The sequence below is a fragment of the Acomys minous genome (assembly GCF_964271855.1).
Source record: "Acomys minous genome assembly, chromosome: 12".
NCBI classification, from domain to species: Eukaryota; Metazoa; Chordata; class Mammalia; order Rodentia; family Muridae; genus Acomys; species Acomys minous.
In genome coordinates, this window is record NC_140493.1 from 18,792,330 (window position 1) to 18,896,390 (window position 104,061).

The 104,061-nt window shown below is 51.9% G+C and overlaps 1 protein-coding gene across 4 annotated transcripts; it reads right to left on the bottom strand.

Annotated features, from left to right (window-relative positions):
• Positions 1–537: 537 nt before the first annotated feature.
• On the bottom strand, positions 538–78,545 carry MPPED1 (metallophosphoesterase domain containing 1). 4 transcript variants are annotated; one of them, XM_084748645.1, is made up of 7 exons: positions 78,494–78,545; positions 65,658–65,986; positions 58,322–58,503; positions 22,844–23,069; positions 7,565–7,680; positions 4,762–4,875; positions 538–2,829 (listed from the first exon to the last, which is right to left on the bottom strand). In XM_084748645.1, exons 2-7 carry the CDS (start codon positions 65,879–65,881, stop codon positions 2,711–2,713), a joined length of 981 nt encoding a protein of 326 aa, XP_084604771.1. In that variant the 5' UTR covers positions 65,882–65,986; positions 78,494–78,545; the 3' UTR covers positions 538–2,710. The 4 variants fall into 4 exon arrangements, with proteins under 4 accessions (XP_084604771.1, XP_084604772.1, XP_084604770.1 ...); XM_084748646.1 differs by lacking the exon at positions 78,494–78,545 and adding an exon at positions 78,042–78,136; XM_084748644.1 differs by lacking the exon at positions 78,494–78,545 and adding an exon at positions 78,042–78,099 and having other exon boundaries at positions 65,658–65,867.
• Between the last annotated feature and the right edge of the window lie 25,516 nt (positions 78,546–104,061).

A 104,061-nucleotide genomic window follows, 5' to 3' on the forward strand; every position in this document is an offset into this window, starting at 1 on the left:
TGGATGGGTGGATGGGTGGGTGGAAGATGGATGGATGGGTGGATGAATGGATGCATGGATGTGTGGTAAATGGATGGATGGATGGATGGATGGGTAACTTGCTGGGTGAGTATATCTACTCATCCTATGGACATATGAAAATATGAGTCAACAGGCAAGTGAGTGTGTTGAAAGATGGATAGTTAGACGGCTGGATGTAAATGGTAAAAATTTTGTAACTGGGAAGGACTTTGAGGCTGAGGTGCTTTCTCAGGCATTACACGAACTTTTTGTCTGCCTAGGAGTGGGTTGACCATGTCACTTTCAGGGCAAGCCAGCCCTTGGGCCATACCACAATGCTTCCTTTAGAAGCTCAGACATCCAGCCAAACCCAGTCCTGCCCGTGATGCCACCTCTGCAGCCCCTGCATCCGCGGGAGGTGGAGATCAGCAGAGGGTGCAGTCACCACCACATGGGGAGGGTCCTTAGCTGCTGGGACTTGGAGTTCTTCCTCCCTCTCCCCACCTCATGACCCAGGGAAAGAGCAGGCAGAAGGACTCAGCCTTTTCTTCTTACAAAGACTTTATTGTCTGACATGCTTGACAAAAAAAAAAAAAATTACAGCCACAGTCAAGTTATGCCAAAGTGATTGAGGAGCAGGCCGCCATCATTCAAATCTTGAGGACTTTCAGTGAATTTTCTCTTAGAGACAGCTGCTTCCACAGCTTTTCTTCACATAAAAATATGCCGCATTCTGAAGATGCCCTAGGAAAAGCTTTCTTTCCTTTTTTTTTTTTCCAAGCTTATAGTTCTTGGGTCCACAAAGAAACTGCGGAGCCAAGACAACACACAGGAAATGTGTTTTCTCTGCCCCAAACACACCATGCATCTGAGGCACAGAAGAGAGACCTTGTAAATGTTGCCACACACCAGGAACCGCTTGGCCCAAGGAAGATTCCTGCAGGCCTGTGGCCTGTGAGGCACAGCTGTCCTGGCCAACGTAAGCCACGACCGGAGGCCTGGGAATGTAGCCTCACCCACAGTGAGCCACGTGAACCTGGCTCATTCGCCTGCAGGGAAAGGATCGGGAGTGCGTCTCACAGGATGCTGGCATACCAAGCTCAAAGCTCAGAACTCCTTGTGGTCTGAGGGACACTCAGTTGAAACTGAACAAGAGCCAGTTCAGAATGGGACCCTTCAAAGTTAAGCAAGAGTCACCAGCCCGTGCCCTGCTCTGTAGGTGGTGACAGTGGTGGCTGTGAGACCAGGGATGGAGGTCCAAATCTCATTGCTGCCCCCTTTGTGCTGTGCATCCTCAGGCAAGTGACCTCACCTCTCTGGCCTCAGTGGCCTCATCTCTGTAGCAGGGTAAGAGTACCTATCTTGAAGGAAAGTCTGTAGACAAAGTGAAAGTCTTCTAAGTAAAGGTACCAGGGTAGCTGGTTCCCAAGGATGGAGCCAGGCCAAGGAAACGAGGCCCTCGTGTCAGATGCATGACATAGCGTAAAACGTCAAGAGTCGGGACAAATAATACTATTTTAGTGACATGTTACTAAGAATCAGAATGAGTGCAAAAATAGTCCACAAAGAACAAATATCGGCATTTTAAGTAGACAGCGTCTGACGCTGCCTCCCACTGACCTAGAGCCTGCTGCAGATGGGTCGGTCCACCAGCCTTCACTGGGTGACTGCAGCCTGAGGCAGAGCTGCCATCAGTGCCCAGGGCAGCTCCATCATTGCGCCATCTCCTGGTAACTGGTGGTACTGACAAGCATCCTGGAATCCCCTGAAGGGGAGAATCCGCATCAAGCCCATTGTAGACGCTAGCCACCAGGTTAGGTTTGGAGGAGCGTGTGAGTGCCACACACACAGGGCACGTATATGACCAGGCACAGGGTCTTGGCCCACAGAATCCCCTGGCCATTGTGATCTACAGAGTAACATGCTACCAGGGGATCCAAGATGGCCTCATTATAAGGAGGAACCAGCAGGTTATGGCTACCCAGAAGAACCAAGCCCCTCCCCCCACCAAATCCAGGCTCTAAGCAGAAGCTGGGGACACTTGGCCATTGTCCACATCAGCAGCCAGGCCCTAAGGAAGGAAAGGGGATTGAGCCAAGCCAACTGCCGTAGGCCTGGCTGGGGCTGTCGGAATTCCTGAGATGTCCCTGACCACTCCAGAACTCCTGCACACAAGGAACAGGTCTGTCTCCTTTCCTTCAGCCACAGAAGGGCTGTCTGTGCCCAGACCACACACACACACACACACACACACACACACACACACACACACACACAACCTTGGGGCTCATTAGCCACGCAGACACACTTGGATAACAAGACATTTTGTATGAAAATTCTCAAATCTCATCCAGGAGCAGTGGCTTCTCAAAGCAGGAGGGTGTTGAACTAAGCTTCCGTCATCTCCCAAGTGAGAGAGGGATGTGAGGCCCTTTAGGCCCTGGAATGGAGGACAGATGTACACACAGAGAAGAGAAGTGAGCATGGTACCCCTGACGGGGCTGCTCAAGGCCCCAGCTGCAAGTGGCAGAAGGCTGACAGTCAAAGGCAATTTCTTTTATCCCAAGGATTCTACTCGTTGCTGGCTGGTCCCATGGCCAGATGGACTGTCTGGGTTGTTCTGCATGGGAGGAAGTGGATTAGGGGGATCCAGGCTCTCAGCCAGACGTATGGAACTGACGTGGGCAGGCAGAGCTGGAGTGAGGAGCAGTCAGGAGTTCCGGGGTGTGGGGAGGTCGATGACTATGGGGGGATTTACAGGCTGATAGTTCACAGTGCACACAGACGCATTCACATAGGTGGTGGTCCCGTCCGCCATGACACCATACCCTGGAAAGTAAGCAAACACCTGTCAGACCAGGACCTGGCAGCTCCAGATATTCTGCCACAGTGGGCGGGGGCAAGCTACTACAGCTCTCAAACTTGGTCTCTTTAATCTGTCAAATGGAGGTGGTTCTGAGCCTGCCAGGAGGACCAGGTGACATGTGCAGTACTTAGGCCAGTGCATACCACAGAAAAAAGCACATAGTAAGTCACTGTCTTCATCTTCATTTCATCATCCTCAGCGTCAGCATCATCACCGTGGTTTCAGCAGCATGGTCCCTACAAGCGCTGTCAGATGTGAACAGGTGTGTTCAGATGCTATGCCTACAGACTGCATCACAATGTCATCATCATCATAGCCACCCCATCATAGTCACCATTGCCATCCCCATCGCTGTCATCATCCCCATGACCACCACCAACAGCATCCGCCTCACTGTCATCAGCATCACCATCCTTGTCATCATCCCCATCTATTGATGCTATCATTACCATGACATAATTCCCTTGACCAACATCATCATCAGTGTCATGATAATACCAGTACCGCTGCCATCTTTGTCACCATCTTATCACTGCCATCCCTATGACATCATCATCCCCGTGACCATCACTCCTCAGCCCTATCCCCTGGACTACATCATAACCACCTTGCTTGCTATCCCCAACACTGCCATTATCACTATGGCATCAGCATTTTCATCCTGAATTTCCTTCTCCTCTTTGCCAGCCCCTATCCCTAACCATATTATCATCACCATCAACACCACTACTATCACCTCATGACCACTGTCATCAACACTATCTCTCTCATCACCCTGTCAGCACCAGTCAGCACCTTCACTGTTATAATCACCACACTAGCATCACCATCACTAATACCCTCATCATTACCAGCAATTGCCCTGCCATGACATCATACCATCCTCCATAGCTTCATCTTTGTCACCACTGTCATCATCCCTGTGACCCTCATCACCATCTCTATTGTCCTCACAATCACCACAGTTATCATTGTCACATTCCTGTCTTCAATCACATGCCTGCTCTACCACCCCTGCTTGTTGAAATCCCTTCTTCTGGCTCAGACTGTCTTCACACCAGAAAGGACGCTCTCCCTTTCTTCTCTGGAGCTCCATTTTTGCCTATACAAATTTGTAGGGAGTAGAGTTTGGGTCCTAAGCAGCCTTACCTATGTTGGCCTGCATGCACACAAGAGGGCCCAAGAAGACAACCAGTATTATAAACTCACTGTTCGTGAGCTCCCACGCTTTTGCCTTTGATTGCCTGGCTGGTGCCCAGCAATCTGGGAGCTTCTCCAGAGACAAGTATGTGCTCTGCGATCCTGAGATGCTCAAGAAGTGAAGTGGCACGAGTTTGTTTACTTCCGAGTTAGGATACCATTAGATGAAGGCAGTGTGGAGGCCCAGGAATCCTGGTCCAACCACCGGCAGGGTCAGCAGACCAGTAAACACTCCTGGGACAAACCTTATCCATCCCTACCCCACCTCAAGCAGTCGCCATGCGTCCTGTGAGGCCTGGGACAGGCAGGTTAAATGTCTGAACGCATTAGCAAGGGTTTGCATCCGATGTTGAAATTGGGCTCCAGGAAGAACACTTGAGGGCTAAGAAGGTAAGCTGGTGTCAGGGACAGCTGTGTGGGGCAGTGTGGGTGGTCAGGACTGTGAGCCACCTTACCACAGAGTGGACATCCCTGCCACTCCAGTGAATTTACTTTCTGCTGGCCAGCACTTCCATGCTAACCAAGGCAGCAAGCATGGGAGACAGCCTATGCATGGACCACAGAAGTGGGCTCTTTGCTGCAGAAGTCAGAGAGGGAGCTAGTGAGCAGGCTTTAAGGGGCCAAGAAACCCCCTCTGAAAGGCCACTCAAGAGGTACCCCCATGTGAGGTCCCCTGCTCCTGCCTTCCCACTTACCTTCATGGATGTGGCCAAAGACATGTAGCCGAGGCTGAACTCGCCTCTGGACCGTGTTGAGCAACTCCACACAGCCCACACGCTGCATCTTCTTGGGGACCCAGTCTAGAAAGCCTGTGCAGGAAGACGACAGAGGCATTAAGGGGGTGCGGGGAACAGTCTTGCATCTCAAGCATCTGTTAGTGCACACTGGGTGGGACCTGAAATCCTATGCTATATACAATCCCAGCATAGCTCCTCTCCCCGAGTATAGCGAGCTCCAGAACCCTGCCCTGACTTACAGAGAAGCCCTTTCATGGGGCAGCTCCTGGAGGCTCAAGCTCCCTTCCTTGGCAGGGCTATAAGAGAGTCTTTTCCAAGAGCCAATGGGAGGCCAGGTACCTGGGCCCAGGTACCTATAGCCACTACAGCTCTCAGCCCATAGCTGCTCCAGTGGCTATTTTTAGCCACCCATTGCAGAGAAGAGCAAACTGAGTCCATGGTACCACAGTGGCTGGAAGCAGAGTGGAGCCTCCATAGCCTCAGAGGGAGATTTCCAATTCAGAAACATTCTCTACAAAGCCCCACGGAAGCCGTGGCATAACTCTTGTCAGTAGACTGCTTGCCTACCAGGGATATAGCTCTGGGGCACTGTAGACGTGATGGTACATGGCTGTGATCCTAACACTGGGAAGGTGATGGCAGGAATATCATGAGTTCAAGGCCACCTTTGGCTACATCAAAAGTTTGAGGCCAGCCTGGGATTCATTGGTGGGGGGAGGGGGGGTGGGGACCGTTGGGGGTGGAGGTGCACAGAAGCATGAAGCTAGTTTCCTTGGCTGAGACACGCTCTCATGGTGCCCGCTGTGTCTGTTGGCCGCCAGCCTCCCAGAGCCGCCCCATATGGTGGTGGCTTATTATCCGTACATGGCTACACAAACGAAGAATAATTGATGACTCAGTGAGCAATCAGGTTTCTGTCGGCCCCTCTCTGTTTGGGTGGGTGAGACAAGCTCTGGAGCTGCCAGCAAGGGTTGGAGAGCCTCAAGTCAGTGTGCCCAGCAAGCTTCAGCACGGGGAAGGTGCTGAGGCACAGAGCACAGCCTGTATGAGCCTCTCAGAGGGAGGAGAGAAGAGGAAAAGAGACAGAGGCAGGCTGTGGGTGATGAATAGGACTGGGGTCCATGGTAGAGCTAGGTCCTAGTCTCTGCACCCCCCAAGACTGTGCACGGTCTAGGCACAATCTTGGCTTCATCCAACCATCAGAAGTGCTGCCTTAGGAACTGGGAATCACACAGGCCCATCCTTTCCGTGACAGTGCGGGCTAAGACAGAACTGGGGTGGAGGTTTCTAGCATCTCAACTGCCCTGGTGACTGCAAGCTGAAATGAAGTACGTTATCACCTGCTGAGATTCCTGGTGCACGATGCATTCCCCAAAACAGATGTGCAGTGTGCTTTGTGGCTGGGGCAGGCTATCTGGAGAGCAGGAAGCCAAAGGATGTGGCTTCTGGATAGATGGATGAGCAGATGGGTGAGTGTATAGACAGGTAAGTGGACGGTTGATTGATAGGTGGTAAAGGGACAGATGAATGGATGATATAGGATGGATGGATGAATTGATAATGAATGGGGGATGGATGGATAAATGGATACAGAATGGATGTGATAGGTGGATAACGAATGATGAAGGGTGGAGGGTGAATGGGTGGAGGATTAATAGGAAGGATGGATGGATGGTGGATAGGCGAATGGAGGATGTATGTAGGGATGAACAGATAGAGGATGGATGGGTGGATAGATGGATGATGGATGGGTGGATGGATGGATGATGGAAGATAATGATTGGGGATGGGTAATGATGATGGATGAATGAATGGATGAAAAATGATGAATGGATGAGTTGATAAAGAATGGATGGATAAATGGTTAGAGAGTGGATGAGTGACAGGTGCATGATGCATGAGGATAGGTGGAGGGTTAAAGGGTAGAGGGTGGATGGACAGATGATGATGGCTTGATGGATGGATGAGGATGGATGAATGAAGATGGATGGATGGATGGGTGGATGGATTGGTGGGTGGACTGGTGGATGGATAAGTGGGTGGGTGGGTGGGTGGATAGGGAGGTAAACCAGGATAGTAAAAGGGGAAGAAGAGAAGTGGAAATCATGAAAGAGAGAAGAAAAGAAAATGGAGGAAGTAAGGGAGGAGAGCAGGAAATAGAGAGGATGAGGGGGAGGAAGGCCACAGAACCCACAAGGCTCCTGAAACTGAGGAGGGCCTTGGCCCATTGGTCTGGAAGCTGTGTCAGGGAGGGGCACAAGCCCGTCACCATCTTGTTGTGCAGTCTCAGCAGAGGCCCGGGCCTCAGGGTCTCTTCCACTGAAAATGGGTTAGGAACGGGTGGCTAGGATTGGAGGGCAGTGAGGGGGCCACAATAGTCAAACAAGATACAAGCCTAGAGAACTACCAGAATCATTAGAGAAAAAAAGCAGGGATCTGGGAGGCAATAGAAGGAATGTAGAAGGGACAGGCTGGAGCAGGGGGCCCTGGGTAAGAAGCCAGTAAGTCCTAGAAGAGGCAACAGGTGAGCAACAGCCTCAGCTCAGACCAGAGTAAGGGTGCACCAGCCAGGAACAACACTGGGAGGTGGAGCCCTGAGACCTGGGGACATTGACTTGATAAGAGTGGTACCCCAGCAAATTAGACCAGACGGCCAACTCAGGGCTCCTTGGGGTACAGCCCCAGACAACACACACTCCATCCTCAAGACCGGCAGGCGTCCTCTAGCCCGGGCAGGCGAACCAGAGACTGCAGATCTTACCCAGTGGCGGTCCGTGAGTTATGAGGATGTCAACTCCTTCTGGGATGAGATTCCACTTTTCCAGCAGTGCTTGGCCTCGCGGGAGGTTGAATCCCCAGCCATAGAACCAGGGCTGCCTAGGAGAGAAGTGGGGGTGCTTTAGGGAGGGTCTCAAGAGCGTGACACAGTCACAGAGAAAGGGACAGGTCACGTGGCCAAGCAGCCATGCGCACCAGCTTGGCACCTGGAAGCTTGATCAAAATGGAACTGGGCGTGTCTGGAGGACTCCTTCAAGAGCAGCCAGCTGCTGTCAATGGAGCCAGACTGAGGAGAGGCAGACTGAAGGAGCAGCGGCAGCCAGGTGGCTCTTCAATTTGCCAACCAGCACACACTGTGAGCTGGGTAAGACCAGGTATTACCCTGACAACCCCTCATGTGCCCAAAGTTGCCATCTGAATCCTACTCTTGGCCAACATAGATGACACCCCCTGGCTATGAAGCCAAGGGCTCTATCTACACTGTTGGCAGCCACCAAGGCACCTACTTAGGACTCACAGGGATTCCACAGAGCCCATTTAAGAACTCACAGCCCTATCCTCATAGGCTCTGAGCTGTAAGACTGGGTCTTTGCTGGGTACTATACAGGAAGGGAAGGTGCCCAGGTGTCACAGGGCCAGTGGAGCCATCACTCTCAGACCCAGACCTGATGTTCTCACCATCAAGCTTGCTGTGCTGGACCATTAGAAGAGCAGCACAAGGCAGAGGTGGCCCTGCCAGGACATGCTTCCTCAGGCATGCCCCATGCTCCTGCCCATCTGAAGACGCTAAGCGTTCTTCTGAAGGAAAATCAATCTCTGTCTCTCTCTGTCTCTGTCTGTCTGTCTCTCTGTCTCTCTGTCTCTCTCTGTCTCTGTGTCTCTTTGTGTCTCTGTGTCTCTCTCTCCCTCTCTCTCTCTCTCTCTCTCTTTCTCTCTCTCTCTCTCTCTCCCCTTCCACACAGCTTCAGAGAGAACTCTGGAGTCAAACTGGCCAAGGTCCTGATGGTCCACCACTTGCCACCCATGTCACTTTAACCAAGTGTAAGTTTAAAGAGTTAGGTTGACCATGACTGACAGGCACCTGAACCCTCAGGAGCCCTGTGCCGGGAGCTCTCTGTGAAACAGAGATGGCAACTGCCCCACAATGAGCACTCTGTGCGCTGCCCCTGCACCACCATCCTCCTCTCCTCCCTCACCATCACCTCCACTCTCTGTCACCTCCATCACTACCTCCATCGCCGCTACCATCGCCATCGCCACATCCATAATCACTGTCACCACCAACACCTCCACCACAGCCATTGCCACCACCGCTTTCATCATTCCTATCATGTCGATCAAAGTCACCATCACCTCCACCATCTCTGTCACCACATGCATCCACGCTGCCACCTCTATCACCGCCATCACCATCATCACCGCCATCACCATCATCACCGCCATCACCTCTACACAGCCACCAACCATTATTATCTCTACAGCCGCCATCATCCTCAACTCCATCACCACCACCTTCATCGTTCCTCATTAAAGCCGCCGCTACTATCATCACCACCAATATCACTCTCCCTGTCACCTCCACCATAGCCGTCATCACCATCACCATGGACCCCTCCTAAGAGCCACCCACAAAGCCTGGGTGTAAGGCTTTATTTGGGGCAGGGTTTTTTCCAATTGCATTTTTGGTGGCTGGAAGCATCTCCAAAGAGGAAGCAGAATAGGTGACCTCAGAGAAACCTGAGAGCAGGAAGGAGACTTCAGCTGGATAGAGTTTTAACTAAACAGTACCCACCCCCACCCCACCCCCACTACGTCACAGCCACACAGCCTGGTCACAAGGTAAGGTCCTTTTCTGCTGTGGCCCTGGTTGGTACTGGCAGCCTCTCTCTATGGATTCCTTGGGCTGTGCCTGCTGCACCCTGAAGAGCTGGGCCACGCAAGTCTCTGAATCACTATCTGGGATTCTCAGAGCCCTGCGATTGAAGGGGGTGCGGGGGGGGGGGCGGAGGAGACCGAGCCAGAGAGATAACAGCAGCATGGAAGCCGCTCGGTGTATGTCTGGGGCTGTCTTCCAAACAGAGGCTTCGTTTTTCAAAAATCTAATCAAATATTTACATGGCAGAAGGAGGCCTCATCAGGATGGGAGAGGAAACCTGTTAGTCCTCCTGAGCTACCGCAGGGGGATAGCTCTCAGAAACACAGCAGATATCCCATGGACCCCCGCCCAAGCCAACCCTTCCTGCCAGCTTCCCCTTACCCAGCAGCACGGAGCCTTGCTCTGCAGGGAGGCAAGGGAGTGGACGCTGGGGAGCCATGCACACCCCAGGACCACACAGCACTCCAGGCAGAGTGTGATGTGGAATTGGACCAAAGCAGGACATCCAGCCTGGAACCATTCCTCTACCCCTCCCCACCTCTGTCTTCTACCTCTCCTTCCCTCCCTGTCTCACCCCACCCACCTGTGGGCCATGAGACTTCCCCCATCCCCCAAAGCATAGGCGAGCTGCTGCCTTACTCCTGGTCAGGGCAGCAGTCAGCAGGACTTCAGCTCTTGGAGGTCTGGGGTCAGCCATGCTGACTCTGCCGCAGACTGGCCCTTCACCTCCCCCAGCTTGACCTCTGGAGGGGAGCTGCTATGTCCTGCCAAGAGCAACATAGAGGAAGAGGGCTAACAAGGATATGGCCGGAGACCTCAGGGGTATATTTCCACACACAGGCCATTAGCTACCATTAGCAGAGGGAGGCAGGGCCTGAAGGGAAGTTTCTGGAAGATAATTCTGAGGTGGTTTCAGTGAGGGGCATTGGGAAGGCCTGGGTGGCTGTGCTAGTTGGCGAAGCCTGAGCAAACTCCAGGGTCCTCATTGAGCCATCGGTTGCTGCTGGCCCAAGGAGACAAAGGAGGGACCATCTTCAGTGTACAGTCTGCACTACAGCCTCCTGAGGTGCTGTATCCTCTGTATCCCGTGAAGCCTAGCGCTGTGAACAATCACAGTGACCAGCTCTCTATATGACTGTACGGCTGTCCAGCATTTCCCAGGGAGGACACCCACACTGCTCTGGCCCTCGCTGTCATCCAACTTTAGAACACTACCCATGAATGTTCAAGCCGTGATGCTGGGGTACCCAAGAGCCCCTGGCTCAGCTTCCACCACAGCCTAACACCCTGGCCTGGCGCCACCTCCACCTTCCACCGGCCTCACCATCCAAGGCATCTCGTAACCAAGGAGGGTGGCCCATCAGAATTCCGACCGAGCCGAAGGCGGCTTTATGTCCTGAATCTCTGTCTTTCTGTTCTAAAGTAACCATTGGAATAATTTTCTTACAGAATGATAGTTGCCATGACAACCAGAGCAAATTTTCCTTTTCTGAAACAGATGTCTCATTTAGTTGAAAATTAGAATGTGAGCAAACCCCTGGGAAAAATTAATTCAAACTTTAACAGAGCGCTGAATACAACGTAATCTCTCCGAGGTTAACCCCTTAACAGCTTTTCTGTGGGCTTCTGCTAACCTTCAGATCAAACTTAATTAGGCCCGCTTAGCCAATATAAATGACCTCCGCATGGGCAATCATTACAGGGTCCCCCTGAAGCGTGAAGTTGGGTTCTCTGACAGCTGATGAGGCTACAGGCAATCCTCTACAGCAAGCAGCTGAAACAGAGCCAGCCCGGCCCCGGTTTCTACTTCCCCAGAGCAAGCATTCCGCCCTGGAGTGGGCACGTTCCCCTGGGGTTCAGCAGGGCACAGTGACCTCTGGCTGAACCCATTTCCTGGTCCCCAGGTGCTCCTGAGCAGGCCTGACCCCCAAGGTGTTTCCAAGCCAGAGATCCATGCTTGAGAACAGACCCTATGGGACACCAAGGGCGCATCCACAAGGGAGCAGATCAGGGGCCTCTCAGTCTTCACACCTATCCAGGAAGGTGTCTGCCGTCATGGCTCCCACAGACACAGAAGCTGAGGTGCAGAGCCACTTAGGTAAAGGGACATAGCCAGGGTACAGTACTTCAGCACCCCGAGGGCTATTCCAGATCCAGACCCTCTCTTCCAACCCAGAATGATAAAAAATACCACCTTCCTCCATGACCACCCTCCATATTTAGTTGCTCAGTAAACCCTTGGGAATGAAACTGTTGGGAGATTCCCCCATTCAGGCACAAAGAAGTGTTAGCACAGAGAAGGCAAGTGGCATATCTGAGGATGCACAGGAGCAAGGAATTGGACCAGGCTACCAGACACCGGCATCCCATGCCTAACCTGGTGGCTGATGCAAAGAACCCCCAGGGGTAGCCAGGCACCAGCTCTGTCTTCCACAGAAGCTTCTTGCCTGAGCAGCTCTCACAGGCTTCCTGGGAGAAGCCTCCAGCTTGGCTGAACAGGGAAGAAGAGCCTAATTCCTCATAGGCTCCCTGCGACTCCTCCCAATCCCTCCATGGCTCCCCACTGCTTCCCGGACAAATGCAGTCCTCTAAGCTTGGCACACAGGCTCCTTGACCCTACCCCAGTTGGCCCTCAGACAATCCCGCCCTGGGTTCCCCTGAAGTTCCCCCCGACCCTTGGCCATCACTTTTTACTCCATAAGCAGCCTATCCTGTGCCTACCTCCAGGTCTTATCTCCTGCTGTCCCCACGTGGGAGGTCCTTCCTAACTTCCCACCCATGGCTCATATTCATAAGGCCCCATTCAAAGGTCATCTCCTCCTCCGGAAGTGTCCCCTGATCCCTCCCTCCTTAGGCACAGGTTCTCCCTCCCCACCTCGATGGTCTGTTGTCAGCTCCTCCAGCAGCACAGGCCCAGTGTTCAGATCTGCTCCCCCACCGCCCCCCACCCCGGTCCATGTCCCTTATATCTGGCAGAGGGCTGAGCCTGGGTGGCCCTTAAGGAAGGTCTGTTCAAGGAGTACATGGATGAATGAAAACCGGAACAAGCCAGCTGCAGGTATGAAGAATGTACACATTAGAACGCCCTCCTCTCTGCACCCTCCTAATGGGAGCCCTGCCCTAGGACCTGCCAATCAACCTCCAAAATGACAATCCTAGCAAGGATGCCCGCCACATGCTATGCTTCCTCACCCTCTCAGGAGCCTGCCCAGGTGGCAGAGTGTGCCCATTTCACAAGGAAGAGCCTAGATCCCAGTGTCACCACCTGCATTCTGGTGCTCAGAAAGCTTGACTCCCAGCAACGCTCACTGCCTCCATGGTGGACTTGGGGACAGAGGGCTGGACTCCTGGGAGCCTTCTTCAGACACCAGAGTAGCCCTTTGCAAGAGACCTGCCCCGGGAGTGCTAACCCTCATTACTTCTTCTTGAGGTGCTCTGTCTGGTAGCTTACCTTCCCACAGCAGCTCCGAACAGAACGGTTACCGAGGCCTAGAAGCTGGTGTAGCTGTAGGTACCCTATTAAAAGAGCCTGCCCAGATCCCACTCCTGACAGGCCACCTCACCTACAGGATGTTCCCACTGCCTCCCTGAAAGATAGGCTTTCCTAAGCCACTCCCAAGGGGCCAGCCACAGCTAAGTCACTCCTGGCCCCAGTCACTCCTTAGAGCCCCCCAGCATCCCAGCCAGACTGTCACCCCCTTTTGCAATAGAGAAAACTAAGGCTCTGAGAGACCAAGGATAGAACCATAGGTCTCAAGCCCAGGGTCTAGACTGCACAGTGTAGACTTCTCGCCTATGGGTAACATTATTTCCTACTATGGCAGACACTTAAGTCAGCTGTCCCCTCTGCATCCCCTGGTGCTGGCATGCTGAGGCCAGGGGCTGAGGGATGGGTTGTTAGCAGTGTGGCCTGAGGTTGCTGAGGCTGGACAGGGTCCCCACCAGCTGCCCAGTGTCATGTCATCCATGCACCTTGCAAGGGCCACAACTGCAGCCAGCAAGTCAGCGGCAGAAAGGGCGGCACTGCAGAGTGGGCCCCTTGTCATTCCTAATTAATTTTCCCCACCCTTTCACTATGCGGAATCGCTTGTCTTTTGTTTTGCTGGGACTCTGTGCAGAGACGGCAGATAATAGTCTCAGATGCTCATCTTGAGTGGGAAACTGAGCAGGCGCACAGCAGCCTGCTAGAGAGGACGGGGCAACACAGAAGCAGCGGCTTGGGATGAGAGACAAGAGATAAGGGAAAGTGTGTGTGTGTGTGTGTGTGTGTGTGTGTGTGTGTGTGTGTGTGTGTGTGTGTGCCTTAAGAGTATACCTCCATAGTATACCTGTGCATCCCTGCACATACATGAATAGATCATGAGTGTGTTTGTGTGTGTATGACTGTGTGCTCATTTGCATCTCCCTACTCTACCTGTGCATGTGGGCACATGAATATGATTGAGTGCATGTGTGTGTGTGTATGTGTGTGTGTGTGTGTGTGTGTGTGTGTGTGTGTGCAGGTATGTATGTGTCAGGAATGTGTGTGCAGGCTTGCATGTTTATTGAATATATGTACATGTATGTAGGCCTGTGTATGTTTTGAATGTGCATATGTGCACAGATACGTGTGTGATCAGCTCAATAGGGTCCAGAAGCCAAGGACTCTCTTTCCCTGTTTCTGATACTGTCATAGACACAGTGTGCCAGGTCTGGGGTGCTCAGTACCCCGAAGAGAAGAGGGAAGGGGTGAAATAGCAATGGACCCACTCATGGCTGACAGGCAGAGTCTCTGGGACCTGAGCTGTGTCATGTGCTGCCAGCTCCGATGTGGCTATCACAGGTTGCCTTTTTTCTCCCCTGGGGAGGGCCTAAGCTTAGCTAGTCATGCAGACAGCTCCCTGAAGAGACAGGTGGCTCTTGACTGCGTGTGGGCTGCAGACAGTGATGTACATCACCAGGTGGTCTTGCTGACCACCCCCCCATGGCTCCATGCACAGCAGCTGCCTCACCTCTCATATGCAGGATAAGACTCAGCCGTAAGAGGGACAGGGATGCAGGAGGACGAGGTGGTCCATGGGGGCTGCCAGAGGCCAGGCCAGTGACAGGGGGAGGCCACCCTCACCAGCACTGGCTGAGGCTATCATCCTGCCACAGCAGAGAGACCCACACACCTGCCTCCTCCCAGGGCTGAGGTCCCAGGCCAGTCCATCAGCATCCCTGCATATCCCCAGCTCACCCATGCCACAAGACAGCATTGTCCTGCCTCTTCCATCAGGACACAGATCAAACAGAACAGAATGCGAGAAGCCACTCAGTGCCTGCCCGGGTGCTGAGGAGAGGTCGTCTTTACCACAGTTGCCTGAACAAGCTTGGAAGGCCACAACCTCAGGCTGAAGCCACTCAAAGATGCAAGACAGTCCAAGGCAAATGCTGTCTGTGGCCACCAAGCCAGAAAAGGGGAGGGAACAGGCTTGCAACAAACCTTTAAGCTGGGCCCCAAGGGCTTCAATAAAAGAGTAGACCACAAAGTTCACACCCTGACTACAGCACAGGATCCCCTACCAGAGACTCCAGAGCTCAAACCTCCAGCAATGGTCCCTATCCCATGGTAAGGATGCCCCAAGCCAAGGCACCAACATCATAAGGTGGTTCCTTCTGGGCACACTCACAGACTGAGGCAGGCATGGGCTATGCACTAAACAGGGCTGTGAATTCTAACTGAGCTGCCCAGAACCTACTCCAAATCTCAACAGACATGATCACTCAACCCCAGCGCACCAGAGAACAACCAGAGATGTAATCAGTAAAGGTTCTGTTAAGAGAAAAGGCAAGATCTTTGCCAGGAGCTGGTTGCTGGGGGTCCTGGACTGGCCCATCACTCCCACAAGGTGATGGGACATCCCAAGTCTGCACACAGCTAGCCAAGAAGATGCTCACACAGGTTCCTAGAAGCCACGTGGGATGTAGCCAGGGCCATAGGCAGGGCTGGATAGACACACTGTGTTCTGCCAGCAGGCAGCCATAGCTGAAGCCATAGACAGCCAGAGTGGTGAGGGGCTAGCTCAGGATGGACAGCAGGATGCTCAGACCTGAGCAAAGCTCTGAATTCTTTGCTCCTAATCCCAGGATCCTGAACCCATGCCTGGTCAGAGACATGGAGGAAACAGAAGGAGCATGGGGAAGATGGGCTCATGACGCTGTACTATGTTCTTCCAGTGAAAGGCATTGAAGTAGCCCCTCGCTGTGGTTGTCCTGAGGGCACAACGCTCCCCTCCCTGGCCCGGCTCTCCTTGATCCTTGTGGGCGTTTCCTTCACAGCAAGTCAGCTTGCTTCCTGGGTCTCAGTACTTTGATCTATAAAGTGAGGGAAAGTTGGGGAACCTCACTGATTGTCTGGGGACTGTGGTAGGACACACATCTGTCACACCGACAGGCTTCCTTCCATAAGTGTCACCAGAGCTGAGTTCCCCAGGCTGCTGGCTCCATTTCTGCCCCAGGCTGCGCAGCAGGCTTACTTAACTGTACAATGTAGGTGAATATAGAACACAAGTGCCCACTCCCAGCCTGCCCCCAGAGGCCACCAGGCACTCGCTGCTCCATGCCTGGCTGCAGAAGTGCTGTCTGACGCTATCAGCTACATAAAAGCAACCTTTATTATCCGTGCTCCCAACACGGGGTGGTCACAGCCAGCCAGCAGATGATGGGACACCAGCTGTGTGTCAGGCAGTGTCCCTATCTGGCCTCTTTGAACTCTAAGGGCAAGGAAGGGGACTCCCTGTGTCACCATCTCACAAGGCCAAGGTTCTTACCATAGCCACACTCCTGGTACCTGTATACCAGGCTGGGTCCTAAGTCCAGCCTTGTAGAGTGCTCTGCTGATCCCCGAGTACCTGGCTCCTAGAGCCCAGAGAAACCCCCTCCTTAGGCCTCAGGGGCCAGCGCTGATGGGAGACAGCCCAGCCAAGCACAGAATCCTTATCTGAGCCCAGCCGCCAAGGCACAGGCTCCACAGCCGATTCCCAAAGTTCAGTGTCTCAGCAGGTTTGGATCCCTTTTTTCAAAATACCAGAAGTAATGAGAGCAGATGGGCCTGCTACGTGCCAACTTCACTCTCTCCCTCACTCCTTTTTTTTTCTTTTTCTTTTTCTTTTTTTTTTTTTTAACCAAGGCCGTTTTTAGTTAAATGAGAACAAAAAAATGCATCCAAAACCCATAAATGAATAGGCTATATATGCAGGGATTTTTTTTTTAAAAGGAGGATTTTGCAAAAGCTGACTCCCTCTTCCTGCAGTTAGCTCAGCCCCAGAGCCACTCTGTGTGATGGACTTATCCCCAGCTGTAGCTAAGGGGACCAGCAAGTGTCAAGAGTCCCACAGAGTCACTATGCCCATGAGGGAGGCAGGTTTTCCCCAGATTTTTGCCCCTTCTTTGCCCTCCAGATGCTGGAGGAGAGCAGGGCCCAGGTCAAAGGCATGAGGAAGCAAGCTAGGGAGAGTGGGCAGCATGGCGAACCAGGAGGTGGCACTGTCAGGCCATGGTATAGAGTCCAGCATGGAATAGGAACCCAGAGAGTGAGGAGTTAGTGGCGTAGGTCAAGAAGGGGACACAGAACGATGCAACACAGTACCACAGGTCAACAGTCGAGGGAAAGGATCGCAGTGGACACCCCCACCCACCCACCCAGTGCTTGGCACCCTCCCATCTGTGCACTCATGTGCTCGAGAAACATTTATCAACATAAGCCAGATGCTGTAATCGGGCTTTGACATTAGAAACAGAGAGATTTTCCGTGTGAAAGAGTCCCCTGGTCTCAAGTGTTCCAGCGAGCAGAGGTGAGGTTGAAGAAACCAGTTGTTAGGGTGACGTAAGACATTCCCACCCATGCTGAGTGAGATGGAGTGAGGAGCTAGGGCAGATCCTTTGTCTCTGTGCAGTCCAGACAGCAGGGCAGAGCACACATTTACTCTTCATGGTGCTTGCCAACGGGTGTCCACAAGGAAAACCACAAGGTGGGACCCCCTCTACCTTATTTACACCAAGTACCACCATCCCCAGTGGCTCCAAGGCCCAAGCCTGAGAAGCCAGCAGTTGGGGGAAGGGGAGGGAGGGGGAGGTCAGCACCCGGAACTCTGTGATCCCAAGAGAGGGGGACACAGGACACAGTATACAGGAAGCCCTTGCCAGGCAGAAAAGGGCAAAGACATGGAATCTCACCGAAATCCAGAGCCTTCTGTTTGTCTCATGGCTCCGTGAGTGAGGAGAAGGCAGGTCAAGAGGGACGAAGGCGATCTGTAAAGGGCCATGTGACCAAGGGCTCCTCTCCCACTCGGAACATGCCAAGCCTCTCAAGAAGCCAGTAAGGAAGAGAAAGAACAGGGCTGGCCAACGGGAACAGCCCAGTGGTAAGGGGACTTGGCTAGCACATGTGAGACTCTGGGTTTCGTCCCCCATGACCCCCAAACCAACCAAAAGACAGACTCCCCTTGCCCCCAAGTAATTGGCTAGGCAAAAGACTTAGGCACTTCAGAACTTCAGAAAAGAGGGCGTGTGGGCGGCCAGAAACCGTGGGAAAGTTCCAAACCCCACTGCCGTGCCAGCACCCACCCAAGAGTGAGGAAAACCTAAAGCCTTATGGTAGGTAGCAAGTGTTGGCAGGGGTACAGGTGAGCAACCGCTGCCAGGGGACATCACTTGGCAAACCGACTTTGCCGAAGAGATTGGAGGACTTAGGGGAAATGGCTCTATGGGTGAGCCGCTTGTGAAAAGGGTGGGGACTGGAGTTTGGATTCCCCAACACTCACATAAAAGAGGAAGGGTACGGTAGCTACCTGGAATCTCAGCTGGCAATGCAGACCCCCCCCCCGCTTGCACGCCCCTCATGACAGGCAGATCACTGCTTGTTAGAGCCCCACAGGATCTCATACCTATGTATAAGAGTCTCTCCACCTTGGTGACAACCTGCTTATGACCTTCCATGCTGTGTGGTCTACCCCAACCCCCTGATGGCATAACTATGCCTCTGCAGCTGGAAAGAATGTCTAAACTTCTCATGTCATCGGCCAACATGTCCAGGATGGGAGAAGAAATAGCCCAGCCAGTGTGTCCTGGTTGGTTTTAACCATCAACCTGACATATCATCTGTAGATTAGGCTGGCATGTCTGTAGGAATTGTCTTAAATCACCCTGAATTCAGTAACTGACAGTTAGTCTGTCCCACCATGAGCTGCCCTGGGGGTAGCTGGCCAGTGCCCAGAAGCTGAGTGTGTCTACCTCAAACCTTAGGACACAGCTGGTGGGGGAGGGGGCATTCATCCCACACACCTCACCCAGGTCTGGGTGGAGTCCATAGCTGTGCTGGTAGGTTCCAAAAGGCTGGTTTATACCACTTCATATGTGTGGCTCCTAGCAGCCCCAGGATGCCAGCCACTGAGGGTCCCTTCTCCAACAAGGGACCTGGAAGGATACTACTATATATCCCTACCCTCTGCCCTGATGACACCGTCACATTCACTGGATAGACACTGAGCATCAGGGAGGCTGTACAGCTTGGCCAGTGCTTGTGCAGCTCAGTGGCAGGGCTGGCTCACCAGGCCAGGAACACTGGCTCATTAGCAGGAGCATTATGGCTGTCCTCAGGGCCTCCTGAGACTAGGGAATAGAAAAGGGAGGCCACCTGTGACCCACAGGTGTGCATGCCCCAGTAGTAACATCGCTTCCCTCTGGGCGAGCATCCCTGGGTTGTGCACCCACATGCACTCATGCAGAGTATAGCAGGGTCCACAAGACTCTCCTGGAGAAAAGCCACAAGGAGGCAGCAGGTCCCAAGCATCCGTCTCAGTGTGGCAGTGGCCGTCAAGTACTCCCTCCTTGGAGGGACACTGAGGAAGGTTACTCTGGAAAGCCTGGTGCCCAATAGCTGGGAGGAAGGCAGGGCTGCCAGTTAAGGACCCAGGGTTAGAGGCTCTGGCTCCTCAGCCTATGGCTGCTGTCTCTTACTGTGACCCACCCGGGGTTTGGAAGCAGCACAACAGTGTCCACAAGCCAGGAGACCACCTCCTTAAGTTTGCAATCTCTTTAGTTCCCAGCTCTGCCCATGGGTGCTCTTCCATGACCCCAACTTCCTGGGTTTCTTTCTGAATCAGGGGACAGCTGCCAACTGCCATTTGCCACCCAGAGCAGGAACTCAGGACAGCAGTGTCTGCAATGGTGAGTTCCCACCAAGTCCACGGGGCTTAGTGGGGGCCAGGCTCTCAATAAATACTCGTGGATGCCTTGATGTATTTACTGATGAACCAGGAGAGTGATTCTCAGGCCTCCATGTCCCCTAGGACACTCAAGTGGTACATAGGAAAGTGTTACATGGTCTTTACTACAAACAGGGCAGAGCTCACCAAGAGCTGGCCATGAGTCTAGGGCACCACTGCCTTGGTAACCCTGGCTGAGCCATGTGTCCACCTGGACCTCTTCTTGCCTATCTATAAAATGGGGGTTGATGCCAGCCTAATCTTCAGCTTGCATAGACCTAACCTCATTCTGGGCACGCCCCGTCGATCACGAGTTACAAGAACCAAGACCCACTATTGGTACCAACCTTTTTCCAGGCCTTCATCTAGACACAGCCACCCTGACCTCAAGCCCTGATATAATATAGTGTCATCATTTCTCCATGACACAGTGGGACCAGAGAGGCACCGTTACCCAAAAGTCACAGGGCGGAGTGGCGGTGCCTTGATTTGTGCAGGCTGTATTTGAGGCACACTGCCAGAGACCCAAGCTTCACCAGCATGCAGGTCCCAAAGGGGAGGGGACAGCTCTCAGGACTAGTTCCGCAGCACCATAGAAACAGACCCAAGTGATCACAGTTGAAGGTGTATGGAAATGCTGTCAGTTTGTCAGGCTGTGTGTCACCTCCTGCCACCTGCTCCCAGCCCCAGGTGGCCTCAGAGAAATGGGGCAGAACTCTGCACACACCAAATGGCCTTGGGACTGTTTGTGTCACCAGGCCAAGGAAAGCCTGGTACATAAGCGCAGCCAGCCTGTGAAATGTGAGAGCCCCGCCCCCCTCCCTGAGCCACGCCTCCTTTTGTCCTAGCTCTAAAGCCCGGTCCAACAGGGAGCATCCTGGATCCCTTCGTAGCCCTTCAGGAGCACAACTAAACAGCTTACTGACCCAACACACACACACACACACACACACACACACACACACACACACTATTTATTTACTCTGCTGACCAGTCTGCGTTCCCACTGACACAGGGTCAAAAAGAAAGGACCCTCTTACTCACTGAGCCTGGGAGAAGCCAGGAGCTAGAGAGGCCCAGTGACGTCCAGAGTGAAAGCCATGATAGCACCACTGCGAGCCAGAGCTCCAAGCAGTGGGAAGGGACAACAGCTGAATTGGTAGCTGGCCCTCACCCAAGCCTCATCCTCACGGCCAGCTCAGTGATGGGGTGTGACCTCTCCTGGTCAGAGGACCACACACCTAGGAAGGCCCAGTGCTGAGTCACCCAGCTCTGGTGAGCCTGGCTGCCGGGTGGTGGGGCTCTGAGAGTCCTAACATCTCCTCCGTTGTCCTCGCCCTCCTTACTAGACCACGTAGGAAGAAGATCCCTGCAGCACACACATAAAACAGCTCTCCATTCTCTGAGTACTTATGGCAACTGCCATGGGCTCAGGGCAGCCCTCTGACACCTTATAGCCATCTCCTGGAGGAGGGCACGCTGCCGCCCCCATTCTGTAAGGCACAGAGAGGTCACCCAGTGATGCCCAGGGTCACACAGCCTACAAAATGTGAGGCTAAAATTAAGCTCAGTTATTTTAGTCCCTAAACCATACCTTTAACCTTTACAAAGCCTCTTTTTATGGAGGTGTGTGTGCGTGTGTGTGTGTGTGTGTGTGTGTGTGTGTGTGGTGTGTGTTGGGGCAAGCTGTAAACCACAGGCAAAGAGATGTAGTCCTGATTCTTGACCTCATATTCAGAGCCTCCACCTCTCTCACCTTGATGGTTTCAAGTCCCTCACATCCAGCAGGAGAGTATATTGAAATCTAGAGCATCAACATCACAAGGCCCAGGCAGAGACAGCAGGCTCCTCCCATGGGCGGAGCAATGGGTCAAGTTGGTCCCGCCTCCTTTCCCCTGGGCTTTATAAGATCCAGACAGGCCTAAACCCACCTGAGCCTCAGATCACCAGGGGGCAGCAAACACCATGGCCCAGGGCTTCGCAGATGTACTGCGTTTGCCTGCGTCCCCAGTGAGTGGTGCTGCTGCCTCCCCTAAGGCTGGAGTCACCCACCTTCTCTGGGGAGCTTCCCCTCATGCTGCCAGTACTTGACACCTGCGGCCACTCAAGGGCAAATAGATCTGCCCGCTTGTGGACGCTGGGTAACAAATCAGCCCCACAGGAGTGCTGTGGAGGCTTTGGTTCATGGGCAAGTGACATCCTCATCGCTGCTGCCAACCTCACCACTGCCATCATCACCAACATCACCATCACCATCACCGCCACCATCGTCACCACCATGACCATCCGTCATCATCGCCACCATCATCACCACCATCAGCATAACCGTCACCATCACTATTATTTATCACCACCACCGTCATCGCCAATATGACATCATCATAACCAATCTCATTATTATTACTACCAGCATCATCACCATCACTGTCATTGTCTGTGGCAGCTCTGTCATAGTCAGTAAGTACCATTGTCATGGGCACACTGACCATCACAAAGATACTCTGGACCCAGGGTCACTTTGAGCACCACCTGGCCAGGTGAGTTCTGAGAGAAGGCCCAGTCTGTCACTGTGTGCCCATCATAATAAGGATTCACTGTGCATTTGTTCGCAAACAACCTCTGTCCCTATACAGGGAAGTGCACCGTGAGTCCACCTGGCGATCCCAAGTGGCTTCCTTCAGTCAGGTGGCTCAGCTGTCTTTCCAACAACCACACATCTTCCCTTGGGATGACAGGAGTGAGGCAGAAAGGGAAAATCCCTAGAGGGTCATGTTTGAAAGAAAGCCCTGCAGCCCCTCCCCTGCCTCGCTGTGACATCGCAGAAGGTCCTTACTCTCTCTGAGCCTCAGTTTCTTTACCCTTAAGTTGGAGACAATAGCACCTGCCTGCATGCAAAACATATAGCCCAGAGGATACAAGTGATGTTACCCTTCCTTGGCTCCAGATGGGGAAACTGAGGCCCTGGGGATGACCGTGGCCTGCCTGAGGTCAAACAGAAGGTGAGAGGGACAAGATTAAATACAAGACCCTCTTGTCCTCATTGCAGTGGCCCTGAGCCCTCAGCTTTGGGTCCCAAGCACCTCTTAAGAGAATGGAGTCACCACCACCACCCGCTGTCGCGCCCTAACAGGTGGTGAAGATGGGGGCTGGGCACACTCACCACGGGGAGCCGTAGATCCTGAAGCCACGCACCGTGACCTCTGAGTCCTGCAGGTAGATGCAGTTGGTCAGCAGCGACTGCACGTTCTCGTAATTCTCCGGCTTCAGCTTGGACACAGACGGGAAGTAATAAAAGTCCTGCTTGATGAGGTCAGCCATGAACTCCTGGTCGAAGGTCAGCTCGTGGTTGCCCGCAATCACGATCTTGTACTCATAGGGCAGGCTGCCTGCAGGGTGGACATGCACAGAGTAGGCTGCTGGTGGCCCTTGTGGAAGCCACAGAGCCACCAGAGAGAGATAGCTGGAGACAGCCACTGTAACTCATCAGCAGGGGTAAACGCCCTGCCCCATCCTGTGCTCTGAGTCAGAGGCACAATCATTGCCCCTGGCTTTGCTTGCCCGGCCTCTACCGGACACCGGTCCTTGAGCATAAGGGTATTTTCCTCCCAGAACCTAAGCTGCAGGACACAGCCTCCTCTTCCTCTCTGCTTCCCTTTCCTCTGTCTACTTCCAGCTGGAAGAAAAGCTGTCCAGGGGCACCAGCCCCAGCTACCACCAGTCCCTTGGCTTTCTCTACCTTGGGCCAGAGCTCCTTAGCCTACACATACATGTTCTTTGTAGAGTCCGGTTCAACCCTTTGGAGATGCTACATGCAGGGAAACCCCAGTGCCCCGCAGCACCGACATGGAACTCACAAGGTCCAGGAATCCACAATGTCCAACTTTTTGAACACTATGCTGTGTTGTCACCTGCAAGGTGCACACCCAAGAGTGACAGAATCACGTTAAAAACAAACAAACAAACAAAAAACAGAAGGATAAGAGCCTGACAGTGACCAGCAGTGCCCAACCAGCCCCTCAGCTCAGAAAATGCCATCCACCCTGCCCGCACTCCATACCCAGGCTCCACATTGTCCAGCTCTGCCTCAGCTGCTGTGCTCAGGAAGCCCTAGCTTGAATAAAAAAGTAGAGCTAGCTTAGCTGAAGTGTTTGCTCTGCTCTGGCCCTAGAACCTGTGTTGTTGCTGCTGTTGTTGTTTGTTTGTTTGCTTGTTTTTAAATGTGGGCCTAGTAGCACACACTTGTAATCCTAGTCCTGGGGAAGGAGAGAGGGGTGGGTCCCTCAGCTCACTGGCCTGCCAGCCTGGCCTCCCTGATGAGCTGCTGGTTAGTGATAGAGCTTGTCTTTAAAAAAAAAAAACTGAGGCAGAAGTGCCTGAGGAATGACATAGAGACTGACCTATGTACACACACACACACACACACACACACACACACACACACACACACACACACACACTTGCACACATGTATGCATGCACATATGTGCATGGACATGCATACACACACAAAAAGTTCTCGAGCACACGCAACCTATGTGTGAGCGTTCCCGGGAGAACCAAGTTTGGTCTGCTGCCCGTCTTCTTGGTAACCCACGCTCAAGATCTGGAATTAGATTCAACAACTGTGTTGAGATTCAGGCTCTATGTGCATTCTGGGAAGAAGCCCGCTCCCACCCTGAGGTGAGAGCCAGGATGGGCAGGTCAGCCTTAGGGTCTCGTGGTGTGTGATACGTGATAACTCCGGGCACGCCCTGCTGCACAGCCCAGGCAAGACAGACAGGGGACAACTTAGGGGGACATGAGAAGGAGCCCCTCCCCCACCCGTGTCTGCTTGAAGCTTCTCACTGTCTGAGGATCAAGGTTGCCAACACAGTCAGTGCTCCTTTCACACAGAGAGATTTCAGATAGTAGTGTGAAAGCGGCAACGCACCTTACTCAAAGCCTGTGTGCCTGGCCTGGAATATGCCCTTATTTCTTTCCGAGGGTGACCTGCAGTTTCCTGGGAATCCCACTAACAAGGCGATTAACTTTGTTCGCAGTGAAAACAACTCTCGGCTCCCTGTGTAACCTTTGTGACCCAGGGCTTTACCTTATCAACCGTCATCACATCTACTGTACTTCAGAAACCTCGCTCTGGAGTTGGGGGTGGGGGGGCAGTGGGTAAGGTCGGGGGCAGGGATGAAAGCATTTAGAAATCTTTGGAGGTATAACTTCAGAGGCCACTAAATCATATGCACAATTACCCTTAAAGACAGTTACAGTCAACTCACTCTCCCTCCCTCCCTCCTTTCCCCTACCTGGCACATACCCACACCTGGGGTACAGTAGAGTGTACTACCTTTTTTCCTAAGTCCCTTATTATTTCTTCATCATCACTGCCACTATCACCATCACCATCATCACCACTATCATCACCACCATCACCACCATCATCATCATCATCACCACCACCACCATCATCATCACCACCACCACCACCATCATCATCATCACCACCACCACCATCATCATCACCACCATCACCACCACCATCATCATCACCACTACCACCACCATCATCATCATCATCACCACCACCACCACCATCATCATCACCACTACCACCACCACCATCATCATCGTCATCACCACCATCACCATCACCACCATCATCACCACCACCATCACCATCATCATCACCACTACCACCACCACCATCATCATATTGTTATTAACATTTGGTGAACCGGGCTCAATCATGAAGTACAAACTACATGTCCCCTAAGACAGGATAAAAATGCCTACTTTCTCCTGTCTCCACCAGTCCAATCATCTCACAGAGTCCAGTTCACTCATTTTGAGGTATTTGTCCACTGTCATAAGCATTTGGGGTTTGGGGCCTTGCAGTAACCCTGCCCTTGTCTGGGAGTTTCTAATGATGCTGTGGGAGATGGGGGGGGTCCCTAGGTCCCACCCTGAGGTTTACTGCAACCTGGCCCTTGGTGGGAAGCCCAGAAATAGGGGTGTGGGCATGTTAGCTCCACCCATCTCTGCTCCCAACACAAGTCTGGTGAGCAAAGCCACCTGCAGCTCTAGAGCAGAGAACTGTACTGTGATGCACAGGTAGCTACAAGAGCTGGGGACCGAGTGAGCAGGGCAGCAGGGCGGAGCAGTACAGACCACCTGCCCCTGGAGGCCGCCGTGGGGAGCCGCCCTAGCGTCATCGAGATCTTAATTCCCCCACAGAGCATCCAAGGTAGCTAGTATTCCGTCCACTCCACATCTGAGAGCCACGAGCCGAAGCCAGTAGAGTGGAGGGGCCCACTGCTCAAGCTCAGGGGTGATTTGCAGATGTGGAGTAACTCAATGCCTCTGGACCACTGACTCAGTGTCCTTCAACACTCAGTCAGCCTGGGAGCCTCACCAGTCTTTCCCCAAGCACAGGGCAAAGACCAGGCCAGGAAGTGGCAAAGGAACCCAGCAGGATGGACAGCATGGGGTGGCCGCCATTGGATGCCTACATCCTGATTCTTCCTGGCTTCCGCTTCTCAGCACCCATCTATTCTGCTTTCAGTGCAGGCAAAGCTAAGGGGAGGGTGGAGCCGCACTAATGGATTTCTGTCATGTCTCTAACTGGGGTGCTACTTAAGTAAATCAGCAAATTACGCCAACTGCACAATTCCATTTACTTCTGCAGTGGTGACTCCCTGGGGGCTGGGTGTGCAGGAAGCTGTCAGCTCCCCTCAGGAGTTCCCACAGGCAGACAAGAAGAGCTGAGATGTGTAGTCTCCAGGGATTATGACAGGCCACAAAGAATCATCTCCCACGCCCAAGGCCAGGGCAGCAAGAGGGAGCTGTACCTTTCCAGGGTGACAGGCTCAAATATCTGTTTCCTTCAACAAGGTGAGTACCAGAGGCAGTACCTCATCCCTGAAACAAAGGGCTAGCCGTGAGTACATCTGTCTGGGCAGTCAGTTGGATGTGGCAGTTCACCTGTGGCCTCCACAGACTCTAAGCATTCCTCTTCCCTTTTGACATCTGAGAGAAATGGGTTGGGTTGCCTAAGAACAAGACAAGCCAGCAATGGAGTACCTGAGAAACGTGGAGGACAGCAGACTCTTGGCACACCTGTGACAGCACGAAGGTACATTCTGAGCCATCACGCCATCTTGTCTCTCAGCGTGTAGTGGAAGTTTTGGTGTCTTTAAAGACTCAATTATGTTATGTAAACATGTTTTTGTTTTAATCCCAGGTGTGGGATATGGAGCTGCTTTAGATTGTCTACAGCAGCAGGCTATTTGCCTCATGTGCGCTCTGAGAGGGCCGTGATCTTTGCCAGCTGCAGATAGTTTAATTCTAAGGACTCTGGAGAGGGAATAAATGCCAGAGCCCAGAGAGGGATGGGTGCTCAAAGGCTGCCGCTGTTCCCCTGACCCTGCTGCTCCTAGTTGGTGTTGCTGCAGTTTGATGAAAAGATGTTGGAGATATCCTGAAAGGAAGATTGGACTTGCCCCCAAGGAACCCAACGACCTTAACCAGCAGGAAGTAGCTAAAGAGACTTATGCTGCCCCTTTACCTAATAACCTTCTTTCTCTCCTACCTGGTGTTGGGGTGTTGGAAGGGATTGGGATGAAGAAGAGAGGTAGAGACACAAGAAACCCCAATAAAACAGCTTTTAAAAGGGGCCAACATTCAGCTGGTCAGTGAGTAGGTGAATTGGGGGGGGGGGCCTATGTAGGAAGAAGGGTGAGTGAGTGGATGGATAAATAGATGGGTGAATGGGTGAGTGGGTGGATTGATGGATGGATGATGGATGGATGATGGATGGATGATGGATGGATGCATGGATGGATGATGGATGGATGATGGATGGATGATGGATGGATGCATGGATGGATGAATGGATGGATGGATAAGTATTTGGGTAGGTGAGTGAGCAGGTGAGTATGTAGATAGATGGGTGTGTAGGTGATTAATGGGTGGGTGGGTAGGTAGAGGGTGGGAGGGAGGATGGGTGAATGGACTGCTGGGTGTGGAAAGAGTAAATGAGTAGGCGACTGGATGCCTGATTAAACGGGGAGGTTAGGTTGGGAAGCAGATGTAAGTGTGGGTGGTTGAGAGGGTGTATAAATGGATTTTACGTGCAAGTATGATGTCATGGGTGGGCAGATGGACAGGCAAATGGGTAGATGAATGGTAGATACGTTTCTCAATCCATCACCCTGAGATAGCACTGACTGTTACCTCCACCTCAAAAGGATCTCCATCTTTCTGGATCCTTCCTTCCCTCCAACTGTCCCAGCCAGGGGATGACTTTCAGACTTCCTTCATCCATCTAAACTGTCCATCTGTGAGTCTCCCTCGGTCCTTTCTATTTTCTTGAGGACAGAAAGGATGAAGGCTGAACTAAGGCTCTTCAATGGCCTGGTCACCACCAACTTAGATGAAGCCCCCTCTTCTGTTTTAGGGCTATGGCCCCTTGTTACTGGTTTGCCTTCCAGTACCACAACCCAGAACATCTCACCAACCTGAGTGTGGTGAGACGCCAGAAGCCCGCGGTAAAGGCATTCTTTTTCTAGCACCAGCTTCCCACCCTCTACCTGCACACAGAGAAGTGAGTGTGCCCCCGTGCCCAGCTACTGCAGCCCCCATACCCCTCCCACAGCAGAGAAAAGGTCTGGCAGCCTACAACCAGGGAGACCCCCAGGCCCAGACAGGAGCCTGAGGTGTCTGTCACTGTTCTATTACTGTGAAGAGACACCCACGACCAAGGCAACTCTTTCAAGTGGAGCTGGCTCACAGTTTCAGGGGCTCTGCCCATTATCATCATGGCAGTGAGCACGGCAGCATGCGGGCAGACACGGTGCTGGGGAAGGAACTGAGAGTTCTGCATTCTGATCCACAGAGACCATGAACCATCAATCGGGAGAGAAGATAAGGGAGAAGTGGCTCTTTGGTTTGGCTCGGTTTCCTTTTCACTTGCCAGATACATGGGAGCCAACAGCATCCACACGGAGCACCAGGGGCAGCCAGGTAGGGGTGCACAGAATGCTGGGGGGGGGCTCCTGTGGGACCCTGCTCCCTCAGACCTGGCATTAATCTCTCTCCAAAGAGGTTACCGTTCTTTATCGTTAACCTGTCCCATTGCAGCACTGTCTCCACACAGCATCATCCGTTACAGTCAACGAGAGGCAGGCGCACACATTTCTCCAGCATCAGTGCCAGTCCCAGAGTGGCGCATTGCGCCCGGCAGGGTTTTAGTGTGCTCTAAACACAATGACAATCAGGAAAAAGGGCCCACTTACTGCTTTTTCCCCCCCTGCCCGTTCTCCGTCTCACAGAACACAGCAGAAGGGGGTGGGATGAAGAGACGGTGTAACGATCTCTGATTGCAGTTTTAGTGCGTCGTTGACAGTTCTGTGTTTAAACGCTTGCCAATGTCTGCGAGATTCGAGTTAGCAGACGGCTTAGCGTGGCGCACAATCTAGGGGAGCGCTGGAAAAAAAAAAAGCTAGTCTGAGAGCAGCAAGCTGCCAGCAACCAAGTCATGGGGCCATGCACAGAACATAGACCACGTGGGCCAGTGTGTAAGGAGAAGCAACCCCATGTGTGACCCAGACGGGAGAAGGGCATGAGAGGCATGGGCTATGCCTGAAGCCCTGTAGTGACCTCCCTGAGCCAGGCACCAAGATTAGCATCGTGTATTTGACGCATCTTGACACCCTTTGCAAGCCAGAACCATAGTCCCCAGTATGCAGAGGGAGGCAACGCAGCGGGGTGGGGGTACCAGGCTACAGAGCCTGATCCCATATCTACCTCCCACTGGCTGGCTGACTAAAACAGGGTCTCCAGCACCCTCACCTACAACCTGTATGCTCACTAGTTCATCATGTGTTAGTGAAGACATGAAGTCACATGCTCCATCAGCTGTGTAAGACAGAAGTGCACAGGGAGAAAGGCACTCAGTTGCTTAAGAGCAAGAAGCACACCACGCCACCCCAGGGGAGCTCAGCCAGTCAGAAGGTGTGGCAGAAATGTAGACCAGAGCCTTGGCAGCGGTTCACTCCATGTGGGTCAAGGAGGCAAGTGAACAGAGGCTAAGGGCCACCAACGTCTCTGGAGGCTCTGGGGCACATGGGCTGTTCTCCACAGTATAGAACTCTGGGTAATCAGAGGAAGTAGAGAAAGGTCCCAGCTGAGAGTTCCACAAAGGGACCGTGGGCTGTAGTGTGTTTGGTTTGCCTGTGGAAGGCCTGGTGCTAACCCTGGCAGGCAAGGTGCCTGCAGCTAGGGAGATTCCAAGGTGTTAAAATGTCGGAACAGAAAACAGAAAAGCTAACGGCTCACATCCTGGACTTCAGATGACTGTATCACATCCTGGGGCTCTCTGGAGACATCAGTACTGTAATCCACTACACAGCCCAGAAATGAGAGCCAAGACAGTGGAGGTTAAAACAGAGGCTCCGAAAAGTCCCAGCATTACCCTGGGCATGCAGATGCTCAGGGAGCCACACCCACCTGCAGCTTCCTACTGCAGAGACATCACTGTGGATGGCACCTCAGGGACTCTGCTAAACCAAAGGCTGGCCCTACTACATGCCTCGGCAGCTCCTGTGGGTCCTGCGTGGGAGGCTCCTGGAACCACTGTGCCACACTGGTGCCCATATTTAAAAGGCAAGTGCGATTTGTCTTCTGTTCCGTACTAATAGCCCAAATGTTTAACTTTTCAACATTTGTTTTTCCTGGGAAATGTTTCTCAAACAGGGACACTCAGTCCTAGTCATCTTCAACTGTGTGTTTCCAGTGCTACCGTAGTGTGGACCGCTTCAGGAGGAAGGGGGCCTACGCTTCTATACCTGTGCCTAAGGCTGTGCACCTAAGCTGAAAGGAGTCTATGGGCCCGTGTGTCCCCAGCAGCCACGGTCTGGCAGCACATATATACCTAAGCACAGTCACAAAAGACCTGTAGTGGCCTCAGGAAAGCCTGAGCTTGTGTCATTGGTTTTGTGTTTTCTCCCCAAGACAGGGTTTCTCTGTGTAGCACTGGCTGTCCTGGAATCCCTCAGTAAACCAGGCTGGCCTCGAACTCACAGAGATCCACCTGCCTCTGCCTCCTGAGTGCTGGGATTACAGGCATGTGCCACGGCACCCAGCTCTTATTGGTGTTTCTAATGCTGTGATAAAGCACAGACTAAAAGCAACCTGGGGTGGGGGGATGGTGGGGGGGTGCAAGTTACTTGGCTTACTTATTCCAGGTCACAGCTTGGTGAGAGAAGCCAAGGCAGGAACTCAAGCAGAGCAGGAACCAGGAGGCAGGAACTGAAGCAGAGACTGTGAAAGGGTGCTGCTTACTGGCTTTTTCTTGTGGCCTGCTTAGCCTGCTTTATTATACAACCCCGGACCACCTACCCAGGGGTGGCACCTCCCACATCAGTCATTAACCAAGAAAAGGCACCACAGACTTTCCCACAGACCACTGTGGACGGGTGTGTGTGTGTCTGTTTCTCTACTGAGGCTTCCTATTTGCAAATATGTCACATCAACAGAAATCTAGCCACCACATTTGGTGCCAGTGGCACCTGCGCTAGGCTATAGTGTCCACTGTCTTTGTTCTGCCCTGACTCCCCGTCCAAGTGGTCATCTCACCTCTGGGTCAACTGTACACGCTGATCCCTGTCCCTCGGATCCCCTTCTCTCCAGCCCCTCTTCTTAATTCACGCTGTGTCCATCAGCCGAGCGCTGCTCCTTCCTCCCAACATCTTTCCCCTACTCAAGCCCTCTCCAACCGTTCCTGGAAACAGGCTTCCACAAACACACAGGCCCACATCTCAGCCCTTCAGAGATGCCCCTGTCCCACACCTCAATATACATTCCCTGAGTGTAGTATCGCTCTCCCCATACAACAGATGGCAAGAGCCAGTAAGGTCTGATGAGTCTGCAAGAGTTTCCCCTAGCAAAGGGACAAGGGCATCCCAGAAGTTCAGATGGTGGCCATGGTTGGTGATGAGCTGGCTAGGATACACTTGGTCCTTCCTGTGGCAGCCTGGAAAACACACTGGTTTCCATTTTGTGGGTAGGCACGAAGAGCCCAGGGCATGAAGTCCCATGGGGTGGAGCTGGCACTGTAGGCTTTAGAGAGCCCAGGGCTCAGAAAGACTGGTCAGTTCAGTTCTCCAACTGTCTCTCCCTGCTGTCTCTCCCTCCTGTTTTCCCCAAATGTTGCACTGGAGGTGGAACAAAGGTCCTGAACCCAGGAGCCCTCTCAGCTCCCTGAGACCCTGCAGGCCAATGTAGAGATTGTAGCAGAGCAGCTAGAAAGATGAAGTGCTCATTCCATAGGTCAGGAGAGTCAGCTCACTCACATGCCTCTGCTGACAGCTGGCACTCCCCCGAGAGATCAACGGCCACGGATAAAGGACAGGGCTTGTAAGAGCAGGGCTCTGAAAGCTACAAAGATGCATGAGCAGGCTGCCTCAGCTGTGCCAAGGAAACTGAACAGAAAGCAGGAAGCCAGGAGCTGCTAACAAGCTGTGACCACGGGCTTAGGGAACTGACATCTGACCTGGACAGGGCAAGCTGAGATGAGGATGAAGGGAGCCCCCCCCCCAGGATGGTGGTTCTGATGAGACTAGCCAAGTCCTGACAGGTACATGCCTCACTCTAGGAGAAAACCAGGCTGGGTTAACCCAGCACCTCCTGTCACATCACCCAGGGACATTTCAAACTCCCTGTGAGACAAAATCCATTGTGGAGCTTGGTACCCAGTAGGCACTTGGTGTGTGTGTTCTGAATGCATACAGTATCACTATGCTTGTTTAGATGCGGAGGGCGGTGCTACTGAGCTGTGGCAGCTACACACACACACACACACACACACACACACACACACACACACACACACACACACACCTGAACCAACAAGACAGTCAGCTACTTTGAGAAAAGCAAGATGCTGCAACAGTGCACGTCCAACTACATCCAAGACGAGGGCACAGAGGGTCTGTTTCTAAAGCACCACTGCTCATTGTAAGAAATGTTCAGTGATATCTCAAATCGGAATATCAAACGTATTCCGGCTGTGCCTTCAAGAAACAAGTGCTTTCTATGACTCGGGGGACAGTCTGGCAGAGGGACAGAAAGATTTTTAAGGCCAGGAGATCGGGGAGTGTGCTGTGAGATCGTATCATCAGAAACATCAGATGGCCGTATAGTCTCACCCACACGGCCGGCCAAATGTGAACTGAGCAAGGGCGCTGCGGGGGGACATTCCAAACTGAGCAGGGAAAAGCCCAAGAGACCTCACCCCTACACTAAGCACTACAGCCACAGAGCAAAGCTGGGAGCCTTTCCCAGGGAAGAGCACACCAATTGCTTGTCCAGCGCTAAATCATCAGTCCTAAAAACATACATACATACAAGGTTATATTTAGGAATATATGCATACATGAATGTGTGCAATAACAATTGGTGAAAAGAGGCCATGAATTGGAAGGAGTCTTGGGGTCTGGGGGGAGGAAAGGGAAGGGAGAAACAGTGTAATTGAATCATAATTTCAAAACCAAAACCAACCAAACGAAAACAAATGAAAGCTTCTTTAAGGCAGAAGCTGGGAGCGGGTAGGCATCAGGAAAGGAGGAGCCATGCAGGGACCACCGCCTTAGCCTTAAGACCTGAAGGGCTTTGTGGTGCTTGCTACCGGGAAGCAAACGCCATTTCAACGAAATAAAAAGAAGCTCGGCACCCACTTTGTAACTTCATCCAGAGACAGAATGACCTCTCCCCTGCTTCGCCTGTGGCCCAAAAGCCAGAATGAAACCTGTAACCCCAGCACTTAGGACTTGGGTGCTGGAGGATCAGCAGTTCAGCTCGGGCTCAGCCACATAGGGAGTCGGAGGCCAGCCTAGGTGGGATGGTTGGTTTTTGACTGTCCACTTGACACAGCCTAGAACAGTCAGGCGGGCCTGTGGGCGAGTCTGTGGGCGATTCTCTTGCTTACATAAATTGAGGCAGTAATACCTGCCCACCATGCGTGGCACCATTGCCTAGGAAGGAGATTCTAAGCTGCACGGGCCTGGAGAAAGCGCATTAAGCAGAAGACACGCATGTGTCCACCCATCGCTCTTTGCTCCTGATGGGATGTGTGATGTGACTGGCTGCTTCAAGTTCCTGCCTTCACTTCTCCCAAAATGATGGATTGTGACCTGAAATTGTAAGCCAAAGGGAGGGGCGGGGGGATAAACTCTCCCTTAAGTTGCTCTTAATCAGGGCATTTTATCACACCAGCAGGAAACAAAACTAATTCACTGGACTACGTAAGACCATCCCCCAACCCGAACCATAACACAAATAAAGCTGCATCATCTGGTTTCTCTGTGATTCTGAGGGCTGAGCCCCAGGACTGCTCTGAACCAGGCTCAGAGGTGAGTGGTCAGTTTGTCACTGGGTGGGTCTGCCAGCCACTGGAACTGGAGACAGCACAGAGCTATCTTTCCCTTATGGTTTGTGTGTGTATGTGTGTGTGTGTGTGTGTGTGTGTGTGTGTGTGTGTGTGTTTGTTTTTGTTTTTGTTTTTTTAGAACTCTCTGGTTTTGTTGGTTTAAGTACTTGTAAACTTCCATCGCAGAACTGGCCTTGCTGGGTTTGGAATATGATGTCAATAAAATGCTCATGTAAGCATAAAGACTTGAGTTTGAGTTCTGTCCCTTTGCTTGCTGCTGGATTCCAGCTTTTCCCCCATTGTATTCCAAAGCAAGGCACTATTTTATGTTTAGTATTTGTAATGATGCTTTGCAGTAAAATTTGATCCATTCTGGAATAACGTTCTGTTAGCAGATTAAAGGAATGTATCCTCAGGAGCTTTGGGTGGAATATTCTGTCAGTGTCTCTTAGGTTCATTTGAGCTACGAGATAATTTATCTTTGGTGTCTTTCTGTTGAGTGCTTCTCTAGGTCTTAGAGAAACAAGAACAACCAGGGCCAAAGTCAGTAAAAAGTGAAATTATAGATACCAGGAAAGAAATAGTGAACAAAGGAATAACTCAAGGAATCGAAGAATTGGGTTTTTTGCAAAGATGTGCGCCACAGGTCTATTAAAGAATATTTTTGAGAAATCATATTAGAATATAAGAGAAAATTCTAGATACATATATGGTCTTCCAAAATTGAACCAAGGGGATTAAAAACTACTAAAAAGAGGGAGAATAAGCAATGAGATTAAAACTGTTATTTTAAAAAGTCTCTCAACAAAAAGAAAAGCCAGGACTGGGGTGGATTCACTGCTGAACTCCACTCAGTCATTAAAGAACGAACAGCAGTGTACCTCAAACTCCTCCACAGAACAGAAAGGATGGAATGCTATGAAATTCAAGCCAGGAAAACAGCCCTGCCTTAATACCTGTGGTGGTCTGAACAGGGATGGCCCCATAGCTCATATATTTGAATGCTTGGTCACTGGGGAGTGGCACTACTTGAGAGGGATTGGGAGGTGTGGCCTTTTTGGAGTGGGTGTGGCCTTGTTTAAGGAAGTGTGTCACTGAGGGTGAGCTTTGAGATTTGAGAAGCCCAAGCCAAGCCCAGTGGCTCTCTCTTTTTCCTGCTGCATGCAGATCCAGGAGCAAAACTCTCAGCTCCTTCCCCAGCACCATGTCTGCCTGCGCACTGCCATGCTTCCCGCCATGATGATAATGGACTAAAGCTCTGAACTATAAGTTAGACTCAATTAAATGTTTTCCTCTCTAAGAGTTCCTGTGGGCATGGTGTCTCTTCAAAGCAACAGAACACTGACTAAGACAACACCCAAAGCTGGGTAGGGGCACAGCAATAAAAGAAAACTATCGACCATTCCCCTCAAGATGCAAAACTTCTCAATAAAACACTTTGCAAGCTGACTCTAACAGCACATTAAGAAGCTCATACGCCATGACCAAGGTGATTTGTTCCAGGGGTACAAGGATGGTTCAACATATGCAAATGAACACGTTTAACACAAGACATAAAAAGAGTCAAAGAAGATCACATTACCATGTCAACTACTGAAAGGGCTTGTTGACAAAATCCAATACCCCCTCGTGTTAAAAGCTCCGGGTTAAAAGCTAACTAAAGAAGAAACGTACTTCATCATAATCAAAGCTACGCAGAGCAAATGCCTATCCAGCATCATGCCAGATGGATGAGAACAGGAAAAAAAAAAAAAAACCTTCCTTGAAAACCATAAAGAAACATGACAGGGTTATCTGCTCCTGCCGTTCCTACTTACCATGGAACTGGAAGGTTTAGTCAGAGCAGTCAATCAAGAAGAAGAAATAAAGTCCTGTTGTCCCTCTTTGGAGTTGATATTACTGCACCTATGGGAGCCTAAATACTCCACCTGGAGACTCTTAAAACTGACGAACAAATACAGCCAGCCAGCAGGACAGGATCAGTGTGCAAAAGTCAGTGACTTGGGCTGGCAAATGGGCACTTGCTGCCAAGCCTGAGGAGACCTGAGCTCAGCTCCTCACTAACTGTCCTCTGACATCTACATATGCAGCATGGCAAACACACACACACACACACACACACACACACACACACACACACACACAAAATGTTTTTAACCAGTAACTTTTCTATACAACAATAATAGAAATAGTGAGGGGAAAAAAACAAAACAACTTTGTTCAATACTCTCAACAAAATACCTGGGAAAAACAAAAACAATACATAGGAAAGACCTCAGCATTGACATCTATAAAAGCAAGAAGTTGAAGAAGACCCAAGAGGATGAAAAGATCTCCCCCACTCATGGGTTGGGAGAATTAATATTGTTTAAATGGCCATATTACCAGCAGCTATCCACAGAGTCAATGCAATTCCTATCAAAATTTCAATGACATTTCTGGCACATGTGTGTGAGTGTACACATGTGTGCAGGTGCATTTATATATAAAACATATACATGTGTCCATGTCCATGTAGTTGCCAGAGGCTGAAGTTGAGTCTTCCTAGATGCCGTTTCCATGTCCTGAGCTGGGAATACATAGCTCATCACACCTTCTCGGCATTTACATGGACATTGGGGATCTGAACTCTGGTCCTCATGGTCACACAGCAACCACTTCATCCTGAACCTCATATGCAAACACAAAACACAGATAGCCAAAGCAACCTTAAAAAAAAAAGAACACGGGGGTGGGGGGGGTGGGGGGGGAGGTCACAGCACCTGACCTCAAGCCCAGTGTTAATGGCAAGCACTGGAACAAAGACAGACCCATCAGCCAGTGCAGCACGATCAAGGCCCCAAATGCAACCTGTGTGCCTATGAGTCTTGACAAATGTGCCACACCCCTGTTAGAATAAAATCATCCTGGGGAAAATAGACCTCTACATACACACAATAAGACTTTGAAATTGCTGGAGGGAAACATTTAAGGGGTGCTGATGTGGACAACAGTTTTCTGTCCAAGAATAAAAGAATTCATGAACAGGATCACAACAAACTATAAAGCTTCCTTCACAGTAAAGGAAACAGGCAGAAGAGCGAAGAAATGGCGCACAGGATGGGATTCATCCTTGCCAGTTATTCACCAGGCAGACAAGCAGTCTCCATAGGATTAAACTATAGGAGCTACCAGCAAAACAAACACCCCATTTCTTAGGAGGGTGAATGATCTGGGCAGACACTTCCCCCAAAGAAAAGATATGCACATGCAAGGAGAACATGAACACAGGTTGGAGAGATGGCTCAGTGGCAAGAGTGCTCACTGCACAGCGTGGGGTTCTGAGTTCTAATCCCCCAGGACCCACATAAAATGTTGGGCATGACCACACACCCGGTGCTGTAAATAAAGTAGAGACAGTTGGGTTGCTGATGCTTAACTTCAGATCCAGTAAGAGACCCCTGCCTCAAAGGCATAAGGAGAATAATAGAGCACAACACTTGATGTCCTCTGGCCTCCACACGTGTGCAGAGGTGTGAGCACCTGCACCCATATATGTGCATATACCATACACAAATATACAACACTCTCACACACAAAAAAAATGAAAAATGTTCGTCTTTACTAGCCATCAGAGAAATGCAGATTAAAATTTTATTGAGATGCTATCTCACCCCAGTCAGAGTAGCTATTTAAAAATTAAGAATCTGGGCACAATGGTACACACTTGGTTCACACACTCAGGGAACAGAGAGGGGGTTAAAAGTCCCAGTAAAGCGAGGGCTATAAAGTTTGAGTGATCCATAGCCAGGCAGTGGTGATACACACCTTTAATGCCAGCACTGGGAAGGCAAAGGCAGCTGGATCTCTGAGTTCAAGGCCAACTGGTCTATAGAGCAAGTTCCAGGACAGCTAGGGCTACACAGAGAAACTGCATCTCAAAATATCAACAACAAAGTTTGAGTGATCTGCCTCAAAAAAACAACAACAATAATAATGACAAATACTGGTGAGACTATGGGAAAAGAAGAGCCCTTCTACACTGCTGGTGCAAATCAATGCAGTTGTTATGGAAACTGAGATAGAACTACCAAATGCCCAGTTACACTACTGATGGAGGACCACTGAGCCATGGTGGAGGACCACTGAGCCATGGTGGAGGACCACTGAGCCATGGTGGAGGACCACTGAGCCATGATGGAGGACCACTGAGCCATGGTGGAGGATCACTGAGCCATGATGGAGGACCACTGAGCCATGGTGGAGGATCACTGAGCCATGATGGAGGACCACTGAGCCATGGTGGAGGACCACTGAGCCATGATGGAGGACCACTGAGCCATGATGGAGAACCACTGAGCCATGATGGAGGACCACTGAGCCATGAAGGTGCCTCTTGACTGCAAGTGAGGGAAACCACAGGACAGGGGGACAGCTGTAAAATGATGATAAACCAGAAAAATACCTGTTTGGCACAAGTGAATGTGTAAGCCGAAGAATGGAGCAGAGAGGAGGCTGAGATACATAGAACACAAAGAACAGCCCCCTCTCCCCATAGGTGATTGTATTAAATATAAAGCACTTAGAAACTACATTCAAAAGGTAGGGATTGGAAGAACAGAACTTTTAAAAGCCAGTTACAGGCTGTTTATATGGGAGACAATCTTTATTTTCTTGTTTGTTTGGAAGGACTGGGGGTGGGGCGTCTCGCTGTGTAGCTCTGGCAGGCCCCAAACCCATAACATTCCCTCTGCCTCTGTCTCCCAAGTGTTGAGACCATAGCCATGAGGCACCATGCCAGGCTAGGATACAATCTCAAGGCAAGACATAAAAACAAGAAGATGAAAATGAGAGGCCAGAAGAGGACACGCCACCCACCAATAACCAAAAGAGCACTGAAGCGGCTGCCCCAACATCAGATAAAGTGGCCCTTAGGACAGAAAGTATTACGAGCGAGAAGAAAGGATCGTGAAAAGACCAAAAGCCAAGTACTAAGACAGTCCCATCGGCGATGTACACAGTACAAGAGAAATTAACACCAATCCTGTCCATGCTGGCTAGTCTTATGTCAACTTGACACAAGCTAGAGTTATCTGAGAGAAGGGAGCCTTAGTTGAGAAGGTGCCTTCATAAGATCCAGCTGGAAAGCATTTTCTTAATTAGTGATTGATGTGGGAGGGCGCAGCCCACTGTGAGTGATACCATCCCTGGTCCTGGGTTCTATAAGAAAGCGGGCTGAGCAAGCCATGGGGAGGAAGCCAGTAAGCAGCACCCCTCCATGGCCTCTGCATCTCCCTCTCCAACTTGCTTTTTTTGGTCCTGATGTCTCTTTACAGCAAGAGTAACCCTAACTTAGACACTGACAAGCAACTCCAAAACACAGATGAGAAGGAGACACTTTCTGTTTTACTATGTGGCCCTTAGTGATCAAACCAGACAAAGGCATCCACAAGAAAACTACAGACGGTATGCCCGCAGAGTTGCAGACATAAAGTGTCGGTAAGATAACGCTGGGTTAGGGGCCGGAGAAATGGCTCCGTGCTTAAAACTGTGTACTGCACGTCCAGAAGACCTGCGTTTGGTTCCCGTCACCTGCATCACACAATACACAACAAGCTGTAACTCCAACTCAGGGGATCCAACGCCATGCACAAACACACGTGCACACACATATACACACATAAATGTTAAAATATTACCAGACTGAAGCCAGCAGCACACAGAAAGCATTTCCGCCTAATCAAATGGGATTTGTCCCAGAAATGCAAAGTTGACTCAGCGCACACCAATCAATGTAACCCATCACAGTACTCACAGAGACACCCCACATCTGACAAAAATCCAGTGTCCTTTCATGATGCAAAACTCTTAAACAAAGGGACCATCTCACTCCACGTGGAACATCTATAAAACTTCCTGTCATTAACACGCCACTATTATCACAATGAAAAGATCCAAGCCCAGGAACAGGACGAGAGTGTCCAACTCTTTCCATTCATATTCAGCACTCTGCTTGAAGCTCCAGCCAGTGCAACTGAGCAAGAACAAGAAATAAAAAGCACCCAGACTGCGCTGGGCTAGAGAGGTGGCCCAGTGGCGTGAGCAGCCGAGAGAGTTGGGAAATGGAGGCTCACAGCTAGTTTCCCCCAGCAGAAAACAAACAAACAACAAAGACCCTTTTGAAGGTAGGAAGTGAGGAGTGACAGCTGAGGCTGCCCTCTGACCTCCATACCCATGCTGCGGCGTCTGAGCACACACATACATCCATGGCACAGTCCTCCCCCACCCCAATCCCGCCAGAGGCCCGGGAGGGAACAGCAGCCCTGCTGACATTTAGATTTTAGGTTTGCAGCTTCCAGAACTGGGAACAGATCAATTCCTGTTGTGTCAAACTCATCGGGTTATGGCAATCTGTTACAGCAGGCTCAGGAGATAAATGCAATAGTCTACACCAGAAGCCAGAGTTGATAGTCTTCACAGCAGCTGGAGAGAGGGGTGGACTTGAGATTTTCAGAGCAGGTGTGTGGTGGAGGGAGAGCGTGGTGGAGGGAAGTGTGGCTCTCAGCGCTGCTCCCGGCACCAAATTGGGAAATGTTGCTCCTCAGCTGAGGCAAGGCACTTAATAGTGTTCTGGAAAAGCATGCTGGGAAAGAAGATGGCTGAGAGCTGTGTGAGACACTGAACTGGGCCCCGCCCATTCCCACATCAAAGATCAAAAGCCCAGGACCTGAGAGTATGACTGTTTTGGGGGGACTGAGCCTTTAAAGAGGTAACTGAAATAAAATGAGGTCCCGGAGGAGAGCCTTAGTCCCCGTGAGACATGATCTTTACAAGAAGAGGATAGTGGGCACATATCCAGGGACACACATGAGGTCATAGCAAGAAGAAGGCCACAGCCAGGTCCAGATGACTGACTCATCAGGGAAAGTACTTGCCATGAGAGCCTGGTGAACTGAGCCGACCAGAAGCACATGCGCTGGCTAGCATGCATATGCAGCGTGTCAGAAATAAGAGAGACCCTGCCTGAACTCAGGACTTAGGAGATGGAGCCAGGAGGATCAAAAGTTCAAGACCAGCCTGTACTACACATCAAATTTGGAACCAGCCTGTGCTATATAAGACCTTTGCTTTAAAGATACAAAAAAAAAAAATCAAAGGATGAAAATGATTGGTGGCCGCACACACAAATCACTGAGGTCTATCCCCAGCACTATGTAAAGTAGATGTGGTGATAGAAGCCCACAATGCCAGCACTGAGAAGTTGGAGGCAGCAGATCAGGAGTTCACAGTCATCCTCAGCCATAGAGACCACTCTGAGCTACATGAGACCCTGACTAAAAACAATTACAAATCCAAAGTGTTAGAGTGGCGTGTACTATGACGTGTGTACACCTTCCCAACATTTGTATTTAAATTATTTTTGTTTGTTGTTTGTTTTTTCAAGACAGGGTTTCTCTGTGTAGCCTTAGGTTTCCTGGACTCGTTTTGTAGACCAGGCTGGCCTCAAACTCAGAGAGATCCACCTGCCTCTACCTCCCTGAGTGCTGGGATTACAAACATGCACCACTGAGCCCTACTGTATTTAAATTCTTAAATATTTAAATTATGGCAAAGGTGAGCAGCCTGGATCCTGGTAGGAAGAGCTTCAGTGTGCGGGGGGGGTTGGAGAGGGCACTCCGAGTTCTGGAAAGGCCTGGTACCCACCAGAAGATCTCACAGCACTCCCTGGGGGAAGGCAGGGCTTCAGGGCTGACTCCTTCCTGGGGTCACTAAAGATGCATGCCTCCAAAAGACTCCTAAGGTGCCTAGAGCCAACCTATTAAAAGGGAAAAGGTTTTATCCAAAGCCAAGTTTGTTACAGTGGCAACAGAAGTAATTAGCAGAAAATGATTAAATGTTTTGGAGGCTCAAGAGACAGCTCAGTGGTAAAGCACCCGCTGCAAAGACTGGGGACCCAAGTTCAGATCCCCTTCATGCACATATGAGCCTGGTGCAGAAGCACCTGCCTGTGATCCCAGCACTTGGTAGAGACAGAGGATCACTGGAGCTCCCTGGCCCCCAGGCTAGCGAAATCAGGGAGCTCCGGGTTCAGTGGGAGATCCTGTCTCAAAAAGTACAACGGAGACTGAGGAAGACACTGGATGTCAACCTAGGCCTCCAAGCACATGTACACACATGTACGTGCACCCACATGCGCACCCACAATAAACAAAAGGTGATGCTGACCATTTCTATCTTCTAATATATTTCTTGTAAAGTGGGTTATCTTCAGGAAGGATAAATACCATAGAGATTTGGGCATTCTGAAGTAGATGGCCTTGCCGCCTCTGTTTACCCAGCCCTCCACTCTATAGTTATTTCCTTGGCTTTCTCAGGTGCTACCCCACAGTGACAGTAGGAACTAGGTCTCACCTGAGTCTCCTGGGGACACTGGAGAGTCCTGACTAAAGCAATCAGCTAAGGCCTTTTTCTGGCCAGGAGCGGGGGAGGGGTCTACATATGCAATAAAAATAAATGAAGGCCAAGCAGTGGCTCCCCCTGCAAAGGTTAGGGTGCTCCAGAAGAGCAGTGCACACAAGAGAGGCTGGAGGTGGGAAACAATTGCAATCTATCTGACAACAGCTTAGGTGCCTCAGGTGAACAAAGGGAGGGGTGGAGCCAGGCCTGGAGGTACCTGGCAAGTCCCCCCAAAGCAGGTAGTCTAGTTTCATTACCGCTGCTGTGATTAAAAACATTACAAAAAAGCAACTTAGGGGTAAAGGGTATGTATTTATTTCAGCTTATAATTCCAAGATCCTCATTGTGGGGAAATGAAGGCAGGAACTTTAAACAGCTGCTCACACCACACCCACAGTCAAGAACGGAGAGAGAATGGCCGGGCGCAGTGGCGCACACCTATAAGTAATCCCAGCACTCGGAAGGCAGAGGCAGGGGTATCACTGTGAGTTCAAGGCCAGCCTGCTCTACAAAGCAAGTCCAGGACAGCCAAGGCTACACAGAGAAACCCTGTCTTGAAAAACCAAGAAGGAGGAGGAGGAAGGAAGAAGGAAGAAGGAATGAAGGAAGAAAGGGCTCATCTGTTTGCTTCCGGTGCTCATCTCCACTCTTTCCCAGTTCAAGACCCTGCCCCGCCCCCCATGCCTAGAGAATGATGCCACCCACTGTAGGCTGGGTCTTCCCTGATTAGTTAACTTCTTTACAACAACTTCCCATAGACATGCCCTTAGGCCAAGCCAATGTCAACACCCCCTCACTGAGGCTCTCCTTGAGGTGACTTTAGGTTGTCAAGTTGACAAAGCTAACCCTCACATCAGACCACAGCACATAGCAGGGAACCTAGCTGGCGGGGGGGGGGGGGGGGGGGTTGGGGGACAGGAGGGGGCACCTTAAAGGAGCCGTTGCACAGTTCAGTAGATTTTTAAAAATCTGTTTCCAAATGCTCCTATGACGGCATCCGCTGGGAAGTGACTATTTTGAGGGCTCAGGACGTGACGGAATCCAGCTTTCCTCTCTGTCAGCTCCCAGCTCCCCCTTCAGTGTCTCGGCTGTCAACCCAGCCCAGAATTAGCTCAAAAGGGCCCTGCACACTCGCAGGTCCTCATTTGCTTCACGCTTTCTGAGGAAGGTGTGAAATTCTCCTTGAGAGAAACCAGAGGCACAAACTTCAGCACTTCAAATATCGGCTTTTCTTTGAAAACAAATTTCAAAGAGGCTAAATCCGAACTTTTCTACGCCTGATTGAAAATCAAGGAAAGCACACCCTCGGATGGTATTAATAATTAAAGCCACCGCCAAACCCCACCCACGGCTCTCAGGATGTATGCCTACAGCTGCCACCACAGTCACCACCGCCATTGTGCAGTGCCTGTTCCTCACCAGGCCCATGCCAAGCCCTGAATAGAATACCCACTGTCCTCTGACCCTTCTAGCCTCAGCTCCTTTGACAGAGAACTAAACTGAGGCTCAGACTCATTCTGGGAGTAGGAGACGGGGGTGGGGGGGTGGGGGGCGGAGGGGAGGGGACCTCAGGATCCATACACAACATCCCCTGATAACAACCCCTAACATTGCTGCCTCCAGGCTGTGGATGCAGACACCGAGGCAGGGGAGTAGAGATTCTTCAAGTCCACCAGGGAGGCAGACAGCCAGGTAAGGCCAGGGGGAGGGGGTGTCTCACAACTCATCGCAGAAGCCCTCACTTTGGAAATGAAGCAAGCCAGGACTGTGGACAAGGCCACATCCCAGCCCTCCCTCCCCCCACCCCTCTCTCTCTCTCTCTCTCTCTCTCTCTCTCTCTCTCAACCAGGCAAGTCCTACAATGTAGGGACCCCAAGGGCTTCGGATACACGGTGTGGGAGAGGCATCAGTTGTCCCCCAGGGGTCAATTTTTAGGTCCACTCCCAACAAAGTTCATACCTGAGAAGGACATGCTCCACCTCAGTGTCACCCTGCTGAGCTGACCTTGTGTACCCTGTCCCCAGAGTAGTTGATGTCCCAGGGAAAGGTCCCAGGGCTCTGCCAACCACTACCACCTGGCTGGGCCTCAACAAGCGGCTCCCACCTGCTTGGCAGTTCCGGCACATCTCTCCCACACTCCCAGCTGCTGTCACTGTCCCTGCTTCCTGAAGGCACCACCCTCGGGAGTGGCAGAAACGGTGAACTCATTTACCTGGCACCTGACAGAGCATCCACAGCCCCTGCACTGCCTCATTCAGACTCCCAGGGGGCCTGCCAAGGCCTCTCCCTTCTGAAGAGGAAAACACTAAAGTTCAGAGAGGCTCACCATCCTGCTTAATGTCATATGGGGGAGGGGGAGGGGCAGGGAGGGAGGGAGAGAGTCCAACTCTAGTTTAGCCCAAGTCTTGGGGGTTGGGCATGGACAGAGGCAGAGGTCCAAGGTATCCACGTCTGCGAAGGGACATGCACTTGGAAGTCAAACTAAGGGCTAAGACTATGGTTCTCAACCTGTGGGTCACAACCCTTTCAGGGTCATTTCACAGGGGGTACTTAAGACCATAGGAAAACACGGATATTTACATTATCATTGATAACAGTAGCAGAATTGCAGTTATGAGGTAGCAAAGAAAGACTTTTATGGTTGGGGGTCACCATAACATGAGGAGCTGTGTTTAAAAGGGCCGCAGCATTAGGAAGGTTGAGAAGCACTGGACTAAGAGATGAATGCCTTCTAGATTTAGTCAATAATGCCACACAAGCGCCTCCCAGGTCTGGAACTGCTGTGGTTCTGAGGGCAGAGCATCACCCTGGAGTATCAAGGCTCCCGATCTCCAGCCCACACTGGGCCTCAGTTTCCCCATCTATAAAGTGGGGGCAATGTTCCTCAGGCCTGGGGCTGCCGGTCTCAGATTAGAGTAAGGAAAATGCCAGGGAGTGTCTATGGACTGTGACTCATGGTTAAGCTCCTGCGAAGTTACACTTGGCTGTGGAGAGAAATGCACGTTCCAACAGGAAACCCGAGAGGCGGAAATCCTCATATCCTATCAGCAACCTCAATATGATTTGACTTTCATGGGTGTTAATACAATAGAGCATCCTTCCTCATCACTGTATCCCAACTATCTTGTTAAACGGAGCTGTTTCCTTGTCTTTAGTGAAGACAGTCCCCACACGTCCTCCCGGATTTGTCTGTGATGTCCGGCAGCATAGCCACAGGCTGTTGTGGCTACTTCATTTCAAATTAATTACAAACATGTAAAATGTGAAATGTGGTCTCTCAGTCACACTGGCATTTCAAGTGCCTGCTACTCCCATGAGGCTAGTGGATTCTACGGACAGCACAGGCATAAAGCATTTCTACTACCTCAGAAGGTTCTGGAAAGTGCTAAGCTAGGGCTTTGATACTCGATGTGTGGTCCTCAGGGAAAACAAATCGGGTGTCTTGCAGGAGCTTGTAAGACATGGGAAACCTTGAGTTCTCTGGGACCTGTCCAGCAGGGAGCCGAGTAATATCGTCTGGGATGAGCCATTGCGAAGGTAAAGGAAAGGCCAGAGTCAGAAGAAATGGTGCACATCTACATCCCAACTGAGGCAGGAGCATGACACGTTTGAGACCAGCCTGGGCTGTAGCTTATGTATAAAACATGGCCTCAAAAACAAACCAACTCAGGGGCTAGAGAGATGGCTCAGTGGTTAAGAGTACTGCCTGCTCTCACAAAGGTCCTGAGTTCAATTCCCAGCAACCACACAGTGGTTCACAACCATCTGTAATATGATCTGATGTCCTCTTCTGGCCTACAGGCAGAACACTGTATACATAATAAATAAATACATAAATAAATCTTAAAAAAAAAAAAACAACTCAAGCAGGTAAGACGGCTCAGCAAGTAAAGGGGCTTGCAGCCAAGAGCCATGACCTGACTTTGATGCCCAAACCCACATCCCGGGAGGAAAGAACTGACTCCTGTGTGTTGTCCTTTGACATCTATGCATGCCATGGCCTGCACACCACCCCAACCACACATACACAAAAGGCTGTTTTTGAAGGTTTAAAACAAAAGCCTGGGACTAGACGGATGACTCCGCTGGTGAAGTGCACATTGCATGTGTGTGGAAACCCGCTTGACACCCCATTCCCATGACACCCCACTCCCATGACACCCCATTCCCATGACACCCCATTCCCATGACACCCCACTCCCATGACACCCCACTCCCATGACACCCCATTCCCATGACACCCCACTCCCATGACACCCCATTCCCATGACACCCCATTCCCATGACACCCCATTCCCATGACACCCCATTCCCATGACACCCCACTCCCATGACACCCCATTCCCATGACACCCCATTCCCATGACACCCCATTCCCATGACACCCCACTCCCATGACACCCCATTCCCATGACACCCCATTCCCATGACACCCCACTCCCATGACACCCCATTCCCATGACACCCCATTCCCATGACACCCCATTCCCATGACACCCCATTCCCATGTGAAGAAGCTGGGTAGGGCACACACTGGTAATCGCAGTACTGGGAGGCAGAGACCAGAGGATCTTTGGGGCTCCCTGGCCAGTCATTACGCAGGATCAGTGAGATCCAGGTGCAGGGAGATCCTGTCTCAAAAACCAAGGAAGAGGAACACCTCAGAAATGACACTTGAGGCTGACCTCTGACCTCCACAAGCATGTCCACACACATGTACTTCATACACAGAAACACATACACACACATTCACCCCCACCACAGGAACCCATACACACACATGTACACACATATGCATCCACACACATGTACTTCATACACAGAAACACATACACACACAATCTTCTCCACAGGAATCCATACACACACATGCACCACATACACATGTGAGAACACACACACAGGAGCACACAGGCACATCCCATATACACGCACCTCACACAAAAACAAATACACTCTCAATCACTGCTACCATAGGACACGTGCGCGCGCGCGCGCGCGCGCGCACACACACACACACACACACACAGGAACACACAAGCACTTCACACACATGTACTTCACACACACAGGAACACATGCACATACATTAACTACACATACAAGAACACACATACATACAGGAACACACATGCACTTCACACATGTGCACCACACACACACAGGAACACACACACATCTTACACACAAAAAACACATACACACACATTCACCCCCACTACAGGAAACACACACAGGAACCCACACACATACGTACAGGAACACACATGTACTTCACAAACATGCACCTCACATACACATGGGAACCCAGACACACACATACAGGAGCACACACACTCATAGAAACACATGCACACTCATAGGCACACACACACACACACTCAGAGAAACATGCATACTCATAGAAACACAATCTCTGTCTCCTCTTTCTTCCCTCCTCCCCCCCCCCTCTCTCACACACACACACACACACACACACACACACACACACACACACACACACACGGATGGACTAGACCAGGACGGCAGACCTGTCCCTCGAGAAAAGGCAGTGCTATGCTGGGAACAGGCTGCAGCACCTGCAGTCTCTCTGGTGACAGCATCTCCAGACAAAGCCAGGCCCAGAGCTTCTCAGGAGAGTGATGCTGAGCCCAGGTGCGGATGCGGTGCAGGGCGGTGGGAGAGAGGAAACAGACCCTTCCACGCATTGCAGAGCTCCATGCGCAGGGACAGGGGACGTTCGCTCTGTGCTGGCCAGGATTTCCTGGCTTCCTGATTATCCCTGTTCTGGAATACGATCCAGTGCGAAAATGACATTTTAAAAACCCACGGGCTTATTTCACATCCAAACATATCCCCTCCATGTTTGTGCAGAAGAGGAATCATATCGAGCGCGACTCGCTTCCCGGCTCTGAACAAGCAGCTGGCTAGCTCGGTCCACACCATGATGGAACAACTTGACTCAATTCAGAATCACCTAGCAGCACCTTAGCATGCCTGGGAGGCAGTTTGCAGAGACATCTAGGTGAGGAGGAAAGACCCACCCTAAGTATGGGCAGCACCATTCCAGAGGCTGCAGTCCCGACCTGAATAAAAAGATGCAAACTGAAGAGGACCAGAATCCGTCTCTCTGCTTCTTGAGCGTGGGCACGATATGACCAGACACCTCACACGCCTGCCGTCGTGCCTTCCCTGCCATGGTGGGCTGCATCCTGACCTGGAATGAAGCCTTCCTCCCTGTAGCTAGTTTTGCCAGGTATCTTACCAGAGAAAATAGTAACTAACACACACTCCCTGACCACGAGCTAACAAGTGCAGAGGAATCGGAGATGAGACGGGGTCAGGACCACGCTGTGACCTCCACCAAGAAGGATAACACACTTACCACTACAGAGGACAGTCACCTGTCCCCGCATGCCACATCTACTGCCAGAATGGTCCAACCTGGTCCTAGCATCACCCTCCTCTGTCTCCTCATCCTCTTGTCTCCGTGTGTCTGGGGTGGGTGTCTCAGTGGGTTCCTGCCACTGTATCCCCCAGAATCTGACACAAACTGTGGAGTCATGGAGGTGCTCTGTAGACTCTGGATGGAAGCGGAACACAGCCACCAGCATACAGGAGTTCTAGCCTCAGGCTCCCAACTGTTTCCACAACCTGTTCAAGCCGGAAGGCCTGAGAGCCCACCCTTCCACCACCCAAAAATGCCCTAGTCCACCAGACTGCCTTCTGCCCGAAGCTCTAACTTCTTGGACTCTGTCCCACCCTCACTGAGCTTTGGTTTCTCCGGATGTCCCCTCAGCCACTCTGTGGCTTTCTCGGTGCTCATATCTGCCCACTCAGAGCGGCTGCCTCTTGCTCAGAAGGTGCCAGGACAGGGTCAGCGCTAGCCCATCCATTCACCTCTCTGCTGAACCTTCACCTCATCGAGGGTCCTACCCTCTCCCACCACTCTCTGCTCCAGACCTCCTTGCCCTGTCATGGCTCTGGGTGGACACATTCTGCCTACTCCCTTAGCCTCACAGAGGCTCACTGCCGAACGCCCAATGCCTAGAGCCCAGCCCATACAAGGTGCTCAGCAAAAGTCTACTGGGTTACAGACCCTGCAAACTGGAAAACAAATGCCAAGGGTGACCAATGGAATGGGCTTTAAAACAACCAAGCAGAGGCTCTGGGCAGCAAAGACATCCGTGAGATGGTAGCAAGAGGAGGCAGGAAGGAGTAGTGCAGGTGCTCACAGGGACACGATGGTGCTGATGGATTTTACTGCTAGGTCATATAAGAGATGAAGATGCTGTGAGTAACCAAGTAGATGCAAGGAAGAAAAAAAAAAAAAAAAAAAGAATACAGAATTCCCAAACCAGCAGAGGGGGAAATTTTTCTATCAGTCCAAATGAAAGCGGGGGTGGTGTGGGGGACAGGAAACTCAAACTGAATGACAGAAAGGGACATGTTTTATACACTAGAAAACACTAAACAAACTTTTGTGGTTATTCAAACATAAAATCCTTTGCCAAGTTCCTCCCACAGAGAAAGATCCCGGTGGAGCCCTGGAGGTGAACCTAGAGCTAACACAGAGGCGTGTCGATGGGGGAAAGCCATCACAGGGGCTGGCACCCACAGATCTTCATTTTCACTTTGCCCCACCCTCCAGGAAGCCCAAACCCCAATTCCCCACCCACCCACCCCCACTCTACCCCCCCCTCACAGAGCCCACGTAGTCCCAACTGCTGATAATTCAGCTGCTCGTTTTAATCCATCATGAACTCTGGCCTGTTTTATTGCATCATTTTTGGTTTCATAAGATATCCCTAAACCCTCTGACATAAGACAGGATAAAAATAAGCAAAAGCTAGAACTCTAAACCTTACAAGAACTCCTAGGAAGTCCAGGCTTTCAGAGAAATACATTTGTCTTGTTTTAAATTTTATTTTTATTATTATTGTGGCTGTTGTTTAAGGGAGAGATAGTTTAGATTATGGTCCTTAAAAAAAAAAACATATAAAATATACCACAGTGGACCATGCTACACACACACACACACACACACACACACACACACCAGTGGGTCTCATTTCATTTGAGAAGCCATTCTGTTGTAAATAGGTAATTAGCGCTTAAGCACACCTTTCAAGGGGCTTACGCATTAACATGAAAATACTGTAATTATGGCTAGCCAAAATTGCCCACCACAACCTCCAATCTCGGGCCTTTCATCTTTATTAGAAGTTAATTTTCTTCCTTTTAGCCCCTAATACACAGTTTGGCTTTGCAAGCATTTTTTTTCTTTTCTTAATAAAGGATATAGAAAATTAATTTTTAACTGAATCCCAACGCCCAGAGCACAAGGCATGCGTTTCCTAGCGGAGTATCAGTCACTCTCTCTCACTAGTGATGGTGACTACCCATCAGACTTGCTGTCTGACAGATTAAGAGAGAAAAGCTAACAGAAATGATGCCGGGAGAAATGATGCTAAGGAGAAAAAAGAAAATAAGGTCACCGCGGCAGCTCGTGGGGCTAAGGCACTGGCCATGAAAGCCAGGCAAGTTGAGTTTCGTCCCCAGAACCCACATAAAGGAGAAAAAAGGGAGAACTGGCCCCACCAAGTTTCCCTTTCACCTCACACAAACCGCTCCACACAAAATAATAAAATCTTCAAATAGGGGATTGGGGTGAAGCACACTATATGTTTGCATAAAAATGGTTTTATGTGACACAATGTAACAAAAATTTTCAAGGAGAAAAAAAAAGAACAAAAACTAACTACAACAAAATTTAGTATTTTGCCCTGAATCTTGGCTCCTGAAAATGTCTGAATACTGACGTAGTGTGCAACAGAATGAACTAGAAACGGTTTCCAGCTCAGCATCAACTATTGTTAGCTTTCAAAAAGAGATGTATATGCACTGGATATTTTTGTTAATTTTTTTAAAAACGATTTCTTTGAGCGCTTTATCAGTATAAATGTACTTTAATGACACCACCCCTATTCCTCCACTACAATTCCCCTGGCACTCACTGTCTGTCTGTCTGTCTGTCTATCTATCTATCTATCTATCTATCTATCTATCTATCTATTTCCTCTCTCTTTATTGTCCCTGTCTATCTATCTATCTATCTATCTATCTATTTCCTCTCTCTTTATTGTCCCTGTGTGTTCTGCCCAGATGCACATAATGGAGGCCATCTACTGAAGTGACCACAACCTACAATGGCCATGCCCCCAAAGAAAAATGACTCTCCCTTCCCCGAGCCACCTATAACTTCCAGTGGCTCCTCAGCGGGGGTGGGGCCTTAGGAGCCCTCCCCTGCCCTTGCCAGAGTGTTGACCGGTCTGTTGAGTCAACAGGTCTCACGTGAGCAGATCTCACACCAACAGCTGCCATGAGTCCGTGAGCACATCAGTGGCTATGACTTTTTTTTTTAACTAAGTTGGCCCCACAGGGAGTTTATCCCATCTCATCCTCGTATCCTCTTGCTGTGAGGACCAGGTCATCAGTCTCCCTCCACTCACATCTCCCAGCAATGACCCTTGATTGATTTCTCCTCCTCCTCGCGCTGCGCCTCTGCACTGCCGGGTACGTCTGAGGCACCATGGCCTCTGACCAACTCTAACTCCAACCACCCCAGCCGAGCAGTCTCTGTGTCCTGCACTGTACTCAAATCTCCACTCTGCAGCCAGCGGGGACCCAGAACACAGTCTGACGTCTGACCTGTCCCTCCCCTGCCACCAAAGCCCTTGGTGACCTCCACAAAGCTAATGCTAAACTCCAGAGGCTGCAGCAAGTGGTCTGCACCTGAGCCCCGAAAGGAAAATGGAAGTCATGCTGTTGTCACGGAATCTTCACATTAGGGAGCACAGCAGGCTCCCAAGTTATGTATCCACTGGGCTGACTAAGGACCCCTGCCTGTTTCCACAGCTATGTGGGAGAGGCAGACCCCTCTACTAACCCATGCTGAGGCCATAAGACTTGTGACACCATAAGCCTTGTGGACCCCAGGGCAGCTCCCCTGGATGGGACCTGGATGGTCCCATAACCAAGGTTCAGGGTGCTCATTGATTGACATGGGACTGGAAGTAGTCAACTAGCTGCTAAGAACAGAGCCACAAGTGACCCCAGGGTCCTGACTTCAAGATCTCTAGGTCCTGACGTGGCTCGCCATAAGGCCCTCCCATCCTGACACCCCGACACTGAGACCCCGCAACCAACCACCACCTACCCTATGCTACCACATAGGCAGTTACAAGCCTGTCTGTCTCCAGGGCCCGAGCCAGAGCTCACATGCCCCCAGGGCCTCTGTGGCATGGTGGTCAAGAAGGGACAGCCAGGTAGGGAGTCTCATCCACTGTGGTATGGAAGGAATGTACACACAGATCTGAAGCACTCTGGGGAAGAGCCTTGTGTCTTGAGGTGTGGAGAAGCAGGGAGGACGGATGAGGAATCCAGAACTAATGGAATCAGAAAGACGTCAGAATCGGCCCCAACTTCTGAGCGCCTCTCATCCAAGCCCGAAATTGGCCTCTCAAGATGTGAGGGACCAGAGGGGCCACCCTGACAGAGAAAGCCAATTGGGGCGAAGGAAAGGTGGCTAAAGAGGACCCTCAAACTACAGCAGCATCTAAAACTTTTCTTTTCTTTCTTTCTTTTTTTTTTTTTTTTTTTTTTTTTTTTGGACAGGAATAACCGGGATGTGTACGCTATGAGCCGTGCCCACTCTGCAGGGGGTGGGCAGGCCATTCATCCTTTCTGGCTCCTTCTCCCCGCTTGAACTGCACAGAGGGGAACTGTGCAGCCCTCGGGGGCCTTCCACACAGTCACAGCAACACTGCAAAGGAGGCGAGATCCAGACCTGGGTTTACAGTAAATCCTACACTTCCTTCCCCACCCCTCCTCCCTTGCAGATTTTAATTAAGGGTTTCCTTGCAGAAGACCGGGTTCTATTTAACTAAATCCTTGGCCCCCTTTTATATTGTCTTCTCTATCGGTTCTGTGCCAGGGCGCCAGGAAAAGTTAATTATAACTTCTAAACACTCCATTAAGTTCCCCACCCCCCAACAAGTCTTCCTCCTTAGCCTGAGGCCGTGCAACTAAATCAGCTGGTTCATCGTCATCGCGCCCTTCACAGCCCTCACTCTGTCACTCTTCCGTTCTCAAGGCTAAGCAGCCTTGGCTGAGCTAGCCTGGTCTCCATCTTCAGGCCTTCAGGGGAGCCCATAGGAGGAGTCCACAGGATGAGCAGGAATCAAATGGGCTGGCTTCAGGCAGTATCACACCCACTCAGCAAATGCCACTGGTGAGTGGAGGAGACCCGACCAAGAGGACAGACAGGATCTGAGCCCAGGGAGGCAGACAACCGAGCAAGATGTGGCTTGCTCCACAATGCATGGGGGTGGGGGCAGAGCTCTAGAAGGTGAAAACAAGCCTGAAGGCCTGATGACATCAGTGAGGGGAGGGGTGGGGGGCGGGGAGCCTGAACTGTCTGTTGGCCCTGAGGAAGGCTGGAGGTACCCCACTGCTCTGGGTGGGAGTGAGAGCTAGGGTTAAGACGGTTGAGAGAGAAGAACCAAGGGACCTTCACAGATCAGGACAGGGCTCAACAGAAGGGAAGGAAGGGCTGGAGAGATGGCTCAGTGGTTAAGAGCACTGCCTGCTCTTCGAAAGGACCCAGGTTCAATGCCCAGCACCCACATGGCAGCTCACAACTGTAACTCCAAGATCTGACACTTTCACACCAATGCACATAGATTAAAACTAAATAAAATATTTTTTTAAAAAGGGGGGGGGAGAAGAACTCCTCAGAAGTCTGGTGCCAGGGGCAGAGGCTGGAAAGGGACAGGAAGGAGTCAACTGCCTTTGGCCTCCTGCCCATCCTAGGGCATGCAAGGGCTGCGACCAAAGCTGGAACTGGAAATGAAGGCCGTACAGCGCGTGTGTCCTCAGCCAGGGGCCAGGAGGCAGTTCCTGGGCAGGCCAGCTGGCAGCTTCCCAATAGGACTACCATTTATCATTTGGCAGCAGCAGAATACAGCCTGAGGTCCTCACCCAGGGAACCAACCAGTGTGTGTGGGGGGGGGGGTGGCACAGAGGGGTGGGGGCAGGCAGGTGTGGTGTGACTCTGTGCTGCCTGCTGACCACACCATTGCCTGAGGAGGAGAAAGCACCTTCCTTTGTTTTCTTTTTTTCTTTTACTCAGAACAGTTGGAAGATGCATCCTCAGCCATTTCTTAACTTCTTACTGGGAAAGTCCCATGAGAAAATATGGAGCTGCTGCGGCCCCCAGCTCCATCCCTCTAAGGACCCAGATGGACGTCTCCAATGATGAAAGCACAGACATCCCTGCATGCTGGCAGCAGCTCAGTGGCAGCGTGGGATGCGCCACTCAGCCCCGGTCACGTACCTAAACCTGTCTCGCTGAGGGGTCTGCGCTAGCTTTTGAATCTCCTGTCTGTGAGGAACTGGCCTCGAATGAAACTTAACATGACTGACCAGCCAGTAGGGGGAAGACGTTGCCGGGGGTTCAGCTCCAAGACCGGGCAGGTGACGACACAGCGTGCAGGCTGAGAAAGGGCCCTGGGTACACTGGGAGGACCGAGAAGCCAGAGTGGACTCTTAGCCATGCTGCCCATCCCTCCTGGACAGACATTCAGCACCAGTCACCAGGAAGAGGAAGTGTCCTCAGAGCCATGAGCTCTGCCTTTATCTGCTGCAGGATAGCACGCACTTCCTTTAAGGAACTGGGAGAAAACGAGGCCACGACAAAGGAGATACTTCTCCCAGTCCTACCACCCAGACATCAATTCTGGAACCTTCCAGAGTTTCTGGCTATGATGCTGACACTCAGACTTGACTCTCCAGATCTGCCTTTGGGAAGTCATGGGGACCACCTCCCCGTTAAACCTAACAGCCTCCATCATACTTAGAATCAACCCCTCCTCACACTGCACTCAGTTTGGTTCTGGTGCCGCCTCAGGGCCTCCAGCAGCCATGCCCTTTGCCCCATAGTCTTTCCAGCTCTGCACAGTCCACCCTATGCTCACCCCCAGGCCTGGTCCAAAGTCACCTCTGCAGGGTGTCCCATCACTACCCAGCCAAAGGCCTACACTACCATGTCCCCAAGTCCCAAGGTCAACCCTCAGCAGATTCCTGCTGCTCTCGATCAACCAGGCTGCCATCCCTCCACTAGCCTGAACAGGGTCCTGGAAACTTCCTCATCACTGTCCCCAGCACCTGACACAGGCTGACTCCTATGGGTGCATCCAACAAGCGTGTTCTTCCAGTCGGTTCTCTTGTCTAGGGAGACGGCTGACTGCAGAGATCACACGTCAACACTCAGAAACGGAGAGGTGAACGGTGCATTTACAGCCAGCCCTGCCAGCTCACCTCCCCACAGTCTCCCTCCTCTGAGCCTGCGCCTGCTCCCTTCCTGAGGGAGCTGTGATATGGCAAATGCCAGTTTACAGAAGCGACTGTAACACGTGCTCCACACTTTACAGTCCACAGAGCTTAAATGTTTCTCCCACCCCAGCCGTTAATCTGTCTTTGGGGGTGGACAAAGCAAAGGGAGGCTGACCGCCATGCAAAACGAGGTAACTGAGGTCCAGGAAAGATCTCCAGATGCCGCTGACATCCGCTCAGGAAGCAGACCCAGGGTGTCAGCCCAGATGGTAGAGCCACACAGCCTGCTCCTTACTTTATTCCCAGAGCAAGAGAGGCAACCAAGAGCCTCACCACAGAGTCCTACTGCCTGAGTCTGAATCCCAGCTGTACCACATACTAGCTGGGTGACCTCAGGAGAGTTGCTTTGCTTCTCTGGACCTTGATTTTCTACTCTGTAAAGTGGATCTAACAATAGCTGCTCTCTCATGTCGTCAGGACTGCTGGAAGTGATTCTACACAGGAGGGCACAGAGTAGACATTCAAGAAACACACACACACACACACACACACACACAGCTATCTCCCAGCAGGAATCTCCAAGCCCTTGGGACTCTCTCTTTTCCCAGCAGGAGCTGTCCTCTAGCAATCTATCAAGAGGCTCATTCCTGGGCCTGGGTCAAGAGTAGAAGGCAGCTCCCAGCTCCCCACTGGGCAGCTCACCCTATACAGTGACGGTCCTGGGCTCTGCAAACACTTCAGGGCAGTCAAGAAGAGAGGAGGATCGTGGAAGGAAGCCCTCAGGGCCCATGCTTTGCCCCCCCCCCAAACCATCTGGCCACACCCTGTACAGATTCTCAACTCATTTGTCAAGGCCCAGGCCTCCAAGCCAAGCGCCCCTTGAGGACTTCCTTTCCCTGGAGAAAGCCACAACCCATTCCCATGCTGTCCCTTGGTGATCCAGACCTATAGACCACTCAGCTTAAGGCACACGGAAAGGTCCATGGATTGTCTGTCATCTGTCCAAAGAGAGTGCAAAGAGAAACATCTTGCCATAGGCATGACCACACTTTACCAAGGCAGGGAGCCAAAAAGAGCTTGCCACGCCAGGCCTGGCACATGGTAGGTGTCTGGCCTGTGGTGACCCTGACACAGTCAAATGGAGCCCTCTCATCTTTCATCACTCACAGAAGAAGGCATAAAGAGCCACCCTGGGCACAGAGAAGCGTGAAGGCGGCAGCCCAGAGCATGGCCAGGGAGGCACCTGGCTTGCACCGGCCTTGGCTACCCGACTCCCTTTCTCTAGCCTTCATAGGCTTCAGCCCAAATGAGCCTGGATTAAAATTTCCCATTTGAAAAAAAGTCAATATTTAAAGTGCCAAGGCTGCCAAGTGGAAGCAAATCCTTGCTTGTAAATATTTGTTTTCAGTGGCAGAACTGGGTCTCTCATTCACTGCAGCTACGCATCTCATGACTGCCCCCCCCCACCCGCTCCACAGCTCCCAGGCAGCTGCACGGTGGCACACCCGGGGACTGCAAATGACTGGACAAGTCTGTCAGCCAGCGCCACCAGAGAACTTCTTACAGGGGGAGGACTGACCACCTCTCCTCTCCAGGGCAGCAGTCCTGTGCGCCAGGCTACCCCAGAACCATCCGTCTGCCCACCCCTCCCCAAAGCAGAGACAGCGCCACTTCACTGGGACCTTACCAGATTCCAGAACATGCAAATTCCCTACCCTAGGTGCTGGGGGAAGAGTGTGCTAGTTTAACTCTTTATTTTTGGAAGATGAAAAGCTCCCGGACAATGCCGTATCCGTTATTACCTTGTGGGGCCAGGCTCTGCTGCCTACGCCACCTGCTGCCCACAGAATGAACCACCTCAGGTCCCTGTGGCCCTGGGGGGCCCCACAGAGCAAGGGGCTCTCCTCACTGGAGGCTGAACCACAAGCATATGAATGGAGGACCTGCCCTGGCCTCGCTGTTCCCACAAAGTCATTCATCACACACCAGCTCGGCCATCATTCATTCATTCACTCATTCATTCATTCATTCATTCATTTACCAGCTGCTTTATGGGCAAACTATACCAGGCACTCAAGGCTGAACACACAGGTGACCATACACATGTGAGCCATGTCCTTTTGGGAGGGTCTCCAAGACCAAAGATTTTGATAGACAAATGGCAGTCACAATTAAGGTCCAGTGTTGGAAAAGGGAGGCTCTGGGTGGGATGGGAGAAAGTTACAAGACCCACTCTGAGAAGACAAGGAAGACCCTCCCCCCCCCAAGGTGGTGCTCAGGCCCAGAAACAGCAGGGTAGGGCAGGGCAGGGTAGGGCAGGGCAGGAGAGGGCAGGCCTGGATGCCACCACGTGGTCCCAAATGCCAGGTGTGCTCAGCGCACAAGACCTACCCAGCCATTCATTGAACTTCTTCACCTCGCTCGGGAGCCCCAGCTCCGTGAAGTCCCCGGCGTGGATCAGCACGTCACCATAGGGCATCTGGATGGGATCTGTCCTTGAGTGGGTGTCAGAAACACAGACAAAGCGTGTGTAGCCAGGTGGCTTCGGGGCATCGTGAGGCACCGGGTCCACCCTGTAGGAAGAGAAGATGCTCCAGGTTACAGGGGCCACAGAGCTGGGATCCTGTGGGGGTAGTGGGTCACAAGAACGCAGCGCCTCTGTGCTCAGAGCCACATCAACTCATCAGATAGGGTCCAGTTGAACATGAGCCAAACGGCCAGCCTCCTGGAGGACCCAGCAAAACATTTTTTTGTCCCCATGTGCCGCAGCATCCCCTCTTTCCCGTGGTGTAAGGGATAGTCCTCATTGTCAACTGGATGGAAACACAGACCTGGAAGTATCTACGAGGATGCTTCCCTAAAGGTTTCGCCCTGAATGTTGGGGGCACCATTGGAGTCCCAGACCCAGTAAAAACAGGGAGAGCTGAGCACCAGCGGTCATCTGACCTTACTTCCAGACACTGAACACAGTGACAGCTGCCTCCTGCCTCCATGCCTCACAAACCATGACAGACTGTAGGCCTCGAACCGAGCATCTGATTGCTGTGCCCACGTGCAGCACCTACAATTACAGCCCGGCTCCTTCCCTGGACTAAAACAGCATTTCCCAGCTTTGCTTGTCATCACTGCTAGGCCTGTGGAGTTTTCACTGCAGAAACACTCTGTCTCCTATGTTAACTGTCTATGCTTTGGCTAGAAGTCAGTTGGTTTTTTTTTTTCAACCTCTCAAAACCATCTCTCACCCCTGGGGGGCACTATTGCCCCGCTGATGCTGTGTGGCCTGAAATCCCTGGTCCGTTCAAGAAAACTGGCCCTCAGTTCAGCACTCAGCACGGCTACAAGATGCAGAAGGCACAGTGTCCCAGGAGAACAGAAGGGGAGGGGAGACCCCAAAAGACAGGTGACAGCTTCCCCAAGACTAAGGCAGTGTGGTCATTTTGATCCAAGACTGGGATTCTGTAAGACAATATCTCTGCAGTCAGAAAACCAGGTCCCTGAGCTCAGCTCTGCCACTGTCACTTAGACACAAGCAGAACCCATGGTCTGGATTGTTCCTCCCTGTACAGGAACATGCCAGAAATGAACTGAACATAGCATAAGCTACATCCCCGTTCCCAGGAGCCCTCGCAGCCGGCTAAGGGCTCCGCCATAGGCCCCCGCCACCCCCCCAGCCCCCCCACGAGTCCGGTGTTCTTCGCAGAGCATACCACATCTGCAACTAAATGACTTCACCAGGCTCACAACGCTTAAAAAACAACACAGTGACATTTCAACAAGCAGCCTTCTCCAAACGAGTACGCCGCTGGAGGAGTCGTGTTTAAATCTAATTATGCGTCAAACCAAAAGCAGTACCGTATCAGTTACATAAATACTTTTAAAGACATCTTTCTAATTATCCTTTTTTTTTTTCAGACAATATACTTCGAAGAAATTTAATTAACACCTTATGAGAGACATGGGTTCAGCATGCTAATGTGCACGGTACATCCTCACGCTGGATCTGCAGCAGGTGGAATCACCACACCAGCCTCTCCCTTCCCTCAGGCACCACAGAAGGAAGCACCCTTGGTCCCCTTTGGGGGTTGTTAAGCCTAGACAGAGCCCCAGCAGCTTGGAGCTAGGCTGGCTGGAAAAACAGAAATTTTCCAAATGAGTCCAGGGATGGGCAGCCAGGAAGGTACGTCTCCTCTCTCCCCCCCCCCCTCTCTCTCTCCACCCATTCTGTGTTTAATTAGCACACGTCCTGGGGACCTAAGAGGAGCCAGCTTCTGAGCCCAGTGAGGCCAGAGGGATGAGCGTGCTAGCATCCTGCCCACCAGCAGCCCACAGATCACAGGCAGCTATAGACTTGAGTAGACTGTGACCCTGCAGTCCTAGGTTGTGATGGGGCAACAGAAGGGCTGAGGACCAGAGAAAGCCATCTACTGCTCTGGGTTCCTGGAAGCTTCCAGAAGGAGGCAGTGTGTAAAGAGATCTGCAAAGCAAATCTTCATGTAATTTTCACCTTTCCTAGGTGCCTTCTCTCCAAGGCAGTCTAACAGGCTGAGGAGGGCTGGGGACCGTTCCCATCTGTGCTCTGCCCACCGTGACAGTGCTGACTGCACCACAGACAGGCAACCAGTGCTAGACTACCAGTGGACATGGGCACTCAGGGAAACCAAATAAACCCATGTATTCTCCCATGCATTAAACACACGCATGTGCACACACACACACAAACACACACACCATACAACATGCACACACAACACATACCACACACAAACAAATACACACAGACACACACAGCACACAATATATACACACAACACACAAACACACACAATACACAACATGCACACACAACAGAGACAACACACACACAACACATACCACACACACCACACACACACAAATACACACAGACACATACAGCATATCACACACATACACACAACACAATTTACACAACACATACATACATACAACACACACACACATAAACACACACTTTATAGATGCCATAAAGTTACAAGACCAAGTCAAAAGAGCAAGAGAAAGGAAGAAGGGAGAAGCTTCGAGCATGGTGGGACCCAGCAATCTCTCCCTAAGAGGCGACCTGGCCACCAGGCAGCTGATGGCTGTCATCAACAGGGCGGCTATGGGAGCCTGCGCTCTTTAATTAACTTTACCTTATTTCCCTGCACCCTGAGGCTTCTGAACACAGTGAAGACAGAGCCTGGAGATCCCCAGAGAGAGAGCTAAAGCCTCCTCTTCCCAGCTCAGCTCTGTGGCAAAGCTGTTTGCCCAACCTTGCAAGGAAAGAGAGCAAGCTCCATTCCCAGTGTCTGGGAGCTCAGAACAGACTAAGCAATGTCCCCGAATTAGCTTTCTTCCCTTTCCTCATAACCCTCTGCCCAGTATCATGCTGGTGTCTCCATTTAACAGGTGACAAAACTGAGGCTTTGGAAAAGGCTGTTTCACCCACAGTCTGCCATGGAAGCTGGCTTCAGGGGACTATGGAGGTCACTCAGTAGGTAAAGTGCCTTCAGCTCTGTCTCCAAAAGCCATCCTGGACAGTACTACATCTGTATCAAACCCTCACACAGACCTCATGAGAGACATGCTGTGCCTCAGTTGCCCCCAGAGAAACAGGGTGCTATGAAGGCTGAGGTTCCCATAATGCAGGCAGCGGTAGGACTGGGCATCAGCCTCGTTGTTTGCAAATTCTGCAAATGAGGAGGCTGAGGCCTGGGATGGGCAGTGGGTGGTCAGTTCATACCACAGAACTGCCCTGACCTGTCTGGTGTTCTGCCCCAAAAAAGGGCAGGTTCCAAGGCAACCTGGCCACCTGCCCACACACAGACACACACACACAGACACACACACACATACGCACACAGACACACACACACCTGGACCTGTACTTCCTGCTTGCTGCCTCCCGGCCTTCAGCTAGCTGGTCATCCTGGCTGGGATGGGCCGCTCTGCTTCCCTCACACGCTGCAGCACCTCCGAGCTCCAGACCCTCTTCCTGACCACACCCTTCCTCCATCATCTTTCTTTGCATTTGCTGTACAAGGATGGGGCAGGGGTGCCTGGGAACCAAGCTCACCCACCAGAGAGCCTCTGCAGCTGGGGCAGAGCTAGGAGGCTTGTGATCAGTAAGCTTCGAGGAAGGTTTTCCAAAAGAGTGATGCTTGAAGGATGTCTACAAGCGCATGCAGGGTCGAGAAGCCTATACAAAGATCCAAGGCTGGGGCTGCAGAGATGACTCAGTCAGGAAAGCATTTGCCTCAGAAGCAGAAAGGCCTGAGTTCCATCCCTAGAACCCAAGGGCAAACTGGACAGAGGCGCATGCCTGTAATCCCAGCCCTGGGAAGGTGGAGGCAGGATGGACTCCGCCTGAGCAGCAAGATCCAGGTCTCCAAAATCAAGGTGGACAGCTTCTGAGGATACATACCTGAGGTGGACCTCTGGCCTCCATGTATACACACACACACACACACACACACACACACACACACACACACACACACACAGACACACATTCATGCGCACACACAACGTGTGCATATCTTCACGATCACACACATGTGCACACAAGCATACGCGTACACACACATATACCACATGCCCACACATACACCACATGCACACACACACATGCATGCACACAAGTATGAACACACACAAGACCTGGGGCAGAACAAAGGATGGAAGTTTCGGGAAACCAGAAGCAGCTGCCGTGCCCGTTGCCCGGGCATCCTCTCCTCCTGCTTTGCCCCTGGCCCAACTCCAGGCTGAGCCCCATCCTTCAGCTAGTGAACAGGCCACTCCCAGGGCAGAGGATGGGTATCCTGGCTCTATATGCTCCCTCTGAAGCCTCGGTTTCTCCCTTTGCAGAGAGAACACCAGGTGTCAACCCCATCAAGTGCCAGGGACCAGGGAGAGAAGGTTCCTCCCAGCCTAGCTCTCCCTCCCACTCCTCTCCCTCCCCTCCCCAGCACCTAGCACTGCCTGGGGGACCCAGAGGGCATTTAAAGGGTCAGTCCATGTCCCTGGTGACCCTAAAAGGGCAGAGGGAAGAGCTCCTTGCTTAACACCAAGTGTCTCCACCCCAGACATCTTCATGGCAGACTCCAGCAACCCTGTCTCTCTCTCTCTTTCACTGCCCACTGCCACACCTGCATGCCAGGGGTCCTGATGCCTGGAGCGCTCTCCTGAGAACCCACAACTAGAGGCCTCAGTTCCAGACAGTCATCACTCAGGCAACGACAGACTAGTTACCAGCGGGGTCTCAGGGGCAGCTGAGCAAATCGCACAGCTCAATCAGAGGCTACGTTGAACTGTCACTGTTATTATTAAACATAAATTATAGATTTATTAAGTGGGACCCCCCCTCCCTCACCCCCAGAGACAAAGCCCATGGCAGTGATAAATCACTAGGCAGGGCGACAGTGTCCACTCGGCACACCTCTCCCCGAGGCAGAGTGGCCGCTTGCCAAGGAAATCCCCAACAGCCTGGGGACCTCCTATGTGGATTCTGAATGGAAAGGACAGGAAGCAGTGGTCCCAGAGCCCTGTGCCCTCCCAGACTTCATCCTGAAAAAAACACAATGTTAAATTTCAAAGTTCTCTTTGTGCTCCTCCCCAAGCCCTGCCCACGCCTCTGTGGGCCACTCCACCCCTGCCCCGTTGCTCACGGAAGCTAGGACCTTCACTGCCATAGAGCAGGCCAAGGGAGGGGAGAGGTGGAGACCAGGAGAGACACCAGCTAGCCAACAGGGAAGTCACCATGCTTTTTCTCCATGGCTTTTACTGCTACAAGTGTCACACACTGACGTGCTGCTGCCTCTCAGCAGATGTCTTGAAACACAAGCCCAGTGAGGGCAGGCACCTGTCCCTGACCACTTCAAGCACTGAGCTCCACACCCAGGCCTGAGTCGTGCTAATCTGAGCAACACCAGCCGCTCACATGGCTCCACTACACAGAGACATCTCTATTGCACCCACTGTAATCTGCGATTTTCCATTGTGGAAACTGAGGCATCAAGAGGCATGAGCCCCGCCCAGCTAGGCCACCCCAGGACCTGTGTTTCCAACCAACAAACTGTCTAATTGTTTCCAAGGAAGCTGATGGAATGGACAAAGGAAGGGCGGGCGGGAGGACTGGCCTTCACTGCTCCATGCTCAAAGGAAATAGTCACCCTCTCTCACTGACTCACTCAGTGCCCTTCCCAGGACACAGTCTGGCCCCCAGAGCCTATAGCCAGCCTCTCCTACACAGGCCTCTCACACATTCCCATTGGTCAGGGTCCTGTCCAGTATCAGGGACCTCAGTATCAATATCCTCAATCCCACACACACACACAAAAAAAGTCTAAGCAGATTGAGACAGGCCTCTACCTGTAGCATCCCCACCAGGCTGCCAGGTCCCGAAGACCAAGAAACCAAGAAGAGATGTGCCCTCAACAGGGCATTCAGGCTACCCAAATCCCTCAGTCTGGTTCCCAAATTTAATATATATAAAGGAGGCAATACTCAGATAGAAATCCACCAAAAACTATATCTTCTGACCACCTGGAATGAAGCCTCCACTGGAGCAACAGAAAAATAGGCATTCCTACACTGGAAACCCCATCTGTTCCAGACCACACAACTGCCACAGTCAATGCCTTTCTCCCAATGACTTATCTCCCCCTAGAACACTGTTCAACAGAACCTGGGGTTGAAGGGAGCCACACAGGAAGGAGTAACCACTCACCACACTGGAACCCCATCACTCTGCTGGGATTTGAAGGACTCACACATTCATAGTACCTTCTCCCTGAGTGACAGCTGCTGGGATCACATGAACCTGCTCACTCCTTAGAAGTAGGGCTCCTGCCCTAGAGGTTGGGGTCTATAGCCCCAGGGATAACCTAACATTCTAGCAACTTCACAGCACTGGGTCACCCTGGCCATAGCTGCTACTTCCTTGCTCTGTCACTAGGGAGCCATCAGTCTCTCCTCTCTGTGCTGGAGGGATCAAAGAGACTCTGACCCAGAGCAAGAAGGCACCTGAGACACTAAGCAGGTACAAGAAACTGAGAGGAGGTGGTACTGAACGCCCAGCCCTCCGCCCCGTAGAACACTTTAGGAGCATGGGGCCAAATAAAGGGAGAGAAGACAGCTAGTCCCGGATGGCATCCTAATGCACTCTTGGGCCTACAGCAAGACCCTCTCTCGCTTACTATGACTCAATCTCCCTGTTAGAGTGAGTCAGACTAGGAGTCAAGAACCACACCCCCAGGTCACAGCTGAAACTCAGCCCTTAGACATCCCTACCCACCCCATCCCACCCTACCACCTCAGTGCGCCCCACCCACCCCAAGCCCAACCTCCCAACCTCCCAACCCCACCCCACCCACCCCTACCCCCCAACAAGCGAACCAAGGGTTTCACAACATCTGGCTTCCCGGTCAAATCTTAAATCTCTCAGCACAATTATCTCATTGTCAAACATCTCTGGAAGCATTCACCAAGCCCAATAAGACAGGACAAAGGGCCAACGTGGGTCCCTGGGGCTACCAGTCTGAGGTTTCTCTCAGGTCCCCTCTCAACTTCATTCAGCCCAGGTGGTCCTTTGCAGAAAAAAGGTTTGGGTCCGCAAGCCTCCGCCCGGAGGGTGTGTTTGCCGGTGTACCAGAAGCCAGGAGGCACCCACGTCCTTGTACCCACCCGGTCCCTGGGCATCTGCACTTACATCTGCACGTGCGGTGGCTGGAAGCGGCCCTGGTTGATATTGTAGAAGGTGAAGGCCTGGGTGGGGTTGGAGCTGTACTCGTCCACCTCAATGATGAGTCGGCCATGTTGGTGTCGCCGCGCGGCCATCACGTGTGACTGAGAGAACGCCATGCCCAGGCCACAGGGGAGCAGGGCCAGGGCCTCAGCCTTCAGGATGCCAGCATCCCACCTAGGGCGCCACATGGACCTCTGTGGGCCGCCCGGGCATCTCCCACCACCACCACCACCACCGCTGCCACCACCACTACCGCCACCACTGCCGGGTCCCCAGCCAGACCTGCGAACAGACTGAAGAGACGAAGCAGAACCATGCGGCAGTTAATCTGTTTGGGATTTGTTTTATTTAATGTCAGATGAAGATTTAGAAAGAAGGCGAGGGTAGGGGGATGAGAAGGGGGGAGGAAAACACAGTCGCACACAGCTCAAAAACTCATTACAAATCTTTCCAACTCAGCAGTTTGATGAATATACTTTGGTAAAAAAAAAGAAGAGAGAAGGGAGGGAGGGGATCATGAGGGAAAAAAAAAAAAAGCCCGCGATGCCATGAACGGATGCATGCATGGACCAACATGTTTAAATACTTCAGACTTTTTTCCCCTCCCAACAGGATTCTCGGAGCCTACAGAGTAGCTGAGCTGGGGACGAGACAATGGCTGGTATTTTGTAAACAGGGAGGTTAAATTTTTTATTTTTCACATTTGAGGTACAGGAAGGATTCCTGGCTAGCTCCACCTCCTCCCCACATAACTCCCCCCAACCCCAAAACACAGCCACACAGCCACAGCCACGCCCCAGCAAGCCCAAGCAGGTGGGAACCGCATGGGGTGAAAATTCCTCCTTCGACATAAATTTAGCCTCGAGACATCTTTCAGAGACACCCAAAGAAGGGATTTTCCAAGCAGCGGCCACACAGTCCCCCGGCTGAGGCAAGGTGGTGGTCCCTGGCGTGGGGGTGGGGAGGAAACGTGGGGGGTGGGGAGGATAAGGAGTTCTCCCTCCTCACACCCTGCCCTGCCCCCCAGGATCCCAGGGATCCCAGTTCCTGTCAATTCATTAACACACTTAATCACAGTGAGAATTCCAGGTTTTCCCCCCTCATTTTTCTTTCAGTGGGAAGGTGCGAATTTAAGTGGACTACAACTGCCCTGCAGCAGATTCCCAGTCAGCTGTGTGGAGCCTGGAGGTGCAGACCGGGGCAGTGAGACGCATTCTGGCCTGGTGAGCTTGTGCCTGGTTATTGTCGCCCTGGTTCCCTCACACCTATTCACAGGAATTTTTTTTTTAACTGTGTGAGCAGGCCGTGTCTTGAAGGGTTTTTGGTTTGGTTTGGCTTGGTTGGTGGTGGTGATTGTTTGTTTGGGGGTTTTTTGTTGTTAGTTTGTTTGTTTTTGTTTTTGTTTTTTGTTTTTGGCCTTACTGTTTTCAGGGTTGTACTTTTTAAGATCCCTCTGACAGCCCCATTTGTGCTGTATTTAACCAAGGAGAAAATGACATATCTTAAATGATTCCTGGACACTTGGATCCCAAGCACATTAAAGGAAGAGAAATCTCCCCCGTGCTTTGTGCTCGGAAAGGGAATCGACACACTCCGAAAACAAATTAGATTATGAAAATGACAAAAATTAGAGACTGGAGAACATTTTAATTACGTGCAAGGAGAAACGGGTTATTAATTCTTAAAAAAAAATATTCTCAATCATCACCATACAAGGTAAAATAAAATAGCAATAATCTCTTCTCCTCTCAAAACATGGAGAGAATGGGACACTCCTGCCAGGCAAGGTAGCGTACATCTGTAGTCTCAGGAAGCTGAGGCAGGAGGATTGCTGTGAGTTTCAAAACTCATCTCAAAAAGAGGTGGAGGGGGTAGGAGATCTAGCTAGAGAGACACCTGTAAGGCCAGCACTTGGGAGGAAGCGGGGGACAGGTGGTCAGCAGTTCAAGATCATGATCCCCTACACAGTGAGTGCGAGGCCAGCCTGGGCTACATAAGACCCTGTGGCTCAGCAGTTCTGAGCACTGGCAGCTCTTCCAGAAGACCCTGGTTCAATTCCCAGAACTCACATGGCAGCCCACACCTGTCTGTAACTCCAGTTCCCAGGGCATCTGACCCCCTCACATGCAGGCAAAACACCAATGCACATAAAATAAAAATATAATCATTTTTTAAAAGATGTTTAAAAATGAAGAAAGAAAGGAAGGAAAGAAGGAAGGAAGGAAGGAAAGAAGGAAGGAAAAATGCAAAAGTAGACTCAGAGTCACAGTGACAGCTAAAACCCCAGACCAAAGCACCTGCCCCCATCCTACTATCCTGTCCAGATGGGGACAGCCATGCACCCTTCACAAGCCCTTGGACAAGACCTTCCTGCCGGGGTCCTGTGAGAAGCCTGGATAGCTGCTAAGGACAGAGTACGTGCACCTTGACTCATCCCTATATGCCACCAGCTGTGACCATAAACAAGCGTTTACACTCCCATGGGCTGTCTGGTCACCCACAAAATGAAAGGAACAATAGTCCCAGCCTCGGAGGTGCGAATAGTAAACAAGACACCACCCATGTAAACTGGTTGTCAACAGGGCCTGGTGGTACACAGCAAGTGCTCAATAAATGCAAGCTGTTACTATTCTCACAGTAGCCTCTCCCAGGGGCCCATCACAAAGTTTCACAGATGTTGAGAACATGGATGGATGGGTGGATGGATGGATGGATGGATGGATGGATGGATGGACGCATTGACAGACACATGCATGAGGATGGACAGCGTCTGGCCAGACTCCTTCCCCAGCACCCAGCGCAGGCCTGGCAGAGGATGGGTGTCTGAGCTCAGCCCAGGTCTGAGAGACCTCAGTCCCTTTCCTTCCCTTGCTAGGCCCATTCCATCAGCCTATTAGGGTGTTGGCCACACTGGGCCAAGCTTGGATAAAGGGGAGTCCAGGGACACACACACACACACACACACACACACACACACACACACACACACACACACACGCTGCCCCTCAGGAAAAGCCACCTGGCAGTAGCAGATTCCGAGGGAAGAGGCAGGTAGGGAGTCCCGGGGTGCCAACCTTACAGCGCTACACTTCACTTCACATAAAGGGGACTCACCGCAGGCCCTGCCTAGACAGACCAGGGAAGCCAGACCGCAGTACCTCCTCCTGAGCTTCCATTTCGTGTTTATGGGGCCGTTGCTGCAGCCGCCAGCGCACCCGCATTCAGCTCCGCAGTGCACGGAGGGAGAGGGCCTTCCCCAGAAATGGCTGTCAGCTGGGAGCCGCTCACACCTGGTTCCCCAAACAGAGTACCTTGTATGCACGGTGGGTGTATAGCTGGCTTAAGTCCCTGGCTCCCTGATCAGTGGGGTGACCTAGAACCAGTTCACAGGGCCTGGCGGGAGGGCAGTCGGCCAGGACTAGTCCAGAGGTGGGGTGAGATGCAGAGAGAAGCGGGGGTGGAAGGAAGGAAGGAGGGAGGGAGGGAAGGAAGGAAGGGAAGAAAGGGAGCCATTCACCTTGTTCAATAAATGCATTTCAGGTCCCACTTGTCCCTGTCCCCTATGCAAAAAACAAATAAATAAAAAAACAAAAAAAAAAAATACTGAAAACATAAAGAGGCCCCACCTCCAAGAAATAACCTGGGGTGGGTTGGAGGTAAACACATGAATAAATAGAAAATGTGTTTTCGGACTACAGCCTGCATCTGGAAAATAGAGCTTAGAAACAGGGTAGCGTGCAGTGCGGGTGCTGTACACTGGATGATCATGAAGGCTGCACTTACAGAAGACATCTCAGCCAGGCGATGGTGGCGCACGCCTTTAATCCCAGCACTTGGGAGGCAGAGGCAGGTGGCTCACTGTGAGTTTGAGGCCAACCTGGTCTACAAAGTGAGTCCAGGACAGTCAAGGTTAGCTACACAGAGAAACCCTGTCTTGAAAACAAAAAACAAACAAACAAACAAACAAAAGAGATATCACCTGTTATGAGAGGTGAGTGACCCAGCCATGCGCCAGCCTGGGAAAGGAGAGTGGAGGCAGAGGGGGCAGCAAGTTCAAAGGCCCTGAGGCTGAGGAGCATCTACTGACCCTCCTGGTACTGTGCCTCTGGCTGGCTGCCAGCAGGCTCATAGGGTGAAGAGGTCGTGAGTTCAGGTGATGCTGTGCTGTGGGATGTTGGGCACCGTCACTTAATCTCTCTCTCTACTCCCCTAGTAGCCTCCTCTTGGTGTTACAGGAAGCACTCTCGAGACTTCCTCTCCATAAAGCCCCAGTACCAAAGTCGGAGTTTGAAGGTTCTGGGCCTGCCTGGTCCAGCACCAGTTGACACATTCTCTCTACCTAGGGACTGGCTTAAGTCTTGTCCTCTTCTAAGATGGCCTTTCTCTGGTGCCATGGTGTTTGGCCAGAACACTGAGGAGCAGGCCGTGCTGAGACCCCACTGCGTAGGAAGCTGACCCCCAGAGTAAAGGTCCCATTGCAGTTCCCACAGCTGCACCCCGGCTTGGCCTGGATTTCTGCCGGTTTTAGAGCCTGTCGCCGAAGCTACTCCACAGCAGCCTCCAAGGGTGGTTAAAACTCATCCTGCCCACTTCCTCTGGAATGCCCAACTTCCTATGAGTAGCTGCTGCCCTCCAGGAAAGCCAGCAACTCTGGACACACCAGGGTGACACCCAGCCCAGCTTCCTTCCCCTCATTCCTCAGCTCCAGCCTGGCTTCCCTGACAACAAGAAGACAGCACAGATCTCCACGAACACACACTTCTCACACCACTCCGCCCCTGGGTTTGGCTATCTATTTCCTGGCCTTGGAGATGATGTTCTACCAAGCCTCCCCGGACTGCATCAGAGCCTCCACCCATTGCCCCCAGAATATCCCCCAATTCCAAGCTTCCACTGCTTGTCCTGGTCCTGCATCTAAGACAAGTGAGAAACCAAAGTATAAAATGATGGACAATGGATGCAGGCATGCATGGGCAGATAAATGCATGAGTGGATAGATTCATGGGTCATAGGTGGGTGTATGCACAGATGCATGGATGCATGGATGCATGGATGGACAGATGGATGGATGCACACATGGGTGGATGAATGGACGCATGAGTGGACGTGTAAGTGTGTGGGTAGATGGATGGATGGATAGATAGATGTGTGGATGGATGGGTGTTAGACGGGACAGATGCATGTGAGGCATGGACACATGCATGGATGAGCATTCAGAGCCTTTGCATCTGACAGACCACGTTTAAGAGTAACGCTCACTACTCCAGATCTTTCCTTGGGCTTTTCTTGCAAGTGTGCAGATTCTGAGTCTCTGTCGCATGACAGGGGCTCCGGCGCACAGTTGGTGCTTAGTCTGTCCAGTTAAGGTGGTTCCGATGAAGCCCAGGGTTCCGCAGGGAACTCCTGAGAACTCAGCAGAGATATCAAATGACCACAAGCCCCCTGCTCTGACTGGAGTCCTAGAGGCCCCCAGAACTCTTCTCTCCTACCTTATCACTGGGCAGATCACAGATGTTCTGCCTCTTGGAACAGGTATCTGGACACACTCAGTGCACATCCCTTGACTGTTTTTTCTAGCACTACTGGACTCTGGTCAAACCAATACCCTACTGGTCCTCCTCTGGGGCACTCCAGTTGTGGGACTCGAGTGATCCAGGCTTTCTAGCACAGCTGGAGATATAGAACCTGCCTGGTATTCAAGGCCCTGGAGACAGCAGGGGCAAAAGGTGCCCTGGGCCTCCCATGCAAGCCTGCAAAGCAAAAGAATCTGTGGCCCAGGAGTAGCCACCACCCAACTGTGAAGCTTGCTAACCTTCATGTACCAAAGACCAGAAAGGAGGGAGACCGAGAAGGGTCCCTAAACACAGAGCATCAATAGCAGAGGAGACGCTAGGTCATCTAACAGCTGAAGTCGGAAGATGCTGGGCAATTGGGCTGGCACTGCCTGGAGCTACATTTGCTTTGTTGCATGGTCTGAGCGCCTACCTCTACCCACATTGAGGCCTCCTGAAGTCTGTGGACCCTGGACAGTGCCGATTCCAGCCTGCTGGCCTTGTGCCATGGTCTTTAGTCTCTGCCTAGCTCTGACCGGGAAGGGGAAGTTTGCCTCAGGCCAAAATAAAAACAACCACTTCAAAAAGCCACCAACGCATCTCTTCCAGGGACAGCTTTAAGGAAAACTGAATCGTGGACAGTATTGTGATGCAGAGTCTAAAACTCAGGCAGCAATCCTTAACTGTGTATAACCCGTCATCCCAGGGGCAATATCTCCCAGAATGCGAGGCGTACCTTCCCTTGACTACTCTTGGCATGCCTTGAGTGCGAGTGGGTCAGGCGAGCACCCCAACCTCTCTAACCAGCCAGCTCAAAGTGCCAGTACTCATGCTGGGTGCTGGCTCAGAGCAAAGCTAGATAGAGCCAGCTCTGGAAGGATGCTGTTTATTCGGGCTTTTGTTAGAATGTAGCAAATGTCACAGGGAAAACTCTGTTTCTGTCTCTGTCTCTCTATCTGTCTCTCTCTGTCTCTCTCTGTCTCTGTCTCTGTCTCTCTCTCTGTCTCTCTCTCTCTCTCTCTCTCTCTCTCTCTCTCTCTCTCTCTCTGTCTTTCTCTGTCTCTCTCTCTGTCTCTCTCTCTGTCTCTCTGTCTCTCTCTCTGTGTCCCCCACCCCCACCCCACCCCCCACCCCTGTGTGGTCACCACAGGCAAAAGCACAGCGGATAACACTAAGGACAAAAGCCCTGAGGGGTTCAAGCAATGGTACCTGAGCTCCAGCCCCGAGACCCACATGGCGGAAGAAGAGAACTGACCTTCCTATGGGCTGCCCCTCTGATCTCCAAGCATGACATGGCGTGTACACACACACATAAACACAAAACTTAAAATGTAATAAACATGCTTTTAAGTACGAAAGCATAGAGGTTCAAGTAAGATTTTTTTTTTGAGCCATAATCTCCACACTAGCTCAAAAATCACTTTCAGCTGTATTTTCTTTCCTTATTCTGTCTAAGCATAAAAATATAGAATTGACTGAACTGAAACTACCACAGAGGGTATAAAAAATAAATAAAACAGAAGAATTCAAAGAAAGGGAAAAGAAACAGCCCTGGGGCGGAGTGGGGTAGGGTGGGGGTCAGACCCAGCCTCACAAGGTCCTGCAATAACAGGGCCTGGGTCTGGCCTCCCTCTGTACCCACTGTAGGTCTGGCAACGGGCATCCATGACCTGGTGGATGAGCTGACGAGCTGACTGGATGCAGAGATCCAGAGACTGAGTGAAAAACGAGACCCTGCGCCCCTGAGACGATCAACCACAAGTGACTTTTTAAAGCATTTACCACTTAAAAACCTTTTAGCTGGGCCCGCGTTGAATGTACGACTACGAGATTTTCAATCCTCCTAATTCCTCAGCTGTGCTGCGCCCAGTCAGTGACGCTTCCTTTTCCAATTATGTACTTTTATTTCAGAACCATCATGAGCACTGTTTACTGGATCGTGTCTTGGCTGCCACAAATAGCTGCTCACTTATTTCCTTCCCTGGAGACACCACTTCAGTGGGTTCACCAAGCTCATCTCCAAATCCAGAAAGGTCTCCATTCCCACCGCACCAATGGGGACCTGAGATGCGCAGAAGCCCACACGGCGCAGGCGCAGAAGCGCGTCTACACGCCAGCGTGCCACTTCATAAGTGATTGCAATTCTCGGGGCTTCCATATCGCTGAGCGGATTCACAATCACGCAGATAACAGCGAGAGGACCCATTTTAGTTTTCCTCCCGCAAGGTGCTGTGTGTTAGTTTACAAAACAGAACTCTTGGAGGTCAGAGCATCAGCAGGGCTGCTGCGGGAAGCTGCTCAGTAGTGGCTCCAACACAGGCACAGACATCCCACACGCACAAAAGGAAGCAAGGGTTAAGTGTGTAAGAGCCAGCACTGCATCTCATTCACACACACACACACACACACACACATGCACTCACTCATGCATGCACACCCACCAGATCACACTCAGTGTTTGAGGATGTTGGGGACATACATCACTGGGGTGGGAGCAAGGCACAGAGGTCTTGGTGGCCTGACATGGCATATCTGATGTGTAAAGAAAGTGTGGCTTGGAGGCTTTTGTGGAAATCTATTAGACAGATGCCTCTGAGGAATACCAAGGCTCCGTCAGGGTTCCGTGTCTTTGGGGGGGGGTGGCTGTTTCAGAGATAAGCCCAGGTCTAGTGTGTGTGTGTGTGTGTGTGTGTGTGTGTGTGTGTGTGTGTCTGTGCGCGCACGTGATTTAGGAATTTGCAATTAAGAATTAAACTTCTAAAGTGTGATCAATTAGCTAATGTGCCCAAGTGGCAAACACACAAATGACAAACCCTATTCTTTACTCCCTACCGGGACAAAGCAGGAAACCAGGGGTGGGTGTGGTGGGAGAGAGAGCCCACTGGCCTTTTCCACAGATGCCAAGTGTCCAAAAGCACTTCTTTATGAAGGTGGGGAGCAGGCAGGGCGGTGGCAGGAGGAAGTGCTTGCATTTCTCAGGTGCAATGCGTTGTGTGCAGCTTTTCAAGTTGCAGCTTGGTACAGGGGGGGAAAAAAAGCAAGCAGATGAAATGGAGAGGAAGGGAAGTGATTAGCCTGTTGGAAACGGGAAGCAGACGTCGTCGTTTTCTCCTTAAAGCGATGGAAACGAGCACAGCGATGCTCAAAGTCCCTCCGCGTGCATCAGTGCGAGGGCCTCAAGGCCTCTCGGAAGGAGGCGATGAAAACGCAAAGGCTGCAATAGGAAGATGCTCGTTAAGGTGTCCATAGGGTGGTGGAAAGAGAATGCTACAGCGGCCTGATCACAATCCACCCGAAAGGGAAGTGGAGGGGGGGCCGGGGGGAGAAACTGCTTCCATCTACATTGAATGGCCAGGTTCTGACATCGTTACTGGCCAGCTTCACGGAAGAGAAATCCACGGAGGAAACCACTAACACCTCAAGTCACTACTTGAGTTCTGAACAAACATAATCTTGATTTGTTAAGTTTGCTTTTTGTTTTGTTTTGTTTTGTTGTCTTCTTGATGAAATCTGGATTGCCCCATAAGTGTTGAAAATAGAAACAGAGGATAATTAAGCCTTCTTTCATTAGGGGGGAAAAAAACTGAAATAGAGGAAACCATTTGTGTCAGCGGCTTACTGGCCAGCTGGATCATCAGGAGTGGCACGGTGAGCCGAATTAATCCGAAATGTTTCTGCCTGGTGCCACCTCCAAAGAGGGGCTTGCTCTCTGGTGACTTTTTTTCCCCCTCTTACCCTGAGAGATGCTTTGCCTTCTCATTTCCTGGTCTCCTCCTCAGCCTCAACCCCAAACAATATCAGTGGCAATCTCTGGACGATGCTAGCGGGTGACATGGTGACACAGCAGGCACCAGGCTGCAGGAGATGGCTTTTGCCATACCTAGCACAGCCCACACCATATGATCCTACTTCAGAAGGTGCCACCTCTGCCAGCCTTTCTCCCTGGACCCTAGGTGTGAGATGTATCTAGCTTCAGAGGGTACAGCATTGGGGCAGAAAGGAGACCCCAGAAGCAAGCTTGCCTCTCACCTGAGGGACCAGCAACATTGCTCTGTGGACCAGTATATGCCTGAGAACCTATTTCTAGGCCTCAGGCCCCAAGGAGCCAGGGCCCCAGGCCCTTTCTCATCTGAGGTGCAGACAAAGATTGAATGGGAAGACCTATAAGAAACAGGAGCGTGTGTATTGAAGGGTGGCCACATGCAAAGACCCCTCTTTTTTTTTTCCTTCTTTTTTTTTTTTTTTTTTTTTTTTTTTTGTTCTGTCGAGGGAGGGTTAGTGGGAGAGACTGTCATGTTATCACTTCAAGGACTTTGACAGACAGTTCCGGGATAAGGGAGAAACTCCACCCTTAACTGCAGCTCTGGGGACTTGAAAGGCATTCACTAACCTCCGCTAATTGCATGTTTTTCTGCGTGTCATATTTACGTGTTGGAAGTCTTGCCTGGCCCATTCATTTCCCCTGCCCCAGTATTCATGATCACTCACAGGCCTGAGGTTGGAAGAGTGAAAGCGTCTGGAGAGATGAAAAGCTGACCACGTTCTGGCAATGGCATCCTTCTTTCCTGTTCATCGTCCCCCCTATGCACACACACACCCCACCCTCCGTGTGCTCCTTCGGTGAAATCCAGCCTCCATCCCTAATGCTTCAGGCAATGGAGGGAGCTGTGTCCTGTGTGTGGTGAACAGACACCCGGCTGCCACCGCCTGGGTGGGAGGGAGCAAGTTCAAGCGAGAATAAATGAACTCACTTTGGACGGATGAAGATTTAGCAGCCCCTTGGGTGGACCGGATAGCTTTACAAAGCTGCTCTGCTTGAGTGCAGTTCCATGGGTCTCGCAGTGCCTTCCGGATGCAACCCGGACCCTTCCAGAAATGCTCCCAATTGCCATCTCCTACCTACGCCTAGACCTGGTCCAGTGGTCCCTAAATTTGGGGCATCAGTCTGGGTGAGTGTGAATGGATCTAAGCACACCACCCGGTGCTCGCTTGCATCTCAGACGCATCACTCCACGCATTGGACTTAGAGCCTACCCTCATCAACGCGAAGGAATTCAATTCACTCTCCGGCTCTTCCCAATTTCCTCAGGCTGAGAAGTAAACCGGGAAGCAACCCTCCTCAGACCCATTCCCGGGCACACAATTAGATGTTCAAGACTAAACATTGTCTTTTGAGCAGCCATCAGCCAATTAACACCGTTCCAACTCCGGGGGAGACTGGAAGAGACACAACCATTTCACTGAAATCCATCTTGAGTAAAAGGAGGTTTTATAAGTATTGAGGGGCTGCCACTTGGAAAGCCAATTTGTGGGGAGACGGGCGGTGCACAGATACACGCGCCCACGGAGCAGTCGCCTGCAGCCTGCACCTTTCTCCAGATGCCTTCCTGTTACCACCAGCTCCAAAGCCTGGTGCTCTCCCCTGCCTCGATACCCACCCCCAGATGCTCTCCTAATGCCTTGGATTCTAACTGAGATGGAGCAATCACCCCAAAACCTGTCCAGCGACCCCCCTTATCCCCAGGGGGATTTTTAGTCATGTGCCAAATACTAGTGAAGTTGTTTTAATTTTCCTTTAGCCAAGGCCACTTGGGGTGTTAACATGGTTACTGCCTTCGAGAACACACACACACACACACACACACACACACACACACCACACACAAATGTAGCTGATCCCTGCTAGCAAGTGTGCCACCACCATTCATACCCGGCAAGAAGCCCAACCATTCAACGGTGTCTCACTTTTGTTCCCTGGGTTTAATTTTATAATTGTTAACAGTTCGTTCTCCTCCCAGCCATTCAGGGGAAAGAGGGAAATGGGGCGGGGGGGGGGTACAATTCTGAAAGAATGCTGGGGGAGAGAGGACAGCACAGTAGTGACGAGGAGACAACCCTGCCCAGCTAGCTGGATAGGGATGGCATCCCGCTCCAATTTGTTGGGTCCTGACCCCAAGGAACCACTGAGTCTGAGCCCAGAAGGTAAGGGAGCAGATGGAGGATGAGGGGGTCTTCAAACCCCTAAGACTGGCCTCCTAGGTTCTTTCACATAACAGCTCTCCTCTGCCCCTGCCTGAACCCAGGGAGGCTGTGCTTGAATTCTCCATCCTGTAGCATGTCCCAAAATAAACACACAAGAAGCAGAACGGCTTTCAGCTCGGGCAGTCCATGAAATGCTGTCCGAAAGGACTGGGTGCTGTCTGGTTAGTCACTGAAACGCACGACTGTGCACAGCAGCAAGCAGTAAGTGTGTTGAATGAGTGAAAGAAGGATGATGGATGGATGGATGGATGGATGGATGGATGGATGGGTTGACGACACATTGATGTTAGTGAAGTTCCCAGCAATACCCAGCAAAAGTAGCCACTTGACCAGCATGAGTGCCCCCTCCTCACCCCACCTCCTCCGAGAGCATCAGCAGAGGCTGGCAGCACACAGTAGGCTCTCCACAACAGGGGGTGGCTATTGTTACCACCCTCATCATCACTTGCACCCCACCAGCCCTCTCCTCACACCGGTTACTCCAACAGCAGCCAGCGGCAGCCGGCCAGCCTGGGAAAAGTTTCGCTGACCGCGCGGCCGGGCCGAGCCCCCTCCCGCCCACACCGGCCCCGCGGGCTGCGCAGCGGCAGTGGCCGACCCCGGCCGCGCGCCCAGGGCAAGGCAGCGGCGGCCAAAGTAACTTTGCGGGCGCCGCGGGGGCCCCCCGGGTGCAGGGACAGGGTCCCGGCCGCGCCCCCTCCGGCCCGCCACCCGCGCCCGGCCCGCGCGCACTCCCGGCCCGGCCGGGTCCTACCTGGCCCCGGGCTCCTCTTCGGCGGCCGCGAGCAGCAGCGCGCGCGGAGGGCGGCGGGGGCCCGGCTCCCGCGAGGGCGGCGCGCAGGGGCGGGGGCCTCTGCGCCGCGCGGCCCAGACTGCGAGTGGGAGCCAGACTCCTCCTTCGCCGGGCGGGGGGCTCCCCGCGCCCCCTCCCCCGCCCAGCTTCGCGCCGCCCCGGCCCCGCGCGCCGCCGCGCCGCTCCGACCGCGCGCCCGGGCCCCGCAGGAGCGCGATCGCGGCCTCGGGCCCCGGCCCCGCGCGCCCTCCCGCCCGGGTCCCGGCCGCCCCGGCCGCGCCTGGGGCCTCGGCGCCCTCCTGGGCCCGGTGCCCGCATCCCGCCGCTCAGGGGCCGCCTGGAGCCCTCTCCACGCAGCCCCTGGCCCCAGCCGCCGAACGCCAGGAGAGGGGAGCGGGGCGGGGCGCCCTCACCTCCGGAGCCGCGCGCCGCACTAGGCACCGGGTGCAGGGGCGTGCGTGGCTCCTTCCAGGTACCCAGGCAGCCGCTTCGCTGCCAGGACCCCAACCTGGGGCCACAGGAGAGCTCTGTCCCTGGAGAGACGCGGACACCTCCCCCCTCCTTCAACTGGATCAGGCCTGGGTCCTCCCACGGAGCCCCTTCTGACTCCTGGTCTCCCACTCTGCGGCCTCCTGGGTGGCCCGCAGTGGCCTCACCTAAAAATCCAGAGCTGGCAGGTAAGCCTGTCAGGGAGGCAGAAGACCCAGCACTAGATTACTGAGAGGCCCTGCCCCAGGAGACAGCGAGGAGCAGATCTGGAGGTCTCTCCAGCTGGAAGTTTGAGAGGCTGAAGACCTGCCCCCTCCCTTCCCGGACCAGGATGAAGAGCGAGTCCACAGGGCCTAGGGTGGTCAGGAGACAGGAGACACTTTGGCCTGGGCCTCCCGCGACAGTGGAAGTTAGACGGCGGGGGGCGGGGGTGGGGCATCCAAAACCCCTTTATCCAATGTTTGTGAGTCCTACTTTCTCACCACAGAACCTTGTGACTCTCAGAGGGTTACAGTCAGACGCCCCCAAGGACAACTCTGTGGGCACTTGAGGCCTGGGCTCCTCTGAAGAAGGGAGAGGGACAGTGACACACGTGGGAAGAGGGGACAGCCACCTACGGTGGCTTCCAGGAAGTGGAGATGCTGCAGCAGATAAGATTATGCCCTGCGTGGGGTGGGGGTGGGGGAGCCTGGGTGGGAAAAAAAAAGCCTGGCCAGGGTAGGTTAGTGAGGCTCTGCAGAGTTAGAAGAAAAGGAAAGAGAGGTGAGGTGAGCTTCTTGGGCACTTGCTAAAGCCATGGAGTTCATTTCCGGCGCTGGGGAGCCATTGAAGGTTCTGTCCAAGGCTTTGCTATGGCCAAGCTTGTGTTTTGGGAGATCTCACTCTGGCTTCCCAGAGACACTAGGAGGGAGGAACTGATGATGCAGAGGTCCTTTTCAGTGGGACCCCATTTCTCTCTCCTACACTCTGCAACTCACCCCGAAGTCCAGTCCCTCCTAAGTCTGCAACACCACTTTGTGCCTCAGAGAACTGCAAGGTTGCTGCTCACAGCAGACTCCACCCGCTGCCTGCCAAGAACAAGGCTGGGTCTGGGCATGACCCTTAGGGGGACAAGAGCAGACACACTGGACATTCTGGTGACCGCCGTCCTCCAAAGGCTGGATTCTGCCAGAGCTCGGCTCCCAGAATACCATCTCTTCCTCTATGCCTGGCACTCAGCATGTCATTTGGAACCAAGTGTGAGCTGCCCCCCTCAGACCCAGGCATTGAGCGTGAACACACCCCTGCCTTAGGTCACCCCCACTCCTCTCCTGGTCCTGATTATACCCCAGAGGTTAGGCCCCAGAACCTGATGCTTCACCCACAGGGTCTACAGCACATGAGATATCAGTGATTATCTCTAAAAGATGAGGGGCTGGGAGTGTGAGGTAGGCAGGACAGACCTGCTCCCAAGTGAGCAGCCCATCTGCGCAGACAGCAGACATTCTGGGTAAGGAGAAATTTACTACCACAGTGGTCTTGTTCGTAGAGCCTGATAATAACAGCACCTGTTTCCCACTGGTGAACCAGCCAGGGAGGCCCCTTCTGATGTGAAGCGTGCCCTAGGTGCCTACTGTGTGCTGGAAGCCCAGGAAGAGGAAACGAAGGTAGACTCTCTGGCCTGCTTAGCCGCTTCCAGTCTCTTCCTGCTAGCCCAGGTCTGAATGGATCCTGACACAGCCCCCCCACCCCCCACCCCCCGGGAAAGGGTCTCCACGGTGACACAGGCCTCATCTAAGACTTCCATGCTGAGAGGCCAAGAAGTTAAGAGCACGCTTAGCCATGGACCCCAGGGCCTGCTCTCCCCCAAGTTCACTGTACAGTGACCGCTCCCCCAAACTCCTGAAGCATGCCTTGAACACAAGTTCAGGGTCTTGTGACTCTGTCCCTTAAGGCTGTGACTCAGAACGTTGACCTCTCTGTTGAGTACGGTGGAGCAATGTCCTCCGCCTCGCTGTCTCAGTCTCAGGGTCACAGTTTTACATACCAAGTGTTGGGGATCTAAATTCTAACTTCAGACTTTCGCTAACTTGTCTGGGACCTTGGGCATTCTGATGCTTCGCTTAAAAAAAAAACAAACCTCCATTTTCTTGTCGTTTGGAGAAAAGGCTACAACAGAGAACCAGACAAGGCAGGGGAAAGACCTTGGGAGCTCCCTGTGTCTGTCTCTAGATGGAATTTCAAGGCGAGCCGGCGAGATGTCTCAGCTGGGAAAGGGGATGGCTGCTAAATCCAGGGACCCACCTGGTGAGCAGGAGAGAACTGATTCCTATAAGTCATCACATGTGCACTGCAGGCACGAATAAATAAATAAATAAACAAATAAATGTAGGTAGGTAGGTTTCCATTCAAGTCACACGAGCCCCTTCAATGCCACCTCATGTGACCCATGAAAAGCTGGGTGAGAACCAGATGGAGGTATTTCTGAGCAGGAAGGAGGCCACCCCTGTCAACTTAAGATGTCACATCCAGTGGCTCCCAAGGAGATATGGGGTCCTGGCCACTGGTGCCTTTGGAGTCACCGCTTCCCAGTCACCGCTGGCTGGCTTTGAATGTTGGTACTCCTAGTCTCAGCCCCTCCGTGATGTCTGAGTCCTTCGGGGCTGTTAAGGAACTTTCTCAGCTGTCTTCTAGCTGGCTTTTTTTTTCCCCAACAGTCTGGCATGGATCCCAGCAAGAGGCAGCCTCCCCCGACAAAAGGGAAGAAGACTCAGTTGATGGATTAAAAAAAAAAATCACGGGACAGGGGACTGCTCCAAAGGTTTCAAAATCTGCCCAACTAGTATAAAGTTGGGGCTTGAGGCCAACCTTCACACTACAGTCGCCTGCCGTCGTCCCTCCTGCTCAGTTCTGCAGTCTGGTGCCAGGCAACGCCTTCCAGCACATTTAAAGGTCTCACCATCCCAGTCAAGCTCTGTGGGGCTCAGCTGAGCTGTCCAGGGTCCTGGCCAGGTCCAGTCTTGCCCCAAAGGCTTCTCTGATCTGCTGTACACACACACACACACACACACACACACACACACACACACACACACACACACACACACACACACACACACACCACACACACACACACACACACACACACATCTACCTCCTGGAGATCAAAATGAAACCGGAAGCTGTGAAGCTGGGCTAGCCCCTACCACACTTCAACTCCCAAAGCCATTTCACGGAGAAGGCCAGGACTCATGATCAACCATAGTCACAACCTTGGGACCTGGCAAAGACACAGAACGAGAGAGACAGTAGGCACCGTGCTGCCATTGAAGGACACACCTTGGATAGTGTGGTGCTTTGGAACTAAGTGAGGGACACTGGCTGCGGAAGCACATAAGGCAAAGAAGAGGCTGCAGAACGTCCAGTGCCACATGCTGAGGAAAGGGGTGCGGGGGGGGGGGGGAGCTAGCAGGGCTGAGGGATGGCAATGAGGTGATCCTGAGTGGAGTAGCTCTTGGGTCAGTCTTTCCAGAGAAAAGGCACAAGGGGTCCAATTATCCCAGGGCTGCTCTAGGAGAAAGCTGTGAGCACCCACAGGCTCCGACAGGAGAACAAATTATCCCCAGTCACACATGGCTGCTGTGCCTCATGTGGCCCCACTGACTCTGGAGAAAATTATCTTTTCCTTCTTTCTAGAAGATGCTGAGCCAGAGGAGAGGCATGTGGCAGCCTGTGGACCCCACAGTGCCCCAGCTTTAGTCACTACTTCCTTCCACCCCTTGCTTAGTCAATGGGGTAAGTGACAGGACTGAAGCAAGGATGGGGGAGGGGACAGGGGCACACAGGTCAAGTGGTCACACTGAAATGCCTAGTATTGACATCTTTGTCCTTGTGTCATAGCCCTGTCCCCCAACTTTTTTCATCCCTTGCCTCCTGATCACCTGCTTACTATACATTAGTGAGGGTACACACACACACACACACACACACACACACACACACACACACACACACACACAGGACCCCAGTATCCTCCATCATTTTCAAGACTAAATCCTATATGAAGGGTAGATGGTTTAGGCCATTGAACCTTCCTGAGCTTCTGGAAGACTGCATCCACTCTGTCTGAGCCTGTGAGCCTTCAGTGGGATTGAGAGCCAAGAGGGCAGCTGGGCAGGCCTGGCATCCAGGAGTGCCAGCCACCAGGAATACCCTGGAGCCAGTCCCAGCCCACACAGCCCTGCCCCACCCTCTCCTGCCAGAAGTCCCTTCCCATCATCATTCTGGGGAAGGCAATGTAACCAGCTGGGGACAACCCTGCCTGAGGTGTCAGACAGGCTTGGGCCTGCCGTTGGGTCCTGGGCCAAGCACTCGCTCGGCCTGTTGCCTCACCTGTAACAAGAGGCCTGCCTCATAGGCTGTGCCAACGGTGCCAGACGGAGATTCGGAACTACTTCAGGCTCTCTCTGTCTCCCTCAAACACAGAGCAGGACAGCCAGGGCCCCAGGACAGCCAGCATGAGATCCAAAGTGAGAAAGGTAAGAAGAAAAGCTAATTAAGGAAGTGTCATCAAAGCTAGGAAGACACAGGAGAAGCCAGAGAAATCTAGCAGAGCCTCTTCCCTTCTTGGGAACAACTTCCCTTTGGGAAAGGAGACTACACCCCTGGGCTTCTGCAGGACCCACCTTCCATGGACCCTACTCTTGGTGCCTATACCCACTCCAGTCCTGAAATGCTGTCCTGGGATCTTCCTGGGCCTGTTTGTTCCCAGGCTTCTACATCCATTCCTCACTAGCTTGGCTACACACCCTCTGTCTGTGTCTTCTCTAATGAGAGATAATCTGCCACCAGCCTGTACCTGCCTGAGACCCTCGGTGGGTCGAACTGGCATGTGGCAGTTGTCTAGCCTGAATGTTTCTTGGCAACAGGCTTGGATCTGAATCATCAGAAAAGGGGATCGGGAGGCTCTTGCTCTCCAGCCCAAGCTGGCACCCACTAAGTAAATAAGGGAAACTGAGGCACAGTTAAAGAAGGAAGTGTAGGGTAGGAGCCCTCTGTTCCCAGGTGAGAAACAAATGGCTCCTGGGGCTTTCAAGGGGACAGGGCTAAAATCCACACAGATGATCCCAGTCTTATAGATAAGGACCATGAGTGAAGCCAGAGGCTTGAGTGATAGAGTTAAATGGGGTGCACAGAGACCCTCAAAACCTCCCATCCCACCCCATAGTACTCCGATGTGGTGGCTCTGTGGGGAAACTGGGAGGGGGAAAGTGGGGGGAGGGAGTGCCACAGCTCCCTACACTCCACCCTGCCTCAGCCTGTTTGTCCAGCCCACCCACCACAGAGCAGCCCCTGAGCTGGCACTGTCTCTATGGCATGCCTTGAACACTTATCCTTTCCCATGTGCAGAGGTCATCCTGGCCCTGGGACACTGGATGTACCCAAGGCCACTTTGTGTAGTAGCCTCCAAATCCTATGCTGGCACCTTCTATGGACTCCCCATGGACCACACACACACACCCTTCTCCAATCCCTTTGGTCACTCCTGGGAGTCTAGTACCCTCATCTGGTGCAGCACTCGATGCTAGGACTACTGTGTTCCCTGATGTATAGCCCTCTGCCTCATCCTGTATCCCAGGGATGAACCCTGACAGGGACTGCAGAGAAACCAAGTGCAGGGACCAGGGTCGTAGCGGTGTCCATGCTTGCCTAGCATGCATCAAGCCCCAGGTCCCTTTTAGCACTGGAGTGAGAGGAGGATGGACGGAGGGAAGAGAAAGGAGAAGAGGAAGAGAAAGAGAAACAAATAAGAACAACAGCTGCCCACATCAGACATCATTAATCGATCCGTGTCATTTCTATTAAACCAAAAACAGCATCGTAATTCCTGCCCAGGGCTCCAGGCAGCCACTATATGGGGTTGGCACCGGATACAAGGTCCACTTGGCCCTCTGACAAGGGCAGGGTTCTCTAGCACAATCTTACCATTCTACACCTCCCTCTGCTCTGGCTCAGCTGGATCAGATGCAAAGCTGGTCCAGAATACCAGAACACTTGGCTGGAAGGACGGTTTGACAACCCTAGGGCACAGAGAAACACAAAGATGGCCCACTTCGGATAAACAGCAGCCGTGCACAGGCCAGACCTAAAACTCCTGCTCCCAGACCCCACCCCAGTGTCTACCACACAGATTTTCACATTCAGGGGAGCCTAGGGGCTTACCTATCCTGTAAGGTTTCTCCAGGGACATTGTCCATGGACTTGAAGGCACTTACCTCAACTATCCTCCTACTCAACACTGGGACTCGTAGAGGCCCAGTAACAAGCCAGGGCTCACAGTGAGGCAGGTTTCAACTCCTCCTACACTCTACATGGGGTCCCCCTGGGCCACACACATACCCTTCCTCAGTCTCCTTGGTCACTTCTGGGAGTCCAGTACCCCAGTGCTTTGTTCTCCCCCCTGAACGCCCCCCCCCATCCAGCCACCAGCAGAGATCCCGTTCCCAAGAGCTGCTTGCCAAGCCATAGCTACCGTCATCACCCCAAGGCAGCCAGCAGGAACAGCCACAGCATCCTGGCACAGACCCACTTCTGTCCAGTCCATGGTCCAGAGCCAGCAGGGCAGACAGGCGCTCAGCCCTGGGCATGTGTCTGCAGAAGGTACATGTAGGGAAACAGCCTTGAAACTGGGTGGACACTCAGGGACTCAACAGAATTGACTTGAGATCTAGCTAAGATGCTAAAGTGATGCTAAAGGATTCCCAGCAGGGGAATCCTCAGGGAATTCTGTCAGGAGGGGCAGAGTGTGCCCCTTCCCCATCCAGATGCACAGGCGCCACATTACCCAGAGAGGTTCCACTACCAGTCGCCCTAGGTGGGCACTTAGCAGCTAAGGACGAATACAGACAGGAGTGAGATGGCCTTGGTTCTACAACTGTCCACTGTCTCCTGGCCTGTTCTTATACCAATGACTCTTCTTAATGACTGCTTAGATTCCTGGTGCCCCTATTCTGACGTGGACCCCCAGGAGCAACTGAGGGCAGGGCAGGAAGACACATGACCCAGTCCCAGTGGCCTTGAAACTGTCCCACAGCTATGCCGGTGGCCTTGAAACTGTCCCATGGCTATGCCAGTAGGGCAAAGAGGAGAGACCAGCTTAGGCTCAAGGGTCGTCTTATTCAGTTCTTTTGTCTCTGAGCTTTCACCTCTTCCTCTGCTGAATGGGTTCTGATTCTTCCTGGCCAGGCTGATGAGAGGCAGGAGGAGGTTGATGGAGGTTTGGGGGGGCACTCCCTATCCCTTTCCAGCCCCCTCCTTCTCCATTTCCCAGTAAGACAGTGCCAAAGGCCCTTGGAAGGAGGCAGGCAGCTGAATGCCCTATCTGCAGCCCCACAGGCATTTGGCAAGGCTCCTCGCCGTCTGGCACTTTAGGGTGTGATGGTAGAACGCGGTCAGTGCCAGGATAGACAGCACCAGGATGGGCAGCCTGGGGGGTGGGGTGGGGAGGGGGCAGTCACACAGAGTCTGCTGGAAGGAGCTGTCTAGGGCTGCCTCAGGTCCTCAGCAGCAGCAAGGGAGCAGAGCCATCAGACGGGAAGATTTATAGCCAGAAAAGGAACCACACTGGAGGAGCCTACAAAAAGAGACTGACGTCTGGGAAGGCAACAAGTAGAAGGAGAGCACGCGAAGGAGAAAGGGCTGCTGCACTGAGACCCCAGAGCTGTCAGTAGCCATTGGCATTAGGCTCCAGAGTTGAGAGAGAATCCCATTGGTCTGTGGGATTGCTGGAGAGAGAGAATCCCATTGGTCAGGCATCCAGCCTGAACCAACTATTTGTACCGGTTAGGTTTTTTTATTTGTTTGTTTTGTCAACTTGACATAAAATATGGTCATTTAGGAAAAGGTCATCAATCGAGAAAATGCCTTCCTCAGATTGACCTGTTGGCAAGTTTGGATGGCATTTTCTTGATCCATTGATTATTGGTGTAAGAGAGCCCAGTCTACTGTGGGTGGTCCCATCCATAGGCAGGTGGTCCTGGGATGTATACAAAAGGTAGGTGAGCGAACCAGAGGACGCAAGCCACTGAGCATCATTCCTCCATGGTTCTTGCCTCTGCTCCTAGAGGTCCTTCCCTGACCCCTCTCAATAATGGACCATGGCTGGATGTGTGAGTCAAAGAAACCTTTCCTCCCCAAGTCAAAGCAATAGGAAGCAAACTAGGACAGCCACAGTGGAGGTAGCAGCACATAGCCCTGAGTGAGTCTGTCCAATTGCAGAAAAGGGTGGACTCTGTGAGACGGCCTTCCCACTGTACAGATGGGAAGTTGACAGGACCCCGCCCCCACAGAGATCCTTTGGTAGCATGCCTCAGAGCCCTTGAGCCAATCTAGACATAGCCCGTGTGTCCTGCTGGTGAGGATAAGGAAGTGGGATTAAGCCCCAGTGGGGGAAGACAAGACAAGCATGTTGAGCCCCTGTGTGCGCAGTGACTCTGGGATTAGGAGGGCAGGGAACCTCAGTGAAGGGGAAGAAAGAGGGAGTGGGTGGGGCCAGGGTTGTCAAGGGTAAGTAGAGGAAGGGATGCTGCTAGCGGAGCTCTGGCATCCAAAATGACTCCTGCAGTGATGCTGCCTGCATGGTGGGAAGCCAGCTTGGAGACAATGAAGGCTGAAGTCTCCGAGGAGAGACCAAGCCTTGGCAAGGAAGTTGGAGGTGACTGGCATGTACAATGGTGGCTCTGTGGGGGAGAACAGGTTAGAGGTAGCCAGGACTACCAGGAAGTATCCACAAGAGAGGATTTGGAAAAATAAAGGTGTGGGGAGACATCCTGAATCCGCGCACCCTTCCAGCCTTTGCTCACCACTTCTTTGTGATTCCCTGTTGCATTGAGAATAAGGATCTGGAGTGCATCAAGCACAGAGGTTTCTTGGGCCAGTGTCTGAGATGTATCAGGAAGAGGGCTATGCTGTTTGTAGGAGCCCCTAGGAAAAGGTGACCCCCTCCCATTCCAGGTGGAGAAATGAGCACCGTGCTGTGACAGCAGCATGTTCCCCGGCCCTCTCTCCTCCCGGCTCTGTGGTGTTGGCTGTGAGTGTTAACAGCCGCTGTGGTGGAGGTACCTTGGGCCTCTGCCTCCCCCCAAGAACCTTAATGAATCCCTGCTGTACCAAGATCTTCACAGCAGCCTAGTAAGGCCAGGCATGGCCCAGACCTCTTAGCATCCTTCATGAGGAGGCTTCAGCTGGGAATAAGGTCCTATGAGGTGAACGATATCCTGGGTGAGTGCCTACACTGGTCAGTAGCAGAATCTGGACCACAGGAGACAGCTAAGGTGCATGCTGGTGATCTGAGGACCGAGTCTCGGGGCAGGCTGGCCTTCCGGTGGGGAGAGTCCCACCAGGACTACTGTAGCTTCCTGGGGACCTTTGGAGTACCATGGCCCCTGGTACACATCCTGGCTCTGCCACCTGCCACTTGCTTGTTTGACCTTGGGTAAGTCTGAACCTTTGAGTCTGGGCCCCACTCAGGAATCTGTGAATGGGATATTTCTGTAGATGCCAGTCGGCTAGGTGTGAGCATAGGGGCTGTCTTTTGAATGGTTGCCTAAGTGACCGGAGGAAACCAGTCAGGTTAGACTAGGGACCAGGAGGGAAGGCAGATGACCAGTTCAGATCTGTCTTTACCCATTATCTGTGTGGAGAGGACAGACAGGAACTCACACACGCTCCATCAGGACAGTGGGACAGACCTCCAAGATCCCTAAAGTTTCTCTAACTTTGGCCCTGCCTCTGCTCTCTGTCCAAACCACAGAGAAGCCTTCAAGGCTCTCACAGAGACATTGCCCACTTGGCACTGTCTGTGCTAAAACTGTCATCCTGTGTCCCCCACATAACCTTATCCCAGTGTCATCTTCTCCCTGGCTGCAGCCATTGGCACCACACAGCCAGCCAGTCTGAAGTCCATATTTAAGCAGGCCCAGGAGGCAGAAGAAGTCTGTGGACCACCACTACCACCACCCTTGTGCCTAGCACCGTGGAATGGCAGGAAAAATGGAGCAGTTCTCCTCAGGAAAGCCAGTGTTTGAAAAAAAAAAAACTGGGGGTGGGCTTAGCTCTGTGTACAGAGCCAGGGAGGTGTAGGCACCCAGGTGCTAGTGTCTATCGGCTCCTGTCACCAAGCCCAGAGCAGCTCAGTTTGTCTCTAACGAACAAGGCTCACACTATGTGGGGGCAGCAGCAGGGTCCCTAGATCTCTGTGCTGTTAGGGTGGTGCACCTTGCCCAGAGACTTCTTCCTGCTTGGGATGTAGCCGAGAGAGACTGGTACAGGCAATATGGCCTTAATGGAGATATGGAGTCACCCTGCTCTCTGTCTCACCCTCATCCAGCCAGGGACATACACGCGCGACACACGCACACCTCTCAGTCTTACCAGCTCCATGCCTTCTCCCTTGGGTCATCTTTATCTCAGCATCTTCCCCATTAACTACTGTTCCTCTGTCCTCCACAAATTATAGCCCATCCCCTCTCCTCTGGCTAATAGCCCTGACTGGCTTTGCACTAAGAGCCCCAGGGATGAATAGCAACCACCAGGAGACACAGAAAATATAGGATCTGGGGCCAGGCTCTGTGCCACAGCATCTGACCAAACCACTGGGCTGCCCTCTGTCCTTCCTATTTAAACTGAGTGTTCAGGAATCTGGGCCAGCTGCCAGCCCAGTAGATGGAGTCATTGATGCCTCACTGTCACCGCTGAAGCAGACACAGGGAGGGAGGGCCAAGGACTGATGGCCCAGGGGAGGCCTGGCACAGCTCTCTGGCTACTTGTAATTCTCCATCCCCAGAGATCTGGGGAGATGACTGGGGAGATCAATAGACTAGAAGATGACATGGAAACTAGTACAGAGCCTGGGGGGCGGGGAACACAGGGACTGTACTTCCAGGGGCCTGCCCAGAGCCCATTAGGGCTCACTGCAGTGTCCTGGAGGATGGTGGCAGCCGTCTGGCCTCATCTCAAGCAGGGACAGCAGTTGGCCCTCTTAATGGTCCACGAGGCCCAGGGAATCCTCCCTCAGAGGGACCTTGGTGTTTCCCAAGACTCTAGTGTCATCAGAGTACACGTACTATACTGTCACTGTACTAGGTAGGCTGGGAACAATGACACTACAGTGACCGCACAGGCTGCTTCCTGCCCTTGATCCCTTTGGTTAAATTCAATCCATGATGAGGTCACCAATACCCTTTTGTTTGTTTCTTTGTTTTTGTTTTTGTTTTTGTTTTGCTGTTCAGGAGCTGCCCACAATGCTTTTTTGGGAGAGGGTCTTTCACTAGCCTGAAACTTGAAGGTGAGACCAGGCTGCCTCTGGGGATCTGCAGATCTCTCTGTTTCTCCAGCACAGGGGATTACAAGCTCACACTCCAACACACATGGCTTTTTTTTTTTTCACTTGGATGCTGGAGATCCAAACTCAGGCCCTCGTGTTGAAGGCAAGTAAGCACTTTGCCAACTGAGCAATCTCCACAACTCGGGACAGTGGATGTTTGAACTGGCAGAACTGAGAAGTGTGCAGTGGTAGCAGAAGTCTACTGAGGCGGAGGTTGTCCTGCCTTCCTTCCAGGGACAGCCAGTACCCAGCTCTAAGAGCCCCTGTCCTGAGGCCACCTCCCCGATCCTCTCTCTTTTACCTGCAAATGGGGGCTGGTGTCCCAGGACTGTGACAGACACCAGAGGAGGAGTTCAAAGCTGCAGTATACACTCAGCAGGAACCCACTGGCCCTGTTGTCATCCCAGATACACCCTGGCTCTCACTTGAGGCTTGGTGAGGAGGGCTGGTGAGGAAGGGTGGACATGGGCAGGTGCGCATGCGCCTGGGTGCTGACACGAGAGCTCGGTGACTTCTGTTGTTTAATCTCCCTGAGCAGCTTTGCCCGGAGTTCACAGGAAATGATGCATAGAGTCTGGGAGACGCACAGTAGGCACACACGGTAGGCGCTTAACTAATGCCACTCTCAATAACCTTGCACTCCTTGAAGGTCTGGACAGCAGGAAAGAGATGTCCTTTTGTGGACTTGCCCCGCCCATCCCTTCCCCACCCACCCTCCATTCCTCTCTTCCTCCACATGTCTTCTTATCGCTCCAGTCACCCTTCCAGTTCGCACACTTGCCAGGCGGGTCCCTGCCTCAGGGCCTTTGCACTTGCTGCGGTGCCCTCCGCCTGGACCGAATCTTTCCGTGTCTCAGCCCGAGTGTCACCTTTTTCGAGAAGCCCGCCCTGCCAGTGTCATCAGCATGGCTGACTCACATCTGAGTGTCTGCCGTTTGCATTCTTCTGTTTATTGCCTCGCTTCAGAGCAGTTGCTGAGCCAAGTCGGGCATCCTCCAATTCTCTCCATCCTGAAGTTTACCACCCAGATCCTGGCACGTAGTAGGTGCTCGGGCATAATAGTGGAGATAGATAAGTGAAGCAAAGAACACCACCTGGGCTGAATGCCCCAGCCCCTGCCCAGCTCCTGCCCCTCCCCCTCCACTCACTGCCCCCAGCCGCAGCTGTAACTGGCAGGGCCCACCCTCCCGGCATGCGCACACGCACAGACCCCCGTCCCTACACAGGCTGCAGCATTGTGCAACCTGTAATTGCAGCCTCCTGCCTCTCTCTCCCCTACCTCAGCCCCTTCTCCAGCAGAAAGGAGGACCGGCCTATTGTGCAGTTCCTGCTGACAAAAGAATGACCTCACCAGCCCCCTGAGAAGGGCAGGAGAAGAGGCCCAGGGCCCAGGTTGGAAAAGGCCTGGAGGCTGTGGCCTGGTACAAAGGCCGGGGCTGGGGGGAGGCACCCTTCTGAGAGGGTTTTCAGGGGATGGGGGAAGACAAGAGCTCTTTTCATGAGAGGAAGAAGGGGGGCTAATCCTTAAGAAAAGGGCTCCAGGGAGACTTCCATAGGCAGCCATGTGCTTGGGGGGGTGTGGATTTTAGAGATAAGGAAATAGATGGCATGGGTGTGGGCTTGCCCAATAGCAGCCTTGGACCTACAATCCTCTTACCTGTAGCCTGTGCCCTTGTCTGTAAAATGGGCTTGTTATGGAATCTGTGTCCTACTGTGAGTGTCAGGTACAAAGCACACATTGGGTGTCCGAAGTCCCCTGCTTCCTCCCCATCTTCTTCCTCCTCTTTCTCCACCTCCTTCCTTCCCTCCCCCTCCTTCCCTCTTTTCTCCTCCCCCTTCTTCCTTCCCCTCCTCCTCTTCTTCCTCCTCCTTCTCCCCATCCTCCCCCTTGTCCTCCTCCTCCTCCCTTCCTCCTCCTCCTCTTCCTCCCTCTCCTCCTCCTCTGATTGGTGGTGCTGTGTAGCCTGCCACACCCTAAGCAGCTCTTGGCAGAGCTGCACCCCAGCCTCTCTCCCTGACTCTAAGTGGGTCTTGCTGAGCCGCCCAAGCTGTTCTTGGACTTGGCTTAGGCCCCTGCGTAGCTGGGATAGTGGCTGTGTGGTCACTAGGATCCCTTCCCTTTATAAACATTTCTCAGCTCCTGTCACCAACCTCTGCGGACCGCCCTTAAACTGCCCAGGGCTTGGCAGCTGCTCCCATCCACCTTCCAACATGTGCCTCCTCTGGATCAGCACCTGCACGCCACTGCCTGCTGGAGGTTCCTGAGCTCCAGTAAGGTGGACTCAGAGGCTCCATGTCTTCATATATGAGCCCAGCACATGCATCCTTCATGCCTGAATCTCTGTTACAGCCCAAGCCCACGGCTCCACCCGAGGGGATGCGGAGGAAGGGACCACTTGCTAGGGTCCTAAGAGCCTTTCACTCTTTGTCATTAGGACCTGAGAAGGCCATGGATCCTGGGGGGAAGGCAGTTTCCAAGGCTGCTTGGAGCTGACATGCCCACAGAACCCCCATGAGCTCGTTCTACAAGTGGCAGAGCTGAGCCTGGTGGGGCAGAGGATGGGGTGGGAAGGAGAACAGGCACTAGCCAGACCTTCAGACTCCTCCACTATGAACATCCAGCATATGCCTCCGGTTTCCTCAACGTTGTGTCTGCTTCCCAGATCCAGTGAGGTTCCGTGAAGTCTAGCTGACTGTTTTCATCTCAGGGGTGGGAGTGCGGCTCAGTGGTAGAGCACTTTCACGCATGAGGTCCTGGGTTCGACTCCCAGCACTGCTAATACATTTAGAAACTAAATGTTTTCTTTTTCTGTATGTGCATCTCTGTGTATGAATATAGGTGTGCATTGTCACACGTGTGGAGGTCAGAGGACAGCCTCAGGGGTCAGTCCATATCTCCCACCTTGTTTAAAACAGTGAGACAATCCCCTTGCCGCTCCCTGCTGCGTGCTCCAGGCTAGCTGGCCTCTGAGCTTCTGGGGATATTCTTTCTACACCTCCCATGTCTCCACAGGAGCATGGGGATTATAGGTGCTTGGCTTTATGTAGGCTCTGGGGATTCGAACTCAGATCCTCATGCTTTCATGGCAAGCTCTCCGTTCACTAAACCATCTCACAGCCCCTCCTCTCCTTGCTGAGTCTGCCTTCACTGGGACAGTTTCTCACAGCCCATTCCCAGGAAGAGTCCGTCTTCCTAGCAGTGTGACCAGGCCTATTTAGCTTCGGTCCCTGCAGGTTTCCACAGCCGCAATGTTTCTGGCCCAGCTGGTGTGGGTTGTCAGCATAGTTAGAAGATCCGCTTTTCCACAAACTCCCGGCAGGGAGGTCTCTCTTGGATAGGACTGATTTGAAAATGGACAATCTGTCCAGGGCCATACACCTGACCAGCCTGTGCTGACTTGGTCTTGGGGATACCATGCAGAGGGTTGCCAGACTACGAATTGATTCTATAGCAGACAGAATAAGATGTGTACAGCCTCTGTTCTAGCCAGGGGACCGGCTGACTAGGGCAAACAGGGCCACCATGACAAGAGGCACACAGGGCCAGGAACAAGCAAGGGGCTGAATCTGAAATGGCACAGGAAGGCTGGTCCTTCCCCACCTGAGCCCTTGGGTAACCTAGTGCCGGCCTTGGCAAAGATCCACACACAGAGACCACATTAAACCAAGCCCAGACGTCTAACCAAGAAACCGTGACTGAATGAGCTTGTGGGACTTATCCTGTAGTGACAGACAATCTACTGGGACACAGATAAAAAACAATACCAAGAGAAGCGTGGAGAGATGGCTGAGCAGTTAACATCTGGCTGTTCTTCCAAAGGATTCACTTCCATTCCCAGCATGCACATGGTGGCTCATGGTCTCCTTGGGTACCAGGCACACACATGGTGCACATACGTATGCAGGCAAAAGACCCATACACATAAAATAACCAAAATGTATAAGTAACAATAACAGAGCCGAGGAGATAGTTTAGTTAGTAAAGGGCTTGCCCTGTGAGCACCAAAATCTAGCTTTCATTCTCAGAACCCACACAGAGACTGAGGCACGTCGCCATATGTTTGCAATCCCTAATGCTGGGGAGGCAGAGACAGGCAGATCCCTATCCCTGGGTCCTGATAGCCAGCCACGTAGCTTTATCAGAAAGTTCTAGACCAATGAGAGACCCTATCTCAAGAAAAAGTGGCAGGGAGCTGGAGAGATGGCTCAGAGGTTAAGAGCACTAGCTGCTCTTCCAATTCAATTTCCAGCAACCACATGGTGACTCACAACCATCATTAAGGGCATCTGGTGGCCTCTTCTGGCCTTTAGGCCTACATGCATGCAAAACACTGTATATATAATAAATGAATCTTTTGTTTGTTTGTTTGTTTTTTGAGACAAGGTTTCTCTGTTTAGCCTTGGCTGTCCTGTGTAGACAAGGCTGTCCTTGAACTCACAGCGATCCGCCTGCCTCTGCCTCCTGAGTGCTGGGATTAAACGCGTGTGTCACCATGCCTGGCCCCTAAATTTTTTTAAGTAAATGAACAAAAATAAGCAAATAAATAAAAAAATTTTTTAAAAAACAAAAGAAAAATGGAAGCTGAGGAAGAACACCCAAAATTGTCCTCTGACCTCAAGTGTGTAAACACACACTTGTTTGAACACACAGGTACAAATATGTTAGAACTATGAGTCGTTCTGCAAAGATGTGTCTGAGTCTCCTAGTGCCTACTCTGTGGCAGGCCTCCCAGGTTCAGCCTAGTCACTCCTCATGCGGACTACAGCCTCAGAATAGGGACCGTTCATATATGGGGAAACGGGACGCTCAGGAAGTGTTAAAGCACAGGGACACCTCAGAGCCTGGCTCTGAGCTGACAACTGTCAGAAACAATGAGAGAGATGGCCCGGCCACACCCACCTTGTTTCCTTGTTCTGCCATGCTCCATTCCTCACTAGCACCTCTTTCCTTTTTGGGGTGCAGAAACCCTCTATCCTGTCACCAGAGCCATCACAGAGGCACTAGTGACATCCCATATCCTTCCGCAGGGTTCTCTCGCAGAAACACAGCATCCACTTCCCTCCGTGTCTTTATGAGCGCTGAACTCCTTCAATTGTCTGGCAGTCCATTTGCTAGGGAGAGTGAAGTACCTGATGGCTCCTCACTTCACCTGCCCTACAGGAAACAGATTCAATTAGAAAAAAATCTATTGCTAATTTGAAAGCTCTGATTCTATAATTTCCTACAGGGAAGACATGTAAATTGCGTGTTATTTAACACCCTTTCACGGCAGGTGAGTTCCGCGGGGGGCAATTATAACCGACTCTCCCCTCTTCTTATAGGCTCCTGACAAGGTGGGGGGGGGAGGGAGAAGAAGGAGGGAGAGGGAGGGGGGAGAGGGCGGGGGGAGATGGAAGAGGAAAGGAGACTATTTCAAAGCTGCTCTCCAAGTAGCTGTCAAACCCAGAGTCAGAGGGATCTAGGCGGAGTCAACTGACTGGCATCTGGCTCCCACCCGGTGTCCACCTAGACACAGGGACCTGGACCCCAAGTCCTCTGGCCTGTCTCCAGCAGGAGTGTGCCAAGACGTCCCAACTGCACTACAGCCCTCTACCACCAACCAGGTGGCACACAGCTCTTCTTACCTGGCTCTGATCGTTGTCTGGAGAGATGCGAGCATCTTCCCCTCTTTATCTGGCCTGCATGGGGACTAGACCCTAACCAAATGTACACTGAAAGGGGTAACTGAAAGCTGCACAATGCCATTTCGTATAAGGAGAACCAGCATGGGCATCTAGACCCCAACACTCCCACTCAGGCTCTGATTTCCCACTCTTTCCTCACCCCCTCCAAGCCCCCAAGGAAGATTTTCTCTAGAAGGACCAGGATCTTTCTGGATTAGGGGAATTTTTTTTTGTTAGGTTGATTTTTGTTTGTCTGTTGTTGTTTTTGTTTGTTTGTTTTGTTTTTGAGACAGGGTTTCTCTGCGTAGCCATAGCCTTGGCTATCCTGGACTCACTTAGTAGACCAGGCTGGCCTCGAACTCACAGAGGTCCGCCTGCCTCTGCCTCCCAAGTGCTGGGCGTAAACCACCACTTCCGGCAGATGAAAGGAATTTTTAGGTTACTATTTTCCCACACATGGTGTAATGAATGACTCTGTGCACCTCCATGCCCCTTGGTACACACATATACACACGCATGATTGTGCGCGCGCGCGCGCGCACACACACACACACACAAATGCACACACGCACGGCAGCCAGGCACCAGGACTGTAGGTTCCTCCTGCCTGGAGAGCTGCAATGGGGCAAAAGGAGTGATGCGTAGCTTTCACGGTACGTTCTCTGCTCTTGTAAGGCTTGCTTCCTGTGCTTGCCTTCGCCAGCCTGCCTTCTTTCCTCCCACATCATATGTATTCACGGCTTTGTAAATTTCTTCTTCTGCCACTTTGTACGTGGATAGGTACGTGCCCATGTTTGTGTATGTACAGGTTGGGCACGTGCATGTGGCACCCAGGGAGCAATCTGAGTCTTGTCCACCTTGCTTTTTGAGGCAGGTCCCTCTTTGGGACCTGGAGCTCGCTACTTATGCTAAGCTGGCTGACCCAACAAGCCTCGGAGACCTTCCTGTCTCTGCATCCTTAGCACCATTCATGGCAAGAACTTTACTAATTCAAGCAGCTCCCCCTCTTCTCGTGTGCCCATTTTTAACCAATGAAGTGTTTCTCAGGCTCCTCCTCTTTGCACAGAGCCCTTCCATCTGGCCCTTGTAGGCCTGCCAAGGCAACCCCAGGCTCTCCCTTGAGTGGTTATCTTCCTATCTGGAGATGTCCCATAAGTGATCCTTGAGGGAAAAATAAAGTCTGATGCTACCCCTGCGGAGCTAAGAGCAGACACCTACCCCAGAAAGTCTACCCTGGATTGGGACGTCCCCTGACAACCATACAAGCTGTGTGTGAGAACCTGCACCACCTGCTGGCATAAGTGAGAACTGCGTGCGGGTGCCTTCTCTCCAGGTCCGCTAGAGTTGGCGACCTGAGCCCCCTCAAATGATACAGCGCCATCTTCCTCATGAATTTCTCCCAATAGCTGCTTCAGGTGTTTTTCAAAGATGTGATATTTTCACAGGTTCGAGATGTTTCTGCTCTATTGCTCATTTACTCTCCGCAGTGCGCCGGGAGGGGCCAGCGCTAGGAAGGAACCTTCGATGCAGAAGCCGGCCAGCCACGGCCCCTGCAGACTCTGAGGCCTGGAGGCTGAGAGTCAGCAAGTTATTACATTAGACAACATTTAATTTCAACATGGACATGCTTAATGAGGAGAAAGCAACACCATTTGACGCCCCACCTGTCCTACAAGTTAGGGTTAATTACTACCATCATATGGCTGCATAAAGTGGGGCTCAAACAGGGACTCAAGAGTGCCAGACCCCAGGAGGCTGGGTGAATATACTCACTTCTGGGTTACAGCAACCCCAGCACTGCCAGAACCTCGGCAAAATTAAAAAGCTCCATTTAAAAAGCACCCACCCCGACCCCAGGAAACAACTGTTTCTCTGAAAGCTGGTTTCAGCCAGTCGTGGCCAGTGCCAGGGTTGGACCAAACTCCCTCCCAGAGATGCATTAGAGGAGGATGAGCAGAGCACTGGGTCTCCAAACACTTTCCCCTGGAACCACGGTCCTCATCTCCATCCTCAACCCTTTCTGTCAAACAAACCCAGAGACGTCAGGAGGGAGGAGCCCTATAGCGAAGACAAGTTTCCCCTCCTGCAGGGTGAAAGGTCACTCCGAACTGCGGAAATGGCTTCTCTGAAGTGTCATTTAACCCTTCTCACCTAGCTCCCTTAACCAGGGTGAAGACACACGCAGGCCCCAGTGAGTATCCTCAAGTGGTCCCAAAGACTAAAATCAAAATGGCTGGCTCTTACTGCTTAGTGAAAGCTGGGCTGCTCCTATGGGGCAGCTGCAACCTCCAGCCACTGGAGGGCAGAGCGGACCAGACACGCTGACCCCAACATTACTCTCTGGGCTTCACCTCAATCTCCTTGACCTGGAGTGAGAAGCCCTGCAGGGCAAACCATGCATCCGCATGGCTTCCCTCCCGGTTGCCACAGCCATGTGGCCAGGGGCAGGATCCTTAACCCGTCCCCAATTCACCTGTCCTGAGAGGGCTGTGGGGACTTGCCTGCTAGCTATTGTCAGGACCCCGTAGAGCACCTAGGACATCATTAGCACCCAGTCAGCTCCAATGGAGGCTGTGGTGCAGAACAGCCTGGGACAGCCTCCCAGTGTAGGATAAAGATGGGACACACCTTGCCTGATCACAGGACTTCTAGAATATATTACTTTACTCAGCCACACTAAAACAACAACAACAACAACAACCAAAAAAAAAAAAAGTAAAACTGCTTTTGACTGGAGAGGCTGAGGCTCAGGTGAGGAAAGACGATCAGTGTCACACATCACTGGGGCATTGTGGGTTCAAGCCCTGGTCTGCAAATAAGGTGGGTTTGGCTCATCACCTGGTTAGCTGAACAATCAGCTGCTTAAATACACACACACATACACACACACCAAAACAAAAAACAAAAAACAAAACAACAAAAAAAGACCTTAGCCGGCACTTCCACAGTTTGACCTCAGGAGGGCAGTAGCATCCCACCCATCCGCAGTTTGGCAGCACAGTTTCTTCTTTTCAGCCAGTGTATACAGCCTGGCATAGGAAATCCCACAGCAGAAATGGAGGCAGAGAGGGGCAGCCTGCCTTGCAGCAAACATCAAATAAAGGGTGAGGTAGTTTGAAGGGCCAACAGAGGCCAGCTTCTATCTTTGACTCTGGGTCTGTTCCGATGCATGACAAAAGCAAGTCCCTGCCCACCTCTGGGCCTTGGTTTTCTTGTACAATGTATCTGTCACTGAGTTGGGCGATTGAAAACTGACAATCTCATGCCTGTTCGGCCATCACACAATATTTCAAAATTGTTTCTTGGTTGGCTGCATCCTTCCTCCCTCTTGTCATCTGGCCTCTGCCTACTCAGAAGCAGGCATGCCCAGCCCTCTGGTCAAAGACTGTGTAAAGTCAGTCAGGGGCCATCAGGGGTGGAGTCATAGCCCCAGAGAGCCAAGCCTGGAAAGCCCGGCCTCTGCTTGCCTGGTCACCCTCAAGAAGAGCCTAAAGTCCAAAAAGGCATCCCATGAATGGAGGTTCAGCCATGACGGCAGACTTTCTTACTTTCTTTCTTTCTTTCTTTCTTTCTTTCTTTCTTTCGCCTTGCTGTTCTTCCTCCATAGGAATAGGAGTAGCCAGGTGTTGTTAGAAAGAAAGTAAAGCCCAAATCATTCGATTCTACTAACAAAGACTTGGGGCCCAGATGCTGGGGTGAAAACTGCTAGGTCAGAGAGGCAGAGAAAGAGCCCAGCTGACTTTCCTACTCAGCTCACGACCCAGAGGAAACACCAAAAAGCCTAAAGCCCAAGGCCAAAAGCTCACTAGCTCAGCTGGCAGACTAGGAGGAAAAGTCCCCCCCCAAAAAACCCTAAAATCCAGAGAGCTTACTAGCTCAGAGTTCAAAAGCTTTTTCTTGTTGTCCACGCTGTCTTAAACACCCTTCAACTCAAAGTCCCGCCTACTCTTTAATCCCTGTCAGCTGGTTTTCTGCTTTGCCTCTTGACCCAGGATTAACTATTAAATCCTGTGTACAGAAAGCTCTTGGATTAAAGGTGTGTGTTCGGGCTGACTGAACCACACCATACTCACCTGTTAACAATGAACAGAAAGTTCTTGGGTTAAGGGGTGTGCTGCCAGGGCTGACCCACAAACAAGCAAGAAACACACAATCTCAGGGTTCACAATAGGATCAAATATCCTGTAACAGCCAGGAGAGATAGTGAAGTGTGAGACTGTGTGTGTGTGTGTGTGTGTGTGTGTGTGTGTGTGTGTGCGCGCGCGCGCGTAAATCTGCCCTAAGCCCTGCACACCCACATACAACACACACAGTCCCCTTCCTGTACTCCAGTAGGCAATGCCTGAGAACATCTCCACTCCTAACACAGACCCAATCCAGGCAATTGGACAAACACAGCCTTCTAAGGCCATGGGACAGGAAGACACCAGAGACCAGCTGAATCCCAAGTCACCCCAAAATGAAGAAGCCGTGAGAAAGTGTTCTCAGCCTGGTCTCGGGGCAGCTAGTCTTACAGACCTGGGACACATGTCCCCACTGCAGCAGCTCAGGTTCTGAATAACCGGTCTACAAAGCCAATCTTGGGGGGGGGGCATGAAAGGGACCCTTGAACCACTTCCTTTCTCCGAGGCAGCTGTAGCTTGATGTTGTCATTAAGTCCTTGGTGGCAGAGGGAAAGTTCCAAGGGCCAAGGTGACTTGTCCCTGGCTGCTGCAGGAGAAGCAGTCTTTCCCTCCATCTTCTAAGGAGTCTGCACTCCTGGCTGGAACTCTGGACCAGATTAAGCTTAATTTTTCAGCTTAGTGGGCTCTGGAATGGCCAGGAGTCACACCAGTGGGTAAATCTGGGATGTTTCCAGAAAGGGTTAACTGAAGGGAGAAGACTCTTCTCCAGAGTGGGTGGCACCGCTTGCAGCCAAGGGCCCGGCTAGAAAAGGTTTGCCTCTGTGTCTTACCTCTTATTGGTTAGTGCCTCTACCTGCTGCTGCCACCACCACCATCACCACCACCATCATCCCATCCTCCATCCACGTCAGATGTCTACAGTTCCAGAGAAGCCTGAAGAACAGTGCAACTGCCTCTCTAGAGATCCTCCAGGCCTTCAGGGCCAGAGTAGAGCTTCTAACATCCACATCCGTGGGCTGAGCAACTACCGGGTTCTCCGCCTCGTCAACATACAGCCACTGTTGACTGCACAGTGTGCCTCTCGTAAGCCAAACGAGCGAACCGCCTTTTAAGTGTACATTCATTCCATCAGTTCTGTTCCTCTAGAGAAGCCTGGCTAGTGTGCCCCCCACAGCCAAGTCCTTGCTCATCTCTCCCTCTGCACCTCCCTCAGTGAATGCCACCACTGCGTACCACATCCAAAAACTGAAACCTGGCTCCACACTCAACTTCTGGGTCCCTTTCATTTGTTTCATGTCTTCCAATCCTTGTGAGTCCTCCTAGCCCACTTTGTGGGTGACGAAGACCAGCCTTAAGTACATCCAGTGGCCCTTTGGGACAAGACACACGTTTACCACGCCTAGAGGTGCCCCTTGTCCCTGGGCCACTGCCAGCTGCTGACCAGTTTGAGGCTACAAACATGTCCTTCCCAGTGGAAGAAAATGTGCTTCTACCCCAGCAAGAGCAAAGGGGAGAAAGCTTGTCAGATCTGTCCACCTAGAGAAAGAAGACACGGTCCAGAGGGTTTTCTGCCTCCAACTCGGCAAAGTGTGAGGTGCACCACTGTACAATGCCTCCCATTGGCCACTAGGGGCACCTGACTACATAGACTGAGAGGTCTGTAGCCCTAGCCAGAGTGGGTATAATCACAGAAGAGAGCTACAGGGGGTGGGGGAGGGTACCGGAAAGTGGGGAAAGCAGGGAAGGGTATGGTCCCTATCCTCCATCAAACTTATAGTCAATGCCACCTCCATCCTGCTCCTCCACAGTCCACCCACCCCTTCACTGTCTCCTGCCCAAACGCAAGCCCTGAGCTAGCTCCCAAGTTTTAGTAAGATGGGCAGTGCTCCCTGGGGCTAGCCAAGTCCTGCAGAGAGCTGGGGACAGATTCAGGGACAAGAGAGAACTCCTTGAGGGCACCCCCACCCCCACATCTTGCCGATACCTAAACAGATTGAGTCTTCCTGCATCTGAAGTTGGAGCCTCACCGGCATGGATGTTGTTTCCTCTGAACCCTCACTCTCTTCTCTGTTTTCTATGACTGTAACAGAATTCCCGAGGCTTGGCAGTTTGTAAAGGAAAGAAGTTTCTCGATGCTCGGGATTCTAAGGGTTGGGGAGTTTGGGAGCAAGCAGCCACATCAGGTGAGGAGCTTGTGCTGCAATGTCACCTGGGAGTCTCTGGAAGGGGCATCAGCTGTGAGAGGAAGCAAAACATGAGGGACTTGGGGGGAATGCTCAGTGGTTAGAGCCTTGCTCTGCAGGCATGGGGACCTGAGTTTAAGTACCCAGCACCCACATAAAAGCTTGCCCTGGCTGCACATGCCAGTCGCCTCAGCACTTGGGAACAGAAACAGGCAGGTCCCCAGTGCATCCTGGCCATATAATCTAGCCAAAAACCCATGAGCTTCCAGTTCACTAGGAGACCCTATCTCAAGGCAATAAGGGGGGAAAGTGGAGGACACATAACACCCTGCTCTGGCTTCCACGTTCATGTTTACTATCTTTCAATGTTTAAGGAGTGTCCTTAGAACATCTGCCAAGAATGGCGACATCCCCATCCACAGCGAAATGCTCACCCACCTAAGTCCAGCAAAAAATGTCCTGCTCTGCCCTGAGTGTGTCCTGTCACTATGTATGCCTGGTAGGTCTAATTTCATTGTCATTCATACTGGTCTCAAATTCACAGCCATCCTCCTGTCTCAGCACTACAGAATGCTAAGGTTACAAGTGTGCATGCCACCATCATGTGTGGCTCTGCCCTGAGTTTCATGCTAAATATTTTTGTGTTCCTTTAAAGATTTACTGCCTCTGAGTTTCTTTTTTTTTTTTTTTTTTTTTTTGCGGTAAAACACACTTAACATAAAATTCACCATCTGGACCACTTTCAAGCACACAGTGCTACAGCAGTAAGTTGTATCCATTGTGGTGCAGCCTTCAATGCCATCCATCTCCAAAACTCCTAGTAACTGACACATACTGTTAAATTACAGTTTCTAACTGCTGATGGTACATGAAAATGAAATTGGAGGCTGGAGAGATGAGGCAGCAGTTAAGAGCATTTGCCACCCTTGCTGAGGGTCTGAATTTGGTTCACATCACTCACCCTTAGGAGATTCATAACTACCTTTAACTCCAGCTCTAGAAATCTGGCGCCCTCTTCTGGCTTCAGAGAGCATCTGCATTCATGTGCACACATACACTTAGATACACATGTATGTATACCTAAAATAATAAATAAACCTCTAAGAATGAAATTGCTTTTTTGCATTTTTATGTTAAACAAATTAACCAGACTCTCCTAACGATTTACAGTTTGATTCTTTTTTTTTTTTTTAAAGATTTGTTTATTTATTTTGTATACAGTGCTCTGCCTGAATGTATACCTGCACACCAGAAGAGGGCATCAGATCACATTATAGATGGCTGTGAGCCACCATGTGGTTGCCGGGAATTGAACTCAGAACCTCTGGAAGAGAAGCCAGTGCTCTTAATCTCTGAGCCATCTCTCCACTCCCTTTTTATTTTTGTTTTTGTGTGTGTGTGTGTGTGCATTGGTGTTTTGCCTGCATGTATGTCTGTGAGTATCAGATCTTGGAGTTACAGACAATTGTGAGCTGCCATGTAGGTGCTGGGAATTGAACTCAGGTCCTTTGGAAGACCAGTCAGTGCTCTTAACTGTTGAGCCATCTCTCCAGGCCCTATAGTTTGATTCTTTTGTATTTTCTGTTTACATAGTCATAGCATCTGATGATAGCATTAATTAGAACATGAGGCTGTTGGTTTATTTTTCCAGTAATATTATGCTAACCAGGGCCAAACCACAGGTTGAAAATAGTTTCCTAGAAGTAATTTAATCAGGCAGCTCTCTCTCTCTCTCTCTCTCTCTCTCTCTCTCTCTCTCTCTCTCCCTCCCTCCCTCCCTCCCTCCCTCCCTCTCTCCCTCCCTCCCTCTCTCCCTCCCTCTCTCCCTCTCTTTTCCTCTCTCCAGCTTCTTCTCTTAACATAACATTCCCAATACTATGCTGGGGTGTTTGATGGCATCTACATGTATGTTTACATACATTTTTTATCAAGTTAGAGATTTTTTCAATGGATAAATCATTTTTATAATAAAGGAATGTCACCTTGCTGGATTTTTGAGAGAGAGAGAGAGACAGACAGAGACAGAGACACAGAGAGAGAGAGACAGAGAGAGAGCAGAAGAGACCATCAGATGCCCCAAAGCTAGACTTAAAGGTATTTGTGAACAACATCAGGGCTGGGAACCCCACAACACCAGTGCTGGGAACCCCTGGGGTCCT

Excerpts from the sequence above, each read along its gene's own strand:
- MPPED1 (XM_084748645.1), bottom strand. The coding sequence starts at position 65,881 with ATGTGGCGCCCTAGGTGGGATGCTGGCATCCTGAAGGCTGAGGCCCTG. Across the intron at positions 23,070-58,321 it reads GAAGTTCAATGAATGGCTGG|GCAGCCTGCCCTATGAGTAC; the intron begins GTAGGTCTTGTG and ends TCCACCCTGCAG. Across the intron at positions 4,876-7,564 it reads AACTCACGGACCGCCACTGG|GCTTTCTAGACTGGGTCCCC; the intron begins GTAAGATCTGCA and ends CTTCCTGCACAG.